This window comes from Calliopsis andreniformis, chromosome 3, assembly GCF_051401765.1.
Source record: "Calliopsis andreniformis isolate RMS-2024a chromosome 3, iyCalAndr_principal, whole genome shotgun sequence".
NCBI lineage: Eukaryota > Metazoa > Arthropoda > Insecta > Hymenoptera > Andrenidae > Calliopsis > Calliopsis andreniformis.
In genome coordinates, this window is record NC_135064.1 from 17,667,453 (window position 1) to 17,783,769 (window position 116,317).

Here is a 116,317-nt window from a genome sequence, read left to right on the forward strand (position 1 = left end):
CATTTCAATTCTAATCTTACTCACCATCGCAACATTTTTATTATTCTTATAAGACAATGTTATTCAGTGAAATCTCGCGCAAGAATGGTTAACGTTCCTCGTCGAAGTCTGTTAATTGTCTTAATTTCAGTCTCCCTTGCCTTCGTTTGTCAGCAACCTCCTGTGACGCTGAAAAGAAAATTCGCAGCAATTCCGCCGCTGAGCAAGGTGACGACGCGAAACCGACACGTTCACACAGAATTATCCTCTCCTCGTTTTTTCTTTGTTTTTCTTTCCCACTTCAATCCACGAAGACAATGGTGGCTCGCGCACGGCCGAGGTCAGCTTCTTACCAGAAGATGAAGTAGCGAGGAAAGAGCGGCCCTTGAGCGCGCTGGAGTACACAAACAGGTCGCTAATGGGCGCCTCTGTACATTCTATTTCCGAGGATCCAGCAAATTGGTTCGCCTTCTTTTCTCGCGAGAACGATTGACTCGGAATTTCCTCTGCGAAACCAAAAGGAAAGCAAAAGGAAACCAGAATTTTCCTCGAGAGAGCCAACCAAGCGCGATTTTCCTCCACGTGTATTCCTGTTTCGCGAAATTAGTACGTACACACTGTTGGGGAATTCGAATGGAAATGCCGAGGGATTGCTCGTGAAGTTAATTAAATATCAAGCATGATCCATCTATTGTGCATTGCGATCGTTTTAAGTTTTGTCAAAAGGAAAGGATACAGAGTAGGTTTTATAGGTTTGCGATTAATCTGAAATTTTTCTGTCCTTATACTAATCTGTTGCATGTGTCTTTGATACAAAAATGGGAAAGAATGTATAATACAGATGACGAGTAATTAAGGATTAAGAATGATGGTTAAACTCTGTTTTACAGTATTGAACGCTGGTAAAAGGTATGTAAAACGCGAAATGTTCACATAATAATGAGTACCCATAAATAAACAGAGAAACAACAAACACCTAATACGAAAAGTGTAAAAGCCCTCAACAAGGTTAACATGAAGAAAGTTATTAGAAAGTTATTAGAAAGTTAAAGTTAGGCAATTTTTAAAGTGGATTTATCAGATATATACTTCCTTTTCTGACTATGCACTGACTCGTACTACTTGTCACATCTTGGACTGCAAACGAGGATCGTGCTACTTATTAAATGTTTGCACAGACATAGGGTTATACTACTAGTTAAACGTTTGCATAGACGTAGGTTTATACTACTAGTTAAATGTTTGGCTACGTACGGGTTCATATCACTTACTGTTTGTGTGAATGGACGTCAAGTTACTCTACATACACATGGAACAGTTGTCTAGGTGTGGCGTTATTTTATATTTCCGTGTGTATAAATACAAATACAGTTATTAAAGAAAGTTGATATGCTTTAGTGAGAAACACTCTGCTTTTATAGGATAGAGTACTAAACATTTTAACGCAGACTTAAATTTGTGGACTGGGAGACTATAGCTAAAGGAAAACAGTTGATGGAAATTAATCCTTAGCCATTGTGTTATCCCTGTTATCACGCCAGAAGTGTAATTAGGTCACTGTAACCTCAGTATAAAATACGGAATTACTAGTAAGTATTACAATTCATTAATTTCTATGGATTGTTTCTTATACTATTACCAATTCAGTTGTCTCATAATTATATGGATTGTAAATAATTTTGATACTAAACTCTATGCATTAATGAAAGGTGAAAGAAGATTACCCTGAAAACGTTCGCTCTAAGAGTACTTATCTTTCTCTGACCGAAGCTAAAATTAATTAACACGTATAGAAAGATTTCGGAGAAGTTCCAAATGCTCCACTGCAGTAGCCTCCATCGATTAACTCCCCTTAATTAAGTGAAACAACCTGTAGAAGCAAACCAGTGACTGCTTATGGAAGTCATCAGATTTGCTTACGTAAAGAAGTTTTTCATTCGAGGGAGGCTGAATCCTTTCGGCGGGCTTTTGAAATGGGGGAGATAGAAATGGGTTCGTTAAGTCGAAAGAAAGGAAAAAGAAGAGCTGGAGTAGGCCGTGGTTCGCTTTGAGATCAAACACAGCCGTGGCGCAACTAAATTTAACGTGAACCCTCACATTTCGCGTTCGCACGCCTGATTTTGTAACAAAACGCGAGTCCTCGGGCAGTTCGTTTCTGTTCGACGTTTCTCCGTGTGCTCCACTGATTATACACTCGGTGCACCGCGGTCCCGTGCACTTGCGCGCACACACGATGCAGCTTTCCTTTAGGCGCGTCGATTCGATGCACAAACAGGAATCTTGGGTTGAAAATGAGAGCTTCCTTTTATCCAGGATCGCTTTTCACTCCCTATTTAAAACGTGCTAGTTGCCATCGCTCATTACGTTTATCTTTCACGATTAATTCTGATGAGAAATGGAACTATTTGTTTCATGATTGAGGGTGGCGGGAAAAAATTGTTATGAACACAGAATATACGATTTAATTAACACATTTATGTTCTCAGTTTTATTTTATATATGTATACTCGTAACATTCAATTCGAAGGATTGAATTTTAATATAAAATTTACTTGTTTTTAACGAAGAATACAAGAATGGTGGGAATAATAATTTCAAGGGTGTAATTTCGTAAAAATTAATTAGTTTTAGGGTATTTTAGGATCAACTTGGATTACTAGTCACAAAAGAATATTATATGTCAGGTGATTCATGAAATTCACGAGAGGTTTATGACGCAATTCTTACTTTTGGAAATCTTGGAAATTTGATAAGTCACCCCGCATTAGCTCAGCTTTCGGTATGAATGCCTTATATATATTCTATCCTAGAAGAAGGATTCTGCAATTATGTTGCTTTAAATACGAAGGGACCAGATAAGAGCTCATCACAGACTGAAAGCACTCTGATAGGAATCTCAGCGAGGTCTTCTACATTCAGGTTACAAATTTCAACAATTAATCTGAGTCAAGAGGATGCTCTGATCGAGCTTAGGGAAAGCAATTTCCCGAAAATTTCCATAGCAAAGGACTTTCGACGTGTTACATCCAGGATCGATGAGTGAAATGACTCTGATCGTTTGTCTTCACGTACTTAGCTAAACTAGACAGACATTAGTAACCCTAAGCTGCGCAACTGTTTATGTAGAATTCATGATTTCATCTATAAAGAAAGGTAATTGCAGAAAAATGTGAAACTGAGTATTTTGCATCTTCAGATGATTCTGACCATTCTTCGCCTTTTTACTGCAAAATATCAGTAATATATTTCCAGTAGATACTGCTTTTCTTCATGGTTGTACAGTACACTTTTTCAATAAATATTTAAACCCATATCGGAACCAGTACAGAGCAACTTAAAGTTCTCAGTTCAACTTTAGGAGCACAGCAACGATCGAGTATCTAAGAATAGAAGGATTTAGCTAGAGTCCTAGGCAAGAGGGTGACACTGGCGAAAGAATTGAGAAGTGGAACTAACGTCAGAGTCGAAAGGGTGAAATTGGCGCGGTCATCGATGCAGAAAAAGCTTCGGGCCATGCATGCTCCTTCTGCTTTCGTTCCTCTCTTCCTGGCCTCTAGTCCTGTCCAACTTCCTCGCGTTTTCTCTCTCCTTGCTCTCCCCTCGCTCGCTGTTCTCTATAGCGGACATATATCGATCCAGCCTACTCTATAAATAGCCACGCGGGTCGTCGACGGTATTTAGCATTTCACAACGAACTACTTACTTACTTACTTGTGCTCGGTCTGCGTGCACTGGCCAGGACATCGTGGCAAACAGGCGTAGCGAAACTCGTGCTGGCATCCACAATGGGGAAAAGGTTGAAATGCCTCTGCCTTGTAACTGGTCGTTTTTATGGGCCCTTCTTTACACCGTTTCCTTGTGACCCCTTTAGACGACACCTTGCCTGTGATCTCTTCTTCGTTGCCTTGTTTCGACTGAGAAGGATCGAAATGACTGGTGGTTTTGGGCACCGTTCGATCAGAGGTGTCCAAGTTGCTTGAGAATACAATCTGAGCTAAGCCTAGTTTGAAGCTTTCAAACCAAATGAAGAATTTGAGTGTTTAAGAAAGTTAATTGTCAAGTAAATTTGATTATCCAAGCACACTTGATTATCCAAGCAAACTTGATTATGGATTTTTAGTTAATTGTAACATTAAACTTTAGAAGTAAAGTATGCTTGATTAAGATTTGGTGAAGTTTGGATAAAGTTAAGATTATTTTAGAAATTAAAAAAAAAATATCAATGCATCCAAGCTGAATACAATAAGAGCAAATTGAATGCCATCAAGCTGTTCAAACATTCGAGCAGATTGAATTTTTTCAAGTTTGCTCAAATATCAAGCTATTTGGATAATCAAATACGTAGTTTGAAAAAATAAGTTTTGCCTTGCTTTGAATTCCTAGGACTTGGAATGGACAGCGCTGTATTCGATAGCTAATGCATTAGTCTTTCGATCGTTACTTTATTCAGTATGTAGCTACTACTGATAAAGTCGACATTCAAGTGGTGGGTTATTTCAAATGAATTTAAAGAATTCTATGAGGGTTCTGTAGGGTAAAGAGACTTGATTAGTTGGAAGTTTTTATCTTCAGTAGGACTTGTAAAGTGTTATATGCAATAACAAAAGAAATTATATCGTAAATTATGAAGCAATTTTAATGGAAGTATCTAAACATAGTTTTCCAATAATAAAAGTGTCCCATTTCTTTCCCAATCTCCCTCCTAACTTAATCCAATATTTCTTTTGTGACCTCGCGATTACTCACGTAATTGTGATAAATTAAGTTTATCCAGAGGTTAACTGTGTATTCGGGAAACGAGGGCCTCCCAAGCGTATAATTATTAAAACAGTTTTCTGAAATTCAAGAAACAAACTACATCTGCAAATGTTGAGACAGCATTTTAGAGAACTGTCCCGTAATTTTCACTTAGGATGGTCGGCCACGTCGCGCTGCAGCAGCAGACAGTTAACAAAGCTGGTTATTACCCTGGTCAGGGATTATTCCCCCGAGTCTTAACTAGTTCACTCCGATGGCAATAACGTAAGCAGGTGTACCGGTTAACCGGCGGTATAATTGCATGTGGCTTGTTTGAATTTGCATTGTATTCAACTCTCTTCTCTACATGCGTCGCCATTATGGTGGCGACTCCAAGTAAGTTCCTACTGCGGCGGTTCCTTTTGAAATATGGAAACGCTAGTCATATGCTGGTCGAATAGCGAATTAATGGATTCAACTGAGCCACGATTAAGCGTTAATAAAAGATGATTTAGAATGCTTCCCTTGTTCACAAACTACGGTTAAGGAGATGCTAGAGAAATAATTCAGGAAACAGTACCTGAATAAGTTCATTCATTATGAAAATTTAAGCCTGCACTCGATGGGTCCAATATGAGAATTTTCCTTTTAATACACTGATTTTATTAGTTTAAAGTACTTGAATTATTACTAGATGCACTGGGTGTGTAAATTAGGTTCGTTTTTAAAGAAAATTCTGAGTTTCTTAATGGTTCATCTAATTTAATTATACCATGTAAAAAAGCTCAAATAACTTCAATATAAGTGGTATTTATTTAGAATTCTTATAAGTACGAAAAAATTTTAAATACTCGTACTGAATACTCTCTCCAAAAGCTACGAAACATACAATCTCTGTAATTAATTTGAATTCTCGATTGGTGTCATTTACTGCTCTAAAATAAACAAACAACTCGAGCATATCAATTACGCAGAAGCTAAACTATCACTGAAAGCAGCTGGTCGAGCAGTGCGCATTGTGTTGCGGTATATCCTCCATAATAAAATCAATTAACCCGTTCCATAAGTTAATCAAACTTTTCCCATCTGCACTCGGAGGCATAAAAGTTGACTGTCGGTCGACCTGTGACCCAGAGTAGAGGGGAGCAAGTTATTCCTCGCGAATAAACTGCGTACCCCCTTCAGCGTGCGATATAGGATTCTTTGTCCTCGATCTTCCGACTCCTCGCGGCCCGATGTCTCTCCAAGTGACTTGCCTTCGCTAAGACAAGCGTCGGTGACGGTTGAACGCTTTCAGAGGGGGTCACCGAAGCGGCGTGAGCGCGATGTTAACGCTAGGAGAACTTGGACGAGATGCGCTCTCACGAGGCAACCGATACGGCGAAACTTTTGCCGCGTCGAAACGGCGAAAGTTCTTTCGCGAGCGGAAGCACGAGAACGCTTTGCCGATGATCCGCCCACGGAGGACGGCGACGGATGAATGAGAACTGGCGGAGTTTGTTTCCGTCTCCCGGAGCTATTTAAAGACCAGCTCCCTTTTAAATCCCAGAGAAATCGTATTTCATGGATTAACACGGCTCCCCTCAGCGTATTTCTTAACTGTCAGAGGGTTGTGTTGTCGGGTTCTCACGGGGAATTGCTTCGAATGAGAGACGAGTATTGTTTTAAATCTGTGCCTGAAAAGCAAACCGACTTGTGGGATTTAGAATGTACAGGGTGCTCCTAAACACTTGGGATATTTTTGGAGGATTGTTTTTACGTACATAGGACAACGAGAAAAATTCATGTAGACGTATGTCTGAAAATTCATAGTTTTATGCTTTAGTTATATGCTGTTTTACCTTGAGTAAAACATAATCTCTATAGAGATTAGATTATGCAGATTGTGTTATTACGAACTTTACCAAAATTCCTCAGAAATGTCAGTAGCAATTCTCAGAATAAACGATTTTTGATTTCCAAATTTTTTAATTTTTTAAATTTCAAATTTTTTAATTATTCAGTTGTAAAAAATTCAAATATTTAAAATTTGAATTATTTAAATTTTCAAACCTCCAGAATTTAAATATTCAAAGCTTTACTTTTCAAATACTACAATTTCTTAGTATTCAAATATTTCAATTTTCAATTTTTTTAATTTACAAACTCTTCGTACGATTTCCGACTCCTAGTCTTACAACAGTTAGATTTGACTTGTTGAAAATTCAACAGTATTCTAAATATGAACTTGGGCAGTATCTTAATTTGTCTATCTTACACCTAGACATGCTTTCAATCTTCAACTTCTGAGCACCACGACGTTTCTTGAGCGTTTCACGTTTCAGGTCTTCGAAAGTTCCCTAACATTGAATTTTGTCCCAGTAGAGAGCGATTAAGCTAATGCTCGGTCTCCTTTGTGACCGTAGCTACAGACGTTTAGCATCGTGCATTTGGACTGAACGGAGGGTACAGCGACGTAACTGTGTCGTCCAAACGGGGAAACATTCCTCACGAAGAGTCGCTTTCGTCTCCATTACTCACACCAGCTGCGCCACCCTTTTAGCTTCCGCTACGCGGGAGTTACGCCCCGAATTTCTTTCCGCTGGCGAACAAGGACGATGCTCGGTTGATCGATCCTGACAGGAAATCTCGTCAGCGCTCGCCTTTCTTCGATAATTCGTGACTGGAATGAACTCGTTCCGCGAAATGTCAATGTGAGAAACGTGAGAGACTTTGCAGTATGGCTATCTTTATCGAATAATTAAATTAAAGAAGTTCATTGCATAAGGCATCGATTAAAATATAAACGAAAAGAAATTTGAGAAATTAGCGATATTTTGATGCACCATCTCATTGGGAACGTATGTTTTTCTTTGTTTTCCCAATTATAAATAACGAAGAGAGACAAATGATCGTAACGAGATCGTGCGTTAAAATATCCCTCGTGTGCATCGAGCCTTAGTTGATAAACGCGAATATCATTTGCATATTGTTTTCGTAGACCATTCAAGATTCTTCTTATTTACTTTTATAGGTAGTACAAGTGGCTCAAGGTTGCTCTGATTATTTTTCAATATCATTTATTTAAGTTATTCTTTTCATGAGCCAGTTTAGAATATAAATACTGTTGCGTACGTCAGTAGAACTTTCCTAAAGATTGTATATATAAGCAGAAACAGTATAATGCGTTTGGGCATTAAGGTCGATATAAATTATTCATTTTATTAGGATATTCCTTTCCTCGATCATGGTTTTCCTCTTTTCTGAAAGAATTGTGTTTTCCTCTCGTACTATGAAAGTGAATGCTCGGTAATAACAGAACAGCCTTCAATCGTGTCTTTCCTCAACGACGTTGTGCATCAAGGAGCAAAGAACTCGAGAAGACTTTCCAGTGAGTTGTCTCTTTGTTTCCATTTTCTTATTCTAGCGGCCGTTGATGCTTAAGGAAACACTTTCGATTGATCGGCATGGGTATTTTAATGAACACGAAGAGGGGGGCGAATGTAGGAGATGAATGACGAGGATTGAACACAAAGAAGGGCAATGTTCCATGAAAAATTGAGGAAAATCATGATTAATGGCAAGCGTGTTCTAAAGGCGTTTCAACAACCGTTCGTTTCTCTGTCATGCTTCCAACAATAGCAAATCTCAGGACTTTACCTAAACTTCAAGCTCACAAAATTGTTGGTATTTCAACTGACGAGTTTTTAACACTTCGATAAAAATTGTAGCTTAATTGAAAAAATAAATTTGTATAGCGAATTCTGTAAGGCAAATGTCTACTGTGTTATAAGACTCGTTTAGTGATCGTTGAATAGGTCAGAACGTGATCACTTAACGAGGGAGGGCACCTTAGTGTTTTTTAAAATCTAACGAAGAAAATAAACAAATTTTTTACCATTCTGAATCGCGATAAATTTAAACTGAAATCTTTTTGAACTCTTTCTACATCCTCCATATCGATTTTCAACAATTTCCAGAATATTACAAATCAAACTGAAGTCAAATTGAAAAAACTTCCAATATTCATTTCAAATTCAACACCACGTATACTGTGGGCACAGAAAATAAGCAATTGGAATATCTTATCAGACATTTCATCCATCACCGTGTTTCATCGTTTACATACTTCAGGTTTCATTAATATTCCGCCGCGAGGAAACCAGCGTTCAATCAATTTGCCGGAACGAAATGTTTCTCAATATTTTACAGCGCTGTCGCGGTCGAGAAATTTTTACGGCGATATTTTTATTCGAACGGGCAGGTCGGCTATCCATTTCGATTTAACAATGGAAAATGTATTGTCAGAAAGGAAAATGCTCTTGAATCTCGATTCTCCGCTGGAAACGAATGACTCTTTTTCCAGCTACGTCACGTTATGACGTTTATGCTCGTTTATGCACTCTGTTGTTGCGTCGTCACAGTAAACTACCTCGAAGAATTCGCGAATGAATAAGTAAACGCGTTTATATGCGTCATTTTACGATTTTATTATTATCTATTGCTACCATTCAATCGATTCTTCTCTTGACTGCTCGATGAACTTTTATGTGACCTTTCGTTTCAATTTATGCGCCTGTTTTTCTTTCGCTCTATACGTAACTCTTTCTATATGTTAGGGGATATTGAATTTTTTTTAATTTGTTGTACTCAGTGGCTAGGGAGTGCCTATAGGTTTTAGATTAATTATACTGATGCCATTTTGAGGATATCGAAGGTAGTTTATTTTTTTGCGCAGAATCGAAGACGAGGATTAACGGGCTCGGAACGGTCGCAAAAAGAGAAATAATTCCGAGAAAAATTGCGTTTTCCCTCCGAATTTCCCATCTGAAATGAGATCACGATCGGTGGTAAAAGACACGAGGAGGTGGCTAGTAATCCCACTTTTATATCGATTACCGCTCGGATGCGCGTTACAACAGGCGAAAGGTTGCTCGAATCCTTTCGCCAGAAGTCATTTATCAGTCGAACCCGTTTCAACGTTTTAAGCCCGCGAGCTTTACGAGATACGAGGGCCGACGAAATTGGACCGAGTAAATGAAGTTACGTTATGTTGCGGCCAATAAACGTGTCAGTAAAGTCTTTTCAACGAGAAATGACGGATATGACACGAATTGGCGAGAAGTTTACAAATGAAAGGAATCGAATGGGGAAAGCTCAGATTTGTTGTGATGTTCATACGATTTTTCAAATTTTGACACTCGAAAACATAGTTGGAGTATGACTAAGGATCTTGAAAATTCTTTATACTTTAATCTTTGCTGTATCTAATATTTCAATACCTAAGTAGAACATGATGTTTTATGGTTTTGTGTTGGGATTAGTTAAATTAAGAAATCAATGTTTATTCAGTTTGTTAGTTCAATTGTATTATACTGAGTGCACAGAATTGTATTGTGCCTTTCCTTGATTTTTCAGTTTCTTTTTTTCCTTTCTCGTGGTACGTTGATTCTACTGTTTCTATACAATTTCCTATCTTTTGTACTTTTTCTTCTCTTCGCTTAATTATTTTAATATTCCGGAATAGCCGTGCGTTAATTTTTACATTTCTCCTTTCTGTGTGCCTCGAGCGTTTTTTCTCTGCAACTTTCTATGCGATTATCTGCTTTTCCTCTTCAATGTGCATTGTTATGCACACAGCGTTGAATACGCATATTTAACTCTGTATTCCTTTTCACTTCTGTTTTCATTTATACAACTGCAACATCCTTTTACGTCCCAAGCTATAAACTTTGCTCTTCGATTTCGAACGTATTATTCATGTTACGTGTAACGTTCAACAGAGCAATATTAAATTCCTTTTAGAAGTCGGACAATGTCACGTGCTCTATTCAATTTTTCCCTTTCGTGCTTGTTGCATTGTCAAAATGACCCGAGCTCCCTACGGGGATTCCAAGAGCAACAAAATAACATTGCACGCACGCGTTCCATCACATTTCCCCCTTTTGAAGGTTGTAAGGAAATTTATCGTCAGCTAAGAAACGTTGTTGGGATGCTTTAAGGATTCCTTCGGGAGGCATTGCTCGTTTTCCCACTGACGTATAAGAATTTCTGATCCCATGGTCGGACATATCATCGTGAAATTGATGGTGAACCGTGCCGTGGATATTTCGACTCACTGGGAGGGTAGTAGAACCTGTTTATTGCTAAATGACATCGACATATCTTCTCATTCAAATAACGTTCTTCCTACAGTTGTCGTTCTTTCACACTGAACCCTTATTTGTGGTTATTAGACATCGAACAAAATCATCATTTTCAGTTAAGATAACTTTGTAGTTATATTAGAATGCTTGCAATTTTTTTTGTCTGTTCTACGTTCCTTCTGTCACTAATTTAGAGAATTAGAAAATGCTGTATAGGTATAGAAAACAGTAGAATTCACTTGTAGAGATGTCAGATTGAAATTCTATTTCGGATATAGAAAAAAATACGAAGATTCTGAAAATTTTTAATTCTGAACGATAAGGCATTAAAATATTGAAAAATTTGAATATTTGAATGTTTGAATATTTGAATATTTGAATATTTGAATATTTGAATATTTGAATATTTGACAATTTGAAAATTTGAAAATTTGAATATTTGAATATTTGAATATTTGAAAATTTGAATATTTGAATACTTAAAATTTGAATTTTTTTCAGTTAAAAATTCTTTTACTATCCCACTTCAAATATGAATATCATAAAATTCTAAAAGAACATGACTCTAGTTCCCTCAGTCTTTCTTATTCAGATCAACAGTTGTTGATATTAGTTTCAAGTTAGCGACTGAAACTCAAAATTTCGATGAGCACGTTTAAAGCATTTCTCAGGTGTAGAAGAGAAGTTCTTTCACAGAAATGTCTAAGCTGCAGATGATTGCAAGACAAATTGCAACTATAAATAAATCACGGTAAACAAGGGAAGCTTTAGAGGAAACGTGTATGTAAATTCGAGTTTGGCTGTGTGTACTTAATGCGCGTATGCATGTATGCATATACAAACATGTACTGTGTACCGAGGCATAACTCGCGCAAAAGTGGGACATCTAGATCGGTCGTGGAAATAATTTGTTGGTTAATGAGAAACTGACCATGCTAAGAACTCTTAATTATGTTGTGTGTCGGTATTTATTAATTAATTTAACGGTACAGTAAAAATATTAGGCATCGTTAAGATACTATTCGTTAATCTGTGGGTCTACTTTTTATTCTTTGTGTGTGGGTGAGGTTTAATCAATATGTTGTCGTTAATAATTTTTCTATAAATCAGCAAATCATGGACGAGCGAAAGTGTCTCTAAAAATGCCAATAGTTGAGTATTCGCATAAATGAAGCTTTTAACATTTGAAGTTTATTCGCGTTTTTTATTAAAAGTATTGAACTTTTTGTGAGTAGCCCGAATCAATCAATCAAAATCTGTATTTTCAGTCTGTAGACAGTAATTTTATTAGTTTTTGTCTCGTCGCAATTTATGATAAATATTATAGATTAAGCAGTACTTTTATCAACCCTACCAGCCCGAGTTCAATTAACGTCTAACTTATATAACAAGTGTCTCAAAGGGTCACCTATATTATGAAAGTCGAACAAAACTCGAGACAAGAAATTTTATTCTTCTTTCCGAAGTTTAACTTTCAGATATTAATTTTATGCGTTCTCCCTTAAACCTCGTCTTAAGATATGCAAATAGATTTCACCACGATCACCACCATAGAACGAAAATCTCTCTCGTGACGCGTATCTGCATCTTATTACAGATTTTCCCTGTTTCATTTTCGTTCGTCTTCCTCGTGCGATTTTCTCATGCAAGTGTAACATACGCATGCACATCCAAATTACTTGATTAAAGATTCATGACTATATCCCTTTCAAGTTATCCATTGCAAAGGACCAATCTTAAATTCAATCTGTTACAGATAATTACGTGCAATTCGTGTTTCAATATGTTTTTGAGTGGTGTCTTATACGAATTTCGTGGAACTTAGTTACATGTAGGAACAGTATATTGTAATGTGTATTGCTGTTGAATATATGGTGGTCCACTTAAGTAAGACCACTTAATGTCTCTTTTTTTAATTGTGACACGATAAACATTTTACCTGCAATTTGAATGGTATTGAGGGACTAATCTACTTCTAGGAATGTTTTTTTTCAAAGTCTCAAATAAAATAGTTTCAGATAAAATATTTTTTATATCATTACAATAGATATGTAGATGGTCTTATTTAAGTGGACTACCCTGTATAGGGGTCGTAAAGTATGCGACGTAATTTTTTATAACGCAGCAAGAAAAAGAAAAAAGGGATCAGGAATTATGCAGAAATGATTTCGTGAGTAACTGAATAGTTTTAATCACTTTTGTGTCAGTGTTCATTAGTTCTGTCATTACTAATTATATAAATACCTATTTCCCCATGTAGTCAATATTATTTCATTATTGGGCCTTCGTCGATATTGGTTGGCAATGTTTTTTTATGAAGTTCGTGGTATTTGGAAACTGGGTGTATGTTCTGTTTTACACATATTTGTACCTTTTTTTTAGTTCACATTGACTATTTACAAAGTTTTCGGTTATAAAATCTGAGCTTTTGAAATACGCTTTTCCGCAACAATTTTTTAATCAAATTCTATGATCTTCGAACGCAATATCTTATTTAGAAACAAGAATTTTTAGAATAACTTTCCTAAAGTTTAAATATTATTCAAAGGGAAATTTGTCACAAAAAATTTGTATTTTAAATAATTCCTAATTTTGATGATAAATGATAACTCACCAAACTAAGGTTTATTTCCATGTAATATAAATACTTACACCTACGCATATCTCCCCAATTTTCTTCAGTATTAGCTTCAAAGAAAGATAACAATTACAAAGACTAAAATACGCACAAGGAACAATCGTACTTGTAATTTCGCAGACTTTAACAACTCCAACGCGAATAACACGGTATGCAACAAAATCTCATTAGATACAAAATTGTTCAAACAAACACGCATTCCAAAAGTTTCACTCGGGAAGCCTCGCGGGCATTACAAATTCAAGAGGAACGCCACGCGAGTGCAGACTGTATCGTTCGCGCGGACACGACGCGTAAGCGTCCAGCAGCACCGCAGAGGAGGGAAGGGGAGTGAAACGAGATGAAAACATTTCTTCTAGCCCCTAAACGGTGCGCGGCGTGCAGGCGCCGAGCTACCCCTATTCGGGGTTGCGGTGGGTGGCGGAACTACAGGGCGGCTAAGAGCCACAGTTGGTTGCGGGCTGTCGTCATGAGCACATTACGCGTCGTCGACCTGCATCACGCGACCTCGTGTCCTCGTGAGAGTCCATGATCGTGCAGGCGCGCGTTCGGATTCCAAAAACCTCAGAAACATTCCTCGAGCTTTCTTGTGCTTCCACGTGGTGAACAAATCGAAACATCCTTCTCTAAACTCTCTTCCCTTCTCCTGTCCTTTGGTTTGTTCTACTGCTTTTTGACGCTGGATCAGTGATAGGGTTCGTTTCGGATCATTGGTTAACCATTCTGTGAGAAAACGTCAGGATTCAGTCCTCGGGGAGCCAATTGCTTGGATCTCTCTTCCTGAAGCTCTGGAGCAGGAAGGAGGCCTCCATTCTTGGTATCGCTTCGAGGGACACGGGCAATGTTAATGGACAGTCGATGGAACTAGATTGCTAGTGTCCTCGGTTCTAAGTCGCGGCAGTTCAGGCTTACGTAATGACCGAGAAGGGGAGACACGGCGAAGAGGTCGAAGAGGTCAGCCATGGGTACACACGGAACAGCGTAGCGAGCGCGTCGCGTGCTTCGTGGGTACTTTGAAGATTGATTTCCGACGGGAACGAGAGCTGTGACGCAAGATCGCGCGGTCATCTGGAGGGTGAAGGAAAGCTGGCGACCGAATCGAGATCGTTTGCCGCATTTAGACAGTTGCGTCGGAATGGAAGGATCTTAAATGTCAGAGGAAGCGGCGCTGCAGGAAGCTTCGATTAAAATTTCATTCGAGGCCTCGGAGCAGTCAGGGTGACTGATATTACTACGTCGAGGAGGACTCCCATGGAATCGACTCGTAATCCCGCTATTAAATTGCGGTAAGCGTGAGGAGAATAATCGAGACACGGAGAGAGCGAGGTCGTTGGGTGGTCGAGTCATCGTGGGTCTTCTTTAGGAGAGATTAGGCGGAAAGTTGCCATTGGTTTCTAACGGAGGACACGTGGACCATAATGGGATCTCGGAGACCAGGGAAGTCTCCATCGATATAAATCCTGAAGCGGAAGATAGAGCGCCTTGGTTTTCCTAATCCTTGCTTCTTTCTTATCTTTCCACCAAATAGCAAATAAGAAGCAAGAGAATTTTCAGGAGCCCCAGTTTTGGTTACCAACGCTGTGCAATTACAGGAGAATAAATATAGGTCACTGGCGGAAGGATATACAGAACATGGTCGAAATGAGACGACGGATCGTGTTTAAATCATTGATGAGGCGCTCGAACTCACCAGGCGAAATTGCGAAAGGTCAGAGGACACCAGATCATAGGAACTGAGGTTGATTTAGAACGCTCTTTGTCGATGAACGCACTGTTAAACTGGGCCTCCAAAGTGTTGCGTCGAAATCGGGAACGAAGAGAATTTCTGAACCCCTTCAGTTCTGTGTCCGTGTCGAATTTGAAAAGTGGAACGCGTCAGTGCCAGATGAAAGAAGTTTCTGTGCTCTGAAATACTCCGTGTGACTACGAACGAAATTGTGGGCTCGAGAGTCGTCTTAGGACGTCGAGAGTCGATTTTTCGGCGCGAAGAACGTTTTCGTGGTTTCGAGAGACCTAGCCGCAGGAGAAACTGTTTGCATTCATGCTTTCGAAGGCTTCTCTGTGATCTGAAGGAGTTTAAGAAGTGCTTTCCTCTTAGGTACACTACAGTCAAGAATAAACTTGCGGAAGCTGTGTCGTTCGAAGAGAGATTACTAGGTGATTTCAGGATCGAGTGTTAGCTGTCTCATGCCGCGTCCAGCAGCGATTGAAAGGGTCGAGGTCCTTTCGAGAATGCCAATCCCCTCGCCTGTGTCATCGTGGAAGACCGAGAACTCCTATCTCTTTCAAAGAAACTTTAGATCCTATTTTCGTCATCAGAACGACTTCCAAGCGTTTGGGAAGGTCCTGAAGAGGAAGAAGTATCGGTGAAACTCTCTAGAAGTCGAACTCGGAAGCTGGTCTCATTAAATAACGATCATCTTTCGAAAAGAATATTCGCTTTGTCATCGTTCTTTCTTCCACCCAATTCTTCACACGACTTTCCTACTTGCGCGCTACGTAGCTCGGTGGCCAACTACACAGTAGCGTAACGCTGACACAGCAAATTGTCTGTGGACGTGGGTAACTCGGTTTCGAGAACTAATCGCCTCTGCGGGTTTGGAACCAAACCGCGAACGAGAGAACGATACCGTGGTATCGAGGGAGAACCGTCCAGGGGGGCAAAGAGGAGCTAAAGGAAGGTAGAAACGAAACCGCTCGGGGTTTCACCGAGAAACGTGAAGGCAAATAGAGAGGATAGAAAGAGCTGGTCAAAAAGTGCTCCGCTGCAAATGGCAACGGGGGAAAATTCTGAGGATGAGATAAGAAACATTGTTAAACATCGAGAAGAAAAAGGAAGATGATTGTCTGCCCCACAAACTTGAGCTCGTAAGCTCATTTAGGTTAAACTGAAGAAATCATGGTTAATCAGTGAGACGACCCTCAACTTCCTCAAGACAGTCGCCCACAGTGAGTTAACACTTCTGAAGCAGAACACTTGACAATCCTTGGCTGGTCCAAGACTCTCCCATATTCCATCTCCCCAAATCCAGTCTCACGTGTGCATAATTATTATAAGCATTGTTTATCGGTGTCCCAGCTCGATGGACCAAGTGTCCCTCGAATCGTGTCGGTTTCACAGCGACGAGAACGCTGTTAAGTGAATCGTGTAGTGGTTGCTGTTCCTGCGACGACCATGGACAGGAGAAACGTTGGGTCGGTTGCTGGAGAGGTGAAGGGTCGGTGGTCGAGCGCAAGCAGCAAGACAGCCTCGGGATGCTGCACGCTGTTATGCTAGGCAGCGGTCCAGGCCGTGGCAGACACGAATGGTATCCGGGATTTTATTTGCAACGTCGACGAATTGGGTGCAGGATGAACCGCGGAGAACAGGAGACCTTATTTAGGCAGAGCAGGCAGCTGACGAGGATCGTGCCCTCGCGCGAGGACCTCGTCCTGAGCGTTCTCAAATCGCCTATCAGCCAGCAACAGCAACAACGACACCAGCATCACAATTCTCAGGAACACTATGTTAACTGCCAAGGTCATCACAATCATAAGAAGTGCACGCATTCAGGTACACTCGGACCGTATGTCCTCTCTCAGAGAAAGTAAGCGAGATTTCAGGCTGGACAGCGAAGAGTAATAGTGCATTGGCTCTGGTCCTAGTGGCTTGATGGAGGGTTCTGTATTCGCGAGTGGGAGTTTTGCTTGATGGAGTGCAGGGAAATTTTCAGGATGATGAGGCTTGTTTACTGCAGCAATTTTGAGGTAGTATTTGTGGCTTAGTGTGGCTGGTTGAGGGGGAACAATTTGGGTACTATGAGAAGTTTGTAGGAGTTGAGGTGTAGTCACGTTTTGCAAGCTGATTTGTTGTCACACAAATTTGTAAGTTCTCAAAGTTCAAGTGTGAAATTTTTCAAATTGTCTAAATCTGGATGTAGAATTGTCTATCTTCTAGTGGAGTACATATGTATTTTGTAGTTCAAAAAAATGTAACTACAAACAAGCAACTTTGTGTAAGATATGAAAAGCAGTACGATGCTTTTCCAGAAGAAATACAAATTTTGTTTATTAAAATAATAATAAGTACAGGTTCATAACATTTCTTCAAAACTGCTACGAGTCAAGGAATTAGAGACACGTAATTATTACAATTTCTACATATACATTTAATACAGACGAATCGAGACAATGGAAATCTAGATTAAGTGGAAATGTCTATGATTTAAGGTACTTTGACATGAATAGTAGGTATAATTACTGTCGATTGCATATGAAAATATTTTAGACAGATATTCAGTTTTATGAGAAAAGTTCCAGAATTTTGTCTTCTTCAAAGCTTTGTATATTTGTCAAGGAATTTTAGCGTCCAGAGTCATTATTAAAATTTTACAGAATCTTTTTTCTTCTCTTTGGCAATGATTCTCTTACATTGCTGACGCTTTGTATGAAGACTGTGTTCATGAATACTTCTGACAATGAGAAGATAGAACTTCCTTCCATCTTATTGTTAGCTGAACCTTCAGTCTTCCTTGCTCTCTTCCTCATAATTTTTCTTAATTATCTTCTGAATTTTTTCTTGCACCTCTATGCTTTCAAGTTCAACAATCTCGAATAAAATTTCCCGCATAATAGGCAAAGGCGAGTTAATCTCTTGTACGACTGTATTTGAAATCACGAGATTCCCGATGTGATTCAGTCTCGATATAATAGGCTCTCAATTTCTGTTGAGCCTCGAAATTTCAAATCCTCGTTCAATTAAGAACCCTCTCGTCACGGAGAGCGTAATTAAATCGAGTATACATTGTTTCTCTTACCATACTGAACCATTTATCAGCGCCTAACGAGCTGTTTTCCACGATAATGATCCTTCGCTCCTTGTTTCGACCAATTAGTTCGTTTCACTTTTGATGGTGTAACGATCGAACTTGTAATATACGTAGTATGGGTCGCATTGAGTCGCGTCTTATCTAATCAGTGAGTCGCTTGATTTTCAATTTCGATATTACTTCGGCATCTCTTTCATTCCATTTAAATCTTCTATCGACCTCTTCTTGTACCTTATTTTTCGAGGATTCTATAGATACAGTGTTATCAAAACGAATAAATATTGGCTGTACTGGAATAGAAACAGGGGTTATAAATCAGATTGCCTTTACCGATATAGCCTCCATAGCTGTAAATCATTTAATAACGTGCATTATCGCCCCGCGCAGATTGAAATTGTAATTCAACATTAATCTGTCCGTAAATGCCCCAGACAAGTGGCTCATGGAAAGTAATTTGAATGTGATATATCTGTGCACGTGGTGAACTAATTTTCCATGGACGTATTTCGGTTACGTTCGCGCAATGCCTTTGTATTTTATTTCATATCCTTTTTGTTTCACTCTCTTCCAGTCTCTACATGGACTTGTAGATAGGGATGTAACCCTCTTGGAGATAGGTTGGGATTTAGCTAATAATGGAACTCACGAAATAGGATATGGACGCCCTCAAAATTATACATGTATTCCCTTTTGAGATATCCACATCTTCAGATTACGTTTTAATAGCTTTTATATTATACATATTCAAAGGAAATTTCTCATTTCAGGATTAGATTCCTAAGAAGGTGGACAATTTGAACATTTTTCTCGTTCGTTTTCGCTACTCCTGTAAGCTATTCAAATTCGTATCTATAATTCTAAGACAGCCCGTTTCGTATCCTTTTGCTTCTACCGAAAGTTTTGAGGATCGATAAGGAGAGTCCTCGCAGCTTTCAAAGGGATTGCAAAGGACAGCTCTTCTAGCGCAATAGGGGCAATCCTTTTTCGTCAGCAGAGCATACTGCAATAATCCTATTGTTAAAAGACGAAAATTTGCAACTTGGCCCTAACAGTTTTGTTGTAATTTCGTTCTGAAGTTTCATTATACGGATAAATTATTATTAACTCTTGTTCAATATGGCAGAGGTAACATCACGTATATTAATTTCACCTATGTTAATATCGTTTACATTGACTTTTAGAAGGAACAATCAAGTGAAAAGGGTTAATCCCTTAGACTCTCAAGGTTCCTAGAGTGAGTTCAAAGCAGTCAGAGCAGCAAACTAAAATTTGGCTCATATTTATCGTCGACCTTGCAAGGTTAAAATTTCCAAGCTAGAGGAACGTCCTGTGGTCTTTCATCCTAATCAGATTTAATCAGGGACGAGGAAGTCTGAAGGGGTAGGTAGAATTTTTCTGTTGGCCCTAGGGGGAACATTTGGGTGAGTCTCCTCTTCTCCCATAATCTGGGTCAAGACAGCAGCTAACAATTAGCAACCATGCTTTTGTTTTCTGATAATTGGGTTAGGATTTTTGTAGCCTTCAGGATACGCTGAAAGTAGGGTAGAAACTCTTGATATTTTGTTTTGTGAGTCCCACTTTATTGGGTGTCTTTTAGACACTCTTGTGCCATTGTTTCGGTGCTACCAACAAGCTAATCACATTTTAATGCCACCTCTTATTTTCTGGAAAGGTATCTTCTGCTGCTAGGAAATTTTTCTAGTAACTTTTCTTCAGTCACAGGCTATATAAACAGCTCAATTACATGGAGAACTTCACAGGATACCTGTATTTAGGTTTTAGAGTATTATACATATTTTGTTTGAAAATAATGATACAAAGAATGGTTAGATTGATGCAAATTGCAACGATCGGAAGGCCACCCAGGATAATTGGGGACGTCACTGGTGGGATATAATCTAGATCAGAGCGCAATTATTATATTATCGATTACGAGTATGTACGCCATTGACCTTTCTAGTTCGAAGGTAAACCATCTTGATATATTGTAGTATACCATTGGTCAGCGTGAGCAGATCATAGTTATGTGAATCGGCAGATGGTCGTATTAATATTTACGGGTCTCTTGTCAACGTTTCCTTCATAATGCTATTTTTCATTGTTGCTCTGGGTTCTACTGCGAATAGAGAAAGTACGCTCGATCGAGTGCCTTTCGACCGCTTATGTGCCTTAATTGCATAGTTTTCTGTCAATCTATTACATTTATTGCATTTTATAGAACTGTAGTATGTAGCTAATCTGGTATTTTGTAGAGCTCGCTTTGAAAATTGGAGGATATAAATATGTCAACGTTGTTTGACATTAAAATTCAGAAATTTGAATATATGTGAGAAATTGGAAAATTGGAAAATTTGAAAATTTGAAAATTTGAAAATTTGAAACTTTGAAAGTTTGAAAATTTGAAAATTTGAAAATCTGAAAGTTTGAAAATTTGAAAATTTGAAATGTTTTAAATTTGAAAATTTGAAAATTTGAAAATCTGGAAGTCCGTATATTTAACAATTTGAAACGGTGTGGTAAAAAAAAATGAGTCCCTATTTCGAATACTATTTTATGACATTTTATAGGAATAGGCATATTATTATAAAATCATATAAGATCGTTTCCACAAGAAATAATTAACAGTAATAGCAGCAATTACGACGCTCGCATCATTTAAACATAGAATTCTTATTTTAATACCTTCATTCTATTCGAAGCGCTTAGTATCGAATCCCTCGCATACAATGCGTTCCCGTCGTCGAAAGAATTCAACTTACAGGACGGCATTGAGTAGCAAGTACATTGTAAAGAATATCGATTAAACACCAGTGAAAGCTGGTCTCCTTTTTTTTCTTCTCAGAACCGACGGATTCTCTCCTCGAAGAAGGAGAGAAGGGTGCGACTCTTGACAAATATCTCGCGGGATTCGCTATAGCCTCTCGAACTTCCGATTCTTCGTTCGTTAACGTCTTGGGGAAATTGCATGTAATCGTTAGAATTTATCTGGATACGCCGTATCGTTCCGTCGGGGAAGACAGGAAGTTCTCGCGATGAGCGTGCAGATAATTTGAGGCAATTTATCCTCGTAACTCGCGCGCTGCTGCCTCTGACGTCCACGTGCATACCTTGTGCATTTTTATTTCGACCCGAGAAGGTCGATGCTTAACGATGACTAGACGCATTGAACGGTTGATGCAGGTCTGGTTTTCTTTGCTATTCAGGTGTAAACTGTTCTTTCGAAGTTCTGAGGGTTGATGCAGTGGATCTGGTCTAGTTTTCAGGTTTCGAAATTAGGTTGAAACTAAGGCAGTTGAACTCTCAATTGGTGTGATATGTGGTTTAACATAACATGGTAGGATCGTTGCTATTTGGTTATGATAAATAATTAATAGTAGTAATAACAATTTCGCAATTTTAATCTCTTAATAAGGTGGTCGAGTAGATAACTAGTCGAAGTACGTTTTATTCATTTTTCTTGAAATCTGTAGAGTACAATTGTAATTAAATTGAGATCTGAATACTCGATTGAAGCATAGAGGCATGTCGAGATATACATGAAAACTATAATGGAAATTAGAAACCTAGGTACAAGGAGCAAGTATATTTGTTATTAATTTATTTTTAAGGTCTCAGAATTTTCCAATTTCTTACAATTACACAATTTATTAATATCTCTTATATGAAGTGTTGAAAGTAGTTTCATTTCTCGGCAATGTTAAAAGGTATCATTCAGTTGAAAATCGAAGGCAAAAAGCATCTCTTAATTAATCTTACGTATAGTAAGAATCCGAATATATCCAGCATCTTGTTTAATGTATCTCTTATTCAGACATCGTATCAGTTATATCGCTTGACCCATCTCGATTAAGATAAGACATAGCCGCAGATAGTAGAGGCCAAACTAACAGTGTTGTTACTCAGTTGTTCCATCTTTTGCTTATCAGACTTTGGTTGAAACAAGATATTGTTACTAGTGTTATGTAATATCACTGTATGTATATTTACCCTGAAGAAAAGAATTACACTTACGTTGTTTTTGTAAATTAAGGACTCTTGAATAGTAAAAGATTTATTTGTTAAAAAATCAAAATAATTTTTGCCATTGATCTTCTATGGAAAGTATACCTCTGACATACCAAGTATCTCAGAACTGTTGGTATGAGAGAAAAGTGAAAAAAATAAGCTGAATATGTAAGTACATATGTAGGTTAAAATTGGTTATACCCTTTGTCTTTGGGAAAAAATTAATTTGAATTTCGTTAATTGAAGAATTTGCAACTTTAGGTCCTTTGAGATACTATCTACTATAAATTATAGTTTATTGTTAGTGGCAACACTGTGGTACGTTCATACTCGGTTAAAATTTGAAGCCAGTTTCCTCAAAACCGAAGTCCAATATAAAACAATATTATTCCATATTTGTGGCTTATTCTTTTTTACATAGAGCTTCTGCGTTTCTGTTTATAGTCCCACTGATTTCTTTATACTAATGAAACTTCAAGTAATGAAGTAATTACGTCGCCAACATCATCATACAGCACGAGAGACAAATTCCAGATTACCTTGAAACATTCATTCGAACCTTTCAAGCACTTCGACATTCCCTTTGGCGATCTGGACGTTCTTTGAAAGTCTTATCGGTCCCTTCATGTTCGGTGACCAAAATTTCATAAAGAGAGCGATTACACTGTCAGAATCGCTTTACATCAGGGAAGTATTAACTTTCCATCTGGCATAAAAAATTCATGGTAATTCGTGGCCTCTAATACTTCGGTTAATGTTGATCTTGTAGGGCAGATAAGCGGTCGGTCGAGCAGGCAGGTCGATACAGAACGCGTCGTGCAATCTTCCTACGTCGATTGATGCTCAGAAATATAGCTGTCGCGTATGCGGTCGATAATCGAATCTTCAGACAATTTTCGTCGCTCTCGTTGCGCCCTGGTTAAACGAAAACACCTAGTGTCATTCTGCGGCGGCCACCTGGGCCAGCAGCCGCGAGGAATCGAGGAAGAAGGTATCCGCAGCGATCTGTCGGTGGACTGTCGTCGAGACTTATTATCGAGCCTCGCAAATGGGCGGATCTGATCGCGAACCAATGCATTCACACACGAATATCACGCGATGAGATATTGCACCGTGACCTTTCTGCCCGTTAGAATTGCAAATGCTGGCTTGCGGCTTCTCAAATATTTGAATAATGCCTGTTTGATGAACGATTTATCCATTTATCGATGGAAGGATTCGATCGCTTCTGGTGTCTATTTATGTAGCTGACAAGGAGAACGCTCCAAGTTTCGCACACTTTTTATTTTTTTTAATGAGTGTTTGGAGAATTCGTTCAGCCGAATATGCTAATACTCACTTTTTGTAACCACTGATGTGGTTTCGTGCGCTTTAGTTTCTTGAAAGATGTAGAGACTTAGGAGTTTGAAACTTTCAAGTTTTCATATATTCAAGAGTGAGTAAAAGGTGGGCTAAAATCGAGTTAGGAGAAATATCTTTTTAGGGAAATTAAGAAGCCTGTTATTTAGAAGAAATATCTTTTTGTGAAGAAAGTTACGAAAGAACGTTGACGTTGCTGATGATTCAGTCGTCACAGAGTTTCCCGCTAGTTAGGTCTTCCATGTATAAGCTTCTGCTGTGATGCATCTCATCTGTAAGATTACTGTGCTGTAGCGTTAGAAGTGGAGTGGACCTAATCGGTGTATCTCACTTCGAATGATGGACTGACGTCTCATGTCTTGGTATTACATGTTAATGGATATTGTAGGCGAAGGAATTTAGCGCTTATAGAATGATTTCTATTACTAAAAGTTCTGGATTGGAACTGAAAATGAATATGATGTATTTTATTGAGCCATGCACATTACTCTTTGGTGGACAAGCCTGGGATCGGAGTTCCACTCTGAACCGTCATTACCCAGAAACTCTACGTCCCGCCGACACAAAACTCGGGTCGACAGTATCAAAGAAGCCATTAGTAGGGCACATTGGAAGAAATACAGTATGCGAAATGCCTCCTGTAACCGAAATAATGGGGAAACAAAAGTGTCTGGATATGACAATTTTCTGATAATAGAAGAATCATTTTTGTAATATTATTAAATTTCACCATTCTTCATTTCTATCTTATTGTAACAAGCAGCATCACTTTCCAAAATTTATGACACCTGTTGTCGAACGTATTATACTTAAATGTTGTGTTTTTGTGATAGGTAACATATTTATCAATTCAGGTAACACAACGTCCAGATATTGGATATTCTATTCTACCAAGTAATACGAAACTATGTGAGATCAATAGAGACCATGCTCAATCTAACACCTTGCATAGTGAAGATACACATGACATTTTGAATTAATTGTCGACAAAGGGTTAAGTCATCCCTCACTTTCGGTGTAATAAAATTCTCAAAACCCTAGTGCTCGATAAACTACATAGAGGGTACACTACCTCTAGACTCTTGATCCTCAATATTCGAGTAGCTGCCTTTATAACCTTACTGTATTTCTTCCACTGACAATAGTAACACCTACGCCGTCTATAAGCTTCCGTTCTTGGGACGTATCGTTGGTACACACGAAAGAAATTCCGATTCACCCCTAAAAGAGAAACGCGTCGCGCGAGAATCGTTCAATTGATTCACCTCGACAAAGAGCCGATTGCACCAGCTGCAGTGAACGCAGAACCAACACGCGACACCGTGAATAGCATAGAGCTGGAAATCCGAGGGTCGAGGATCGCGTCGGTGTTAGACGACCGTTTCCAGATTGATGCTCGTTCCCCTATCAAATCGAATGATAATTTTCCAGATAAAGCTGATCAAGTCAAATTGACCAGCCAATGACTCGTGAGCATACATTTTCGCGTTTAATAAGTCAATTGGTGGACTTGGTTGAAGCAATTATTGTTAAATATTGTATTGGCAGATTGTTTAGTGTTCTCTTAATTAATTTCGTTGACTTGCAATTTTATTGTGTGGAAAATTGGTTTGAAATGAAGGAACGATTTTAGCTTATGCCTTGATTAAAGGCTTTTCCTTATTTTCTTAAGTAATATTTTAGATGATCAAACATATAAAATTGTGGTCATTGTTAGATAACATTTATTTAATGGCTGAGTAGTTGAGTAGCTGAGATACTCGGTTGTAGTTGTATTTTTTTAATTATTGTTAGTGAAGATATAGGTGATTATGACCACATAATTAGAAAGTTCAAAGTACAAGATTTTAAAAATTGAAAAAAGTTCTTAGACTTGAGTAATTGAATATTAGAACATTTGAATATGTAAATATTTGAATATTAGAGCCTTTTACATGTTCGCCAGTAAATGCTATCCTGAGCCCAGCGTCACATATCTGTGACAGAGATCAACATAAAGTTTGAAATGTGGGCTGTGGTATACGACCTTTTACTTAAATGAAGCTAATGAAAATGTTAAATATAGAAACATCTAGAAACTGTTATCAGTATTTCAATATTAGAAAATACTTGAAAATTTCTATTAAACTATTAAAATAATATAATATTTGAAATTTTGAATATTTAAAAATTTTCAAATTCACATATGTGGAAACTTGAATATCAGAAATCGTTTGTCTTAAAATACAAATTATCACAGACGCCAGATATAACTTTAAATCCCAACTGCAACCGACTATACACGCTACTTCTCAGCAATACCAAAATCCCCAAAGAAACAAGTAAGCTACTTCATGAACCAATTCTTCCACAATTCACCAACCCCATTATCCACCATAACTTCACCGAGCTAAAACACCGCGGTGCCCTAACTCTAACCAACGAGCATCATCTGACAATCGGTCCTCCACCACCGTCGACGATCGGTATCCCGAGGTCGTCTCCCGTTCCAAACCGCGCGCACACTAAGCCCAGCATAGCCCTGGCAATATCCTGGAAACATGTCCAGGTGAGAACAACGAGAGTCTTCCACGAAGCAAGGACCAATGCTCTAGGCTTACGGAAAAGCGGCCGAGCGCCGCGGCCGCCTACGCTGCTCTGCAGGGCAGCGAGGACGAGCTGGTCGCTGAGCACTGCCTCGACTCGGAGAACACGGCCCTGAAGACGCCTGGCAGCGAGACAGAGGACACGGAGGATAACGGCGCGCAGATGGAGGAGCCCTCCTCGCCTGCCCGTCGTTTCACCTTCCTCAGGCGGTATCGCTCGCCGCGATACGGCGAGGCGCACCACAAGCGCGTGCCCACGCCGATGAAGAGGAAGTACAGGAGGAAGAAGAGCAAAGACGACATCATCGACAACGACGTGAACGCCGCGGAGGTCGAGCCGCCCAGCCTGAACCAGACAGGCGTGCCTGACCCTTACTACCCGATCTATCTGCCCATCGACCAGGCGTTCAAGGCGAAGTATGTGTTCCACCACAAGAAGGGGAAGACCTTCCAGGAGAGGCTGTACGTGTTCCTCGAGCATCCAGGCGGCTGGATCTGCTTCATCTATCATTTCACTGTGTGAGTATCGACACTAGCATCTCCTTTTCCGCTGGAAGCCTTCTTCTCCCTGCGGTACCATTTGGGTCCGACCGATGACGGGAGCAGCGTCGTTTTTGCGCTCGTTGATCACGGAACGTGGGAATGCGTGTTGCGGGGAAGCGATTGAGACGTTTCATCGGGCGATCTTGCGGAAGAGGTTTTGATACCTGAAGGGGGATTTTGAGGTGAATGGTATTTGAGGGAGGGAGGGAGGTTTTTTAAAGTGGTTAGGAGCTAGCTAGGGGTATTGGGGGAAGTGGTTTTTAATGGCTCGATTAACGAATTAATTGAAGTTTTTAGTCTTGAATTTTGGATTTAATGAGTTTATCGAGTTTAGATGAAGTTTGTGTGTTTTTAAGAGTGATGAGATTTAATTGTGCTAAGTTGTTGAGAGTTTGTCAGAGTCGAGTTGGTCGTATTTAAGTTATTTGGTGTATTTTTAACTTTCTCAAGCTATTTTTAATTCGTTTCTATTTATTTCAAAATCGCTTTAAATCTCGCGGATCCACTTTCACTTGATTAAGTTTTGTTCCAATTCGTTCAATCTTTTTCAAGTCGTTTAGATTGCCTCTGGCTTGTTTAATCGCCTTCCAAATCGCCTAGATTTTTTCCAATTCATTCAAGCTATCCACAAATCGTTCAAAATTCTTTACTACTCCCATTTATTCTAAACTCGCTCTGACTCACTAGAATTTGTTTCAATATGCTCAGACGTTTAATCAATCAAACATGGACTCTGTTCCAATCCTCTTCTTATGGCTCTCAAGGAATCCAAATATTACTAGCAAATTTATTATTACTAATAATATTAAAAATTTCGATCACAAAATGCAAGAAATAGCGTTTTAGAGCATATGCAACTCTAAATATATGCAACTCTAAATAACAGTAATTTTGAATATAGACTAGGTTCTACTATAAATTGAATAGTTTTCGAATTCTCGTTCTCTTCGAATAAACACCTGAAGGTATCTTCGCCATGGCAATCTTTCGACAGGGCAGCAAATATCTTGCGCCTGTTTCATTGTTCGACGATTTTGCCAGTTGACATGCACGCGACAAAACATCCCGAAGGTGTTTCTCAGCACATCTCTGGGTGATCTCGATGGAGGAGCTTTCTCTCGCAGGACAAGCCCTGTCTCGCGCGACAAGCGACCACGCTCGGTCTATTTTTGCGACCAGCAGAGGCTGGATTTTCACCCTATCGCGTTTACCGAGCCGAAGAGCTTTTGTGCGGTGCCCAGTGCGTTGCTCGCCACCGTTGAATACTTACCAGTTCGCGTTGAATACCGTCACGATGGCATGTTAACGCCGTGGATGCATGCTGCCATTGTGATGTTGGACAGTGATGGTCGATGCATCGAAAGCATTCAACTTTTCGCGACGCTTCTTTCCAATCTCGCGACAATCAAGCAGCCTGGGCTGTGCGTTGCATTTCAGGGATGAGAGTTTATTTGGATAAAACAGTTTTTTAAATGTAGTGCTACTTGGTCATCGTTATCATTTTTGGCCTGAGTGTGGTTAGATATGATTATACATAATATTAGAAATAGAAATTTTAATAAACTTCTGTGACCCCTAGCTAAGAAACACAAACTACTACCATTATTTTATTATTTCCAATTTTCATTTAGAACAGGCAATAATACACAAGAAGCAATAGAAATTTAGCTGTTTTTCTAGTAGTTTATTCAATAATTTGACATACGTATCTGTTTTCGCTTACGAGGAATAATCCAATGGACTGAAACGCGCACTAATCGAAGCTTTAGTTCCATCATGCTTGCGTTTCTATTTTCGATCTGGTCATATTTACCACTTGAGGAAGTATCAAAATACCCTCGCCCATGCATTATTCATCACGTCTTTGTTTTACTTCGTCCAAGTTACTACGAAGTATTGGCAACTCTTTTAAGTCAGGGGGTCCATAATATTCATCGTGAAAACAAAGTGTTATGTGAGCGAATAGGGTTACAAAGATGATCGATCGAGCCAACAGCCGAGCTTTTTTCTGCTTGTTTCAAAGAAAGTTACCGCTGCGGCATCCTTAGTCGAGCACCTTACGAAATACTGGTAAATTTATGTACCTCTCCCTCGCAGCTAGACTAAAGAGAGAAGTTGATAAAAAAATAGAACTTGTGCGATGTAACGAGACCCTTCAGAATATTGTAGATCTATTTTTTCACGATACTTTTTTTGGCACGTGTAAAATTATACGTGTAAAAGTTGTGAAAACATTTTTCACGAGTCACAACTATAAGTAGGTACATGTTTCTTCGAAAAAAATATTGAATTAAAAAAACTTTTTAACTTTTAATTGTTCTTGTATGTTATTCCTGCGAATATAGTGTTGCCAGTTTTTCTGATAACAAACTATGCCACTGAAGTTTTGGTGACACGAAGCGTCACTATCGGAAATTGCCACGGAAATGTCTTTCATTTTACGTGGAATGTCGGTGCACTCACTGCGTCGAATGCGCTACTCATTTCCGAAAAAGTAGATCCGTTTTTCATTTGTGACAAAAACTACGCGTGTCGCGCAATAATTTAATCTGTGGTATGGTGTACCTTAAGCGGATTAAGTTTCTCTTGTTTGAAGTGAATGTCGAAATCTGATATTCCTTTGAGCTCGAGAGATTGATATACCTTTTCTGTTTTTTAAAACATATATTCTTAGGTTGAGTTTGGAATTTAATCACTTCACGAATATACTCCGATCAAAAAGATTGCGGCATAGATAAATTTTTGGTAAAAGTTGGCCAATTTTGATTGACCTATCTTCTGAATTAAATTGTTAAGTGATATGTCTAAAATTATTTGACACATACGCAATTAAAAGGTATGGAAAAGGAAGGAACTATTCTCTAGTGCATTTGATCACTTCCGATCAAATTAATTAATTTGTTGCGAGTATGGGAACTGTCAGTAGCTTAAATTCAAGTGTTTAGCGGTTAAAATGTACGTAATAACTTTAGCGTGATCTGTAATTTAGCGCAAAGTGAGAAAGCAGTATTATCAGAGTTCATCTCTAATTGGAGTAACATAAAATCGAATGAACTGCAATTTGCTACAGTTCGTTGGAAATAGTAGGTTACGTATACTACCATTAATAGCACGTTTTTCTGCGCGATTTGCTACGAAAGAAACAGGGATATACATATGTAGGTCGCCGAAACTTGCGTCAATTTATAAGAACCATAGGATTTAATTAACATGGAATTTTAATGGTATTCCTTCAGGCTTAAAAGGAAATATGAATATTTGATGCATCTGCAAATATCATAGCAATTGGTAATATTGTAAAAATGAAAAAAATTTATCCATGTGTAGCGGCTAGAAATTTTCGGATAAAATTCTCGAGATTTTTCTCCTCTATTGAGAATTGAATTGTATGATTTTATAGGAAGTATTGAATGAATTAAATACTTTTATAAAGGAATTAAAATACAGATAAAACGAGTTTTCAAAATTCGTATTTCTATGGATTGCTTCTTGAACGAATTAAAAAAGCTGTTCAAAAACAAGTTAAATTAATTTCCAAAATAGTCTAAATTAATTCAGTCGATAATAACTAAGAAGTTGATGCCATTTATTAGTAAACCAATAACAAAACTCTACATGGAATAATATTTTCTTCTCTCCAGAACACAATTCTTATTTCAATCGAGTGTTCTCATTCTTCTCGAAATTACATTTACGCAAAAAAAGGCGTCGAAATTAAGAAAAGTTTTAATACGTCTTCCAGCTCATAAAAATAAATCAATCAAAGCTTTATCAGTCGCTGTGGGAAACAGAAATACTCTTAAATCATTAATCGAGATACTATTAGCCGACAGATGTATTCATCATTCTATTGGAAGCATCGTAGGCACATTTATTTTATCAGGATCCAAACCGTTTATTGGCCGTTTACGCGTCAAAGATATAAACCCCTTTCACACTTGGCAACGATTGGCAGTCGAGCTGAAATGGTTTCGCCCCTTCTATTAGAACCTTGAATTAATCAAGCTAATGAGGCTACGACCGATCGGGGCTGCTGCTTTGAGGAGTCCCCCACTCGCTGTCCAAGAACTTTCGATTTCCTTCCTAATGAGATCGTTTGCGTTCCAAGTCCCATTGAATCAAATCAGTAGCCAGGCAACTGGTTGTCGAACCATTATTAAGCTCTTAGGCGCTGAAACGCTTGGCGTACAGCGCACACTTCTCCCTCTATCACTATGATTCTTATTATACCACTACACATTATTCCATTTGCTTCGAATGAGTTAGGGTTACTATTTTCGTTATCAGTTTACAGACAATTTTAGAAAGCCTGTTAAGCTGTTAAGATCAACCTCAACAAAGAAAAGATATTTAATTATTTATGAGCATAAACCCTGAAATTAACTACACTAGTGTAGAAAAAGAAAAACAAAGACAAAGAAAGTAACAGAACCGAAAAAAAATAATAGAGAAAAAGAATTCATAAAAATTGAACCAAAAAAGCCTTTTCTTTGAGTCAACTTTCTGAAACAAACCTCTCTCTTAACTAAAAAAGTAACTACTACAAATTTCATGCTTCTAATAATATTGTATTATGTTCCCAAACTAGTTTCATCACTAACTCTCTATTTAAAATCTTTCATACAACAATATCGACGATTTACATAGAAATTTTATCATACATGGTGATTCAAGTTTGAAACGAAAATTCCCATTTACCGTGTCTAATGAGTTCCACACTGTTGCACGTTCGTTTCGCTTCGCCTCCGTATACATTTTCCCGTAATTGACGCTTTGGAAATCGGAGACGAATGCGCATTGTGTTTGTTGCCCGGACAATGGAAATTGATTTGCATTGTTCCCCGTTTATAATCGGCTGTCTTTCAGTTGAAAACGCAACAGGGTAAGCCGCGTCGAATTCTCTGGGATTTTAAAGCGTATCCCGCATGCAACCGGGTGCGTTTCGCGACGCTCAAAGGGGAACTTATGCTAATGGCGCTGTTGCCCACCGTTTCACTCGACTGTTAGTACTTGCTGGGAATTTTATTTCGTCGGTAACAAAAGTTTGTTCAGGTGAAGTGTTAGTGTGCCAGGCAGTGCAGTACGTTCCTTGGGGGTTAAGGGATGGAGAAAGGGAAAAGGGTCTATGGAGAGGGTAATTGTGAGAATTATAAGGAATTAATTAGCTAGGTAATAAAAACTCACAGTATTTGTTGCGTCGGAGAGATGCTAATAGTTTGAGTCCATAGTTTGATATTTTCTTCTAGCGTTGCCTAGTTGCTTCTTTATATTCGTTTTTATGGAGAAGTGGACATTCTATTAGAATGCACAGTAGTGTATATAAAAATTGTTTCTTTGCATAGTCGTTACACATGCTAAGTAATTACACATGCAAGGAGCAAAGGATTTTTACACCAAATTGAATTCTAGAGTTGTGTCGTACATAGTATATTTATAGATTTAGTATAAGTTCAGTTTCAGACTCTAAATATTTTATATTTTCAACTTTTTTTGTATAGAATCACTTTTAACTCATTTTAGATTATTTATCTATTAATCACAGTGCTTTGTGCGTGTCGTATGTCATAGTATAAATATAATCAGTTCGAAAATAAAGATGTCACAAAATTGATACTAAACGCCCCTTCATGTGACTGTGACAGGGTCGTACGTGTAAAGGTAGAAATATTTGTCTATTTTATGGAAATGTCAGCGACCACTAAAAAGTTTAATGGCTCCCGTGAGAAATCGAAATATGAAAAATTCGTCAGGTACACGCGTACACAAATTGCATATCAGCGAACATGATTTCTCGTCTAAAAATAACGTGCGACACGCGAATAGCTTGCGCATGCATTTCACCTAATAACGCGTTGCTATTTATGCAGGATAAAAGTAGGCCGAAGCGTTAGAATAACTCTTATTTGTTAGAGTGAAGAATCGATCGAACTATTTCGAAAAAAAGAAAAAGAAATAATTATCTGAAGGGAGGTTCTATTTTTCGAGATGAAAAGATAAAAAACCTCTTCTATTTAAAATACTTAAGTCACCACAGATTTATGCAGTATTAGGAAACAGAATTCGCGTGTCCCTTTTTTCGTCAATTAGCGTTTCAAGAGAATGAAGTGAATGAAGTGAACCAGTCTCAAATGTCTACTATCCGAGCTGATTGTTCCTATGATGAATCTTTAAACTATGAATAAAAATGCACAGATTTGAAGCAGAAATCTCAATTTTAAATATAAGTTTATATTAGCATACATATATTTTTTCATCTCAAAAGTTCCAGTAGAATACATATTTTCTATTCGAGAAAAATTAATCTAGAAATAAACTTCCTCATCGTTGCTGCATTGTTCTGATTCATTTACTTCTAAAGAGACATTCTCCCCACAAAGAGTTTGATGTTAATTTGCTGCAGCGATTGAAAACGTGATTTCAAAGGTTGCAGGTACCATTGATGTGGGTATTTGAAGAGTCTTGTAATGGTTGAGAGGGCAAACGTTTGTAGTGCAGATAATACTGGATCCTTTTTGGAGGATCATAGACACGAGAAGTGTCGTTGATAATACGTTGATCACACGGCCCTCGACAAAGTCGCTCGACCAGTAAGGGATAAATTCTCGAGAACCTCTTCACCTGTCCTCTACGATGAAGTGTCCATCGAGACTCGACGTCGACCACACGCATGTTCAGTATATTATCCATACAACTGGCGGTACGAATGCGAAATTAATGATTCTAGATGCAAAAAATTAGGCAAAAATATAGAAAAGTAATTCGTTCCTAAGAGGATTTATGTCTGAGAAAAATTCACTTCCGTATTTTAACATTTAATACCACATTATCATTTTAATCTATATTTCAGTATCCTGTCATTTCTAAATTGTAGATCACGTTTCAGTCTTACAACTTTTATTTTAAGTTTGATTTCATTTCTATCTCCGTACTTGGTTTCTATAACCTTTATACATTTCCTCAGAAATATACCCTCGTGAAGATTAAAGTTTATATCAAATCCATTAAACTTTATTACTAACTATCTCAAACCGCCTGACATTGCCTGTGCATCTTGTATCTAGAACTCCAGCATTCGTGGAAATAAATTATCATAAACTGTCAAGGGGATGAAGTTGGGGAAAGCAAGTGAAATGTCCAGGTTTATGGTCGATTATATTTTTCATTGGGTTTATCAAAATAGCCTTGTTAAATTTGAACATAGGAACATTTGAATGTCTAAAGATTTAAATATTTGAGTATTTATGTATTTAAAAATTTGAATTTTTGAATATTTGAATATTTGAATATTTGAATATTTGAATTTTTGAATATTTGAATTTTTGAATATCTGAATTTTTGAATTTTTGAATTTTTGAATTTTTGAATTTTTGAATTTTTGAATTTTTGAATTTTTGAATTTTTGAATTTTTGAATTTTTGAATTTTTGAATTTTTGAATTTTTGAATACAAAGAATCTTTAAAATTTTCTAATCTTTTACCCTCATAAACTATCAGTCACATACCCCCAAAATAACGTCTCATACTCGTCATCAAGTATCACCACACCATTAATAATCACTCATTAATGAGTCTGCAAATGTTTCTGTTCTCTCCTTTTTCTATCATATCGCCTCTCACTGAACAACTCTCAGACACGTGGCGCAGGAACGCGAAGATACGACTGTAACGTTAACAACTCCATTCGCCAGTATCACCGAGAACTAACGAGGAAGATAGGGACAATAATCAGAGGACAGACAGGCAGAAACGCGAATGAAAATGCAATCTGCATTTCCATGTCGGTCGGGCAAGATTGACGCCGCGTTAACGTTCCCGACTAAGCAACGGTCGATTTCGTTGGGGAAGCAGTGGCGCGTTGGCGAGGTGAGGCCGAAAGGTTCGGTAATTGCCGCGGCGGATTCGTCCCGCTTGTATAAGTAATTTATTAGCGAGCGATACCTCGTTAAGTAACGACGAGCGCGCGGCGGTAACGAAGTCGGTCTCAGCCCGTGGAACATGCTTTAAGATGGCGTGCCTCAGGACTATAATTCCGACGAATACCGAGCCAAGCCAGGTTTGGCTTTACAGGTCACCTCCATCGACCTACTATGATAATTGTTCACAATTCGAATCACCTTCTCCATCCTTTCTTTCTTTTTTAATATTCATCATTTTCGCGTAATAACTCCTTCCCCTTCATCGGTTGCCTTTGTTTTATGGGAATCTAGATTTACTCGTTGGTAGAGTTTGGGGTCGATCATGCAGCGTTTTCTGTTTCTGAAATAATTTGGCATTTCTTAGATACAAGGGATGGATAGTTATATTTACGTTTATTGTATTTGTAAGTGAAATTAATTGGAAGATTTTCTATTTTCTCTTAGAGTACGAATCTTATTAAAAATAACAACAACGAATTGTGACAAAATATTGAAAGCTGTATATAGAAGGCTCACCATTCGACTAAATTGCTCGGCATTATCCTTGAAGGGAACACGAAAATTCTTAATTAAATTCTCATAACGCAGAGATCATAATCTACGTAAGAACACTGTAATTACGTTGAATTAATTTCATAGGTATAGCCATTTAGATATAAGCCTCAGGGTAGAGGGATCTCCCCCATCTAGCTGGTGTAGACGTTTAGCACAAAAAGGATCCTAATCTCGGCTTAGTGAATCGCCCTTTTGATCTCCCACCTTCACGCGATTCAAAATTACGCAGCAACCTCTGGAAATTGAAATATCCTTTGGCTCTCGTAAGATCAGTTGTTAGAATTTGACAGTACTCTGTTCCGACTTCTAATTCTGCCTAGAGCATCAGGTTCTAATTGTCACTCTGTCTTGCCTAGTAAACTTTAATCTACGTCGAGCTGTTACGTCGAGTCGTTGTTGTACGAGAGATTAAGCTTAAACCGAATTAAAGTATTCTACTTAGAGCTTGAGAGTGTGCTGGTTCTCGAGTCTCTTCGTGCAGCTGCATCCTGAACTTCTGAATTTACAATAGGTCTATCTTGATACAGTTCTGTAACTTCTTCATTTTTGGAAGAATTAATTTGTAATAAGGAAATTTGGAAGAACTCAGACTTCTAAAAGCATTTGATTAGTTATCTTGATATTTAAATGCAAATTGTCTTGCAATTATCGTTTCTTATTATGAGTAGGTAATAAGTTTATTCGATGACAATGCATTCCTGTCTCATGGAATATGTAAGTCCCAAGTAATCTGAGGAAGTAGTTTCAAGAAATAAAGAGAATAATAAGTTTCAAACAAGAAAATATTGTGCTTTCATTTTTCAAAATTTAACTCTCTAAAATAGGGTGACCCTTCGTTTGTTTTGCAAATCTACAAAATTTCTTTGAAATCGTTAAGAGAATCTTCGACTATGTTCCTTGTGCGTTGACTTAGTCAAAGAAACTTGGCGGAACATTTGATTCCCGCAACAAGTTAGACAAGTTCTGACAACATAAATCGTAGTTTGGTATGGGAAGAACAGAATCGTGCAAAAGAACGATTGACCGTAGTTTATGTGACACTATTCTCAGCTCTACTCAGAAGCATTGGACACTGAATGTAACGTAACCTTCGTTGTTGAGCAGCACAGATTGCTATATTTAACTGGTACTGGTATTATAAGTTGCAGTGCAACTTGTGCACATGACAACATGCACAAACGATCGATAATACGAATAGCCAGATGTCAGATTTCTCTGTTCTTGAATAATTTGTAATTGATAACTGAATGTGTAAACATTGTGCCATTTTTATACTATGTCTGCTTACATTTAGAAAAAAAAAATTATGTAGAAATGACAGAAAATTTACCCTAGTAAATTTTTGCATGCTACTTTATTTATAATAAAATGTTACAAAAAATAGAATTCAATAACATGGTCTGTTTGAAAAGATTTGCAAATGAATTATATTAACGCAACATTAGGACTTCATGATTTAAAACAGATTATTGAATACTCTTGTGATAATCCTGATTGTAAAGCAGCACAGTCGTTGTGTAAGAAAAATTTTTAAACAAAGAGAAAAAACTAAATAATATGAAAGTATGCAGTACCATGTTATAGGAGGTGCAGTACAAATTATAAGATACTCAATAACACAATTTACATCGTATCAATCAATTCAATATAATAACATTCATGTTGGTAATTGAAATCCTGGGTCAATTCAGTGAATAATTGATCGGTACATTGTAATTACGCTTCTCATTGTTCACTCGTAATCTGTGTAGATTCTATTATTCGTACGTAGCCTGCATTATAATTATACGTCTACGGGTAGTATAGCCTCCATATGTGATCAGATTATGCTACCACAAGGTTTTACATGTCGTGAATATAGTTCAAACGCTACGTTTGTTGGAATGATAACACATTTGTAATCTTATTCATTGAATCTGATTAGATATCTACATAATTGTTGCAGAGCATGATACATGTGCGTGTTTTTAATGCGTGACTAAATACGTGCCAAAGTATTATTATACTTTGCGTTACAGGCTTTTGTTATTCTACTTGCACTGTCAACGTAAGTAAAAAATAGTGTACTTAAGAATTATAATAATCCCTCGTTGATTAATCATAATGCTTTCCTCGATAAATTTATCACAAAGTGATATGATCAAACAAGTAGAATATATTTGTCAAGGATTTGTAAATAAAAGGGGAAAGGTTAGAAATTCCTAAATACATGTTTGGAAAGGGAGATTCTCTGCACAAGGATGAATCTCTGTTACACGAGCGTCTTCGGTACATTACCTTCGATAAAAGCAATTTCATAGCAAGAACCAGAGCAAGTGTCTCGTTCCATTTATCTAAAGGCTTCCCTGTTCAATGGAGTAAGCCTTTAGAGTACCGAATTGTATGCTCGTCAAATAGATATGTAGGAGACCGAGAGGATTACACGTTGTGGTGTTAATTACCGTAATTGAGAGGAGACTATCTTATAGTACGAAGCTATTACATGAAACACAAAGCACTTCCCATGTTTGGTCAAGCGTTGTTAGTAAGATTGAAAGCACTGAGGGATTGTTTCACTTATTAATGGTTGATTTTATTCACTTGAAGGTTTTCACATCTTTAGATTATTCGAATATTTAATATTCCAGGATTTTTGAAGTATGATATAATGATATTTTTCTAACGAGTTTATAATATTTTTAATTTATCTAACATGTGAGTTATACGTCATGAATTTGTTGGGTACATGCCTTTCAAAAAGTATCTAGAACCATCGCGAGTTTTTCTTAACAGTCAAATTCTCCAATGTACAGAGTATTGAGAGAGTTCGTAAAAAGCAACTATCACACAAAACTATAAATTGACATCCAACTTGAGAGGACTCTCGAGAGCAGCTATTATAGAAAACTCTAGTGAATACGTGCCCTAGACCTATATGATAGTTGTACTGCATAATAAAATATTCCTAGTCTGACCAACCGTAGACTTATACTACTGGAGATGCATTGGTCTAGATATGATGCTATACTACTAGCAGAGTGTCTTTCAACAAGCAGTATTTATTCTACTTACAGGATGTCTGACTAGAAATAGTGGAACACTCTACTAGAATTTTAATTAAACAGGAACAATAATTAAATAATTATTGTATTCAATTCTAGCAAGGTCCTTCTCTGATTCAATCGTGGTCCTTTCTTTTCTTAATTATTTCCCTAATTTTGAGACAAATATAAAATAGTTATTGTTCGTATTTACATTTCTGATTGTTTATCATTAAATTAAAACTTCATTAGCTCCATTCACCATGGCGTATTGATAAGTAACGCTTAATGCTAGTAATTATTACGCGTAAAGTTGTCAAGAGCAACATAGCAGGGTTGAGTACTGTGTAAAGACCATAACACAGATATTTACTATCACGAAAAGTGAACTATATGTTTTACACGAGTATTTACATATCTGTTGTAGAATCTTGACACTTGCACGCGTTTGAACCTCGTATTTCTACAGCAGTCGAGGTTTTACATCGTATGCCGACTCAACGCAGCGGCTTCTGCTAAGAATAGAAGGCTCCCGCTAATAATAACGCGATCCTCAACGGTGTCATTTCACCAGAGGACCGCGCACATATCGCAGAACTCGGAAGCAGGTGTCGCAAATGTCCTAGTTTGTCGTGCCGTGTCCGCGACTAAATGTCTCGATAATAAAACAGTTAAAATCGATACGCAATGCATATAACTTGCTTATAAATAAAGTTTCGTCTCCGTGACCCGACCGCCGACTGCTGACAATGAATGCTGCGACAAAAGTAACGCGCGTTCGACGTCTTTCATGAATTTTCAACGATGATGGTGCGCGAGAAAATATCTGTCGCGATTAAATTTAGCGTCCTCGAGAGGGCAGCTGTTTTCCAAGGTATTAGAATTATCGAAGTGTTAGATTATCGAAGTGTCGTTATGATGCTTTTAATTATCGTAATTACTTCCATTAAGTAGTACATTCATTTCGTCTAATACTTCAGAATTGTAATAGAAACGATGCTCTTTAACAGTTTTCATCTATTCATGCGTAATGAGTTTTATCCTAGCTTTATTTTCTATAAATTCTTTGACGATAATTGATGCAGTCTTTATGAGAATATTTGCGTAATATTCTCTAATACAGGGGTTCTCAACTTCCTTCTAATCGCGAATATCCTAGGTATTATAAGGGTTAAATAACTTGAATTATCAAGCGTATTGTTAATATTTTTCAAGTATGCACTAGAGTAAAAAGCATTTATAAAAAATCAAGAGCCATTAATAGAACACTGCAATGTGGCTATAACGAAAGCTCTTATATAAAAAATTATAATTAGAAATAACCTGAAAAAATATGTTGCACCCCTCGTGGGGATCGCGACCCCAGGTTGGGTACCCAAGCTCTAATACACAGTGTCAATTTCTGTTTCAGGTTCATGGTGGTATTGGTGTGCCTCATATTTAGTGTCTTGTCAACGATAGACCAGTACAGTAACTTCGCGAACGAAACCTTGTTTTGGATGGTAAGTGTTTCTTTTACATTCCCTGACACACTTCAGGCAAAGAGCACATTACACGAGACTTTGGTAAACACCCCTGGAAGAGCGCTAACTAAAGGCCAAAGTTCATCGATCAATCTTCGTCTTGCATAATCGAAGGACACAATTCGCAATATTGTAAATTTGCATGAAAGAATTTCGTAACCTCGTCGTGGCGGGCGGGCTCAATCAATTACCTTGGCTTTGAGCTTCGACGCGGAGTTTGTGATGCTTGATGGGATGCGAAATTTCAGGTGCAAAGGGCTCGTCGCGCGACCCATTCACGAAATCGGGCAGAACGATCTCTGCTTATCTGATATCTTTAGGAAGGGAGTTTAACGTTCCGTCGGTCTTCTTAAACTTTCACGAAGTTTCCCTCTGGGGAACTGCGGCTCGTTCTTTCTGTTGAAAGCTTCTGGTGACTAGCTGCGAGGGATGTTGGTCCTTTTCGAAACTCTCACTGAAACATCGTTCGCTCCCTTTTCATAATATTACCCGCTGAATGGTTACTCTGACGGAAGCGGCTACTTAGAGGGATGCTATTTTCCCGCGAGTTTACTCGAAACGAATTCTCGCGGATAAACCGAATAATCGTGCGAACTGAGTATTTTTGTAGTCTCTGTTTGTAGTAAATACTGAAATACTATTCAATTGAAATAATCGAATTTGTAATTCATTTATTACAGTCGGGGCTTAGTGCTTGTAGTTTTAATGTATGTGACTTAGAAATGATTTGGGTATTTCTTAATATCAATGTAAAGTATAAATATTTGCAATATTGACATTTGCAAGTGAGTAATCTTGTTCCCATTCGTAGTAAATGTTGGAACACCGTCAAGTTAGGATTGAAGATTGAACATTTGAATGTTTGAATATTTGAGTATTCGAATATTTGAATATTTGAATATTTGAATATTTGAATATTTGAATATTTGAATATTTGAATATTTGAATATTTGAATATTTGAATATTTGAATATTTGAATATTTGAATATTTGAATATTTGAATATTTGAATATTTGAATATTTGAATATTTGAATATTTGAATATTTGAATACTTGAATACTTGAATACTTGAATACTTGAATATGCTCATCTAAAAGCTATTAAGTTTCGAGTCAAAGTGTTCTTAAATTGACCAAAGAATTCGAGTAACAAATAGACAAAAAATTAGCCAATACAATAAAACGCTTTTAGTGTAATTGGAATGCTCATAATTGAAAGTCCCGTCGTTCCGAGTTTGAGTCAGCATGTCACGTGGCTTAGACAAGCCGTTATGTAAATGTCAAGGAATAAGGGGTAGATATAAGTTTCCGCGAAGGGAGCAATGATGGTTCGTACGTGCTCGCCCTTCTAAAGGGATCCAACGTGCATCCCTGTCTCTGTCCATTGTCGGAGGGAACCATAGATCCTGGCTATGTACTTTGGGGTAGACACTATGAAAGCCTTTTTACGCGCATATTAGGAGGTTTGACAAGTTGCCGTCTTCGCCCTAATGACGAGCCGTTCTTGGCTTCCGGCGTCTTTCTACGTGACATCCTAAAAGTAGCGTCGAAGGACTGTCCACCATCTTTACCATTTTCCTTACCGTACGACTTTTCTTTTTAATCTTCCTTCATAATTGAGCTTCTTTCTTACAAAAACTGGGAGGAGGGATTATTGGAAAATTCAATAAAGCTGAATGGAAGAAAGCAACTGTTATGATGTTAGATGAAAGTTGGAAAATGAAGAATGCATTTTTTTCCATAATTACTAAGTTCAGTGGCATTTTAGCATGCTGTTTGCAAAATGTTGACAGAAATCCTTGGTGATAGTTGTCACAGTAAATTTAGTTAAAATGAATTAAAATTAGTAGTATTATAATATCTACAGCTTGCAAGAGACACCAAAGTTTACCAAATAAAACTTACGATTCACTGTTAGGCAAAACACAAGGAAGATGTGAGTCGTTTAGGAACCAGCCTCGAAAAGATGAACGTTTGAGGATACCACTGAATATCGCTGTTCCATCATCGATGTTTCCATTTTTCCAGGGCGTCATGGCGTCACAATAACGCTCGTGGAATCGATATGGTATCTCTGTACATCGTGTCCTGCTCGTTGCACGTTTATTTTAAGAACAGGGAACTAATGACTGCGCTAGCCTAGAAAGTCACCACGGGAATGCCTTTCCCGTGGCATTACAATTATTCGCTCGCGGAGGCAATTTTTTCTTCACATCTCGCCCATTTTTCCCATTTCACGTATCGACCTGTTTATTCCTATTTTAATGTTCATGTTCTTCTGCCATTGTCGTCGAGGTTGTACCTATTCGACCATTCAAAGGAGATACAACTGAAATTCGAGTATCTGTTAACCACATGAAATAAACGCTCCTCACAATTTACTTTGAATTCTATAAATTAGTCAATCAACCCACGATTTTCTGTGTTTTGATATTTAATGGATCTATCAACTTCGAAATGCAAATGTTGTCCAATATTCAGTAATTATTTTTGGCATACTATTGCACATTTTATTGCTTAATAGTCCTCGTAATAGAAATATACTACTTGAAATAATTACTACATATTAATTGCTTATAATGGAAACTATATATCAGTCGCCTTACGAGTCTTTATGTCGAAGGATTCATAATTGTTACTTAATGTAAATTTCATTGTTTGTCGTTAAACTGAATGGTGTATAGAAAAACTCATTCGCAGGTTTACTAAAATATTATTTTAACAGGAATGCAAATATTGTTCTGCAAACATTTACTAAAGAAGCCAGATCGTTCTGTCAGAATACAGAACTGTGTCCATGCAATTATACGTTCTACTTCTTGTACAATATCGATATTAATTAATTCTAATAATGCAGCAGTTGCTCGAAAGTTTGAATTAAAACATGAATTCTTGAATATATAATACCCGCGGCAGTAGAAGCAAAATTTACCCTCATTAATAGAAGAACATCTTGAATTGGACGAATAAAAGACCGTTTGAAATATCGGAAACGGATAGTATGGAACACAGTTGCAAACAATGTACATTACGTACTCACAGGTATAAAATTAATTTATAGAAAACTGATAGGCGTGACGTCAGCTCGAATCGATGATTCCATTCGTTAAAGCCCGACCGCTGGTGTTTGTTATTTTAATAACGTTCGTTAATAACTCAGATGAAAATCATTCTATCAGAAATTGAATATGGTTGGTTTAGCGCAGGAAAGCTCTAAAATAAACCGACCGTAGCGAAGGAGAGGAAGACCCCTTGGCGTAGCGAAACAAAAATCACGGGGTAACAAGTTTTGCAACATGTGAAACACATGCCTGAAATATTCTTTGTGTGACCTTTTATCGCTGGGCCAAATGGGCTATTCAAATCTCCGATGAAATAAAAAAAAAAAACGGGAAGAAGAAGTGGTTTTCGGCCAGTGCCATGAACAATAGAGCGATGTTCGCAGTGTGTGAAGCTGGAAAAAGAGGGTGAATTGGGAACTTTTATTGAAAGGATCCGCGATACGTGAATACGAAATGGATTGGCTGCGATGCCTTGATTACATGCAGCAACATTTTGCAGGTGGCATGTGCTGGAAAAGAACTTTTTAAATAATGGATACTTTAACGCCGAATGGCTGCCGTGCTGCAGAATCAGCCTTTTTTATTTGCCTTTTTAGTAGAAATAACAGAGCAGCCTTAATCTGTTTTCTGTTTTATGTGGATTTTTATTCTTCCGTTTGAATTTAAAGCGGAAATGCTCGGAGTTCTTGAAAGGAATGTTGTTCTTACTGAGAGCTCGTACTTGCTCTGCTGGAATATTTCAGATGTATTTCAGATGAAAAAATAGGGGAGTTGCACATAAGTTAATTCTGAGTTAAAGTTCAAGTCAATTAAAATGAAGTATTATATCATTCTGTGAATTAATGTGAATACTAGGTCTGAAGGTATTTCGTTTCTAAGAAAATTAATTTTTACAGTTACGTTGGACTACTGATAAGTAGACAGTGTTTTTAGTAGACAATAATTTTTCGTTTCGCAGGTGATTTTTCAATCTCTTTTTAGAAAAATTTCTACACCTTTGAACCACAATATTATTTGAATAACGACATTATCTGCAGGATGACGTGAGACAAGCTTAAGATGATTACAGTCAGTCTAAAATTTAAAAAATTAATTAAGAGTTAATTGAGTTTAAGAGTTAATTAAAGAGTAAGCTGAGGGATAGTCAGGCTTGGAAGCTGAGTTGTTAGAGTCAAATCGAAATTTAGGTGAAGTTTAAGATAGTTAAGAAGTTGAAGTCAAGTTCAACATTCGAACTTAAGTTGAATTGATATCATGTCGCGAAAAGAATCTTACAAAAGCACAAAAAATAAAAAGAGGTTTGACAATTCTTAATTTTTCTTTTGTAGGAAATATGTTTGGTGGTATTCTTCGGTGTGGAATACCTCGTGAGGCTATGGAGCGCGGGCTGCAGATCGAAGTACATGGGCTGCTGTGGCAGGCTACGATTCATACGCAAACCGATTTGTATCATAGGTGAGTGTGATATTTGAATACATTTTTCTAAACAAATTTAACATTTTAACTACTTGTTGGCCTTTTTTAGACCTCTTTGTTGCAAGTGTTTCTACAACGAGGTTACTTGTATTCTACTTAACCCACTATAGTTTAGACTTAGGGCTTAGATTCAGGGTTTAGTCCTAGGATTTAGAACCAGTGTTTAGATCTAGATCGAGAACTACCAGAACTCATTAGCTTTCGATATCGATCACGATTTTAACGCGAGAAAACAGGTAAGATCATTGTCGAGAAGAATGATGTTCATTCTAACGAACGACTGAAATTAATAGAGATTTACGAGGAAGCAAAATTGTAACGTGGCAGGATATTAATTGGATCGGGCACATTGCGCGTTTATCAGTGGAGTTTGATTACGAGTTGATTACAATTTTCATGGAATATTCAAGTTCAGAAATGTCATCGACCACAGATGCAACGAACGAGTAATATCACTATATTAATATTTGTTTTATAGTAACATTAACATTACTATTTTCTGAACAATTAAATACTGAGAAAAAATAAGATATTTCTACACCCAGAAAGTTTTTCAAAACCAGAATTCCAACTTTCGCCATGTCTCAAACTGTTTAAAGAGTTTAGCCTATCAAGCAAACAATTTACCCTAACACACTGTTACAATAATCTTAGTTTTAATAATCCTCAACTCGACTGTCGTTAGATTTAATCGTGGTGGTCGCGTCCATGGTGGTGTTGTCGGTGGGAAGCAATGGTCAGGTGTTCGCCACTTCCGCCATAAGAGGCATCCGCTTTCTGCAAATACTGCGAATGCTCCACGTCGATCGACAAGGTGGCACATGGCGACTTCTCGGCTCCGTCGTGTTCATTCATCGACAGGTGTGTCAGTACTAACAATATCGATGCGAACTCGTGTTGCAATATGTTAGCTGTTCTAGGATTATGGTAATCGTCATTGAGTATAATGTCTTTTGCTTCAAATTTTCAGGAGCTGATCACGACACTGTACATCGGGTTCCTAGGTCTTATTTTCAGCAGCTACTTCGTGTATCTTGCCGAAAAAGATGCTGTTGGGCCCGATGGAAAAACAGACTTTTCCAGCTACGCCGATGCACTTTGGTGGGGGGTGGTGAGTGTTGAGATTCGTATTGTTTTTTAATGTTCAGAAAGATTAATGAAGCACTATGGAAGTGTAGTGCCAGCTGTGATGTAATAGTAATCCCTTAGGCTGTGGTTATAGTGTTTGTGGTTCTAGCGTTTTTTTGTCTCGCTCTTACGATAAATAGTCAGAAAATGCATCCACTGTAACCGCACCATTAGATTCCAGTAGGCGAAACTAATTTTGAAATATTATTATATTTGAAAAATACTATTAATTATATAGTACAGGGTAATCCTCTCGCTAGGAGATTCAAAGACAGTGTCGCCATGAAGACATCGCAGTGGGAAAGTGCATCAGAGCACTGTGGACCTCTTATGTTATAATAAAGTCCTGCTGCGATGTTTTCATGGCGGCATTGCTTTGAGTCTCCTATCTAGAGGATCACCTTATATATAATTATTCATATTTATTTATTTATTTATTTAGTAGATACATAGTATACGTAATACCGAGATGAAATAAGTAAAACGTAGCTTCCAGTTAAATTGATCTACTTTTCAGTAGGAAATCTCGATATCCATTTTGCCATTTCATGTTTCTCATTCATCTCTGATGCTCTCACGAGTGCTCCTTACATTTGCCTGGTTCATTTCATCTGGTCGTTTGAGCGACAAGCGTGGCAATAATCTGTGAAACAATGCATTTCAGTGTCGTACAATAATTACGTTTTTATTTGTCGTAAAAGACTGCTGATAGACAGCAATAACCTTGCTTTTTATTCCTTCCTACAAATTTCAAGCTCTCTTCAGCATTGATGAAAGGCTTGTCATGCAACATCAATTTTTAATAGCTATGAAATTTTACAATTACCTACAATCGCAATCAGTCTTAATTTTAGAGAAATTCGATGCTTCGAAAGAGGTAATTAAAACACTTCCATTTCGAAAAGAAGTGAAATTTTCGAAATTTTACATGTAAAAATATTCTTTTCAATTTCGATTATTAATTTGTTTCAAAATAAAATTCGCTTCCATAGCAAGAAACATTTGTCTTTAAAAAATTAGTTATTTCATTAACTTGAAAGAGTATATAAGTAACAGAGCTGTACGGTAAATTTAATTAAAAACAAAAGAAGAAAAAATGAAAAAAAAGCCTGAATTTCTTCAATATGTCTATAGTTCAAGAATGGCTTTTCTTTAAAATTATAAAAGAACTTTCTTCGCTGAAAATGGCTGTAATATGGAACCCATTACTCGGTGTAATAAGCATTTAGTTCGTTCAGTTTCCATTAATGCGTATAATTAATTCAGTCGACTGATTCCGCCCATTCCCTTCAATCGGGTTTCGTTAACCGAACTGTAGGGTTTAATTGTATGCATGCAGCATGGTCGCAAATGTTTATTAAACGACCGTGCTAATCATTTGGAAAATATGCCTGTATTTGTGGCATGGCTCGTGCGGTCTGACGGTAGATCGATGAAACCGAGGCCGAATAAACATCAGGATTTAAACGCGACTCGATTCGCGCTGCCTCGCGTGAATTGTCCACAATTTAACTATCGGTTTGATTTTCGTCGGGCGATTTGGATCTTCGCCAAGCGAAATCGACGCGATGGTAAGACTTCCTTTGGAGGTTTAAGCTAAAGGGATTCGATTCGGAGGGATTTTAAAAATGTAAAGTTTAATTTCATTAAATGGAAATGGTTAGCTTTTATTGGCCCGAAGAGTGGCATTTTTACGATGCGGGGATAAGTCGTACTTAAAATTGAGGATAAAATGAGAGAATAAAGAGCATTTTAAATGAAATGTGTAGAACCATTGAATTAACCTATTTCTTGCTAAAGTTTTCTTTTAAAATTTTTAATTAAAATAAATTGCTTTCACATTTCATTATGTAGAAATATGGAGAAGTAGTTCCAAATAAATATAATGAAACTTGAATGAGAGTCAAAATTTATGGAGATAGTAAATTCAAACCTAAATTCAGTAACCTCAAAATAAATTGGAAATTTTTTAATAGAAATTATGTCTGAGAATTAATTGAGATAAGTAGTTTGACTGTAAAATGAAATCGTAAAGTCTCAACATCAGTTGTGGGTTGAGATCCTGATATTATTGAGCAGCACTACTGACTGCATGTCCGATCACATATGGGGTTATACTACTTAATATATGTACTCTCTAGGTAGGGACGTGAGTGTCGAAGTCTTTGTCTTGTCTTATTTCAGATTACCGTGACCACTATTGGCTACGGTGACACTGTCCCACAAACGTGGATGGGAAAAATAGTCGCCTCGTGTTTCAGCGTATTCGCCATATCCTTTTTCGCACTTCCAGCCGTAAGTATTATCCTGACGTTTGTCAAATACAAGTAACCCTCGAATAACACGATGTTTGTATTACTCGATACTTATGTTACAATTTCTCTATAACAATTCTTTTTCTTTTGCATTATCAAGACTTATTATTTTTATTAACTTTGGTCGTTGTTGTCACTAACGAGTACCATACAATCTGACAAATAAAAGTGTATTCTTTTTCTTATTATTAAGTATTAAAATGGGTTATAAATCTCATTTATAACATCAACTTGTAACAGAATTTTCACTAACATGAAACCAATTAATCGTGTTCTACGAGGTACTGTCTGTAAAATAATATTATTGAAAAAACTGCTCAAGTTTGACAAAGGAATGTATTATCTAGTTAGATTGAAGTTTTCGAAGAACATATGTGTAAAGCAGTGAATGGTCGATGTAATAGAGTACAGTAGAACATCGACTGAGACTTAAACAATTATCTAAAAGTGATCTGTTAAACGTGATAAAAATAGTTCTCAAGAGCGTGCTCCAGTTCGTGGTATTTTGGCTAATGAAGGTATTATTGTATAGAGGGTATTTGACGATAGGTGTCAGAAATTTTAAGGTGTGATTCTACATGCTAAAATAAGACGAAAATGAAGATAGACAGCATTGCGTTTGGGGGTTCATTTTTAATTTATTAACTATTGAGAAGATACCTAAAATACGCGTGGAATGTCTCTGACCTATTCTATTAATTTCATTGTGGCTGACTTTTGGGATTAATTCTACTGACTTCGTTGTGTCTGACTTTGGTGACTGATTTTACTGATGTCGCTGTATCTGACTTTTGGGACTCATTCTACTAATTTAGCTGTATCTGACTTTTAGGACTGATCCTACTGATCTCGTTGCATCTGACTTACGACTTATTCTACTACCATCGGTACGTCTACCTCGAGACATATTCTCCTTATTTCGCTGTGCCTGACTTAAGTAATACATACCAGAAGTAATCAGACACATTCCACACATATCTTAAGTGTTTTTCAAACAATTAATAACCCGGAAACGAATCTCCAAAAACAATTTCAATCATCTTCATTTTTCGCCTTATTTTAGCATATAGAATCACCCTTTAGATTTCTTCTAACGCCTGTCATCGTACACCTTCTACACGTTCCACAATGTTCCCAACGATTCCTGTTAAAAACATCCACAACAGTAAGCAACAGACGGGGCTGAATTTTCCACTGTGGTCTCTCTTTCTTAAAACTACTGTCCAAGAAAGGCGAGGGTATTCTGTTGACTTTTCAGGGCATATTGGGATCCGGTTTCGCTCTGAAGGTCCAACAAAAGCAACGGCAGAAGCACTTCAACCGGCAGATACCGGCTGCTGCGATGTTGATACAGTGTCTATGGAGATGTTACGCCGCCGACAAGGCTATCAACAGCGTGGCGACCTGGAACATTTACATCAAGGATCCAGCACCGACAGGACAGCCCTCGACGCCACTGGGAAAGGTAAGACGTTTACGGCTGTTGAGATGGCGAGTTCGATGGCAGTAGCTAACTAGCCGTTGATTGTTGATGTTTCCTAGTTGCTTATCATGTTCCCCGGCCGCTCTGATGGACGCTGGCCGATTGCGATTTTCGTTCCTTGCCGTTAGCGTTTTGGATCGTCTCTCGATTAGCGGATCGCGAGTCTCTTTTTCTTTCCTGATTCTTCGAGTATCGTCAGAGCATTGAGTCTTGTCGAGCTGTTTTATTCATACCCAGAGCGGTTTCAAGTGAATATTACGATTACGTTTTGATTGGAGATCATTAGGTACTACAATGCAAAGAAAAAGAGGAGAATTGAAGGAAGGGTTGTTATATGTAGAGTCTGTGAAATGGAAAATGATAATTGTGGTATGTAAATTTGACTAGGGATGGGTTGTTGTAACTGCAAAGTATAACATTTTTCAGAAATATTCATTTTTATCCGCTCTGGCAGTGAAAGAAATATTCAGTGAAAACACGGTCTTGAAGTTCTGAACATTATTTTGTTTTTCAAAGTTCTTCTGATATTCCTTTTTTGTCTTGTTCGATCTCGGTAAATCGATGAGGTGGAACGAAATTTTGCATACAAAGAATTTATTATTCATTAAAATTATTTTTCGTTCGGTGCTAGTTCTTACTATTTTTTTGAATAGCTGTAGCTTCTAAAGGTGTAATTGATTAAATATTCTTTCAGTATAAATTTACTAATTTTACCGAGATCGCAAGTTAGTATAATGTATGGACTGTCCTTAGAATGGTGTCAGGAAGCTTAACAAGCACACTTTAGTAACAAATTATAGATACCTGTCACTTTTGGAATAAAAAATTAACAAAAACAAACAATAATGTATCTATAATTAATAACGAACTAATAACTCTAATACTTTACTAAATATTCTCTACTGTTTCTATTCGATCATTTTCTTAATTACCTAATGGATTTTGCTTTTACCAAAAAATCTACTTTGCTTCTATACTAAAATTTACATAGCAAACGAAAGTATTATATCACCGAATCTATATCTATTAAAACTTTCTCTGTTCTCTAATCTTCTAAACGTACCATTTTAAAGGCACTTCTGCATTATATTTACAAAAGCTATTTTTTGAACGCGTCAATAAGTCGGCTAGTAACGCCCGCGATAACAAAGGGAGAGATAGCGGCAATGGATTTCGTGAATTTAGACGAAAATTAAACCGAGAGGGGCGATCGAAATATCCGAGAAATTTCGATTGCTCTAAAAAAGTCATGCAAACAATTTGGCAGTGGATGGACGCAAGCAGGGAATGCGAGTTCCGCTCTGTGTTTTCAATGTGTCGTTCAGTATGTCCGAGATATATCTAAATATTACTTGACTGTTGTTCGTGACTATTCGTGTGTTAATGCAGTTCGAGTTTTACGCTTAGAAGCTTTTTCACGTTACTCTTCCCTTCCCCTCCTTCGTTCAGAATCTTGCTTATTTTCTTTCCCCGCGCTTTTCTTTCGGTTAAATCGATTATTTTCTAAGATAATGGAAACGAAGTATCGAGTTGAACTCTTCCTTCGGCTTTTACCACTGTACGACCACTATCTACCAACAGCGAAAGGCTTTTACAGATTTTTTCATTTAACGATCGTTTAATCGAATTATTTACTGGAACGTGATTACTAAAATACCCTAATGGAAATCTCGGTGCTTCCCCGTTTGAGGTAAATATTTTCGACGACAAAGTTTCAAGTGAGGACATTTAATACCAAGTTTTTTAATGATTTTTTTGTAAACGCATACAGAATAAATTCCTCTTGGTTGCATTATAAATCAGGCCTGTGGAGTGTTTTAACTTTTCGTTGTATTTTCAGGAGTACGGCTACTGCTGCTCGCTACTTAAATCGTTTCACATTGTGTTGGCTCCTCGTGGGGACGTATGATGATCGGAGCTAAGAGATGATTAGGTAAAGATCATATTTAGAAATAAGGGAAACGATCAGGCAGTGTACATTATACTTGCATATTTTTTAAAACATTGCTTGATCGTTTCTGCTATTCTGTGTGCTGAAAGTCACCCATATGATTTTTACCTAATCGCTTCTAAGCTCCAATCGTCTTACGTTCCCACGAGGAGCTAACACAGTGTGAAATAATTCGAGTGGCGAGCAGCAGTAGGCCGTGGTCTTTAAGTGCTCTCAGCGGATATGTACTTTTTACACTACCTATACAATGACACAAGTTTAATATTTCAAATGCTATATATGTAGTACAGAGTGCAGAATAACTTTCTATCGGAGGTAGCACCTACACAAATAATAATAATAATAATAATTAAAAAAGAAAAGATTAGGTCATGACTCCGAAAATATAGCGAAAAGTTGAAACACTCCCATAATTACTTCTTTCTTCGTTTCACGTTTGCATAATATTTATTCAACATAGTTCCAAGTGTGATCGATCGATTAGCCAATCAGTCATTTTTCGTTTTCCATGTACGTACATACGTTTAAGACCCTTTTTCTGGACGTCGTTCCTAAAGCTTCGATCGATCGATCTTTTTTTTGTCATGCAAAACATTGCTCGTACACGGTCAAAAGAATAATCGTGCCTCGAGTCACGCGATCGACGCGATTGAATTAATCCTTCGTCGTTCTTTCGTGCACACATATGCGGGGAACGTAAATGCATAGGTGTGTATACATGAAAATTTATGCTTTCTTCTACGATCTTACATTCTGTTACGGTTAATTTACATTTCAGTTCCGTTGCCTCTTAACGTTCTGCTAAAGACCCATGTAAGGTCACATTTCTATGTGTGGTGTATTTTTCGAGCGCCTGAAATTTGCTCAGCTCCGCGCGTTCCACGCGTGGAAATGTGGCTTAACGGTACTCGGACATGCAAGAAGGAACTACGATTTGGAGGAGTGGTTTTTCGAGGAAAGTGAATATAAAGTATAGGGGACGATGAGTATGAATCAAATTTGGGTTTAGTCGTTAGAGATAAGATACGTAAAAGGAAAGTTAATGTTAACTTTTCGAAGCCGCTATGTCGACTTCATTTGTTAGGATGCAGATTTGGGATCAATGATGTAGCTGAAACATAGACACGTTTATCGAAGCATGTTAGTTTAATTGTACTAGCTTAGATGGGATTTATAGCCACAGTAATACCTTGACTTACGTGAAGTAGTACTTAAGTTCTTCGTATTTATGCTGTTATTACAATTTTCTGTAGGTAATTTCATTCTTTTTAGTATTACTAACTTTTTATTTTTTCGTATTCATTGCTTACAGAATTTTGGTAAATATTGTGTTGTAGAATTAATAATTTTGTTAGTTTTACAAATATGAAATTTCGAATATTATTGAAGTAATGATATTCATACAAATAAAATAGATTTGTTAGAAATTTGATACGATGAATCTGTACCCCCTGGCAAAAAGTTTTTGATCAAACGCAACAGTACCAATTGTTTTTGAAAATGTAAAATACTACCGTACTAGACCCAATTAATATTTCCATATGTTCTATGTTCGTACAATAGCATTTTACAGTTCAGAAACTACAATATTTTTGAATAATTATATTGTTGCATGTGATCGAAAACTTTTTACCAGGGATGGTATACATCGAAATAGGACTAAAATGATTAATAACGAAATTGCATTGGAGTCTCCGTTCTCAAGTTATTAATTGTTGAAAAATCAACTAAAATATATGTCTGACTTGACTTATTCTACTGATATCGTCTGGCTTGACTTATTCTACTGGCATCGTCTGACCTGACTAATGCACGCTGGCAGTAGAATAAGTTTTCAAGTCAGACATGTTCCACACACATTTCAAATGCATATGTATACATATATACGTATATATCTTTAACAATTAATAACTTGAAAACGAAACCTGAAACACAATTTCATTATTCTTCACTTTCGTTTTATTTTAGAATTTAGAATTTCTCTTCCAAGTTTAATATCTACTGTATACTTTGTGTAGATATCTTTAACAAGTAAGAGTATATTTTCTAATGAGTTAATATGCTAATATAGTATACGATCACGGCAGTTTGTATAAAACCAGTGAGTACGTAATTTCGGGATATTACTGTATTTGAGTTGAAAAGTTACTAATTGGAAGATCAAGGTTCCCTTTCCTTACTTTCTCGTCAGCGCACGTATTGCATCCGATCAGATTCTGTGATTTTCAGTATAATAGTAATCCCTCGTAAATAGAACACCAAACGGGACCACGCGTGTTCAATTGTCGAGGTAAAGTTATGAATGGTAGCCTGTGCAGTAGAGATTTTAAATTACCTTGAACTTGTTCCTAGTGTAACGTTATTAGTTGCGTTTGGATAGGGTTGGAAATTTCGAAGCTTGAAGAACGTTTTATTTAGATTTGTCGACACACTGATTCGTGAAATCCTCGACGAATTGAAGCCTATGGAATATAAGTTCAACGATTTCTTGCATCTGCTGCCAAAAACTTGCGCTAAACCTAGACTACTCCTTTCTCCCTGGCCCCCGTTTTTCAATAGACAATCGTGCGTTGTTAATTTACATGTATATACAATTCAGTGTTCCTTATGTTGGACGATTTATAAAATGTACCTAATATATTTCAGTTGATTTGTGTAAAGAAGATGGTATGTAAAGGCTTTAGATTTATTTCAATTTTTACTATTTTGCATGTTTATTTCTTTCTTTCAATTACGTCACGTTTACTTTGTCACTTGTACGAAGCGCCTTCGTATCGCGAATCGGGACCACTCGCCCACGTGAAATCCGACCGTGGAGTATGCTGATTTACCTCGCCCAGAATCGCTTTGGCTTCAAACGATAGTCACAGTTTATCGTCTCGATCGAAAAATTACACTGGCAATTACTTTCGATATTTACATTGAATCGCTGGCACACGAGGGACTGGAGGCATACTCGAAAGTAGGCTGCAGCTTTTCAGTAACCATCAATTTGAAAAATTTGCAACGTTTTTAACCATCTCGGCGTGGGATAGATTTGCATTAATTCGTCACGATAAATGAAGACACGGCATTCGTGATTTCTCGAGTGTAGATGCGCGTTCTATTCTTGGAAATACGTTCGAATGATTCACAGGCGTAGATTTACGAAATTATGATTTATACGACACATTTTTATTGTTATTCTTTCTTCTTTTGCACTATTCAGCTTTTGTATCACCGTACAGATTTTTGTGAGTCGAAGATCCGTTTCACGCGATGCGGCTTCGACCTTTGTTTGTTTATGGTGCATGCGCTTCTATTTGTGTGTCTTATGTTTGTGCATACGATGCATATACGTGCAGCAAAGCTTATTTGCACGGGAAATTAACAAGAACCGAGGATATTTCGTGAAAATGAAAATAACTTGTGTTTACTATGATTCTTTGAGTACACTGCAAATTTTTAAGTACGATTTGTACGAGAAATCGTGTACGCTTTAAATTATTTGAATCTAAAATATCGTAAAATAGAATTTTTATAGCATATGTATTGCAATTTTGAAATATTTGCAGCTCTTGAATAAATAAAACATTCTAGAGTGAATCACACTATCGAATTTGGAAAGATAGAATTTTTATAGATATTTTACAGTTTTGAAGTATTAACAACTGTTGACTAAGTTACAGCAAGTATTTTAAAGTGAATCATACTATCAAATTCAATTGCTTTCATAATTGATTATTCATAGAATGAATATACTATCATAAATAATCATGTACATCTATTAAATCTTAACCAAATATTCTCGTTTCTATGAATATTCTGCACACGCCAAACGTCAGTGGAAGGAATAATTCTGACAGAAATATGTGAAAAATAGTTTGAAAAATGTTTTTAAAATTGATTTGGCAAGTTTTACAATTGAAGTACTCATAAAGATTAAAAATCTTTCAAAATAAATCTCCATTTGTAAATTAAAATTTGAGTCACCAATTATAGTGCATTGTCTCGCTTGTAGAAAATAGTTGTTTTAATATTTTCCATAAAAACGAAACAGAAATTTAAATTTAAGGGATTAGAAATGAAAATTAAATTTCTATTTCGTTTTTGAGTAATTATAAAAGTATGTTTATTTCAATATTTGTTTTCGCTAAAAGATTGGGTAAAAATTTATTTTGTGAGAGATTTAGCTCCTTCTAGATGGATAAAAAAGGTTCGAATATGCACTGCCTTAGAAATCAAGGTTTGACATTTCGTATTTTTGACTTTTTGAATTCATGGAATACTACATTTTTTAATTCTTTAAAGCAATAACAAGATGACAAAAAGGTTCAAGTATATTTCAAGTCTAATTGAACTGAATAAGGGTTCAAGCACACTTAAGTATATTTCAAAGTAGTATGTATATGTATAAGTCAGACATAGAAAGTATTACATCTTGCTCGAAGACCACAAGTATCAGTCAATAGATTTAGAATAACTTATTTTCATTTAATTTCCAATACAGACCTAATTCATATTCGTAACTCCGAAATTACAGTGGAGCATATCCTTCAAACGCTCAACCTCAACAATAGTAAATAAATATTATAAAGTTATTTTGTTTCTAAAATATTCCTTACTCTCTAGTAAGTTCCAGCACTCACGTTATTCCCATCTATAATAGTCGTCCTTAACAACCATAAGGTGTAGTTGCTGCAACGTAAAAAAAAAAAAAAAAAAATGCATTTTTCCAAGAAACTGCTCAGAAATATTCCTACCTAAAACGTGCTGCCGTTTTATTTTCGCATCAAGCTGCAGGCAAAGGGGGAAAGACGTGTTCAGTGCTCGCAACGCTTGGCAGGAGAATTTACGCTCGTCCGCTGTCGCGATCGCCATTCGAATTCTTCCGGTAGCGCTTTCTTCCTTTCGAGACGCGATTGTTTCCTGAATCCCAATGGAACGTGTCGCGTCGTCTCCCACCGCGACGCACGAGTACGTTTCCTATGCTCACACGCTTGCAAATACGGTCGCGCACTGAAGTGCTCTAAAACGAAACGATGTTCCTATTACTCAGCCTTTCCTGTGCATTTTTTCCTGTTCGTTTCTTCTTCCTTTTTTCGGGACTCATTTCGTTTCATTACTTTACCAGTGCCTATGTTTGGTTGCCTGAGGCGCGTGGAATGATTAGGTTCGAACAATTTTTATTTGAAGCGATGGAAACAGTGAGGTCTAGAAACTCGAAATGAAATCGAGCAATTTGGATGCTGTTTTATTTTCGTTACTGGTGAAGCACATTGCAGATATCGAGTTTTTGTTTTAAGGATTTTGGACGTTTTGATTGGATACTGTAATTGGCAAGGCGGGCAACATCACTTTGGGAAAGTTTTCTCTTTTGTTAGTCAGACATAGGATTAATACATAATTAGATACATTTATTCTCGTGAAATAATAATAGGTACCACATACAGCTGTTAAATGACATATAGAATTTTCTAAATATATTTTATAAGGTAGTTTAATTTTTAATTTCATATCTTTCAATAATTCACTGTCTGCTCGTATATTTCAAATTATATTATAAAATACACTATTTATGTCAATTTCAATTTCCTATATTCCTTATTGTCTGAAATCGATTACTCTATCCTTTGAAAAACTCATATGAATATCTCTGAATACAAAAGAGAATTAGAAAATTTCTGAACAAAGTAGTCTGCTTTTCGTCAAATTACCTAAATGGAACTAAGAGATAGGAGCACACGCAGTAACAATATTAGTCAACTCTAACACTTCAAAGAAAAAGCTATTATAAACGTTTCCAGCTTTTCAGCTTCGTTTCCAGTTAAACAATAGAGTATACAATTCAGTTTTGGTACTTCTATTAATAAATCCAATTATCCGTGGAAGCGCCTAAAACCAAAAACTCGTTTATGCTATTTTTTGATTGTATCTCTCGGAATCGCGCCGACTTTTGTGCGGCTTCTCGCTGAAAAGGAGAGAATGAAATTGTTTGCTCGGGACGAAGATGGAACAAGGCGCCAAGCCTGCATCCGTTCCTCGTCCCTGCTACTTTATCGAATTTTTTGCACGTACACGTACGAAGTAGTGCTCGATGGCCACGGGTGAAAATGAAACTAGTTTTCGTGCTCGAACGATAGGAACTGGGTCAGGATCAATTTTCAAATCCGTTTTCGGAGGCTGGCAACATAAACTCTGCATTAACGTCACTATCCTAGGCTGCTCTCATTAGGCTCCCGAGGAGGACGAGGAAAACGAGGGGGGACGTGTAGAGGATGTTGGGAGGAAGGGTTCAGGACTAATAGAGTAGCTAGGTTAGACTTGGACCAAATGGAAGATACTTGGTAATCATAGTTGAATAATTACTGTTGGTTCTGTTAGGAGCCATTTTCTTTCTGACGATATCAAGGAGTAGAATTAGTAATGAAACTAGTATACAACTTCATTTTCAGTGTCTCGTTTACTGGGTATATTAACGATAAAAGTATAGAAAAATGGAGGCAGTTGAATTCGTAGAAATACGGTGAGTTAATATCATCCGAAGGGATTTCTATTTGTAAGTAGTATAAGTACGTATAAGTCAGACTTAGAAATCTGTAATACAAAGATCTTGAGTTCGTAAAAATATTAGGGTTGTATATTTATGTATACATTTTTATAACACTATAAATTCTGAATTCTTTCTTTCAATGTGGTGTAATTCAGAAATTAAAAACATTTCTATTATTACCGCTTTAGCCACGCAAGAATCCTCAAAAATTTTCGACTGCTCCATGTGCAGCTTCATTGAAAACTCGATTGAATTTGAAAAAGATCAGACTTCATACCGTAGAAGTGAATTTTGATAATGCAAAAGTGGTGAATTGCTAAAAATTTTATTACATTATAAAAGAATCTGAAGGAAGCGTTAGATCATTCTCATATTTATAGCCCATTTGATGCTTTTAGCATGTGGGACATAGGAGCAAATCCGTAGGGAATAATGAGAGGCTTTTTTATGGAATAATTCGATTTTAATATCCAGTTCTGAAGGAGAAAACCTTGAAAATTTGTTGAAAAATATTTTGAGGAACAAATGTAAAGTGTATCAAAGATTAATAAGTCAGTAACAGAGACTTGACACGTAAAAATCTTCCTAGCAGCATGTTCTTTGAATTCAAAATCAGTGATCAAAACTTGAATCAGAATTACCAAAAGCAATTTTCCAAATATCCACATATTAACAACTTTCCAGTGAGCCGGAATCTGGGTTACCTAGTTCCCTAACTTCTCGATCCAAAATAATACCACTCGATACTAAAACTTCCCACAACAAAAAGATAATCAAATATTCCCTCCTCAGGCAATCTCCAATAAATCGGAGTCACTGTTTCACAAAACCAATCTGAACCAGTATTCTAAAGTATTTTCCCAAACTTCAGATTACAAATCTTCAACTTCTGTAACACCTCAGCGCGGGAAAATTTCGTTTTATTGAAACTTTTTCAAATTTAGTTCCATTGGTTATTACAGTGGAACGAAAAATGAGGATAGAATTTGTTTTTATGGTACGTATAAAACTTGTAGTCATGAATAAAAGTAGCTTCTTATAATGGTATATCTATTATTGCATATGAACTATTAAAATCTGAATTTGATCAATACATTTTGAGCCACAGTACATTACTTACAAATTACTATTTCTATTGATTTTGTGATCTAGTTTATATTTATTTTTCTTTCATTTTCTAAAGTTTTACGTATGACTGTCTAGGGTTCTAAGTTCTTGTTACATCTAAACAGTTACTTTACCCTTATTATTTATTGATATTATAGTTTTATTATTATTATTACATAGAATATACGATAGTCCTAATTCTGACTAGTAAAGGTAACAAATAATTGAAAGTCGAATAATTGTATTCTACTGCAATTTCCGACCCCTGTAATTCGACTGCTTCAACAAACAAGACCCTCGCTGAGGAATTAAAAAACAATCTCAAACAATACCCACCGCGATACCCTATTTCTGATCGTAAAAACAGCTGAACTTTACTTTAGGAGACACAAAATTATTAATGTTTGTTATATGTTCTTATAATATTTGACGAGTAATATTTAAAAATACCACCCTCAATTTTAGGGATTCACTTATGAAAAAGTTATACCATAAACTCAACAAATATTTCTTGTAAATATTGTATAAATGTGTAACTGTACTTATATTAGTCGTTTAATTGGTAAAGAAAGATTTATCAGAATGAGCCTGTACTAGCTTTTGTGATAAGTACCCTCTATCAGATGGGTCCAACCATATCACCTAATCAGAACTCACCAATCACAAGTCACACACAAGTTAACATAACCTTAACGTATCCTTCCCTAAATCGCAGTCTAAAAGCACTAAGTTTCACAGACACCTAACCCCTAAACAAATTCTACACAAACTCTACACAAACAAACACAAGAACTAACCAATCCCGCGTGGCTCAAAATAAAAAAAAAAAAATGCCAAAGGTAAAAGAAAACTGCAAAAGAAAGCGGCACGAGCGTAAGTCCTCGAAAGCAAGAACTTCATCCCCCGAATGCGTAAAGGGATGAGGCGGGGGTGTGTAGGGAGCTTTTCAGATGTCCAGGCGCTCGGAGCCGAGCTGGTGCTCGCTAGTAGGGATAGTGCATGTTGTGTTCGACGTGTGTTGTAATGGGAGGGCACCGGGGGTTCAGTCTCTCCTGATCCAGGTGGCAAAGAAGGCGAGCGTACTGAAGAGGCGGAAGTCGCGGAACCGGATGGACGTCCAGCAGCAGCAACAGTCTCTGCCCCCTGTCACCATATCCGGCGGCGTCTCGAGCGCCGCGGCAGGGGACGCGGGGGGACAGCACGAGAGCCAGAGGATGGAGAACGAGGGTGACGTTATCTTCTACATGGAGGAGCCGAAGGCGGGAACGCCGAACCGTGCCAGGCGCGACAACCGGTGAGTCGGCCATTGATTTTCCTCTTGCACGCCGCCCGCGGAGGTGTCGGGTTGCACCGGGGCCTCGTTCACGATCCAACGATGGGGAAAAAGGCGGAACGAGACCGGACGGATTGAAACGGAAATTACTTTCTCTTATTTTCCCATTCCTTGCGCCGCGGCCAGGGCTCGGAGCGACGCGAGGGTTTGGGAGATCTGGTCGTTGCAGGGAGATTTTGGGGAATGCCTTAGGAGGGGGTTTGACCCTTGGCTGGTACGGTGTTGGTATTGTAATAGATATAAGGAATTGGTGAGGTGAAGGTAACTGGGGCTGATTTTTGGAAAATTAATGTTTTTCTGTGGTGATTTTTAAATGCTGTAAGGGTGGCTTAAAGCTTTAACGGTGTTCGACGAGTATATTCGTTATAGGGGAGTGATTAGTTTTAGGGTAATCAGGAGTATACTCGTTAGGAGGCAGTGATCACTTTTAAGGTGATGATGAGTATGTTTCTTATGAGGAAGTGGTAACTTTTAGGGTAATGAGGAGTATACTCGTCACGTAAAGAAATAATACTGTATTGCTTATTGATATATACTTACTGTGGCAAGTAATAAAATGGCAAATACTGCAAATGGTATTTTATTTCTTTATGCGACGAGTATATTTGTTATTACCCTAAAACTGATCGTTCCCTCGTGACGAGTAAACTCGTCAAGCGCGGTTAAATGTAATTCTAACATACCAGTTGAAGATTAAAATTATCCAATGAGTGATGTAAATAACTTTTTGAAATGGATGTTTCTTATTTTGTGGGTTCTTTTTTGTTTGCTATGTGGTTTAACCCTTTAACAACAGAAAAATCCTCTCATGGGTCATGACTTTCCTTTGTGGCCAGAATATGTGAAATATTGCAGAAGGATTTTATAAAGCCTTTAGAAATGATCAAAGAAGCTTAATTTGAAAATAAAATTTCAAGGCTCGTTGAATTTTGAAATTACGTCCAAAGCTAATTTCGGCCTCACTTACTTTCATGCACCATGTACCTAATCGAAATGGGTGGAAAATATGAAGATGACGCGAAAAGCGAATTCTCCACGAAAAAGAGTCGTGAATAATTTGCATGTTCCGAGAAGAAGTCGTCTGTAGTTCCATTTGAAGCTTCACGATTTATGGTAACTCTAGTCGGCTCTGCATCGATCCCATAAGATCCTTCGAGATTTTCCAGGAAGCTTTTGAATCGAAGAGAAAGAGATAGTGCAGTTTCAGTGGCAGTTAATGCTTTTACTATTGATTTTCTCTTTGTTACATTGAAAATCTTTTCTTCTGTCAGTTCCTGATTGAATCTTGAGCTCGAATGTTTTTACATTTATTATGAGAATATTGAAAAAAGGTACTAAATATTTCAGTTTTTTCAAGTTATATATTTTTGAAATATTTCTATTCGTAAATTTACTTCTTCAGCACTAGTGAAATATAAGATATTTTTTAAGGTTCTAGTAAAAATGATTGGATCAGTTACAAATAAGAAATACAGTGTTACATGTATACCTAACACTGACACTTCCTTGACCCGAATGAACGATTTTGCAAATTGCTCTAGAGAAAATCCCCAAATTCGGGTGACATGACAAATTCCATCGCTGATAATAAAACATTCAATTAAGTAGTATCCTTCAAATTTAAGAAAGTAATAATCAAGAAAACTCCTATAAAGTATTTCTTTATTTTATCTATCTTATCTCTGGTTTCTATCATCAACTATCATCCAGTTTCCTTTTAGCCTCCCTGAAGTTTAATGCCGCGTTAACTCTAACATATAACCATAATATCTGTACAATTGTTAAGCATATGTTTTTAATAATCTTTCACGAACAAACTCGCGAGTCACTGTCACTTATATTCCTCCCTCGCTTAAGGCTTTCACATAGCCTTTGTTTTCATAATCCAGGAAAAATGGTAAAGCAAGGATGTTAATTTAAGAGCAGTTAATAAGCAACCCTGACTAACGTGTCAAGATCTCCGTGTCGAAGCGTTGGTAAAGTGGAACAGCCACGTATAAGGCATGCATCAGGGTGGAAAACCTTTGGAAATTTCGCGGAATAATAGGCGGTCGGGAAAGTTAGCCTGACAGGAAACGTCAGCCGACTGAAGGGCATTTTCTCTAGAGCGGCTTTGGGGGCTTCGAAGGAACTAGTTCCTCGAGTTTGTTAGTGTGAGTAGCGTATTTCCGGTTGGCAGGGGGAGCCTGTTCACATCGCAGACTAGCTCCGTCACAGAGGCCACCAGCGACGAGATCGACATTGATATCGAGGAGCCGCAGAGGGTCACCACGTGAGTACACTTTCTCTTACTGTTGGCAGTGAAACTTTGACACGGTCGCCAGCGAACTCTCGAGCGAGCCAGAGATATGGATCCTCGAGTATGCTTTGTGACTGAACAGCCATGAAAATCTCGAAACTTTCGAATATCGTGAATATAGTGGAGGTTCTCGACGCTTTAAAAGTCTTTGAAAGCCATTACTATTATCCTTCCTGACGTCGCAACTCGTTGAGAAGTTCTTGCACGTGATGGTGATTTCTGTTCCATGTAAAAGAGAACTTTCATTTATAGGCGTAGTAAAAAGTAAACTATGCAAATAGAGAACAGAAATTGTTATTTAATATTCGCGAAATTTGTGGAGGTTCAAGTAGACTATGAGAGTGGAGATTTAAGACATTTTGACAGATATTTGACAAATAAATTTATTTATTGTAGGGTTCTTTCAGATGAACTTATTCTTTTCCTTATTCTTATGTCACATACAAAATTCCCAATCCTGCTTTATAATAGGTCTGGGTTAGGTCATATGAAACACGAAGAGTTATTTATGAAAACTTTGAAAATTATTCTTCCTAAAATATGTATTTGAATGAAAATAATTAACATGCATTTTTTAAAATTTTTAGCTTTCTGTAAAATATGTACCTCTGTTAAAGAATTACCTTTGAAGTTTTCTCTAAATCTCTATGCATTGTGTTTGGAAAGATTGTTCTATAACAAAAGTATCTTGCGTTAATAGAATCTGCTGCGAAGATTTTCTTCTTATTGTAATCCACGCGAAGCATTTGGAGCGAAACGAAAATAGTCACTTTATATTCAATTCTGTACGCTACTTATTTTTTTTAAGGTAGTATAAAAGGAGATAGGGAATTTTGTCTGATTAAAAAAATTTCCATTCTTGCTTACCTACCGTGGTGTGTTTGCTTTCTGAAAAGAAAAAAAAAAGAAAATAGAAGGGTTTATCTTGAAGATGCAAGTTTAAGCGTGATTGCTTAGGAATTTCTGTAGCTCGAATCTTTTCCTGGTTTCCGTGTAAGCCACTTTCTCTCTTTAGGGAACATGGCAGACTGATTTATAAAACGTACCTCTGCATCCCACGGGCATTCCATCGATTTTAAGTCTCCTGCTTATTTTTTTGCAAACTGCTCCTCCTTTGAGACACATGAGAACCTAATTCGTAGAACATACTTTAGGAGAATGGAAAATGATTCCAGCACTTTCTTTGATTTCCTGGGGTACCAATTTCTCCAACCTGGTCCGATATTCTTTTAGAAATATACAAAATTCAGGAGCAAGTTCCTGGAACATCATAGAAATATCTCCTACTATTTCTTTAGAATGCACTTATTTGTTTTACTGTACAGTTATCAAGGATTTGCTTAACAGAAACTCTTTCCTTCTCTTAAGAGGAACTTAAGTGAAAACAGCGGCGCCTGATCGAGCGTAGATAGTTCAAAAAGCTGAAAGGAAACTAGGAAATATCGACTAGGAAGGGAATATCGATTATTGCAACGTTCGCGTCAAGGTAGATAACAAGTGAAATCGAGGCGTTAGGGAAAACCGACCAGTCCTATATCTCCATGCAAATTACCTTCATTTTACATGCGGAATCGATATTACTGGAGAATTTTCGTCCAGCGTGTACTGTCTAGTAGAACACCCTGGAAACTCCCGAGACGGCGACCTGGGACATGCATTCGATCTTCGACCGCCACTGACTCGATGGTTCGATCAATCTCTGTGTTTTTTCTTGGACGAGACTCTGAGAACGAAATGATAGCGGGCAGAGATCGAAATACGGTCGCTGAGGGGCACGTACGAGTTGCGGAATGATATATTACCTGAAGGGATTTGTGTTGGTCGGTTCTATGCTGCAATTTTTTGGTACATTGCACTGGTACTGATGTCTTAAAAATTGTAGTATATCGTGTAGAATAATCTTCCTTATTGTATCACGCTTTCTTTTAAAAAGGTATTCGATTGTAGCAGTGTTTAAAATAGGTCATTATTTTTTATTCTTTTTTTCTTTTCAGAAAAACTATACAGTGTATCGAGTCCTAATTTGCTTTTATTTTTAAGCAATGTTTGCAAGTCGTTTACGCGAAAAACGACGTTCGCAATTCTAATTTTCGTTTATAGAATTAAAGCAGAAAGTTCAAATTTACTTTTTAGGAGGGAAACTGCTTTTATTCACAGTACAAAAATTTTAGAAATACGTGGTATATTTTCTTTGTATGAAGATATTAAAGAGAAAAACTTTTCTGGAAAATCAGTAACTTGTGCTTGTATGAAGTACTGTATTGTATTCAGGTTTTATGTATATATAGAAAACCATATTGAATTTTGAACTGTAATATTAAAGATTGTTTAGTTTCTGAATTCATCACCTTTTTGATTCTCGGATTTCCAATTTTTCAAATCTTTGGGTTCTTGGCGTCTCCAATTTTTAGAATTCTTGAATTGAAAAATTTGATTAAGTTTCAAGTATTTCTTTTTCCACGTGAAACCTAGAAAAGAAATGAAAATAGTAAAAAACGTCTACTTTTTTAAAGGAGGCTGCAAAAATAACCTATTTACTACCCCATTCCAAGTGAATACATAACAGATAAAGGACTTCAACCCTCAAAACCTTCACAGTCCCAAACAATTCTCTACTAGCTACGAAGTCAATTACAAATTTCTTCCTAAAACAAAGACCCCTCAAATCAGTAGCTAAAACCTACCTTTCAATCATGTACTACAAAAAACGCCCCTGCCCTCTTAAAATCCTCCCTTTTAAACTTACTCAGCAAGCCTTCACTACTGTCCCTACAAAGTGATTTAAGTACCAAAGAGTTGAATACCCCAGGAAACATCAAAATCTTCTCAGACAACTGAAGGAGCTTCCCCAAAGACGAAATATCGACAAACGTCTGCGTCTGCACAGTGACGTACAAAATTCCCTGCCAAATATCTGGCTCTCTAAGAGGCGATAAGAACTCGAAAACGTGCCGAGGCGGATGACATTGACATTTGGAGGAACTTGGATGCACTGTGGAGAGGAGTGGAACGCGTTTGCTCGCGGTGACGGTGGTTCTCTCGTGAAAAGCTTTTTTTTTTTTTTCTTGAAAAGCATAGAATGTAAGTGCTTTTTTCGCCGGTGCATTACTCCGCTCCGCGGACGCCCTACATTCTTTGCAGCGCGCGCACTCGAACACCTGACACAAAGACGACAATCGGCTCGCCAGGTTTCCCCCTTTCCCCTCCGCCCTCTTTCGTAGCTCGTATTCGCGACGCATCCCTCGCGTTTTACGATTCAAATGCGTCGCTTCTTTCCCCTTTTTATCGGCTGTCTTTTCGCGCGCCTCGCTCTCGCCACGCGAGATGCTCAAAGTGACCGCGGCCACTCCAATCTCGAATCGCGAATTAAGTATTTTCGCGAAATGTGGCCTTCTTTTTGAGGAGGAATCTTGTTAAGGGTACTATTCATTTCATTCAGCTCTGAACACGTTTCTCGGGACTGTTTTGCCCTATTGTTCTTAAGGTTCTCGATTCTTTTAACATGCTTCTTGATTTTGAGAAGAATGTGAAATGATTATTGTTAAGTTTGTATTTATATATGTAGGATTACCTCTTAAAATGTTTGATATTTTAATATTCCAATACTTAGTATTTGAATATTAAGTGTTACAGTATCTGTTTAGATATTGGAACATGCGAATATGCTAAATTCTGATTGGAATATTTCTAAACTGGAGAAGTTGAATATCAAGAAATTTAAATGTCTGAAGATTAGTTTAGTCTATAAAAATTACCAGATTCTATTTATCTTGCCTTCTCTTCACAAAACTACCTCATGACAGTCTTTTTAAATGTCAGACCTCAGTGCACCCAAGTATGTTCAGCCATGTATATTTATCTACCTTTTTGATATACACGCACCAGCGCTATCTGCTGATTTTTCTGTATTTGGAATTTCCTTCGTTCCATCCATGAAGTCACTTGTGACTTCACTCTGTCGTTGATGTTTCCAAGTGAAAAAGCGACTGCGGCGTTGAATCGTAAACAGTAATAGAATCGACCTCTCGTCTCGAGGAAATGTTCGCCGAGAGTACGTGGGTGGTACGCACATCGCTTCAATCAAAGTTGAGAATCCAAGAGTCAGCGGTGAAGAGTGTTTCCATGTAATTCGAACCATCGACGGTCGAAGTTACCCGAGCAATCTAAAGGCGATGTTCTCTTTGTGGAAATAACAATTAGTGTTCGACGGGAATTCTAAAGCGTTGCGTTGTGTAAAACGGAACCATTAAACGATTCCTCTCTTAACCTTCAACTGAAATGGTTGGAGTCGCAGTATTTATACTGAATTATTACTACGCGTGGCTAGAAGAGAAAATAGTATACATAAGTAATATTCTCAAGAAATTTGCCTTTACGTACGTAATTTTAAGTTTGCAAGAAAGAGCTTACATTTTTAACAAAAGGATATTAAACTCGTGGAATTCTCTCCTTGAAAATGGGAATATAATAAAATACAAGAGATCTCACCAGAACGTGAATATTTTGAAAATAAAAATATGTGGCTTATGCTGTTCTGTCTTATATGTAGTAAGAAATGTTTGGCAGAAATGTTTGGAAATCTTTGGAAAAATTACAGTTATTCGTAAACTGAAAAGTTGTTCTCCTACTGCATTACAGTTACAATATGAACAGTATATAGGTTGATAGTTATTTTGTAATTGTACTTGTATTTTTGTCCTCAAATTCAAATAGATAAGTTTAAGGGAATTAGGTTCAGGAATCTGCTTTACACCATAGACATGTAAGAACAACTATTCCCGAAAGCAGCCAAACATATTGAACCAAATAGGGTCGAAACCACAAAGATTCTCAAATTCCCACAAATTACAAGGCATATTCGAGGGAGCTCTGCTACTGGCATGCTCGCTACATTAGCCAGAAATCTCCGAAAAGCGGGTCCGTGAGAGAATCAATCGTCCTAATCGTAAATCAACGACAGGAAAACGTGACCTGCGATTGAAACGATTCTCGTCTGGTATCTAAACGAGAACCAAATTATCTTGGTTTCCAGGCTCACCGAGGCGCACCGAAATGCCATAAGGGCGATCAGGAAGATCAAGTACTTCGTGGCGAGAAGGAAATTTCAGCAGGCCCGTAAACCATACGACGTACGAGATGTCATCGAGCAGTACAGCCAGGGTCACCTGAACATGATGGTTCGAATAAAGGTGAGCTGATCGTTCGTACATTTTTCGCTAATACTTTTTCCTCTGGATGGTAGGGAAAAAGTATTCCTGAACTCTTTTGAGTATACTGTACCCATTTGTATCGGTAATTGTCGAAGTGGTTTAATTAAAAAATTAAGGAAAGTTGAATTTATCACTCATGTGGTATTGCATCGATTTACTTAAGAAATCAGTGATATATATAATTGATTTTTTTTTTTTTTAATTTTTTACTTCAATAATTTTCATAATTCCTAGTACATTTGTACTAGCGATCTGTTCGTAAGACAATACTTCTGTAGACTAGGAGAGCTTCCTTGAGTTAATTAGAAATGTTCAGTATTCTGTATGGGGTGTTTGGCTAGAAGTGGGGAAAAATTTAAGGGATGATTTTTGACATTAAAATAAGACGAAAATTAGTAATAACGAAATTGTGATTTATATAATCTTCATTGAAAAGAATTAGTATAGAAGGCAATATTAAAATATGTCACTGATGATAATACTAATAACTCGTAAATAAAGAAGATAAAAAAGACTTGCGCAATAACACGACAGTCTTTAAATAGGAATTCAAGGCTCGTTTATCGTTGAACGCCTCAGGGAGAGCATCTTGAATAAGGGAAAACCACTGGTTTGTTTAAGAGCCTTGGAAATCGTGGAAGTTTCTTTGCAGACACGAATATTACTGTTTACAAGTGAATATATACATATGAAGCATATACACGAAATATTGCAGTGCTAGAAAGGAGAAGATTCCCCTTCTTAAACTAAATTAACATGACGAAAACAAACTTCCTTATACTTCTCAGAGAAAGGAACTTAAAAATCAGTTATAAACTTATGCAAGCTAAACTGTATTAGCTACTTTTTCTAAGACAGAAAAAAGATACTATAGCATCTTCAATTGTAGTCTAATTGATTAATATTCTTTTACTATACACTGCGTTTCTGATAAGATAGATTTCATTATATTTCAAAAATAATTATACATAATAATATTTTTTAAAAATCGTACAAAATATTAAAAAACCGTATGTATTTAACAAGGAGTACTTTTGTTATAAGCTCTCCAAAGCTCGAAGCTTCTTTTTCAAAGAAACGTTGAAAAAGTGCAGCACTGCATTACCCTAAAGGTCATTATACATTAGCTATACTATCAATCTGCTCGAAACTGTTCAACCATTCCCAGATTAAAGTGTGTAGACATGCTGGTAAACCGTTCGTCGAGCATGCTCGCTGATGTGTGGCTGCCTATTAAAGCATCATTCTGCTTGGCGCGTCACAGATGTGGAAACGCGGCCTAACACGGGTGAAGGAACAAAGGCAACCGTTGGTTGTGCCGCGTATCGTTCCTGATCAGGGAAACGCAGATTGCGCGACGACAATTATTGCGTTGCTGTAGATCGGCAACCGAATAAAGCCAATGTCAGGCCGCGGGACAATGAAGTTGTCAATAGACGGAACAACAAGGGCAGGCCAGTTGATCGGGTGTCGACATAATGACGCGACAATCTCCAATCTATTGAGTAGTGTCCCGTATCCGTTCTGATATTTTACGGGGATTAGTTAACCGCGGATCGATCCAGAATAGAATTATGCATTCGTGAAACGTTTTTAATTAGAAACGTTCAGGGCTACGGATTTTACTTTCAAATTAGGAGGTATTAGCTTCGAAGGGACTGAAAAATTCACTTTTTGCGATAAGATTCCTTGAATATTTATTTTCTGACTTAAGTTGATGGACGCTGCTTTCTATTAATAGGACGTATTATCGTTTAGAGAAATATTGAAGTGCTTTCAACGAGGTTGCTGAATGATAATGTTGAACTGAAAAAAAGTTTCATTTAATAATAATAAAAAAGAAGATTAACGTTGAAAAAAATTATACTTTGAAAAATATTTATTAGTGAGTAACTTCAGCACTTTTGTACTACAAGTATTAATATATTTTTGAAACTGTTGTAAGCATTTTACGTCAAACAATATGGTATCCTCCATTTTGAAATGACGCTCATAAGTTATTGAAACTCGACCGAAAGAATAATCTAATTATTCAACGTGGAATTGTCGATCGTGTTATACATATCTGACTTCGAGGAAGTTTCAAGCGAGCGAGGGTTTATTATGCATCCTCAGAAATCGATAACACCTTTAAGCCTTCGTCCTGATACCGTGAAATCGGGTTTCACCGTTCCCGCGATTTCTAGCTTAGCTAAGGTGCACAGTAGACTTTATTATAATTTAAAACATTAAAGCGTCGTGAAAGTTCTTTTTTACTCACCGACACGAGTTTTATGAAGAGTCAAAGGTCTTCTTTTTAAATTAAAAAAGGTTAGATTAAATGTTTCAGAAAATCATTTCAGATTCTCTATCACAAATTTTACGAAAATGAAATAAGAGATATGAGATATTTCTTTTAATATTCAGTTATGAAGTAGGTCGTGAACATTTAGAATACAAATTTCATCTATTCGTTGTACATATTTCGTGTCTATCGAACTAAAAATAAACAAATTTACATACAATTGAATGAGGTACCTCGAGTTTTTGATAACCAATCACCAAATGGACTCACTGGTGATGAATTAACAGGAGAAATTAATAAACTTTTTCACGATTGACCATATTTCTTGGTCGAATAACTAAAAAATGGAAGACTTTATTTTTTCTATTAAACCTCCTCTCGAAATTATAATGAAATTTAGAATATATACACACATAGACATAATACTATCTTTGCGTTTAATTATAATAGCTTTCAATACTCTACATTTACCTATAAGCAACAGTAATTTATACAAAGTCAGATATTAGTCATCAAAAGAAGTTATTACGTATTGATGAAACATAGTAACATGATAGAACTGAAATGAAACTTTCTCTAACATTAAACAGAATTCATGTCAGATCTCGAAACATTGTGAAATCAGGTACAGATGTTGCTTTATTATTACCAATCAATCGTATTCGTAACACATGCTCTCCTTCTAGAGCCAGCGGTAAAATTGGACTAGTAAACGCGATTACTTAATCATTGCTGTAGTATAATTGTTGCTGTTTGGCACGGTAATGAGTAGAGGGTAAACGCGGAGTTTCGCTCGAGAATAATGAACAGAATACGTAGCCTGCAGTTCCGAAAACTTGTAAACACGATACGACCTAATTCAATGATTCAATGTGTGGGTGGATATTCGAAAAGCGGCTCTGTTCTCCTATATAACCAATTTTAGAGAAAGCATCGGTTCCTTGTTATCGATCATTCTTAGAGATTTTGTCTGATATGTCTTTTCACTAGTTAGTGAACGTTAGAAGTGAATTAGAAGTGAACGTTAATCTTGGTTATTTGTTTGCTCATTATTCAACTGCAACTTTATTTTTTATTTATACCATTTAAAGTTTGATATAGCTTCTATGACAAAGAACGAGGTAAAACTGGGATCACTTTAGGAAATTAAATTCGAAATATTCCAGCAGTCTACTCAGTTTAACTGGAAAACTCCTTAAAAGTATTTAAATTTTCATTTTTAAGTTTGCAGAGTTCCATATTTTCCACTCTTACAGCCTTCAAATATTACAATTTTCAAACTTCTAAGTTTTTAAATTTTCAAATTTTGAACTTTTTTAAATTTTCAAATTTTGAATTCTTTAAAATCTTCAAATTTTTGAATTTTGAAATGTTCAAACTGGAATAATAACCATATATTTAAATCTCTAAATATTTCAAAAAAGTAGATTTTACATAGCAATTCCAAATGTAAATACTCTGTAGATTATTGTCTCATATTCTCATAAAAGGGTAGTGGCGTATTCAATTTGACAAATTTTACAAACTAATAGAAATCCCTAAAAGGTGAATGTTATACTTTGGGAACTCTCCTCGTCATTGCATTCGCCCAGTCTGTGCACTTGAATTTACATATGCAAATTCGTTCAGAAGATCTGCCATAAAGTTTATCTCACTTAGTGTCGAAACTTAAAAAAATCTGTTTTATCTCCTCAACGTGTTTCATTCGACTATTAACCTAAAAATACTATAAAACAGACAAAAACATTCACAAAAGGTCATAATTTGTCGAGCATCCTTCTCTTTACAGAAATTAGTATCTCATGTCTAACAAGTAGAAGCTATAGTAGAACTATGAACATGCTGTAGAATTTTCCACCCTTGCGTGATGTAAACAGGAACATGCTTCCTTCGTGTTAGATCATGACACTCTACCAGTCATTCCCCTCTGAAACTTGCTTTCAATCACTGCTGTGTCTCCCACACATATTACGTAATCTACACGTTCTCGCAGGAGTTACAGAGGCGGTTGGATCAGACCCTGGGCAAGCCAGGTAGCTACCTGGCAGGAATCGACCGCGCAGGCAACATGAAGCCGATGACGATAGGCGCACGCTTGTACAGAGTCGAGCAGCAGGTGAGTCCAAACCCAAGAACCCATTCTATCGCGCACTGCTCCTGGATAACGAAACAAATTGCATAACAGAACCAAAGAATTTCAGATGGCATTCTGAACAGAATGAGATAGAATATTTTAGGAGCATCAAACGTGTCTTGAAATTATATCGATGGAAAAATCAGACATACATGTATTATTTTTCTAAGGAGAAAGCAAACGTGTTATAAGACATTTTTGCATTGTCTTGATTTGTTTTATTAATTTTAATAATTTAAAGGTGAAATATTTTCACCTGTGTAAGTACCTACTGCGAAGACGAAAGTGAAAATTGAATATGTTATTAGGAAGTTTATGTTTTCTCAATTACGTGGTACATATATATTTCGTAATTATTGTACAATTTTTTAGAACGATTTTTCTAAATACTATAATATTATACTTTAATATTTAATAAATCTTGGCTAATATAAATGTTAGCAGGGTAATTTAATTTAAGGTTCGAAGTGTATTAGTGAGTTATGAAGCGTTTAGATTTTTAGCAGTGTGCACTCGCTAAATCGAAGAATGGAACATCACGTGGCGATCAACGTGTTTACACTTACGAGGGGAGGTTGCCAGCTCAATGAGTGCTTTTTGGCTGAAACCGAGCTTCCACTGTACACATTGATTGATGTACTAGCTAATAACGCTTAATCATTGTTACAAAAAAAGACTCCAACACTTTGACTCACTGTTTACGATGGCTACCTACACAGAATTTCGCAAATGCTAGGAAAAACGAGAACTATGAAGCGCAGAGGATATTCAATAATAATTGGCTCTACTTTAATTTGAATAAATTTAATTTAATAAATTCTTGAATTGAAATATTTGAATATGTACAAACGAAGATTTGAACATTTAACTCCAAAAATCTGAATATTCCGAAGCAGAGGATTGGAAAATACAAGCCTCAGAGGATTTGTATTAACATTCTCTAGTAATATTTTCTAATGAAAATTGGAAACATTTATCCATAAGAAACTGGGAAATTCCTACCGCTGAAGAGGCAACAAAAATACGATGTCAGGTTGAGTCTCGCAGCCTCTCCTCATCAAGCAAACCCGCCACTTCACTCAAAGCACTCACACAAACACACCCGTCACAGTTCGTATTAATCCATTCTCGATCCCCGGAGAGACGTGCTGCCCCCAGAATAATCGCGGCACCTATGTCCGTCTACGGGGATCGAGGGAAGATCGGCCTCTAAACGAGCACCGTTTCTGTCCGCAGTTGTCCGTGATGGACAAGAAATTGGACCAACTGGTGTACGTGCTGAACGCGGTGGCGCAAAAGCAACAAATACCCCTGAGGAGTATAGAGGACGACGTGTAACAGAGAGCCCCCGGCGTGCTCGTGCCATCTGTTCCGCGACCACCAGAAATCCTGTGGACTTTGCCCCGCGTTACCATAACCAGCGTCGCCCCGAGTATGCTCAGCGAGGGCAGCTAAAGCGAACGTGTTCGGCGGAGACTCGCTGGACGCTGACACGCCAGGACGAACGCGAAATTACAGTTCACGGCGGGAACGAGGTTCAAGGGGATCTGCACCAGCCGAGGAATTGCATTTTGAGCTTGGACAGAGGTGTGGAGCGAGCAAGGCGAGAAGACAAGGGAAGAACGAGGGCGGGGTGGCGGCAGATGCAACTGTGGGCGACTCGATTGGAATTGTTTTGGGGTGGAATCGATTTAAAAGTGGAAATTGCGCGGGAAAGGATGAAAGGCGAGGAAGAGATGAAGTCTTGGCGGAGAGGAAGAGGCGAGCAGTCTACGATGAGCATTGCAGCTGGGATTTCGACGGAGGATGGGATCAAGAGAGGAAGAGAGAATTTCGAGGGATGCTGCTGGAATTGCTGGGTTGAAAACTGTTTGAGGGTGATAATCGTGAGCGGAGGGGAGGAGATGTAATAGTTCTATGTTGAGTATTGTGGTCAGGTAGATTGAATTGAAATTGAAAGTGGATGTGGTCATTGAGAAACTCGTTTTCGAGAAGACCCTGTTGAGGGTATCGGATTTAGTTTGAGAGCTATGATTGTGGGTAAAAGAGGAGGAGGAAAGGAGACTAGGGATATAAAGAAATTTGATTGCAATTGGAGATTAATTTTGTGAATGGATATTTGTTAGTATTATCAGATTGAATTCTATAAAAAGAGGGATGAAGAGGACAGGCAAGTGGAGAAATATGAAAATTCTACATGTGGTTTTCTATTACTAGTTTGATTCCCCTTGAGGACAGAATTAATAGCATGAATCTTTTATGGAAACTGCAAAGAGGAAGAATGACAACGAAAACACAGAAACTTTAGAAGCTGAATTCTGATCAGTTTAATTTGGTTCGAAGTCAAAGTTATTCACAAGGTTGATGAACCTGAATTTGCTGTCATGAAAAGATATCACGAGCGAGTGTTTCTATATTATTTTAAGAAGATATCATAAAAGCAAGAAAATGGAGACATAGAAGTTTGAGAACTTAAATGAAACGCGTTTTAGAAACTTTGCAAATGAAGTTAAATATCCTCTCCCAGATTTTAATTCTCAATTTGGGATTCGTACTACACTCCAAAAAGAAATCCAATAATATTACAATATAAATACGCAGAATGCCGAAAGCATTGTTGAAGGACAAGAAAACCCCTGAAATAGAAATTCAAATATTCATCAAATACTTCCACATGTTACTCTAAAACCCCATATCAGAAGAATCTACCCAAAAAGAAGGGATCCAATGAAATCAAAGAAGAAAGCAGAAACTTTACATACCCACTATCCAGCGCCCATCTCCTCCACCATCTACTACCATCTCAAACTTATCGAAAGAACAATTTTCCTCGAGCAGCCCACAGCAAGCAGACCGAATCCCAGCGAGTGATCGCAAGAGTTTGGAGATTGGTGCTTGGTACGAGTCGACGGGAGTGAATCTCACTCGACGAGGAGCGTCGTTGCTTTAATACTTCCGTAACGTAGGATCAGTGGTCCTTGAAAACCATTTACAAAGAAGAAAAAAAAACAAAAAAAAAAAAACGATCACGCTAAACGCACAGGAACGATTTTTCTTTTGGGGCACGAAAGGAGGAGACACATCGCGCATGTAAGGGACAGAGGAGTCACGCGAGAGTCCTCTGCGCGATTCACCCGCTGATTTATCGACGATTTAGCGACGCTTGGTCGTGATCCACGCTCGCGATTACAGTGGACAAACGAGGGAGCGCGATAGCTTAGCTCGAGGCGAATTCGAGGAGCAAAGGGACGAAGGGGGTTCATTGAACGAAAACTCGTTCGCGTAGATACGTAAGCAGGGTATGTTGTTTCGTAGAGGAACCAATCGAGGTTGTTCCACGTGATGTTGGAGGAAGGATGGAAACGTATTGGGAACATCAATCGGGCCAACTAGGAATAATAGAGAGGAACAATAAGCAAATCAAGAAGAAACTTCCTAGACGAGATATATCTCTAATAGGCTTATTATACATACTAATATATACATATATATATATACATATATAATATATATTAATATCTAGTCTCTGCTATGGTAATAACGATCAATTATTAAGCCTTAATTAATCACGGACTTAGAGTACATATTTGAAGAAGTTCGAAAGACCGCGTACGCGCGCGTTGTACAAACACGGTGTCGAGTTACTTACATAACGTATTTACTTGTTTCACTCGTGCTCGATCGATTTTTTTCAATTTCTAGCACAAACGGGAGACACGCGAGCAACAGATAAATCTCGAGTCGAATGACCCTCAGCTCTCCTGATTTTTTAACGTCGCGTCTTCGCTGTCCAGCGCTTGTTCACTTCGCGCGACGCGATGGGACTTCTGGAGGAAGTTCGTGGGACTCGCATGTATATACCTTATCAATCTTCGATAAGAGCGCTGGACTGATTGTTCTCTGCCTGTACAGGATGTTCGTGAAATTGATGAGACGTTTGGTTAGACACGTTGGTGAACGAATCTTCTGTAATATCCCCTCGTTATGAGTCCATTGTTATACAGATTTCTCTTGCTTTAAACTTACCACTTTTAGAAGCAGTTGGAAATTTAATCTTAATCTATTACATCTTAAATTACAAATGAAGAAGTAATAAATACTGTTAAGAGCTCAGAAGTTCTCAGTGAAACAGCACATGGCAAGAGGAGTGCTCGGTTCGCTGCAAGTGGTAACAACAGGTGTGACCAATTCGGTCAATAAGCAAAATGCTTGTGTGCCATCTGTGTATTTGTCTGGAGAGCCAATCAGACCCACTGACAACTTCTAAGCTTCCACCAGTAGAGAGGACTGCTTCTCATCTTTAGTGTTTCAAAAGATGACTAATAAAAAATAAATGACATCGAAATCACCTTGACGTTTTTAGATGATCATGAATAACACTTTACAGTTGTCAAAAACAATTGGCGTATCCAAACAAAATTTATATATCATAATTGTACAGTTCTTAATTTATATATTATATATAAAATTCAGACGAAAGGTAAGTGTAACTTATTTAGAATTAAAATGAAAGCAAATGCAAGAAATTGATTTATACTTCATGAACATCCTCTACATGCAGATTGCATATCGTATAGACACAGTGTGTATCGCTGAGAAATTGTAAAGACTCGTGTACTTGCATCGCAAGCTACAAAGAAGGAAGCGGGTTGATGGTGATGTACATACTACGGTGAGAAGAGGAAGGAAAGGAGAAAGATAATCGGATCTATTCTGCATATAAATATATTTATATTTTCTACGTAGACTATCGAATACGGCACGTAATGTTATCGACACCGTAAGTAATGCGCGTTAAGTTCACGTCAGAATTTCATCGTGCTAATTCTAAGCGATTTCGTGTCTGCGCGTGTGTGTGCCTGCGTGTCTGTGAATAGGTATGTAAATGCAAGGATTTTTTTCTATACCTTTTTTTGTTGATCATTCGAGCACGGAAGAACAAAGTCAAATAAGTTTAACATTCGAGTAATATTTTAATGGCGAACGATTTGAGGAATATCTTTAAAGGCAGAAATTAAGATTTTCGAACAGAGATAGAAGCTTTCGAGGTTTCTACTTCACAAAGATTTAAGTAGCTCGTGAACGTAAATCTGAAACTGGTCATTAAATTTTTGTTATATTCTAACATTTTTGCAATTAGAATATTTGTAATACTCGAATTAAAACGTGGACCACGAAGCAAGTTCTTGAAATTTTTGTTTAATAAGGGAAAAGACAGTTTTATTAATGATAATTTAGGAATAATAGATTTCCTGATGGATTTATTCCTATTTGAAACAGCAGGTCAGTTCAGCTTCAATTCTAATTTAACCCTGGACCACCCAGAATATACGATTCTGTGCTCGAATAAAACATTAAGTGTTTGAAGTTTTCATTTGCCTTGGAAGCACGTAAGCTCTCGAAAAGCACGAACGTTTTTCTTCGTAAGGCATGCGTTACATTCCGATCTCTCGAGTACCCTAAAATCGAGGATCAATCGATCTCTGTGCAGGAAGGACCAGTTCTCTTCTTATAATTAGAATAACGTTTATCATCCGGCGAAATATTGCACTGAAAATATCTATCGTCTAACTAATTAATTAATATGACTACTTAGAATCTAAACGCAATTGTGTAAATATATATATACATATAGCGAAGGTAGAGAAAATTTTCTTAATCGAAGCGATTTTTAAGAGTATTTTTTAATCGAGTTTACTATTATCCTATGTTGTAGACAAATTGTCTATCTGATTATAAATTTTCCTTTGAAATCGAATCACTTTGTTTTTTCAATCATGGTATCAACTCTGTGCATCAAGGCGTTTTAGTTACAAAGCTTTGAATGTCGTTCACGTATACCTAGTTTCAAAGCAATGGATCACATAAAGCGTAACGCAAATATTATCTAGGGCTTTACGAAAAACTTTCTGAAAAAAGGCAGCTTTTGCACGCGTGAGTGCAGAGAGTTACAAGATTGTCAAATTTCTGTTTTGGTACTGTAAATTACGTTTACTTCATTTCCCCTCGTATGTTACATTTTTCTAACTACACAATTTCAAATGAAAATTAGTCATATTACACATCTCAACATTTCTTTCAATTGAATTTCACTCCAGTGATAGATTCAATTTTGACAATGACAAATTCTCTCTTTCCTAAAGTGAGAGTCACACTTTCGTAACTCGCTTCATTCATGGATAGAAAAATACTCTATAAAACGCGCTCGAAAATATACGAAACGTATAGTGATGATCAAAAGAGAATTTTAAAAGAAAAAGCACCACGATTTCGTTAGGGAGAACCTATTTCACAATCCTTGGAACAGACCAGTGATAACACGATAAGTAATCAAGTCCTAACATTAATATAATTTGTACGTACATGCGAAACTGTCGGTTTGAAGCTCTCTTTTGACCAGCATCGTACGTGGGAAATTCTATGGTGCCTCTTACTCGAGTAACTCTACTATGACGCAACTGGTAAATATCGATAATAGGATTTAGCGTATGATAATATTGTACATAACGTAGGCGATATGTTAGGACTCTAACATTGTAACGGCAACGTAGGCTCTGAAGGTGCAGCACGAGTTTTTCAATTTCGTCAAGTAAAAAGTCGCTCGACGTTAACAGTCTCTTACGATCGTTCGTATGAAGCATTTCTCGTTGAATATACTTGTAAAAGAGTTGAAACGAGCACTGAGAAGCTCGAAAACGACTTCATACGAAGCAATTTCACGTTGATTTATGTTGATGATATTCAACGATGTGTTATAAGATATTGCAGAGTGCTACGTAAAAAAGTAAATTATAATTGGACTCAAGAAACCCTCCTGTGTGACAATAGCAATATAAAATTCACACTTATGGTATGATTATGATGGAGTTTAATGGTTCATGAATTCTTATTTAAGTTACTGGTCCTCGTAGGTATTTTTCTCTTTGATGCAACTCTTTGCAAGTTTTAACCCTTGCCTAAGTTTCTGCCCCTGCATTTCCTGCGACCTTATACTGCATACGCTGTAAGCTAGACTGCTTCTTGTGAATTAAATTATAGTAAATATCAAAGAATTTTTAATAAAGTCTGCCTCTAGAAGATTGAAATTTTCTCTTTAGCGATATTTCATGCACCTCTTCTATGATATCGTGCTTTTCTAGAGTGACATCCTTCAAGTCGAGGACCAGAGATTTAAATTAGAATTCGTGACGTGTGATTTTCTGAATCAGTTCACACTTTTTCGATTTATCTTCCTCTGACAAATAGCTGTGAAGTGTATCTGTGGATTTGTATAAAAAGGCGATTAATCTAATAGGATGAAAACTACGAAAGAGTAGGATAGATAGATAATGCAACAAGAAAATTCAACGAGAAATGTTCTTGACGATCGCGGTACTCTGGTTTAATTGACGTTTCCAGTCGACCAAGTTATCGTGCTTGAAAGAAAAATCTACGAAGATTGCTAAATTTTTAATGAAATATATTCCTCAACAATTCTATTGTTGACCATGAGTAGAGACAATCAGCAACGTGGCGTGGATAGACACGTTAACAATAAATATTATATCGTAACGTTTCGTTCGGCGATAGACTCTTATTGCAAATATGTAATAGCTATCGACTACTCGAACCACACTCTCGATTCCACAATCGTGTACTCTCGTGCACGAAAATCTGGGAACACTTGCTGTAAACTAATAAAGTAATCTCGATACAACTCTGACCGAATTTGTTGAAGGAAGATTCGAATTTAAGGATCGCTTCGTAAATAGTGACACGTTTTGATAACGAAACTCGGATTTTAATGTTCAATTTTCGACAGTAACCAGAGATGGACGAATTATTTTGAAATCAAACTGGTGTTTCTTTATCTTATAGCTAAAATAACATTATTCACTATAGTATAAATACATACTCTGAAACGTTATGAAAGAAATAATTATTATTTCATAACCAGTTCATTGCACATTTATTGCGCGCTGGTTTTAAATTAGAGTTCCATTTATGAACTTTAGATTGATATTTAACACGGTGAAACCGGCGCATGGCTTTTATAAGCATTTCACAATTTCGCTCGGCATTCAGCGTGCTAAGGACTGTTCAAACACTAGATATCTGGACCATCGTAACATCTACCCAGCGTAGAGTCCCAGAAACTTGTAAACAAATCGCGCATATATGTTATCGTGTAGATTGATATGGTATCGTAATGCTCATCAAATTCGTAGTGATTCAGAGATAAAGGGAGAAATAAATATAAAAGCAGTAAAAAGTATGGAAAACCTGACAAAATGGGACTAAACCATGTTTGTAGGTCGTTCGTTTGATATATATTTCAATTTATTGAAATTAAAGCTGGTTGTAAAATGTAATAATTCTTCAAATCGAGACTCCAGAGCGGGTTTAATGTTTTAAAGAGATATCAGAGAATTTATTGAAGCATATGTTTCATATCCTAAGGGTAAAAAAGAGACCTAATAAAACCATTTATCCTTTTTCTCCAATATAATAAATATTTTCACTGCCATTGCAGTTATAATTTTACTTATCAAAAATTAACTCGGGTAACAATTTACGTTTATCGATTTTCGCCAACTGTTTCATGCACAGAACTTTTATCAAACATTTCGTGTAGAATGCATAAATTTTCTGATATCTTAAACTCGACATACACTCATTCGCAAAATTGTCTTATTTATGACTAAACGAATTTTCTTCGACTCCAAACAAGTGGCTGTTAAAAATTCTATTGTCAATGAAAGGCGTAAGAATGTGTAAAAAATATATGTATATACATGTGGAACGATATTTCGCAATTTTTATGAACTACACGTATATGTATATACGTGATCAGTGTACGTTACTGAGAATTGTGAAGTATCTCTACAGAAATTTCGAAAAGCAAGTAGTGTTCGCGAATCGGCCGAAAATGCGTGTAATAAAATATCTAACGATAACACGCGTGTATATATTATACATATACATATATGTCGTGCAAATATGCATATGTAAATGTAAGTGCAAATATATTGGCGCGTATTTGAGCGACATTAAAAAAGGACTGTTAACTTTTTTGCGCTTAACGCTTTGCGCATCGGGTTTAGCGATGAATCACTGATTATCATGTTTGCAGTTGTACATAATATATTTGATTGATTGCTATTAATAACCATCGAGAAAATTCTTTAATTTTTCCCATTTTACGTTTTAATTGAGTTTCGTTGCAGTTTTGTACAGAAATATGAACAGAATATGTCTTACTAAAAATGTACTGAAGAATTGTGTTTTTAAAAAGTTAATATTATCGAATTTTTTCTGTTTTCATGTGTCTCGTTTGCTTTTGCATTGACCTTATCTTTTGCTTTTTATAAATACAGCAACATGGGATGGTTTAGTGAACAATTTCAAAGAAAATGTCATTTTAAAATTCAAGTTTGTATAATATCTACAGAAGTTATGTTTTCCAGTCGACTGGTTCTTTCCATTTTTTATTTTATGGTTTTTTATGGTAAATGTCAAATGAATCTATGCATTCAACGTGAATCCTATTTTTAAAGGTATGTGGTGTTTTTGTATTGAACGTTAACAAAGAAACATTTTGTGTGAACTTGCTAAGTTTTACGTTCTTAGAGTGTATTATTATTTCTTTCAACTCTGACACAGTTTCTACTACTGTAATCTATTTTCAGCTCTAATGATCTATTTCTCATAAAGTAAAACACATTTCAAGTTTATCATAGAATATTAAATAATCATCTTCTATTGCCTTCTGCTATCTCCCGTTTTTTATTTATTTATTTGTTTCAGTAAAAATTGCAAATACTTCATTAAGAAAATGCTATCTCATAATTTCTTATAAACTTAAATTTACCACTGCATTATATCCACAGAAGACAGACTTTTCTTTTTCCTCGTCAACGTCAACATTATGCCCTCGAAATTAAACCTAAATAAATTATCTTTATTTATTAAAATTAATCCTTCCCTTTACACTCTGTGTACTAAGGAAACCTAGAAGGACCAGAACGCAGTAATTCCTACCTAAATAATTTCATATTCTGAATTAGTGAAAACTTAATCTAAATGCAATGCAAGTACCTGATGCTAATCCTTAATAATGGGCGATAGGCTAAATGAAAGTCTCAAATTTTCAAAGAAAATATATATTGTTGCGTTCTAGGTCTCCTCGATCTTATTAAAAAGCATTGAAGAGAATTTATAGAAAGACATGTGTGCGCACCTTTCGGTACAGAATATCAGAATTAATAAAAACCGAGCGCAAAGCGTTGAGGTCTGAACTGGGAAGCCACAGAGCGGCGAATAATTATTGGGAGGAGCAAAAATTCGATAAAATCCTTCATGTGAAAGGCTTGACGGAAATAATTAAAATAGTTGTCGCGTTTCTTGCTTAGCGTACGTAATTATCCGAAACTTCTATGCGTACTTATTAAATTCGAAACAATGCAATGTCGATTGTCCTCGCTGCTTAAATTGGTTCACGACGTACAGTGGCAATCGTCGAACTGCCTCTGTGTAATCATTTTTAGAAATGACATGACCTGTTTCACAAAGCAATTCCATTCCATGTCGTTCTAGTACTTGCGATCAAACTTCTTTTCGCTGTGACTTCAAAATTTCTGCAACAATTTTTATTCTTGTTCGTGTCATATTTTTAAAATTAACGAGACATCAAAAACTTAAATACGTATTCATTTTTTATCGCAAGTATGAACGCATAAGAATTTTCATATTGTCACGTTAAGTACCTGTTTGTATAGCGTTGTATATTTATTAAGAAATAATTTCAATCTGCATTATTATCTGATCTGTCTCTGGTGAAATCGCGTGTTTGCTTTTCTTTGGTTCGCAAGTATCAGGAGTATTTTACAAGAAAATTATACACACGTTGTGCAAATGACGAAGATAGCCGCGTTTGTTGAAAGAGAATTGAAAAATGTATCGAGTCAACACTGTTCACGAATCAAAAGGTAAAGTATTGCTATAGAAGACCTCGAGAATTGCAAAATGTGTTTCACGAAACAGAGATTACTCAACGTTCACTGTGTTTTGTTGAGTGAACAACTCAGATACTATTAGCAACGAAATCGAAAGCAATAATTCCTTGTTATTATCTGTTAGCGTTTTCGCAGCTTTAAGGGTTCACTGATCACTAGATTGCTGATACTTATGCACTTATTAGAAACTTAATTATTGAAGAAAGTATAAAATATACGTGATATCTAAAATTGTAAGAAATGTTTAAAGTACACCTTACAGTACTTGAGGAATGAAACACGTTTCAAATGTATAGAAATATGAATTTGCATAAATATTCATGATCCATTATCTCCAGATCATATTTAAGCAATTTCAATCAATGTGATTTATATAAATGAATAAAATACTTATTAAAATTGAGGATTTTGCGTGACAAAATTTAAAGTGTATTTGTGGATTTCAAATGAGTCTTAAAACCTATTAAAGTAATTCACTTGTAGAGCATCATCGACCCTTAAAGCAGTGAATGTGTTAACGAATCTTTACTCGACGAGTCATACATATCCCTCCTATTTGCATTCAGAACTCGTCGATGACTGTGAGTCTCTATTAATAAATAATTGTTGTAAACGACTACAGTTTGTTATGGATGAGAAAGGAAAAGGAAATTGATTAATTATATTTCGAGATAAGAGATTGGTAACAGAATCTTATCCCCTGATCTTCGATTACAATACTTCTGACTACATTTCTTCACAGACGGAGGTTGAATTTGACATAAAGATGTTTTCGAATTTCTATGAATTTGATAAAAAGATATGAAATCGAAGGGAACAGGAAACATCAAATTCTACAAATTGAAAGAAAAGAAAAAGTGTGATTAACAAAATTCGATTATACCACCGTAATTGCCTGTACTAATTGCTAATTGTAACTCATCGACAATACTGTTGATCTCCTCAGCGATAAAGTTGCAAAACTATGTTGGAAGTCTTTGAGACTAGTTATTGGTACAAGTTAAGAAGCATAAACAATTGTTAATGTCTATAGCGATTGATAATTGTATCAAAAGGTATGTGTTCAACTATCTGCGATTAAAACTGTCAGCGGAACTGCAGAGCTGAATTGTATGAGTTCAAGAAAGTTAATGGAGGTTCTAAAATAGATACGAAAAATATGCAGCGTTTGAGATGTATATTTAAATCTACGAGTACTGTGAAATGTAAAAATTTAAATATTCGAATATATAAAATTTGATTATCTGAATCTGCAAAATTTGAATATTTAAATATGTAAAATTTGAATATTTGAATATACAAAATTTGAATATTTGAATATACAAAATTTGAATATTTAAATATACAAAATTTGAATATTTGAAAATTTGAATATTTGAAAATTTGAATATTTGAATATTTGAATATTTGAATATTTGAATATTTGAATATTTGAATATTTGAATATTTGAATATGCAAAATTTGAATATTTGAATATGCAAACATTGAATATATGAAGTATTATCAAAAGAAAATCATAAAAACAAGCACTTCTGTAATTGAAATTTATTCAAAGGATACACAAGTTGATATTAAAGTACTTTACATACGTCTGAAAAGATTGATGAACCTCGTGAGTATTCAGAACCCCCAAAGCCTCGACCGTTTACGAGGAAATTCGCACTAACAAACGTGTTTCAACTTTTTGATTTTGACGTTGTGCACGTAAGATGGGCACAGACGGTTCCGATAAATCGTGTCACTTTAAAAGAAAGCGATGAGAATACGATCTTTGGCATAATACCATAATATGCCATTCAGAGCTGTCCAAGTACTCGAAACAGTCGAGCAGCTTGGGAACCCAACCGATAGAAATTCGATTCGTCAAATTCGGCCAAGTATCGTGTAGTTTCAGTAACAGTTCGAGTAGATCGATCGTTCGAGCAGCTTGACGGAAATTTTTAGCAACTTTACTCGAATTTGTTCGAGGTACTTGGGCCTTACTCGAATTTATTTACTCTTGTCTAGCTCTAATGTTACCAATTACTCGTATAACGCTTACGATAGAGTATGTACGACAGTTAGGTGATAAGAAACAAAAAACAAACGAGAAACCTTAATCTCAAGATATTGATTTCGACTAGCGTTGTTTATTTCAATAGCCTTTATAACACGACTGCGATGTAACAGTGAAGCGTACTAAGAAGAACGAGGTATCAATGAGAAAATGAGAACGATTGGCAATCTTTGGCTTGGCTAACATAAGTGATAAGCCTTTTGCACTGGCTGTGTGTTTTTTCAACTTCGGTGAAATTGAAAGTTATTCTGAAGACATTGTGGCACATAGATCATATTTTTTTAAATGAATGAATATTAACTGAATGAATATTGCAACATTATATTGTAAATTTTGGTTGATCCATTTCAGTAAATTTTCATGATCTCAATTTTGAGCTAACAAATTTTTCGATAATCTCGTTTACTTAAAGGGAATCATTCTTTCTAATATTGCGAGATACTCGTTTTTCACACGTCGAATTCCCACCTTCTTCTCTCAAATTCCTGAGACGTGCTTAGAAAGGAATTCCCATCCTTTGTGTACAAAGCTACGACGCGCGTGAATCCTCAAAGGCTCTTCTTTCTTCACAAAACCTCGAAATGCATATCGGAGACACCCGTGAACTAATATAATAAAACTCCTCTGATCGTGGTTTAGAGATCTCGTGGTTCCCAACGAATCTTGAAACAGAGGAGCCATCGACGCGTTCGATAAACGCTCGAAGCGTGAGTACCAAAAATTCAGCAATACTATTAACCAACTAGACGATAAAATAATTACTAATTTTAACGTGTTCAGTCTCTCGTAGAATTTGAATACTGTGCCCTCGTTGAACAACGAACGCCCTGTGTTAACATTCTCGCTGGCTTTTGAACCATTCGCTGTGCGACAAACGCCCATAGGAATTCTCTAATTATATGTAATTAACAGATAAGGGTAGAGGATTTGCACACAGGGTGTGCGATAACAGTAAAAAGTTTCTTCATTTTTAGACCCATTCTCGAGAAAGGTAGTCTCTAGCAATCGATTTGAAATTTTACCATTATCAAATGGAGAATGAGAAAATTTGTGAGATATGCTTGAAAATATATCAGGAATGTATAATAACTAGAGACAAGCGACACGTGTAACAAGCAACAAGTAGGAATCTAGTGAGAATTGTACATAGCTACGTGACGATTATTAATTATTCTGAGACTTCTTTCGCCTTCTCTGCAACTGTTTTCTAATTATACAGGCGATCTGCGTCGAATTGAATTTATGAACGAGTGTAAATAGCGATGGAACCGTCTTTGATAATTAAATTCGAATATTTAGAATATGAGGCTGCACAGAAGCTTAGGGTGTAGTGTTAATTGAAGAATTTGTATGCTTGACACATCTGTAATTAGAAGCAAATGCTAAGTATGGTCTCTTTGATACTTTAGAAGTGAAAGTAAGTTTCGGATGGTCCTACTGTTCAAAGCAACGCACTTCTTATATTGCGTAAATGGCTGAAGAAAATTCTAGAAGAGTTTTAGATACATATATGCCTATGAATACTCATTGTACAAACGTAAATCGCGAATATGTACATAAATATGTAGATGATCATAGAAGTAGATACCTCTAATTCTGAATCAATCGAAGCACAGTCCGTCGCGTGAATTTATCGAAATTGATTATAGATTAAAAGCACATTTACATATGTAGAAGACATGTTTCATAATTAAAATCAGTGAATTTGGAAAAAATTTTGATAAAATGTAATATGTAAAGTATTTTTAATTTGTTTAAAATGTTCCTGGACCTTTATTCTATGAGAACTTGATTGATACCGAAAATTGATAGTTCCTTAAAAAAATATCGATCTCTAAGAAACTTTTTTATTACTAACTTTCTGTAAGAACAGGCTTATTGTTGTTTCACAGTGCACAGGTAAATATGGATTGTGGATTATTTTTTACCAATAATTCACCAAACATGTGAATTATTTTTTACCAAGTCCAATATCAATCCACTGCTTTCTGTTATTAAAGTAACATATTTATCTATAATTACATTTTAAAGGTACGTTCCAAATCATAATAAGCATTTCTCAACTATTAGAAAAATGTCTCCTAAAGGGGGCCTTGGAAAATGGAGACCAAAAGAATTGAAAAAAATAAACTATCAATCTCCAACTTAATATTTTCGCAGAATAAATTTTCCTTCCCAATGGTTCATGAAAGTACACCCAAAACACAGCCAGTACAAAAATCCAGTAACGAAAAAACGTCGAGAATCGCCTGTACGATACTGTGAATGCTCGTCGATCGTCCACAACTCTCTGTCGTTAACGATCAGTCTATCAGCAAGGTGTTCGATGATCCTTGGCACACGTGATCGATCGCGATGAACCTTTTCTGCGGCAAAGATGTTTTGCAAGTGTCCTTCCAATTAACGAACGTGTCTAGCGCGCTCTCGAAGATTCAAGCGACACTCGTAACTTTTACTTGATTAATTAATTAGTCGAGCTTGCGAACTGTACATTTTCTCACGGTCCATCCTTCGACCTTATTCACGACGAACGTTACATACATTCGAGAAGGCGATCGATAGAAATTAATTCTCTTTTCGAAATCGATGGACGAAGGATGAACTGTAACGCGGTGTACCGCGTCACATCTAATGTTATGTTATACCTACGCGTAAACGTGTAAGTGCTGACACTATTTTAACGAACTCAGCGTAATTATTCAACCTGTCAAATATTGTACATTCGCGCCGGCATTATCTATACGACTATACATACGTACATGATTATTATTATTATTATTATTATTATTATCATTATTATTATTATTATTACTATGAGATATTAGTTAAAGTTGAATATACTATATCTACTATTCTTTGGAGTATTTTGAATTTCAAATACCCTTCTATCCTGGTGCATTTGAACTCCGAGACACAGTTCCTATAACTTTCCTATCATATTTGAAGCCTCTAAATGCTGATTCTAACAGAAATAGAGATTTAAATTGAAGCATAAGTATCTTCGTTGAAGAACTACATAAGTATATTGTTTATAATTGATGGTAAATGGGATAAAATTTGGAAGAAAGGATAAGAAGAGGAAAGTCGAAGTATTGCAATATGGTAAAAGTTTATCGTTACATCGACCTTATGAATTAAATCTTATATTCATTTGAACGATGAAATCAACGTTCCATCTATCTCCCTTTACAAAAATAAAAAAATTCAAACTTATAACTAGTAAGCCAAAGAGATGATTGAAAGACAAGTATAAGAAGTAGAAATAGTAATTAGATTCGATTGAATCCAAAGTTTAACGGTAATAAAGAGACAAAGGAGAACACTTAGTCCAGTAGGGGGTTGGGTACATAAAAAAAGGGGGAAACAAAAAAGAGGGACAACAGTATAAATAAATTCAAAATTTGAGCAAAAGCTCATTGGTTGTCCAAGATGACCACTGGTCATCGGCCAGCTGCCCACTGGTCAATTGTCCAGGGTGGTCCGAGACCCAAGGTGGACCAAGGTCCAGGGTGGTCCAAGCCTCAGGAGTCCCTTCAGGATTCCCAGGGAGGTCCACACCTGTCGGAGGACCCACGCCGAGTGAGACACTCGTGCTCCTGCAAGGGTATTTATACTGTCTCGAGGAAGATGAGAAACCAATCAGAGAAGTTCTTCGGTTGGTTAGAATTTCGAGACTGATCTAACGAACAATATTTTTCATAAAATAATCATCTCAGCAACAATTTATGCTATATATATTGTTAATAACAAATACACAGAGTGTATGCTTCTGCAAATTATTCATATTTTTAATTGTTAGTTAACAAATGTGATAATTATTAATCTTTCATAGATTATTCTTCGTTCGATTAATCTCGTAATTCAGTATTGGCTCCTGGTCTTCTGGACACTCGCTCTAAAGTCTTCAGCGAGCGCAGATCGTCTTGGTGATCCTCTGGAGGGACTTCCTAGATTATCCTGGACTACTCTGAAGCATTCTGGCCAGTAGACAGCTTGACCACTGGTCAGATGTCTGTGGCTGACTCGTTTAAGGTTTGAACTTGAAGATTTTTGTGAAGGGATATCGATGGGACTTTGATTTCATCTATCCTCCTGTGGATCTCTGTGGGACATGTACTATCTGTCCTACAAGTTTTTATTTATTTTTTTTACCACCCTTACACAGCGATTCGTATTCATCCATGGAATTTATTACGTGCGTATTTTTTAGTACTTGTTACGTATTTCTCGTATGTGCTGAGCATATATCTGAAGATATCTGAAGCATACTAAATTTAGACATAAAAAATTGGGTCTCATTTAGAATAACTACTGTCACTCTAGTATTTTTCTGCAAAAATCTGTCTCTTATAAATAGCATGTTGGCTTATTACTTGAAATTGTAGGGATGAATAAAGAAGACAGTTTAATGGGGCACCTTGTATATTGGGTGGTATAGTAGGAATATTTTCTCGTTTGCTGGTTTTACCAACATAGGGAGAAAATTGTAGAGGGCGCTCAAGAACCAGTGCTTTTTCCAGAAGTCGGTATTTCAGAACATGAAACACGAACCTTTGTAAGCTATCCAATCTGTCGTTTATCCTGTACACTTGCCTGTGTCCATAAGCCATCCAGTTTATCCTGTATTCCCCGTACAATCTCTCGTCTGTGTCTGTATACTCGTCTGTGTCGGTATTTCAGATCGAATCGACAACGTCGAGAATGACTCGAAAATGGTAAGGGAACTCTAGAGCCCCTTGGAGTCTGAACAACAAAATATGTTGAGTGCTTTCTACTTGCATACTTCATCAGTGGTTGCACTTCATCTGTAATTTCCGGTTTATATAATTCAGAAAACATTTGTTTCGAATTTCTACAACTTCTAACATGATAACTTTATTTTATATTGAGTCGCTAACAACGGATGTGATAAAAAAATCCGTAAGAGGGTACTTCAATCCATGAAATGTGTACCCAGCACAAATGTTGATGCAGTATAATTTTAATGACAAATTCAATCATTTATGTTTAAAATTTCACTCAAGTAGGAAAATAAGAATTTAAGATTCGTTACTACAGAATGTATTACAAATTGAAATGTTTTAATTCATTATGTCCTGCTTATGCTGCGGTTACAGTGAATGAGTTTTTTGGTGAACTGATGCTCTGACGACTATGCTTGAACTTATCTCGCTCGTATGATAAACAGCTCAAACATAATCATCAGAACATCAAGTCGTCAGAAAATGCTTCCACTGTAACTGTAGCCTTAGTTTTACATAGCATTCTTTAATTTACTCTTTCCTAAAAATCTATAAGAATTGACAGCTTGTGGGTACTATATCGCGTTACTTAGAAAATAGTCTGATAAGATTCTTACGTAGTTCCATTCGGTTTCCCCATCTCTTTGTATTGTCCCATCTGCAGTTGCATCTTCTCCTCCCTCCGTCCTTTCTTTCCCCCACTAGGTCATCTCCAATCCTTCAGACCCCCTCCAAAGGTCGGGGGTTCTTGCTCCCGCCGATTCCAATTCAGATTCAGATTTTTCGTTTTCGCTGCAGCTGTCGACGCTGGACAAGAAGTTGGACCAGCTGGTGTACGCGCTGGGCCAACGATATCGCTGCATCACGGTAAAACTTGGCGACGCGCGACTCACAGATATTATGGTACAGTTGAACGCTCGCGTTAAAGATCGAATCGAATAAGGGGAGCTGCTCTCGAAATGCATTTTGCTTTCTTATACGTTCCTGATTAATGGAGAAACTACTTCAAACATTCAAATATTCAAATTTTCAGATAGTTGAGTAACTCATTCACCTATTCCTATTTTCACTGAGAAATTTTACATTCAAAATTTATAATGTATAGACTTTAGTTTGTAGTTTGCCACTTTCGAATCTTCAATTTTTCCATCATTCAAACATTCCACTATTTAAACAAGCATAAAATATTAAAATTTTTAAAGTTCGAAATACTTACAGAAAGTTACAAGTCTTCTTTCCAAATTTTCAGATTTCAAGTATTCAAACTTTCAAAGTCTCTTTATTCACCTAAATCTCGTGTTATCTTAATTTCTAAAACAGAAACATCTATTCCTTCGTGAATAATTTCACAGGCATACCCAAAAACCTAGGTCCCCGCCCTAGCCCTAACTAGGGCACTTGTCCATATTTTTATGCCTGTACCTAATCCTGTGAACTTTCATCTATAAACAAAGGAATTATTTTTTATCCAAGTCTACTTATCAACAAATAATACCAAAGAAGAAAGTATCACACTTCCACCAAACCTTCCACTGCCAAAAATGACTTCAATCCTCAGGCACAGAAACATATTGCCAAATACCCTATACCCAAACAACTCCAACCAGCAACCACGCGAAGTCTCATCGAGGAATCACAGGATCTACTCTCCTCTAAAATTCTCCGAACCAGTAAATCCCAGTGAAACGGTAACAGGCAGGTCGATCTCGCGCCGACACGAATTCTCGAGCCGCGTAACGACCGTCCGCGACAGCGAGTGCGTGCTCGGCGACACAGGAGTCGTCTAATTAATCGGCCGAGAGGACGGGCGCAGAAAAAGGGACGACACCGCGTCAGATGAGAAAAATATGAGCGGGGAATCCTGGGCGCGGGACAGGTTGCTCTTGTTGTCAGTCAGCTCGCGCTCGTATTCCGGTTTTCCTTCGATTAAACCAACCCCGTCAGGTACAGCGAGGCGGTGGGGACAGGAGAATGATGATTTCCGGTGGCGTCTGTTTCTTGTCCAGCTCACGGCGAGAGGGGGAGTCTCTGAAATAGCGGCCTCAGATAGAGGGGACCAGATAGCGTATTCCGACTGCATTGTGCCGATACCAGTTTCTCTACGTGCAGTCCTCCGCGACGCTCTTCGACCGATGGGCTGCGTGCTCGCGCGCAGGGGGACGCAGACGCTGGGACACGCGGAGGGTCGGCGGTAGGGGGGAGGAAAAAAAAGGGGGAAGCGGGGTTTTTGTCGAACGCTGGCCAGGTTCATTCATGAACCCGTTCCTCGGTCGCGAAACACCGATGAACGAACGAACGGGCCCGAGATGCCGACGAACGGACGGGAATGCGGCTCTAAAGGGTTAATTGCACGAATTACGTGAATTGCGCGAGCACGCGGCGACATGGTGCATCTTAATCGACGAGAATTTATCGGGCCTCGACGGTGTCATGGTTAGAGCTCGTTGAGTGATGCTGGGTTGCTGTAGCTCGAGGTGCTTGTTGCTGTTGTTGATTTTGAGGAAAGGGGTTGGGGACTGTGGTTGAGAGGACACCACCCTATGTCGTTCAAGAATACATGCTTTAGATTCTTTTTTCATATATTATACGAGAATTAAGAAGTCTGAAGTAAGAAACTTTTGGGGATTTGTAAATTATAACATTCATAAACTAGAGTCAAATTTTGAAACGTTTCAATACTTACAGTTAGTGGCTAAAGCTTCTAAATTGCTTCAGTCTTCAAAGTATGGAGTCTTGATTAGTTTCACTATCCAGACTCTAACTTCATAAATCCTATCACACACAGGGCCAAGAACCCATAACTATATCTTGACACATCTCTACCTACCTACTATTTTCCTCAAAAACAAGAAACAAAACATCACGAAGCGCTATAAATTTTTCCTAACCCAACACACTAGATAACCGCAGCTTCTACATGATTTACTTCCACGACACTCGCAACTACCCCGATGCCCATCGATACTATCTCTCCTAAGAAAAATAGGTCTGGCCGAGGTGTCTAACCCCGTACACACGATTAACCTTCGGATAATAAATACTCGGATTCGATCCCACGGAAACGCGAGATAGAGGAGAAAAATTTCCATCGGTTATGGAACCACCTGATAAATCGGCGACTGGGAGCTGCTTCAGCAGAAGCCTTCGAGCACGCTTTAATAAGCGACCAAGCATCGAACGAAACGCTTCGAAAGGAAGAACGCATCTCGCGATTAACCCGCAGATAATTCCACGATGTTTTCCCGCGATGGATTCCCCGCGTGCTCGCGCGACCGATCTCTCGAAGGAGCTGCGTAAATGGAAGCCGTTCGATGAAATACGGTTAATTAATTATCGGGCAACGACGCTCCGAGTTGAACTCTCGCTCGGAGACAGGACAATGAACGCGTTAAGCAGCACCGGCGTTACTATTTCGCCAATGCCAAATTAAGACCAGGCCACCTTGTATGGCGTCGTCGTACCATCCGCAGCCGAGCGCGAGACTCAACCGCGATTTAATTAATGCGTACAGGGGGTTCTCTAAAATCTTGGTTCCACCCACGCCTCGGTGGAGCACGTTTCGAGGCACTGTGGATATACTGGGTGTCGAGGAGAACGTGGGATGTGTTACATAAAATTGATTACAATGGTAACAAGGTGAAATAGTGTTAATCGAAACATTGGAATAAGTTGGTAGTTTTTGGTGAAATTTTATTACACCATGCAGTATTTTTGGATTTGAATTTAATAGTCGTATTTCCTTACTGGGATTGCAATTTTTAATGTCTTCTCTTTTATTATGTATCATAGATATTGTGATTGCAGAATAAATGAAGTTCTACATGGACAGTTAAGTTATCTTGTTTGACGAGAAATATATGTTTCTTGATTCATAGTACAATTTCAATGCAGTTTCTCGTAAAGATAATAAATATTATCTATGATTGTGAGGATGAACAGAAAGATAATGATTTTGTATAAAAAAAATATGTTCAAAATATAGTACATAAATTCAATTAGAATTGTGGAAAAATTGAGTTTGAATCGTGTCTGACCACCGCCTTCATCTACTGCAAAGTAGAAGCGTCCCTCTACATCCATACCTCTCAGTCGTCTAAACCTACTTCAGTATACCTTTATTCACCTAAACTTTGTCAAGTACTCAACCTACAAAACACCTAAACCTGCTTTCCTTTCCTTCAGCTCTCATCCCTCACACTTGCACCTTTCCAAACCCACAGAGGACTACTCCGAAATTCCTGTCGAAAACGGGAAGTGGCGAAGAGGGTTTCTTTGTTCCCGCGTGTTCAGATTTTCGAGTTCCTTATACAGCCGAGAGATAAGGAGTTCGCACGTCCAGTAAATCGGCGATTTAAGGCGCGTCCGCCTCGGGTGAGACGCGAGGAAGATAGCCAGCGCGGGATCGCGTCGAGCGTGAAGCGTGAAGCTCGGCTGAGCGAGCGAGCGAGCAGGATCGCGGATAGAAAGGACTGCCGTGGCTGGTTCGGTCGAAGGAAGACAGGTTCGCGGTTCCACGGACAGGTTCGTTCGCGAAAAACTCCAATTTGTCTCGCGCGCGCTCCGTGTCCCGGCAGGATCTCGCGGCTGGATAATGCGCGGAAACAAGGGGCCCGCGAATTCTTGATCGTGCGAGGGAAGCGTGTGCCATACTTGGAACGTAATTTTTCAGCGAAATGGTGGATTCTGAAAGGGGTTGCGCGTTAGGGACTACCGTGAAGTGGTTCTGCGAGGGATTTAGGGCCAATGCACATGTTGCGGGGGATATGCACGCGGTTTTACGCTAAATTTATTTTGTGTAACTAGCTAGATTTTAAAGAAAACTTTATTGTAAGTATAAATATGAAAAGAAGCTTAGATAATGTGTTCTTAATGCAGGTCGAAAGAGATCTGACTGTCGCTGCGTGAGACTTGAGGAAAGCTGGCCTGTGGTTAAAAACTATTGGTTCGAGACGCTTATAGGGTTAACAATCTTGTATTGGTGGAGTTTGAATGAGAATAGACGGCGATGGTAATAATATATACAATTGGAAATCTTTAGTGAGAAGAAGAATGTAAGATAACAGATTTCTCGATATCATCACAGAAATTGCGCTTTTTGAAATGTGTTCTCTCGACATCTGGGGTGCAGTTGTCCAATAACCCTGTACTCTTGGCTAAATCTGTGATCACTTAGAAAACCCTTCTACTTCCACAATACGCTAAGTTAACAATAGCCAGGATGTGACAATTTTCATACACGACAGCTATAACTTCGTTGCGATCACATGCTCTTCTTTGTTCTCCCAATTACAAACAACGAAGACAAGCATGTGATCGCAACGGGGTCGGTTTACTGCAACGTCTACTGTTTTACTGTCATTTCTACGACAACAAAACTATTAATTATAAGATGCAGGTATCTTTTAATAATTTCTATATTTTAGATTAGACATTTTGTCCTTTTCTGCACATTGCAATTCCTCATAAATGCATGAAGACCTGCAGTCCATATAAAGTTCGAAAATACCTCAGAGATGGAAAATCTGAAATATGCATTTTATTCAAAAGAGGAAAAACCGATAAAAAGAGTCATTTGCATAATGTAATTTTCGATGAACGATGAAAATGATCATAAATCTTGGTCTCTCGCTGTATCTGGAAAAAGAAGTGGAAAGTCCTCGTATCGAAACCGCCATCGGCTGATTATGAAATTTTTGCGTCGTGGAGCGTCTAACGCGAGTCGTTCCTTCCCAGGCCCCTCGTTGTGGCCAAAATTCCTCTTTTTTTCATCGGGCATCTTGGCGAGGCCGTATTAGGAAACCTGCAGTCATTGTGCGCGCCACGCTGAACGACGACGCCGCTGACGACAACGACGACGTCGAGAAGAAAGACGACGACGCGTAGCTGCTTAAACTCACGCTTTGTACTTCTGGCGACCAGTCGAATTCATTCTACTCCTTTTACGGGGGAAGTAAATAAATTTGAGAATAATAATAATATTAACATCAATGCCAGCAAATGAACTGAAAGGCAATATTCTGGAAACCTGTTAATAAATTTGGTCCTGAACAAATGAATTTATGCGTGATAATAAAACGTGGACTTTATTATGAATGATAGATTCCTAATAAATTTATTTGACTTAAGTCGTGATGAGCAAAATATGGATTATGCTGCAAGAAGGAATTTATAGACTAAACTTGAAATTTAATTTTAGAGAGCACTTCCAAATGATGTTTGCGAAGGATTTCAAGAATTTTCATTCTGAAAGTATTAAGTCTCCGATTCGGATTTGTAGAATCCCTCATCCCTCCTTCCTTTCAGTTTGTGTATGTAGATATAGGTATGGTTACTAATAGTACCCATAGAAATTGTAGTCACTTAAAAATATCAATATTTTTGGTTGAACTCTCACATGAGCAAAGCCCCTTCTATTATTAAGCATTGCAAATTTAATTTATTCTTTTCTGTTTAATTTAGTATAGTATCATATTCCTTTCGTGTAGGTACATATACAGGGTGTTTGGATTCCAAGGAATCTAATGAATTCAAATCCAGAGAACGAGCAGGCCATGCAATAGGATCTCCACGACCAATCCATTTATTTGCAAAACGTTGATCTAAAAATTGTCTAGCTACTCAGCTAAAATACAGCGAAGCTCCATCATATATAAATCACATACTAAATTTATAAAATTCATTATATCTCATAAATGAAGACAGATAGGACAGATATATTTATATGGTATTTTCCAATTGCTTTTAGGCCTACAATTAACTCCTGAAGCGGGTCCCACATGTTATGAAACACCCTGTATATTCTATATTAATGTTACTTTACTCTCTATTATATAACTCTAGACTAGCATTTAGTATTTCCCTAAAAATTGACGACTCAACTCAGACCAGTCCGAAATTGAGAAAAATTCAGCAGGAGAGTTCCCCTCGGCAGGATACGCGGCAGACGATGGTTTCGTCGCGGGGCTCCGAAGCCCACCGCCTCATAGCCACGTCCACTGCATCGACCGACGATAAAAACTGTTCAAGGTGAGCCAGGGAGACGTATGAATGGGCGTATGCATGAATGGCTGGCTGTACTCACCGAAGCAGAGACCAATCGGTTGGAGAGTGCGTGCACACGCATCCTTATCCCTTTTCTGCGCGACTGTACGCCTGTGGTGGTGGACGCGTGTACCTGCTCGGCCAAGCTGCATCGTGGACACGATGCACAGGGAGCCTCGGCCCTACCGATGCATCAATGAAACCTTCGGGGGGGGAAGTTTAATTAAGTTTCCTCGAGGAGCGTTTTTCAACGTGACAATGCTCACAGAGAGGTCTAAAAAAGGGTACAGGCATTTCAGGGCACGTAGAATGCAGTCAAGGGGATGAAAAGATATCTAATCAAAGTTGGAGGCAGACGTTTTTGTGTAAGAATTGTTCCTTTTTTTTCGAGATTTGCAAAAGTTCTGCATATTGTTTTCCTGCTTAAATTATTTAAATATCATGCTGATATGTAGGAAGCTTAAAATATTCAAATTGTAAATAATGATTAGTGTCCCAACATAACTCTGTACCTGCAATTCTAATAAAATGAAGAAAAAGTAACAAGATTCCAGAAAAAACTTAATTTTAAAAAAAATGACCTTGGGTTAGTCTGGCTCTGAGGTACAGAATTTCTCAAAATTGACAATCGCGCAAAATTTAACAAATGATGTCAACTCACCCTTTTATGACTTCGAAAAAAGACAATTAATATGCATCAATATCTTTCGCTAAACATCCAAAAATAAGTTCCGTTTTAATATTTCAAATGCCATGCTTCCATAATTCATTTTCCCAAATATAACAGTCGAATCGCTTACAATCCAATTCAGTAGGGTTTAACAGCCAAACGAAACTCGAGGTGTCTCAGTAACAATTACGTTTTATTATTACAGACTATAAGAATTGATCAATGTACAATCGGCAATACGTACAAAATGGTTTCACGTGTCGCTGCACAGGATAATAACGATACGGATATAGGACGGTTTCCTGTTGCACTTTCTCCCGTTGCTAGGGTAATCGTCGTTCGAGCGCTTTCCCATGTACCGAAGCAAATCGGTTGCTTTATCAAGCACGAACGAGCAACGTTGGTAATCAAAAACGAACGAATCGGCGTTCTCCGTCAGAAGACGAGCGCCACGAGCACACCTCAGGTACGATCGTTTTCATTCACGCTCCCGACATCCGTTCGAACGTAAACGAGGCCTCGTCACAATATTCGAACTTCGTTGGCTCCGTCGATTTTTCAACAGCTGCACGAAAAACGCTTTCCTCGAGATTCTATCTGAACTAGCCGTACCGCGCAATCGTCGTCGCGTTCCAATCGACAGCCATATGTATGTACGCACATAAATAAATCGCTGTTTGTATAATAATAATAATAAAAAAAAGAAAAACCACGGCTTTTGATTTAACAAAGAGTATAAATAAGACTAGATTTCGTTAGACGTTATTAAATAAAATTCGCGTTGTAGCTTACGATTAAAAAATAAAATAAAATATTTATAACGACCAGGCATCGCTCGTTTCCTCTTCCACTGCTCTTCTCGTTTCTTACAACTCTCATTCTCTCTGATTCTGATTCAGGCATACAGACATTCGTTCTTCCTTTCTCTCTCTCTCTCTCTCTCTTGCTCTCCCTCTCTCGCAATCTTTCGTTTTTTCTTCTCGTTCTTTGTGTCGAGGTGCGAGCCTCGCGAAATGCATTGCAAAATCGGCCGAAGAAAGTCCCTCGGCTGGTTCGAGCCGATAGAAACTTGAATTTATCGCCTCACGCCCCCTTTAACGCAGGATTATCGTTGCATCCGCTTCTAATCGGCGAGCACGAAACCACTCTTTGGTTAACACGTTCTTTCAGCACTATGTACATTCCAGTCTCCCATCTTTGGCACGGAGCTACGATCGAATTTACATTATTATTAAAACGAACCGCGACGACGTTATCGCCGCGAATATCGCCACCTGTTTTCCTTTCTTACTCTCTTCCTTGTCCTCATTCCCTTTTCTTCTGCTACCCTTGTCCTCTGATTACTGATTACAGATTTCAATTACGTAATTACAAGGATCGAATTTCTCGGCTGACAATCATGGCTGCACGATCTATGCATCGAAAGCTGCACTACACTCACTTGCCGATTTAGAAAATATTCCTTCGCGTTCTCATGCGGGGGTTGTGGGAATACGTAGCATTATCTTCTTGTGGGTTGGCAGTGAATAATGTTGATGATAGGTAGTTAGTGGATACCGTATATGTATGGGACTGTTGATGTAGCACTACCGATGTGTGATAGAAAATGATAATAGGTATTATTTATTGGTTTTCTTGCTTCAGAACTATTCACTGTTTATTGTTCTTCAGTTTTTTGTCGGTAAGCAGTGTACTCTGAACTTCTCACGCGAAAAGCTCTCTAAATCTGATGTTCATTCTTTAACGAATCTCTTTAAAAATTAAAAAAATTTTAAATATATAAATTCGTTAATTTTCAAATTTTTAAATATTCAAATTCGTTAATTTTCGAATTTTTAAATATTCAAATTTGTTAATTTTCAAATTTTTAAATATTCAAATTTGTTAATTTTCAAATTGCCAAATACCAAAATATTCAAATTTTTGTAATTTTTAAATATTTCAAAGTTCAATTCGCCAAACATTTGAATATAGAGGCTAAAAACTTTTAAAATGCCCAACGTACTGCTAATTCAATTACACGATGAAAGTTTAGATAATCTACAGTAAGATTTCTAATTATTTTAAATAGACTAAAAAGTCCATTTTACAAATTTCCACTCATTTGTAAGAAAGTGCTCTTCTTTAAGAAAATAGACCATTCTATGAAATACATTAGAACCAGTCATGAATTATATTCATACTGCTCTTGTGTGGTCGATGGAATCAAGCAGCGTAACAACTAGACACCTCCGACTTGCATTATTAATCTCCTTGTTAGCATTTTCCTCGTTACTTTTTTGCCAGAAAACAAATGGCAGACAACGTATACAACGAGCACGCCTGAATAGTATACTAGTAAAACAAGGTGAAGCTACAATCCTTGTACTATATACGATCATTAACAGAATTGATTCAATTATCATCTGGAAACGCGAGCGTTTCAGCAAGTGAGTGCAAATGCTCATTAGCAGTACTTTCATTCCACCGCGAGATATGTATTGTCGTCGTTTTCTAATAAAAATAGACGAATGTTTCTCTATAAAAATCTGTGAAGTAAACAACATTATCCACGCAGGCGCATTATTAACTACACATATTCAGTTGCTCTGACATCGACAGTCACGTATTAATCGCGAACGCACAGTGAAAGTTACGCAATTGTCCCGCGTGCTTAACGTATTCCACTTTAGGTCGTGTCCGCAAGAGAGTGAGACGTATTTCTGCGACAGTAAATGTCGCGGATACGTCGAAATCCCGATGACATAAATTCCCCTAATTACTTTGCTTTCACTTTGTGCCATCTATAAATCGCGCGAGAACTCCCTAACGATACGATAATAAGGCAGTTAGACACCGCTGAACGCAATAAATGCAAGTGACGTTTCCAGCAGCGATCACGCATTCCCGTATTCCGCTCTGATACATCAACTGAATCGATGAAACTCAAGTGGCGCGTGAAACCCCCATTACTGAGAAGGAGTTAGTTCAATATCCCCATCATGCAATATCTGTCATCGAATTTGTATGCTTCACCCCTCTAATTAATACATGCCCGCATATGCCACGAGCATGATTGATCATGTCAGGGGACAGTCGATATTATTACATTGAAAATAAAGAAACTATAACTGTGGGCACAAGGCAAAGGGACTTATTCACATATTCACAATTTCAAGAAATTCGAATTGAGGCTTTAATTAACATTTAGCAGAATTGAATGACACAGAAAGAATTTCTCACTTAAAAATAGAGGCTCAAGAAGACACAAGTCCTTAAGACAGTATTGAAGCTGGAAAGTTGAACAAAACTATGTCACTTAGGTCATTGAGCCTTCTAGCCACAGATATCATATCTTCAGACTATAGTTCTACATAAAAAAATAGTTAATTATTCGTTTCTTATACATATACCAAGGGGTTCACTTTTCTTGAATATTTTTCCTAGACATCCTTTTAAGAATAAATATACATCTAATAAGATCTCAGAATTTACAGATAAATAATAACGCCACGTTCATCGATTAGTCTTCACAGAGCCATAAAATTTCCCCTATCTCTAATCAGTATCACGAATGAAGACACACGTAACGTTAACCAACTCCTCAAAGACGCAGTCAACCTCCCCACCTAACCAACCGAAGAAGTCAAAATCCTCCCTTTTCTAAACCCTAGAACGCAACGGGGCAAGAAATTTGAGATCAGACGCTTAGAAGAACCTGCACCTTAACGACTCAATCCTGTACTCGCACCGAGGTGCCTCTGTCCTCCCCAGATCCCAAGCGCGGCGCGAAGCCAGCTGAAGTAGCGTCAAGCAGAAACCGACCGATCGCCTCGGGGAGCAATCTCGGCGCTTCACGTCAGAGGCAGAGCGCGATGCTCATCGACGAACGCGGTCGACACGTCCACCATATTAGGATGGGGTACAGGCGAGGGCAAGACGTTCGAGTCGCTCTCGACATCCCCCTCAGGCATCTCCCCATCCGCGACGCCTGTCAGCTCGCGCACGTTCCCTGGAAGATAGTCCTTCCAACTTCGGAACAGATACCTGGTGAACTTCCGTAGCTGCCTGAACTTGCAGTAGGTCGCCCCCTCCGCGGACTCCAGCTGCTGGGTCTGGATCAGGAAGCCCTTCTCCTTGAACGTCTGCTCGAGCTTCTCCCTCTGCAAGGACTTGCGAGTCTTCCTTTTGCGCCGACCTTCCTCCTGGTTCGCGGCCCTCTGACAGGGGATCGGCTGGATCCTCTCGCCAGCAGCGCTCAAGAAGGCTCCAGTCGACGAGCCTGACTGTCCAGCTGACTGCTGAAGCGCCTCCCGAGGGAAGAACTCGTAGCCACGCATGCTTTTGTCCCCCGTGCCGCTGTAGTACCTGAAGTTGCCGCCAGAATCCACGGACAGGCTCTTCTTCTCCTGGAGACTGGGCTTGGCTCCGCCAGTGAACTTGAACTTGCAAATACTGACCTCTGTCGCGGGGTTGTTGTTCTCCGTCGGCATGGGAGGGATGAAGATCGCGGAGCGCTTCCTCTTGGTCGGTTGCCCTTGGCTCTGACCCACAGGCGCGTTCCTCTTCGGTCTAGGCGAGACTGGAGGCGGCAGGGGTGTTTGAGGGGTCGGTGGAGCTGCTGGAGACACCAAGGGCGGACTCTTCGTCTCCATCATCGAGTAGATGGACTTGGGGACGATCTTCTGCTCCTTGGGAGGCTGGTCCACTGTCCTAGGGTAGCACTTGTCGTTGGCCATTTTTTGGTAGTAGAGCAGCTGGGACTGCAGCGCCATGGGGTGAATGAACACGCCTGCGTTTGGCCAGTAGACGAAGCCAGGATTGGCACCCAGCATGGGGTCGATTATGTTATTGTTATGGTTCACGTTGCTGTTATTACGACTGAGCGGATCGCCTGGGCGATAACCCTGCTCCGAAGGGAACGTCGTGCCTATGCACTCGACGTCCTCGCCGTCGCTCGAAGTCTCGCTCTTCACTTGCCCCGACTCGTACACGTTACCGTGCTTCCGTAGCAGTCTGATCTTCAGTTGATTCAGGTCTCTGATGCAGAGGTTCAGTGGCTCGTCCTGCTCCTTCGGGTTCTCCATCAGCCCGAAGCTCCGACGCGACTCCTGCGTCAGCCTCTTCTCCAGCAAGCTGCTGATCCTGTTCTGAACGTCCGTCCTCTGGAAGGGGATCTGTGGCGAGACTCTTTCACGACAGTCGAGCTTGTCCCTCGGCGACAGCCTCCTCTCCTCGTGGCCAGGTGTCCCAGGCAGTATAGTGCCATAGTTCTTGTAAATCAAGTGGCATATGTCCGCCTTCTTAGGCTTCCTACCTCGACGTGGTTTACTGTTGTCCAGCGTGATCTCGCCCATGTAAGGCAGATCCGAGTACTTCATCGGCGGTCTGCTGGACGCTTGAGATTGCTGCTGCGGCTGATTGTGATTATGGTGGCTCGCGTTAAACCCATGGGAGGAGGTAGACGTAATCACCGACCTCCTGGAGCCCGATGGCTGATTCGAGGCCACTGTCGGACACTGCGGCGACGAGATCTGGGGGCAGAGCTCCTGTTGCATCGCGACGATGCGTTGCAGCCAGCCGTGTACATCTGCCACGGGGCTTGGCGTCGAGGTCGAGCTCGTCGGCGCTGGACTTGGCACCGTCGGCTCCACCATGTGCGTCGGCGACGAGTTCAGAGCTTCTTGAGCTAGCGACGCTTCGTAGTGGTCCAGATACTCTGGTGGCAGTGCTTGGTGGTGGAACTTCAGCTTCCATCGCGATTTTCTGCGTCCACGACTGTAACAGGGAGTCATGGCTTTCTTATTGTCAGTGAATTTATGATAATTGCGGAAGGTTAAAGTATATTTGACAGGATTAGTGGGTATTTGGAAAGTGTTCTAAGAGAGGACGTTGTTGGGTTCAGGAGGTGAGAGATGAAGATTTTTAATGTTTGGTACTTGCGATATTTGATACATAAAAAGTCATTCGACTAGTATTAGAAATGATGAAATTGCGATTGAGACTTTGTTTCAGAATTATTAGTTATTGCAAAAGTGTTTAAAATTCTCATGAAAAAATGAGTAGAATAAGTCCCAAGTCAGACACAGAGAATTCAGTGGAATAAGACCCAAGTCAGACACAACGAAATCAATAGAATAAGTCTCAAGTCAGACATAACGAAGTCAGCAATCTATATACGCTGTCGATGGAAAATGCATACCAGTGTAAAAAATGTCTCCGTGTTGTATCTACTACTATGCCTTTTCAGTTTCTCTAAAGCTCTTGGAATCTCAACTGCCTCCTCCGGACATCCTCCTCAATCCCCCATTTCTCTATTCAACCTCTAACAATTACTCATTGTTATTCTCACGAGTGACGACCAAGCAAAGAAATGTTCCATCAATTTTCACGCGGAACACGATCGCCTAGATTTCGAAATGTCAAGGTAATCCTGCTAATACAAGAACATAACATATTTCCTCTTAACACTATTTTCGGATTTACCCTACGCTAAACGTGTTAATACATTTGTTCAGCTCGAACGAACTACTCTACAACTCTTTACTTTCTCTAAAAATGAGTCACGTCTCTAGAAACACTCTCTGTTACACAAATCAAGATTTTAAGTAAAAAAAAGTGAATAAGATACAAACGATTGCTTCTCATGTGACAATTAAATCATAAGCATTGATATTCATAAGATAGTGCAATTTCAATGGCCACTACTGTACTATTATCTTCGTAACCCAATCGACTGTCTACTAACGTTCTTATACATTCCTCAACTCCCCAGTTAATTCCTCGTTACACGTATCACGTTGTTCCACGAGTTGAATTGTGGCCAACCCATTCGCACCGCATCCCCAATAACGATAATTACCCATCGACGATATACGGCTCGGTAAACGTCGTTTTCTACACTGGTTGCATTCCGAACCACACCTCGCTAGATAGTTTGTACCACGTAGCGTGGCACTTTCGAGTTTATGCACGGGAACACGTCTCGCGCGATCCTCTTCTAGCGCGCGGCTTTTAATGAAATTCAATAACGGTAATCGACTCGCGGCATTTCAGCGACGTACCGAAGAAGTCATTTTTTGCAACCGCGAGTAACTGCAGAGGACTTGGCGCGGCCAGCGAACCAGTTTCGCCGCGGCGCTTATCCTTCTCAGCGTAGCCTGTCTAAAGTGCTCTTTCTGGCGGCAAGAGTATTACGTAGAAAGGATCGTTAAAGAAAGAAACGTGTGGGTCTACGCACAGGCAGAGGATCGAAGGGAACAGATCAGAGGAGATGGGAGTATTTTGCACTTCGATCGTGAGGAAATTGCGTAGAGGAAAATTAAGTTTTTGCTGGGGTGGATAAGTTTCGTCGATCCTGTATTCTTCAATGACCTGTCTAGGTTTGAGGAATATGTGAGGAGGTTATTGTTAATATTTATGTTTCTCGTTCGTTGAAATTGGTTGTTGAAATCGTGTGTTGTACAAATTCGAAGTTTTTTATGTGTTCGAGAATTATTACATATGTAGGAGGTTATCAAGAAGAATGTACTAGAATTAGGTGTTTTTTAAGAAGATTTTTACACCTTGATGTAGAATAAAATTTGTTTATACTGTTAGCAATTTTCAGAAACTTTGAAGTTCGAAGGCCTTGAAAATTTGATTATTTGAATAAGTACCTACTTTGAATTTTAGCAGGAAAGAAATGAAAATGACAAAATTACCTTGGCCTTCCCTTGCTATTTAAGTCCGAAACAGTCTGTCCTGGGCCTTCATCGAGTTCCTGGATCTGATGGTGACCCGTTTCATGCCCGTGCCCGTGCTTGCCATCCACAGACGTCGGAGAGGTGTCTGCATCTACTTGCGGACTATCAAATTTACTATTAATCATCTGTCGCGATAGACAAGCGAAAAAATGTTCCCCTTTATATTCACTTTTCTCGACTACGATTCAAAATGAATAGGAAATAAACAAGATAAAGTGAAAGTCCCCAGCAGACACATTAAAGAACGTTTCCTATATTATGCAAACATCTATAAATTATATCGAAGTAAAGAAACATTGAATGCTGCTTTTGCTCAGCTCAATGATTTTGATATCGTATATATTTCACAGGTGCATATATCACTCTTACGTACTTTGGGGCGGTGGTAGTAGATTATATTCAAAAGTGAATGTCACTGATTGTGAGCATAAATGTCGATAGGAGGTTCGTTTGAAAGTACATGCTTCGTTCCTGGCTTATCATTAGTCATTTATATTAGTATCGCTAGATCCCATAACGAATGATAGGTACTAATAACTACATTACGCACTTTCCATAATTAGTGCATGCAATGAGATAATAACATAATAGCATTAACGGCCTTCTGAAATGGTTATGTATTCCAGAAACAGAATATTAGTGTATAATTATAGGAGGATCATCTTAAAATACTGCTTCCGGGCAAATGTAATAGAAATTATTATAAACGGTGGATGACTTCAGTTAAGCTTCATTTCTGAAGCCTATTGCAATATATTTCAGGTTTAAACTTCAGTTTTTTGATACGTCGTTACTTATATCTAGCAAATTTTTAACATTTATGCGATTCATGATTTAAAAATGTAAATTTATGCACGTCTGTAAAAAAGCTGAAACCACTTCTTAACGATAAAATAAATTATAAATTAAATTTAATGCTGGCAATCAGAACTAAAGAGCTCCCATTATAACATAACATGATAGGATCACTGTGATTGCATTATGAAAACTAGGTAATTTATAATACCTACTATAAAAACTCACAGCCCTTCAGTTGATTAATCTCTCTGTTATCCATGAAAATATTCCATACCACATATTAAAACTTGAATTAGTAACCATAAATACAGCGATCATATTATATCAATTAAGAGTAAACCTCAGAAATATCCCTAACTCCCTAATTTCCTTTAACACTCTATAAGCTCATTCCTAGTAGTCGCGAGATCGCAACGAGTAAATACTTTGCTGGACAATAAATCGAATCAAAGATTCAGAATCAGTCGAGACGCCAAAGATCCCTCGAGGTTAATTAAAAGCTGATCACTGATAAACGGTTTACCAAAGGGATCAAAGGGATAAGAGATGCACTGTGGCACGTTGAACAGAGGGGAATGATCGATTAGCATAATCGTAGACTCACCTCAACGCATTCGTGTCACGACTCCGTTCCTCCTCCTCCTGAGGCTCCTGCTTGACCGCCATCTGAAGCAGAGGTGGCAGCGGACACTTGATGTGCGACGAGTGATGCAGATGATGCTGCAAAGAGGTGCTGTCCGTGGGGCCACCGTCTATACCAGTAGATTGTGCGCGAGCCACGACTTCCTCGGTCTGCATAGTGCCCCCTGAAACAAGAATAGTTATCCAATCAAGTCTAAGTGACAAGATCCATATCTGTTTGAATATGATAAAAATAAGAAAAAATATGTGGAGCTTCTATGATCATTGAAGTTTAATTCTGATTCGTATTTGGTAAGCTAGGGAGGAATCTTGTGAAATTTTTAAACACATAGCAACTTAATTTCAATACAGGTATAAATTTATGACCAACAGCTACTTATTAGAGTTATTTTCTAATAAGTAGTGTAGAGGCTAATTTGACTTCAGAAGCTGAGAATGAAGTATAATAGAATCGAGAATAACTGGGTCACGATTATGCGACAGTCTCGTTTTTCCAGGTCAACGACTATTAGGTACAGTTACAATGAGAGTATAATACAACTTCGTTTGAGTTTTGGAGCATGATGTAATAGTAATCTACAAAAAATAATAAAATTAGGGATCAAAGATTTACTTGAAGTTTTAGTCTTGTGTTAAGCTAGTTAATCGTGGTCCTATTGTAATATTTCTTCAAATATACAGAAACCTCGTTTCCAATGAGGGATAAAGATAAAAAGAAAACAATCTACCAGTGTATAATAGAATATAGTGTCATATAGAAACGACAGAATATTAACTCTGACTTTCATCGAACTCGTTCTAAGTTCTTCGTAGACAGAAGTCTAGTTCTTACTATATTCCTACTTTACAGTAGAATTAAGAAGAACTGGTTAGCACTGGAAGTTCCAGTTGATGATGAAGTGTATGCGCAATATTAGCTGCTAATTACTGTTGCAAACCATTTTATACGGTTTTCCAAACAGTCTAAGGGAAAAACCAGAAGCCTCTTTTAGTAATATTTGCGAAAAATAGAATTCTGAGAAACAGAGAGTGTCAAAGCCAGTAGTCAGTAAATATAGAGAACTGACATCATTGAATTTTGTATTCATAAGAAAAATTGTTCAAACGTGAGGCTTACTTCTCAATAAATCCTTCTTTGTTTATAGAATTTGATAAATATGATGACCAATAATTTGTAAGGTATTGGAAATTAAAATGGCACCATTTGCCATATTTCTTCGAAAAATTTGTACTGCAAAGATTTCAAAATATGAAAATTTGAAACTTTAGAAATTTGAAAATTTGAAAATTTGAAACTTTAAAACGTTTAAAATATTTAAATCCCCAAATCTTTTCAGAAGACATATGGAACACCTCTACTCATTACTATCTCATAAACTACTGACCACCTGTCTCAAAAGGGAGAAAATTAGCATATTTAAAATATTCACCACGCAACAGACTAATTAAAACATACGACTATCTGGATTTTCACACGATCCACAATATCGATCACAAACCCCGTACTTTGGACTCCGATTACCGCTACACATTTCATCATGCAAACAAGTAAAAAACCGATATGTTGAATAACTCGCTGAGGCAGTTCCATCGAATTGTCGCTATAAACGTATGTATATGGGACCAAATGGAAGGCTGCGCGTGGGCAGATCGGCTCTAGCTCGTAGCGTAGCCTGGATATTGCGGAATATTCATAAACCCGCCGCTAATGAAACATTGTCGGCTTAGCGTGAGACGCGCGTCTCCGCGGCATTTTTCTTCGACGCGGTGAACGGGCGTGAGAAATGGAAGAAACCGAGACAAATGCCCACATGCAAATCGGAGGAAGCACAGGCATGCGTTGCGTTACACCATCGGGGAGCGCGCGTGTGGGCACGCGCGGCACCAAGGATTCGAAATCGTATATGTAAAAGGCAAACGCAGCCAGCATTTATTCCGCGACCGATCGCCTTAGGAATGCTCGAAGCGTTCGCCTCTGCACACCTGTCGCTTATCATTTCCCATAATGCCCTTTTAAACCCATCGAAACGTCGATCCTCCACGTATAAATAGTCCTCGCTCGCGCGCTCCTCGCCGCGTAATAATAAACGCGGGAATAAGAGGGTCGGGGCATTCGCGCGCGAAAAAGGTCGCGGATACTCGAGTCGAGCGGGCACAGAGAGACATTTCCGGGTTTCGGGGGAATTGATGCTTGTGATCTTTGAACTCTACGTGGAAAACGCTTGGAAGTGTGGATGAATATTTGTGACTAGGATGCAAAGGTGGTCGAGATGGAATGCTCTTCGAGTTGTTACTTGAATTCTGATGTGTACTTTTGGAGGTACACTAGTATATCATCAAGCTTTCAAATTTTTGAATACTGAGTCTTTAAGATGTCTCATGCAATGTGTCTCTAAGACGCCTTATGAACGTAAATTTTAGAAGTCTCTTAGACATACGCTGCTGGATGTTTTAAGACGTCCAAATGATGTCGTAGGACGTTCAGACATAAAATAGACATAAAACATCTTCAAGATATCATATACTATCTGAAAATATAATATTCTATAGAATATTTAGAATTTTTAAATATTCAAATTGTCAGTTATCCAAGTACCTATTTAAACTTTCAAAATTTAAAATATTCAATTTTCGAATTATTAAAACACTCACAAAATCAACACCAAACAAAATTCTAAATTTCGAGAATATTAGACATAAAATACCCACTATCCACGCACACAAACAACGAAAGAATGTTACATTTTGAAACTCGGAACTGAGCTTAGAGGCTTACCACACTTCAAAGGAGTAGAAATGTAACAAGCATGGTAACTGCAAATTAATGACGGAGTTATATGTCGCGGCTAAGCAGAGGGAGGCGAGTGGTTGCAATTAGGTAGCCGAAAAGATGGGGCAATGGACGACGGAGGCGATATCAAAGAAAGACGTAACTCGTGGGCGAGCGGAAATAAGGAATAGAAGGAAAAAAAAGGAAGGAGGGGAGGACGAAGTGGAGATGAAGAAGCGTATTGTACATAGTGGCTTTACAGCACCGTTGGATAAAAATATTCCCGCTCGGAAATAGAAACGGACACACGTACGGGCCACCCAACACCCGCAATTCCTGGCCCGTACTTGGCCTTAGTCGATCGGGTTTCACGTCTTACACTGTGTCGCGCCACGATATCGGAATACCAGCGGAACAGTAATCGACTATGTCGTGGAGTAAACTAAAGGATGTTTGTTTCACCTTTGCCATAACAGCAGGCATGACAATTGACGCTATTATTAGACTGCAGATTATTAGACTTTGTGCGTTTAAGGGAAATTTAAATGCGCTAAAAAGTATAAGAGGCGTATAATATGGAAAATCACGCAAAATAAAATATTTATGAGTTACCTACACATTAGAGCGTGGGCTTAAAAAATTATTTTGTGAACAATGGAAATAGATGCTTTCTTTTGGGAAAGGATGAAGTAAAATAATTGATTTATTGTTAATTGTCTAGGTGAGTTTCCAATTGTGCTTTTAAAAAGGTCTGACTAATGTAATTTGTGGTACTATGTATATGCATTGCGTATAAAATAGTCTGATATTTGGAGAGTAAGATCAGATCTTTATTTAGATTCCATTTCTTTCAGTTGTGTTTTTAAGAATATCAATTTGGACGAATTTTACGATAGGTTCTGTTCTAGAGATATGTCTGCTCTGTTTGAGAGATGTGTTAGGTTTTCAGTTGATTAATTCTAGCGTTTATTGGGAGACCCTTGGACAACGTTCGTTTATGTGCAACATGACAGCTAAGTTTAGTGCTCTATTTACGTGCTAGCTCGTAGTCTTTTATTCAGAATTTGGATAGTGTGTTGAGTCCTTGCAAAGCAACCCTGCTTTCATTACGAAATAAATCAAAATGTACAGTCCAAGGAAGATTATAACAGGAATAATAATAGAAGTGAAATATTTAGAATTAATGAACTGATATGAGTATCAGCAGGTATGAAGTAGAGGAACAGTCTGAATATACAGAAAGAAAGAATTAGTAATGATTTTGTAGTGTCAGAGAAAAGCTCTCATAAAGCTGGCACGTGCAATTCAAAATTAAACATACGGTCGCGTGAATGAATTAATCGATATAAACATGAATATCTGCCACAGCAGAAATTCAAGTAGTCACAGATATACTACGCTCAGTAGACTCATGAAGATAATAATAAACCTTTAGTGTTCGAGTGAGTAATTGAGAAGACTAAAGCAGAAAGCAAAACGTGATTGAAAACAGGTTGGAAAGTGAGAACTTTTCAAATTGAAACACATTAATGAAGAACATCAACAGCAACAGAAGTTCTTTTCTAAATATCATGTTCTGCGTAAAACAGAAATATCGATGACCATAACCATACCTTAAAAAAATCCTAACGAGACTAAAAACCAATGTCGAAAAATAAAACATTCAGCACACTTCGTAACAATTCGTGAAGCTTATTTATACTCCAAATATGCAAAATACTATAGACACTCTAAACCACCCTCCACCATTCAAAAACAATCATATTTCATATTCCCCAAGCTATTTAAATCACTCAACAAATCCTAGAAATTAAATCATTCCAATTACAGACTTTCATCTCTCCAATAAATAACAACCATCACCAGCAGCAATCTATTCCCACAACAATCCACAGCTACATAAACCAGAAAGCAATCACGATAGCTGTAATTAGCCATCCATTAAAGGTTCGCTATTAATACCTAACCCTAGCCTTAATAACAACGCAACGAACTCGAATCAGTCATTAAAGTCGTCTATGCGCAAGTACCATTCGCGTACCACGAGAAGTCCCCTGTAAAACATTGCCTCTAATGCTTTCCAGAAGACTTCTCACAGAACACCAATACTATATGTGTTACCACATACAACCTCCGTGCCATGATCGAAAAATCGATTACCGAAAATTCGTTCGGGGCGAACTGTAGTCGAGCGAGGAGCCATGAAATTCGGGCTGACTTTCGCGATAAGCGGACGCCAAAAACGGGAGCAATATAGCTTACCGACGAGAGTAGTCTGTGGATGGGTATTAATAACGGCGTGTGCGCGGGAGGTGGCCCGATTCATTGAAGACCAGTTATAGAATGATGCAGGCGGCCGCGTAACTACAATTTATTTTTTGGCTATTTTTAGCGGTTGGCGTAGCGCCACTATTTTCGGTTCTCTCAAATTTCTCACTCCATATTTGGGATTATGGATGACGGGTCCCGCGGCGCGGTGTATCTTTACGACTACGCCCGTCGAGACACTTTCGTGCGTCTCGGGCCTTCCCTCGCCAGCCTGCCTGCCCTCCGCTGCCTTATTCCCTATCTTCGGGATCCATTTATGTTCCGCGAGCGTTAACGAGCCCGCGACCGAGCGGTTCGATCGCCCCGACACGCTGGCGAATGAATCTGAACAATGGGCCTGAACAGCCATCGCCGCGCCTTCTGACGTCTCGACACTCGATCCCCGCGAAACGGCTACCCTAGAGCTTCGGGGAGTGGTTGCTTATGTCGGAGAACCTCGAGAGAAAATAGGAAGCGCGGAATCGCCATGGGAGAAATTTCCATCCGCGTGGTACACAATTACGGGCAACAAGTGGACGAATGGCAGCACGCGGGACGCGGGCGAGCATGTGTTCGGTCTCAATTGGCAGGGGCGCAAGTAGGTTAAAAACGGTAAGTCAGCCGCAATGCTCAGGAATATGTCAAGGCGATACGACGAATGACAGGGTGGACGAAATCGTGGGAAATTGAATAGTTTCGGTAGTGAAGAGTAGAGGCTTCCGAAGGAGACTGTCGAGTCGTTCTCGATCGCGAAGGAGATCGCGGAGTAAAAATACACGTATCTCCAAATTTAAATTTCGAAGTGTCGCGGGGTATTCGAAGGCCGAAATCGAATCGAACGTCTCGATGGGGCCGTGATCCACTGGCCTGATTACCCGAGCGCACCCCGATTACTCGGGCACGCACCCACACGCAGGGTCGTCGCGCCATGTGTACGAAGAAAACAAAATCCACCCACACTGCCGCGAACTGTGTCTCAGGTTACCTGTGACGGGAAACGTGCTTTCCGGCAACATGAACGCTCGCTGCTCGAGGATCTTCCTTCAGAGATAAATCCTGGTCTTCGGACCATTCGTAGCCAAGGGGATACCTGGCCTCTCCCAAAGAGTCCTCCTTTTATTCTGCTCTCCCGCGGAATCTTGATCACTAGCCACACGAAGGATCAGCGTGTAACAGCTGAAGGTACCGCGACGGGGCACGGAGACGATCGAGGTGCGATGAACCCAATCACGCGATTCGCGGACACTTGTTGTCTCACCCACGGAGCGGCACTGTTCGGCTGGAAAAACGGGGAAAGCGCTGGGGACGAGCTGGCCGCGGAATGGAGGCGGTGGTCGAGCGCAGGAAGGTGAGAAGCGGATGGAGGGCACGTGTCTGGGTTATCCGTGGACGAGGAGAAGATGAAGAGACGAGGAGACCGATACGAGGGGCGAAAGACAGGAGTCGAGTGGATGTGGCGAGAGAGAGAGAGAGAGGGAAGAAGCAAGGAGGGAGGAAAAGTCGGGAGAGAAAGAGACAGGGAGAGGGAGCGAGAGAACGAAGCAGTCCGTTTTGAGGCAGTTTTGGCACTGTTACCAGCACGAATGGCTAAGCACCAACCCCGAGCAGCGCCTCCACCTCCGCGTCGAGAGGCGACGGAGACGACGACGGCGACGGAGGTGGTGGCAAAGAAGATGAGCAGAGCTCCCCCTTAGAGGGAGAAGCGTGCGAGCGGAGGCGAGGGCGTATATTCTTGATTTGGGCGGATGGAAATCTGAGATTGCTCCATATCGGGCTGTGCGCCGTGACCACGGAGGTGCTCTGTAATAGCAGACATTCGAACCTCCTCCCCTCTCGCCCCTGTCTCTCGTGCCGTTTCAGCCTGCTTCGCTTCGATCTTTCATCGCGTGCCGAGTTCCCGTCTTTTTCTTCTTCTCCTGGCGCACCACCTCTGAGCGCGTTGCTGGATAATGTTTCTTCCTTTATCAGCGCGCCGCCTTCTCGCTTTGTGTTTGCATTTCGCCCGTCTGCACTTCGTGTTGCTACCGCTTTTTTTTTCAGGATCACTTGTGCCTATTATTATTTCTTTTGCTGTTGGAGGAAACGTCGTTGGTCGTTCTTGGGGCTTACGTCCAAGAGCTGGCTATTTAGGGAGTATTCTACTGTGGAACGCGAGGTTTTCGGGAATTTTGGAATCCTTTTTGATGAAGTTTGTGTACTCGTTTATTATTTTAGTAATATGGAGCACTGTCACTTTAGGAGGAAGTTTTCTCATTAGTTTTTATAATTGTGGTTATTTTGCTGATTACAAATTAGACAATTTAAAAGATTCTTAATTTAGATCAGTTTGGGTATCGCAGGTGCTAGATTGAAAGTAAAAAATGAACAATTAAGGAACTTACAAAATTTTAATATGTAACTCTAATGAGATGTTTCACATTATCGATTGTCTTCCTACTTGTTTACCTTTCGTAGACAATTAATTCTACCATTTGCGAGAACAAATTTGCAATGAAAAGAAAGTGAATGTTGTTGAAATACGAATAAATAAACTGACATTGATATATAAACAAAAAGACTTTTGTAGTTTGCTTATAAAAAGCGTAAGAAACAGTCCAAACAAGCATTTATTAAAATAGCAGATATTTGAGACATATCCTAGGGTCTAATTATTTTTATTAATAGACAATTTCTTGAACTTTTCCTGGACAAGTAAACAAAACCTATTTAGCTTTAGTGTCATCGCTCTTCGTCACTACCGCCTCTTTCAATCTCTTCAGCACTCATCTATTGATATTTCTACCATTAAATCACAGTTACTCATTATCAAGACTGAATCGAGTTTTCACCAAATCTCTTCTTTTTTCCAATTCTCTTATTCTCCTTTCCTTTCCCTTTCTCTTCTGTTTTTATCACGTCCAACGACGTCCACTTACGTGACACCTTGGTGTAAGCTGCACGACAGAATGGTTTCGGTCGAATTATTTAACGCCGTTGATTGAAGGGACTCGCCGGTCGTTTCGTTTGACAATAACAGTCAATCTTTTAAGGAAATTAGTTAAGATCGAATTTATCAGAGTTATGGGCAGACACTGAAGCGATAAAGTTCCAAGAAATATGGATCGTTATCCATCGTTTAAAGCAGCGGTTCTTAATAATAGGCCTCAGGGAGTTCGTGAACTTGAGTGGAAAAAATATTACATCCTCGACTTCGTTTTCTCCTTTTATTTGATGCATTAATATGAAACTGCATATTTCTTTTCTTAATACATATATTTTGATAATCATATTTCAATATAATTGATTTCTCTGGCAGTTTCACTTTATGCATTTAAAAATATTATTTTATAAACGAAGACGACTATAAATTTTTCGAAATTGCCAATACCATAAAAAATATTGTGGTATGTTTAAATTAAAAAAACTTCATATGAATATCAGTTTAAGTCGGTCAGAAAAAAATTTAAACGTTCAATAGATTAGAAGCACTACTAAAAGCAATATTAAAATTATGAAGCATCTGTCAAAAGTAGATTTCATGTTATTTTTTTTCTCCGTTACATATTTATACATAATATTTGCTTAACAATTAAAGTGGCCGAATACTTTTGTAACTAACTCTAACTTCCCTCAAATCATCATGTTGGACTAGGTCACCACATTGCTTTAACATAAAATTATTTATATCATCTTAAAATCAACACATGTTTATATAACGATTAAGTTGTTAGTACACATAGTTTCAGTTTCTTTCGCGTATATTTTGTTTAGAAGAAACATTCGACTTACCAAAGTCGTTAGTCAATGCCAAGGGATTAAGAACAGCTGACAAACAATAAACATAACTAATTCTAAAATTATGTATCATATTTATCTACTATTGGAATTCCGTTTAAACGCTACAAGGAAACAACGAGTCAATATGAGTCAATGAGTCAATATTCGAATACCAAGAGGCTATTATAGGATTCGATTAAGGTAAAAGTAGAAATCTCATACTTTTTCCTTAGACTCTATTAGAGCATAAAAGAGCCACGCAGAAGAAGAAATAAATCCACAAATAACAAGAAACATTGTAACACTCTGTTGGCTTCATCCGGGAAATTACGTCCTCGAGACGACTGTGCAGCAACCGGATAAATGAGAACAAGAAATCGTCCGTCTCAGGTGTTGCCAACAAATCAGTCGCGCTAAGTGTCCAAGATAACCACGGTTTTGCCTATGTCTGGTAGGAGTATTTACGAAATAAACGGGGAATCGAAAATAGTAACTCGAATATATCAGGAAACATTATATCGTTAGCAACATATTAACTGAAACGACACAAATCAGAAATAGTACACATTCCCTTGGCTATTTTTCCTTTGACTGTTTCTACTTTCGTCTTTAACGGAAATAGATTAATGAATCATATAGACTGGTTGATGTAGCGCTTTGGAAGATATTAATATTCTGTAACTCGTTTTCGTCACCACGTTTAAATTA

The 116,317-nt window shown here is 37.9% G+C and overlaps 3 protein-coding genes across 4 annotated transcripts; 2 read left to right on the forward strand and 1 right to left on the reverse strand.

The window, feature by feature from the left end:
* Positions 1-16,734: 16,734 nt before the first annotated feature.
* LOC143188874 (potassium voltage-gated channel subfamily KQT member 1-like) lies at positions 16,735-81,302 on the forward strand. The gene is made up of 14 exons (XM_076393372.1): positions 16,735-17,032; positions 26,200-26,755; positions 39,682-39,772; positions 44,185-44,311; positions 45,018-45,193; positions 45,303-45,443; positions 47,645-47,755; positions 49,034-49,240; positions 53,856-53,876; positions 59,910-60,142; positions 62,361-62,453; positions 67,513-67,669; positions 71,968-72,090; positions 73,345-81,302. The coding sequence occupies exons 1-14, from the start codon at positions 16,735-16,737 to the stop codon at positions 73,444-73,446; spliced, it is 2,436 nt and encodes an 811-aa protein (XP_076249487.1). The 3' UTR covers positions 73,447-81,302.
* A 20,143-nt stretch (positions 81,303-101,445) lies between these two features.
* LOC143188718 (uncharacterized) lies at positions 101,446-111,881 on the reverse strand. Of its 2 annotated transcripts, XM_076393131.1 has the most exons (4): positions 111,809-111,881; positions 106,739-106,940; positions 105,295-105,438; positions 101,446-103,369 (listed from the first exon to the last, which is right to left on the reverse strand). In XM_076393131.1, the coding sequence occupies exons 1-4, from the start codon at positions 111,870-111,872 to the stop codon at positions 101,446-101,448; spliced, it is 2,334 nt and encodes a 777-aa protein (XP_076249246.1). In that variant the 5' UTR covers positions 111,873-111,881. The 2 variants fall into 2 exon arrangements, with proteins under 2 accessions (XP_076249246.1, XP_076249247.1); XM_076393132.1 differs by lacking the exon at positions 105,295-105,438.
* Positions 111,882-112,420: 539 nt separating this feature from the next.
* LOC143177311 (uncharacterized) lies at positions 112,421-114,477 on the forward strand. The gene is made up of 3 exons (XM_076375180.1): positions 112,421-112,531; positions 112,657-113,201; positions 113,894-114,477. Exons 1-3 carry the CDS (start codon positions 112,421-112,423, stop codon positions 114,108-114,110), a joined length of 873 nt encoding a protein of 290 aa, XP_076231295.1. The 3' UTR covers positions 114,111-114,477.
* Positions 114,478-116,317: the final 1,840 nt, after the last annotated feature.

Excerpts from the sequence above, each read along its gene's own strand:
- LOC143188874 (XM_076393372.1), top strand. The coding sequence starts at position 16,735 with ATGCTGCACGCTGTTATGCTAGGCAGCGGTCCAGGCCGTGGCAGACAC. Across the intron at positions 45,194-45,302 it reads TCGTGTTCATTCATCGACAG|GAGCTGATCACGACACTGTA; the intron begins GTGTGTCAGTAC and ends TCAAATTTTCAG. Across the intron at positions 47,756-49,033 it reads CCTTTTTCGCACTTCCAGCC|GGCATATTGGGATCCGGTTT; the intron begins GTAAGTATTATC and ends TTGACTTTTCAG.
- LOC143188718 (XM_076393131.1), bottom strand. The coding sequence starts at position 111,872 with ATGAATCGGGCCACCTCCCGCGCACACGCCGTTATTAATACCCATCCA. Across the intron at positions 106,941-111,808 it reads TCCACAGACTACTCTCGTCG|GGGGCACTATGCAGACCGAG; the intron begins GTAAGCTATATT and ends TTCTTGTTTCAG. Across the intron at positions 103,370-105,294 it reads AATAGCAAGGGAAGGCCAAG|TCGTGGACGCAGAAAATCGC; the intron begins GTAATTTTGTCA and ends TCCCTGTTACAG.
- LOC143177311 (XM_076375180.1), top strand. The coding sequence starts at position 112,421 with ATGTGTTCGGTCTCAATTGGCAGGGGCGCAAGTAGGTTAAAAACGGTA. Across the intron at positions 112,532-112,656 it reads ATGACAGGGTGGACGAAATC|TGTCGCGGGGTATTCGAAGG; the intron begins GTGGGAAATTGA and ends TAAATTTCGAAG. Across the intron at positions 113,202-113,893 it reads CGGTGGTCGAGCGCAGGAAG|GATCACTTGTGCCTATTATT; the intron begins GTGAGAAGCGGA and ends TTTTTTTTTCAG.